General features: G+C 40.8%; 1 protein-coding gene across 2 annotated transcripts; it reads right to left on the reverse strand.

Annotated features, from left to right (window-relative positions):
• Positions 1-15,443: 15,443 nt before the first annotated feature.
• Positions 15,444-103,214, reverse strand: nlgn4xa (neuroligin 4 X-linked a). Of its 2 annotated transcripts, XM_047577024.1 has the most exons (7): positions 102,820-103,214; positions 91,355-92,068; positions 81,675-81,731; positions 68,490-68,642; positions 28,696-28,881; positions 25,129-25,918; positions 15,444-17,952 (listed from the first exon to the last, which is right to left on the reverse strand). In XM_047577024.1, exons 2-7 carry the CDS (start codon positions 91,797-91,799, stop codon positions 17,058-17,060), a joined length of 2,526 nt encoding a protein of 841 aa, XP_047432980.1. In that variant the 5' UTR covers positions 91,800-92,068; positions 102,820-103,214; the 3' UTR covers positions 15,444-17,057. The 2 variants fall into 2 exon arrangements, with proteins under 2 accessions (XP_047432980.1, XP_047432981.1); XM_047577025.1 differs by lacking the exon at positions 81,675-81,731.
• Between the last annotated feature and the right edge of the window lie 40,965 nt (positions 103,215-144,179).

Raw genomic sequence — 144,179 nt, forward strand, 5'->3', positions numbered from 1 at the left:
GTGGCTGGCTTCGGTATAGGTCATAAACTCCACTCCCTCCAAGTTAGTGGATGGGACTTGGGCCATATATATATTTTTTTTTTCAAGGATGGTTTCTATCATTTTGGGTAGTTAATATAATGCTGATGCATACAGTGGCCCTGAAGGTCAAAACGCAACAACTTTTCACAAAACATAATGACAATACAGAAAACACAATGACACACTTTCAGAAAACACAAAGACATTTCACAAAAACACATTTCAGAGAACACAATGACATTACAGAAAACACAACAACATTACAGAAAACACAATGACATTTCAGATTATGGAATGGGTAGGGACAACAATTCTTGTTTCTGATTGGGCAGAACCCGTGCTATGCTATATACTGTCCATGTTGTGGAAAGAAGTATGAGTTGTTGCCAAATTTCTGCATGTCTTGCAGAAAGATACACAGACACATAGTTTAATGTTAGCCACATAGTTCTGTAGCCAAACATTTGTCCAGGTGCGTGCAGCTCTGACATTATGGCCCCTCTAATTTCATTTGTTGAGGAGTAGTTGTCCTGTCTCCTCAGTCCTAACACTTTCAGCCATGCTTTCAGGGTTCCAAGGGACATGTTAATGTCACGATGAAAGCCGGAGTAATCTAATGCGTTACTATTTCCAAGTAACTGTACTTTGCTATTTTCTCAGTTTTCCTGAGTAAAAAGAATTATTTTAGATTTCCTATTGTGTAGCGCCACGTATGCAACAAGGCATGTTTTTAGCATGAGGACATCTCACATGTAATGCCATGCAGCAACACACACATACATAACAATGGAGGGAGAAGAGAGATGCACATTTTCTAGCTGTAAATACAAACACTACTTTGAGTTTGTGTCAGCAAAGACAACAATACTAAGGTTTGCTGTACACTCTGTGCTGGCAACAAAGTCCTGTCCAGCTTCAAAAACAGTGAATTTAAAGAAACATTTGGAGTCACAGAAGCCAACACTTGAATAAACACAAGTATTAAATGAATTCAAGAAAGACTCATTATTCTATTTGTTATACAAAAAACAAGTATTTATGTTAAGTGAATTCAAGTAAGACTGTTTTTATTATTTATAAAAACACATTTTTTAAGGAAATAGTTTTTAAGTTAAAATTGTTAAACCAATAAAGTGAGTATGGAACAAACCGGTTGTCTACCTCGTGTATCTCATTCTTTCCAATTTGGTTTAAAACTCCTGTTACACTGTTAGTTTTGCCCTTTCTTGACTGCCAGCAAAAAAAAACAATCACCGATCAGCTTATATTTTAGCACGGGTTCTGTCCAATCAGAAACAAGGAGTGTCGTCTCCACCCTTTCCATAATCTGAAACTTTGTCATGTTTTCTGAATGTCACATTTTTGTGAAACGTTATCGTGTTTTGTGAAATGGCATTGTGTTTTCTGTAATGTTGTGTTTTTTTTAAATGACCTTCAGGGCCACCATAGATATATACTCAAGTTTCCATTTTTCTGCTAAGTGTTGTTTTAGTAAGTGATTTGACACTATAGAAACAGGATGTGATATCATGATGATGCGATGCCAGCTGCTTGGTGAAGCCATCCCGTAGCATTGTGAGAATAGGAAAAAATGTATTAAGAAATAAATACAGTGTATTGCACAAACCTGTGGGATCAGAGCACGTATACGTAAACTAGTGTCAGTTTGAATGATGGAAGGAAGTGGTGACACATTGACCATATTTATGTACAGTATATGGTCTCCAGACACACTTTGGCCATGTAGTTATTCCTCAAAATAATGTCCCATTTAAACAAAGCAGCACTGACACACTAACATCTGTTCATGTTTGAGGCAAAAATCAATATACATGCCCCGCTGCTGGCTGTTGTTTACTTTTGTGTGTCACTCTTCTGATCGCTCGCAGTGCCCAGGAGATGACAAATCCTTAAGCGCGTTTGCATCTTTACACGCAATGCACGAGCTGGCTGGAGTTGCACGGATGGGCAAGCTGCTGACAGGACAAATCAAAAAAGGATGTGAACGGCAATCGAGACATTCGGTTAACTCCCAGTATGCTGTTACACATACAGATTTTTTTTTTTTATGACCTCGATTCTTTTCTGTAGTCAGAATAGAAAAAAACAAAACAAACAAAGACAGTGTTATCAGTCTAGAAATGACAGTCATACAGTCAGATATCATTTCTCGAGCTGTGTGAACACAGTCGTCCTCTTTCCTGCTTCCAGCTACTTAATCTATGTAGTGCATATGTGTCGATCATGAGGCCCAATAGTGGCGCGTCATTGGGTCAAATCTGGCTCGCTGGATGAATATCTACAAAAATTACATTGAAGGCATTAAATGCAAGTTTTCCAATAAGGGTAACTGCTATTCCAAGTGTTAATACAGTTTTAGCAAGAATTGTGGACTTAACACAACACTGAGATCCAAAACTATTCAGAAACTGCACTTATTTTTCTTCAGAAATGTCTGATTGGTCATTAAATGTAACATTTTCATAACGTACTTGTACTTTGAACTAAAACAAAGGGAAACATTCAGAGTTGACGTTATTTATAGGTTAATACGCTGTTGCCCCCCTGAGATCAAACTCGACTGTGTGTGGACCCTGGAACAAAATGAGTTTGACTCCCCTGATCTAGTGGTTATTCAGTCTGCCACTGTGCAAAATAATTTTAAAGCAGGAAGCTCTTTCTCTCTCTCGCCTAAACAGCATGAACCCTTTATTGCTGGAACAATGAAGGGTACATCTGTCTGCAGCAAATGAGTGTCGAAGTTGGTGCATTCATCTTATGGATGCGTGCCCACTATGCAGCTATGGCAACGGTAAGAGTGGAGGTTTGGATTCTCGCCTGCTTCTTCCTCTTTGAAGAGTCTGCATTGGTGTGGACACTATACATTACACGAGCAGATGAATGGAGGCTGAATGGATTAAAAGGCGCAGGGTGCACAATGCAGCTCCAACTATTGCTCATACTCTGATCCACGCGGTGTAACAGTGGTAAAACAATATCCATGATATTGTTAGAGATGGCTTTTTAAGTTGTATATTTTCAAATTGATCCGTGTTGTTAAACCTTTGGAGTCTAGACTTCCCTAGACAGACTTATGTAAGGAAAATTGCTTGGTCGCAGTAGCTCAGTTGCACATAAAAAACACTCTTGAAAACCATGAGTAAAAAAAAAAATGTGATGAATAAGATAGATAGTAATAATAATAATATATATATATATATATATAATTGAAATGCTAAATATATAGAATCAAGTGTTTAACTACATTATAGAGGAAGGATATATGTATATATGCTCTTGTGTTGTTCCAACTCTAAATATAATACACTGCGTACTGTGTTCATTAACTGTTCTGTAAGTGGTAATCTGAAAATTAATGTGATATCTTTGCAATGCCGCCACAGAGCTGCTTTTCTTCCTCTCTGACAGGTGAGCAACACTTTGTCCTGCTTTTATGTAGCACTGATCAAATCCAGACACTTCCTGGGAACTCAGAAACTGCATGGTGATTTGATCAAATTCACATCTGTTCACAAACAAATGCACGTAAAAGCTTTGTCCTTTTTAAAAGTGCTTAATTCTGTCATTGTTACATCTTCGTTCATATTAACGTGTGCACTGCATGCACGTCTACGTAATACTCTCATAGATGTTGGCGAAGTCTACAGCAAAGCTACGGGACAGCGCAGACACAAACCTTATGCAGACTTTAGCACTGTAGCTGACGTCCATCTCCCCAGAAATGTAATGAAGCGCTGTTATTGGTCTGTTCAGTAGTAGCTTGTTTGTTTGTTTCCCACTGCTTATCCATCTCCGCAATTTTCGAATTGATTGTTTTGGGTCAATAAAGAATCAATGAGGTTAACTGAGGAGGTTTGGAGACAAATATTTGTATGGCTCGTGTGAGGCAAAATTCCAGCGAAGGTTTCAGTAGCCATTGTTGCAAGTGAAGCAGGAGTAGAATCAAAAATTAACCCACAAGTATAAATGGCTCACACGGACACTGGTTGTGTGTGTAAGTTACGGCATCCAGGTCTGGCAGTACACTGAAAGTGCCTGTTAAAGAAGGAAGCAGGAAAGGACTAACACAGTGGTTCTTTGTTGAAGTTTCTGACTGCGCAGCTGTATTTTTATATTTTCTGCTTCATTTGCATTGACCTGTGGGAATTTAAATGGCCACTTACCTTGGTGCCACAAGTTTCATGCCGGGTGCCTGGGCAGGCCACAGAAAATCACATAACTGCTGCCGCTCAGGTCCGCCTTATTGACGGCTGCCTTAGTCAGAAACGTCACCAAGCAGCTTCTATTCCAGCAGCTCAGGTATGATCTCAAAAATGTCTGCCCAGAAGAAAATGTTAAATGTGGCAGGAAATGTGCAAAAATAACCACCTGATATGCTGTTTTTCATTCACATGCTGCCAAAGGGAATCACCTCCAGTCAATATATTTAATGAAGTGTTGAGTTGAAAGCTGATGGGTCGACCCTCTGCTTACTGTTGCTGTTTTTGGAGCTACTCCAACCTCGTCATCTGGCCATTGCAGTTTGACCCATGTTGGTTAGATTTTTATAATTGGATGTGAAAAGAAACTACGGTTCTTGAGATTGGATTCATGGCTCTTTGACCCAGGGACCCAGAGCTTGTGGATTCATTCCTTTCAAAGAGCTGTACAAAAGACTGGCTCATTTTGATATTTGATTATTTTTAAAATGCCAGCCCGTGGATAACTTATTTTATTAATCAGAATCCTTCAAACTTAGACATCCCACCAACATACATAGAGCCTGTCAATAGATGTGATTCGTTCACGAACACCACATCTCCAATTCAGACCTTCCATTTATATCAGACCTGTGAAATTTGATCACAAGTGGCCAGTTTTAAGTAGCCCGTGGTCACACCTGGCAATAAAACTACTGTCTCTAATGGACTAATGGTCTATCACTTATCATGTCTTGGGGAGATGATACATGTTTTGGAACAAGCTGTGCATCCTTTAACCACATGCCTGGTTGGTTTCAGTAGATATAAACGGAATAACTGTAACAGTAATATCATTGTACGTTTGATGTAACAGCCTAGAGAACTCCATTATCTCCATCCAACATCCAAGCTTCTAATAACACCTTTTCAGGATAGCAATTTTCTACTGATCTTTGCATACCATCAAAAAGAACAGATTTATGTGATTTTTAATTCAAAAGACCATTCTTTTGAATTAGTCTTTTCAGCAGTTAGCGAAATCCACCAATAATTGGTTGTTAGAACTCTATGAAATGTTCAGTCTTATGATTTAGGATATCAGACTATCCATTTTTATATATTTAATTCACAGCTTGTACAGTATCTTTAAATGTGTGTTTTATATTCCGTGATGGTCATTAATACTGTCTTCCTCAGAGAATCAAGTGTGTTTGTGCTGCAGCCACATTTATAGGACTACATCTGTGTCTGCAGTAAAAGGACAGGAAGAGATGAGGGACATCTGCAGTCCAGCGATATTAAAACGACCTGCGAGGGAGGAAGGCCATGATTAAATTTGTTAGTCTGAGACAGACCCTTTACATTTTGCGAGTAACCCAATTTCGGCTGTGTCTGCCGGGGCTGGTGAAAATACTGCTCCCCACACTGCTGCCATCCAGCCAGCCACCATAAATCATCTGTGCTGTTTCATCCGGCGACGGTGCAGCAGGGCAAAATATCATCCGGCATTGACCTCCACGTCCTACATTCTATGGTTTCCATCAGAGGGAGAACCCACTCCCTCCTATGTTCACTGCGCAGTCCACCACCATGAAATATGAAGACCCGGAGCTGTATAACAGTATATATAATAATCTTTACTGTTTCCCAGATGGCATTTGATGAACAGCAATGCAGAGGCAGTAAAGATGAACAGGAATCTTAAAGGGGAGCATTGTGTTTACAACATAATGTCCAAATGTGTGTGATTTTCATTCAAATTGGAGTGATATATCGGCAAATCCTGTTTAGTTGAGTATATTATCTGCTCATGGACTTTGGTGTCACAGTGGGACATTAACTACATGTCACTATGCCCTTATCCCAGCAGAGACAGCTCTTAGAGGGTAAACCCTATATCAAGTTGCAACCCTTTCCTTAGCATTGAACTCTGAAAAGCCTTTTCTCTGGCTAGTGCAAGAGAAAAACATGGACTTAATGGGAATTCAGGGGACACAGATGTTATATAATGCAGAGTGGCTGGGTATGGCGGTGGATTGAGGACAGAGGATGCAAAAGAACAAATTCTAAATTGAGCATATATGAAGGGATAGACTTCAAGTACTTTAAACAAAACGTTTTTACTAGTTTATATAGACTATTTTTTGTATTGCTGAGTAAACTATATTTGTATTGTCTTGGGTTAATGGTTCTCCTTTTCTTGTTGCTATTATTTCCTCAGCCATCACCCGGAACTGTGCCCAAGCATGAAATGGAGTAACCACAGCAGTCAAACCAACTGGACTGTGGACAGTCAAACTGGATCTGGCATGATGCAGGCTCAGACTGTCTAATACAGCATACAAAACCTTACATATCTTGATGTGAGGTGTAACATTATGACCACTGGAGGAAATAACATGGATCATCTTGTGAGAATTCAGTGTTCTTCTGGGAAACCTACGGACCTGGATTCATGTGGATGTTACGTAGACATGTACCACCCACCTAGAACAAACCATGCACTCCAGTCCCACAGGACCCAAAGACCCCTACTTACAGCATTCTGTTGGCAGACACAGGACAACCTCAGAAAGCCCATGTCCTTTCTCTGACGAGTCACAACAGTTTTGGATGTACAAGGGAGAAAAAGACAATAGACTTGTATATAATGTTATGCCTGATTGGTGTAGAACTGCACTTGTATAAAGTCATGGGGCAAATTGTTGAGTGTCTGAGATAACTTGACTTTTATTCTGTGAATGAACTAAGTTCCAAAAGCCCTTGTCTTTCCCATAGCATCACTTGTTAGACCCTGTCTGTCTTCGAATTGAGACAACCTTGGTGTCATCCCCCAGACATCATCAGTGTACACCTCATTAAGATCACAAAAGCCTAAAGTGAAACTATAATTTCATAGAAATGAAGTGCAAAGGAATAAAATAAAAAGTAATAATTATGAAACTGAATTTACAAACTTCTCATGTATACAGGATGTCCATTGTATCTCTGTCTCCTAAAGCTCAGTGTGAATTATGCCTTTCTTGCTTTTCGCACTGTGTTAATAATGCCTCTTGTCTGTGAATTACTTCTTCCTTATACTTCTGCTAAAATTGCATCTCATTTCTATGTATAGTTTAAACTTTTCCTAGCGTTCATGACATAGAACTCATCAGGGGCATTTAAAAGAGGGGGCATTGAGCTGACCTTAGGTTGGGGACTTGCAACTACCTCCAAAATAATGTGGTCTGTAACAGTCCATAACCTGCCGCCACAGCTTTCTGTAGTCCAGCGTACAGTGGTGGAAAAAAGTTCAATACAGTCACAGACAAAATACTAAAGTAATCCTAAAAACAGCCATTAAAATCTTATAATTGATTGGTTCCATAGAAATACATAAGACATTTTGAGTATTGGATCATTTTGGTACCAGTGATACACTAACGAAGGCCGTGCTCATCATTAAAAGACCCATTTTTCTGTTGCCGTGCTTCGTGTCTATATGAAGTCAATACATTTGAAAGTTCTTCAGGGACAAAAGTAGCTAAAACAAAGACCCTAAGGCAGGAAACATGCCCGAAGATACAGATTCTCACCCAGGAAGTGTACAGCTGCCGCCAGATCACTAGGAAGTGTAAACCACCGAATGACATCACAGGAGCTCCAACAGCAGTGGTCAAACCAAACTGGAGTTCAGTGTTCCACCTGCACTGTGCGTGGTCAACTTTTAGATCATGGCTTAAGGTCCTACAAGGCTGTCAAGATGAATGACAGAGGTCAGGAATTGGAGGAAGATTCTGTGGTCAGATGATTTCCAGCTTTATCTTCCTCCTGCTAATGTGTCAGTAAGCAGGAGGCCAGGCAAAGCTTTATCTCTAGCATGTACAGTATCTACTGTCAAAAATGGTGGAGGCAGTATCATGGTTTGGGGATGCATAAGTGCTGCTGGTGATCTCACTGTCTGTGATAGTACATTGAACTATGACAAATATTGTGCCATTTTCCAAACCCACATGCTCCCTTCCTCACGTGCTCTGTTCTGTCGAGGTCCAAACTGGGTGTTTCAACAAGATAATGCCCCTTGCCACACATCCAGGGCCAGTAGAACTTGGCTGCAGAAGCATAGTATCCAGGTCTTAGAGTGGCCAGCTCAATCCCTGGACATGAGCCCCACTGAAAATCTGTGGTGGATTACCTAAAGGTCTGTTTCAAAGCGCAAACCAAAGAGTTTAGAAGAAAATTCAAGAAGAATGAAAGAGTGTGAAAGACTTGTTTGGAACATGCCAGCCAGGATTAGAGTTCTACTGTGTTCTGATGGCAGAAGTACTAAATATTAATTTGATGATGTGATGGTTTATTTATTTTTGTTCAGTTTTGAACACATTCTCAGTTATTTGTTGATTTTTGATACCAACAATGTCGAGAAGTGACATACTGAAACTATCAAGAATTTAGTTTTGTTTGTGATAAATTAAATTTTTCTGTCGTTTTCTTCTACTAGCACATTTAAAATGATGGTCCCCTTACTCAAAAATTAGGTGAAACCTACAGGCACCAAATTCAGTGTAACCACATACCATTAACAATAAAGGCAGGCAGATTCTGAACCGATTACCACGTCTGTACCATCAGAAAAATGGGTCACGAAGTTGGATCGGATCCATTGTACAACAGCTTAACAAACAAGATGGCAGTACTTCTGTTCAGCAGCCACACGGCTAATTAAAGCAGCATATTTATGTGACATCCCTCCGCTAACCGATATCATTCATGCCTTCATTAAATTACCAGTTCATATTGGCGGTAAACATTTTTAATTGACTCCAGTTTGAGGTTAGGGTGAGACATTGGTGGGGGGTGAAAAGTAACAAGGACGTTCGTGCAGGCCAGCTGCTTCCCTCAGATGCCCCCATCTGACAATATAGGTCCGCCTAGGATTACTAAGGTCCTGCTGGCTGCAGCATTACACATAGATGAAGCCCAGGGCGAGTAATGGAGCGGAAGTTCATTTTTAGAGCAGCAAATTCTAAACAACATTTCTCTTTCCCTTTTAAGAACTGAGTGGAAAAACCAAGTAGGTTAGGTTATATTATGGCCAATGCAAGGAAGTTGTGATGCGTTGTCCATATTTGCACAGAGTATGGTTGTTACCAACACACTGTAACTTAACAGACAATGGACTTTTCATTTTATTTGGACAACCACTCGTATGTTCTCTTAAGATTAATGGTGAATGATCTAATGTTGAGGCAATGGGCCTGAACCCCAGAGCAAGTTTAATTCAGTCAGCCTCTCTTAGGATTATTTGGCGTTAGTGGGCCATCCTGCAAAGGCGGTTATGAGCTGGCTCTGGTAACTCTCTGGTTTATCATGGCTGTAAGCATGTCCATACGGAAGATTCATGATCTAATTCTTAATTAAATCCAACGCTGCATAATTCATGAAGCTCTTGCTATAACATGAGATGCCAATAGCTGTGTGAATGTGTATTCCATTTAGCTATATTGACGACAAAATGATATTCACCCAGGGCAATTTGTTGACTGACCTCTAACAGAACTAGAAAATGTAGATATCTATAAACAAATACACAGTGGTATTATCTCAATTGGTCAAAATGTTGTTGCCGCTGTAGATAAGGTGTTGAGAGAGGTGCGGAAAAGAGGAGTTAATGCCTGATGAAGTCCTGAGGTCTGAGTGATCAGAATGTTTTATCTATAAACTTAGGAAATATTTAACAGTGAATTATTTTTCGTGGGAGAGAACAGAGGGTGGCAGTAAACAACATGTTCCTGGCAGTACAGCGAGCAAGTGAGTGGCTGTGGCTAAGAAGGAAATTAAAGAGGCTAAGCTAATCTCGTGGTCAGACAGTCAGACGGTTGTGTGGTGGCAGCATGGAGGAGGGTGACCCCAGGACGCTGGAGCTCACTGTTAAGCCTTCTTAAGGTGTTGTGGGTCTAACTTAATGAAACATCGGGGTAGGGAGTTGCCCACCTGAAAACCCCAATGATGTGCCGCATACTGCCGGTCGTTTGTTTTTTTTTTTTTTTTTTTGTTTTTTTCAGTTGGTCTGGGTTTCTAAATGTGTTTTGCCTTATGTTTTGCAGAGGGGAGATGTGTTGGTTGACATGTAGTCGCATATCCCATCACTTCTTACCTACTGCTGTTGGCTAGGCCAGTTAGCTGGTTTCCGTTACTTGGCTCCACAGGAGCCGCAAAGTTGTTGGTTGCCAGTGATAGCTGTTGGTCGGTTTTTCACTTGGACCTGGCTTCTAAATGTGTTTTGCCTTGGATCTTGGCACAAGGGATTGAACTTTTTCCAATACGAAACAAGAGACAGATTTTTTTTTTATTTCCAGTTATAATGATAATGACTCCTCATCATTCCTCATGTTTGGTTAGAATAACAAGTGGAAATTGCCATAAATTGTCAATATTCAACGCGATAAAGCTCCGTTTGGACTGAATGGACAGATGGGAACAACAAAATCCAACCCAAGAAAATATATATATTTTTTTGATATACTATTATTCAAATGATTAACTGGAAAGATTTTTTAACTGATGTTTGTGCAGACCAGCTGCTTCCCCCAGATTCCCCCATCAGACAACATAGTTCCACCTGGGATTACCAAGGTCCCGCTGGCTACCGCATAACACACAGATGACGCCCGTAATGGAACGGAAGTCCAATTTTAGAGCAGCAAATTGCAAGCTACATATCTCCTTCCCTTTTAAGAACTGAGTGGAAGGAACTAGGTAGGTCAGGCTGTATGTGCCTTTCGAAAAAAAATATCCTATTTACACCTGCCTTCAAAATGAAGACATTCAGTAATCTTACCAGAACTGTGACACTGTCATAGTGCCAACATGAATTATGTTTTCCAGTGTTCTGACTGGTCAGAAGGCAGCCGTGTTACCATGGAGATGGTAACCCTGATGGAATGACGGTAGTGGTGTTTTTTTTGTTTTGTTTTGTTTTTTAAGATAAACTGCGGGTAATCTGCCTATGCTCTATGGCCGATAGATGATTAGATATCTTTGTAACATATACTGTAAATAACCATATAAGCAATGCAGTAACGATGGGAGGAATTGTGGTATCAACGGGGGCTCAGAGCTTATTTTCAGTCCTGGACCCCCTACCATGCTAATCCAGCCCTGTATAAATGATTACATATTTACAAATCTCTGGATATGGCAAATAACCTGCTATCGTGAGGCTTTATGGAAGAAGAAATTGTAATGGCTACATCCCAGAGAGACTTACCAATATAAAAAAGGAGCCACACACACACACACACACACACACACACACACACACACACACACACACACACACACACACACACACACACACACACACACACACACACAAATAAACGTTTGGTTCATTAATACCACAAAGCCACTTTTAGAAATTTTGTGGAGGCGCATGCCGTGGCAGGGGAATTTCAATCCCACGATCCTTTGAAACCATCACCTCAAAGTCACCCATTTACATGGACAACAAGTGCCGTAGAAAATTCCGCAGGTACTGCACTCTGGAACTGATGAGAAAACGATTAGGAAGGCTGTGAGTTGAGGGCAATATTTTCCAAAGTAAAAGATTGCTGTGAGGGATTTCTGCAGGCCGTTACTGATACCTTGGTTCCTCGCCACTTAACTGCATATATATTGACTCTGAAGATTTCATATTCATCTATTAAGGCGCCAGCTACCCAGGGAAGGAAATGCAATCAACTGACTTTGCTGCCGAGGTATTTACCTGCATTTTAATTCATGTTTGAGTGGGGGGGAGTGGGACAGTGGAGGCTTTCACTGCAGCTGGTCACAGTGGGGTTTTGTGCGGCGTTCTCAGCAACCAGAAACACCTCACCTTTCATTCCCATTCCCCAAACTAAACACACGCACGATCTTCATCTCTGCCCACTCCTATTTGGTGCACTACCTTGTCACCACAGCGATCGATATGCCTCGGTAATGGCTGCCTGGAGAGCAGCTTGCTTGAATGACAGTTCTGGGACTGCGGTTGAGTGATGGAGCACTGTTGCTAGCTTAATTAACTTCCAGTCGAGTCTCCAGGATTCGCATTCGACACCCCCACTACCCTCTACTGTGTTTCTCCCGGCATCACTCCTCCTCTCCACCGCCACCTCCAACCTATTACCCCAAGCATAAACAATATGCCAATTAAAAGGCTGCCTGCACACCGACGCTGCTTTGTTTGCCCACAAAATAAACATTCCCATAGTCTATGAGACTTGTTTGCTCGATCATACGTCACGGATCAAACAATTTTGCTAATGAAAGAAAGTTCTCTTATGTAAATCACTTTCGCACATCAGCCTTTACTCATTGGGAACTTTACAAATGTCAGCGGCGACTGAATGGAGACATCCATTCCACATCGGTGAATGCAGATTACTATTAAAGATTTCAATTTTCCCCCTGTCACTTCGGTTTTAAGTCAAGAGCTAATTTGCTTGCCTTGTTGCAAAGGGACAATCGATAGATTGAACGGCGAGAGCGAAGGTGAAGCGGTGGCAGTGGGTGGGAAGGGTGATTTCAAGACAGTTTTACTGAGTGCGGGATGCTGGAGTTGAGGGGACGTGGGTGTCAGGGGAGGACTTGTAGCTACTGCAGGAGTACTCTTTGCTATTCACTTCAGAAGCGCATCTTGTTTTCCCTTACAGAGCACAACAGCAATTCACAAAAGGCCGAAACAGTCAGAGAATACAGCTTAGCTGGCAATGCTCGAACTGTTTGCAGATGCAATTCAGTGTTTCAAAAGTTTGAAGCGGCTCGATTGCCACTATTGATTGAGTCTAACTCAATAAGCACAATACGGCTGGATCACATCACGGAGTGAATATACAGTGCCTATTTTGAAAACGAGGGCTCTCATTGTATCATTGTATACGAGGAAAGAAACATAAAATTGGACAATAAATCAAAACAGCAGCAGATAAATTACATCTAATTTAACACTAAGGCTGTTTTCAGCGTGAATGAGATCCCACACATGGTATTATGCTGTGTACTATAAATTCAAAGTCCCGTTTTTTTTTTTTTTCTTCCACAAATTTAAATTTGTGGGGGGCTGTACACAGTAGGCCCCTGCCACTATCGCTTCTGAGCCAATCACGAGGCCCCGTCTACACGCTGCCAGGTTCCCCACAATTGACCGAGACAGCCTATTCAGTCGTCAAGTAAAATTAAAACTTGAATCCGTCAATTATTTTCTATATCTGTCAACTGTGTATACCACCATTGTGTCAGGTATGTTTATGTTTACGGCAGTTGCACGGACACCCTACTGTTGCACATGTTCGAAGTGAAAAAAAAGAAAAAAGAGAGAGAACATTTGAACCCATGTATTATTTGAACAGCTTAATATTGAATGCAACATGATAATGAAAATGTATACTTATAAATATTGCTAGGTCGAGTTTAATATAGAAGACATATAGTAGGTAGGGGGTCCCTACTTAATCTCTCCATCAGTTTGGGGTCCTTGGCCTGAAAAACCATATAAGGGTTACCGTTCCTATTTCATCTTTTATTAAACAAACTAAGTATGACTTATCTTATTTACACGATGGCTTGACAATTCTGTCTCCACACGGTCGCATGTTTACGATTCTCCTCTGCCCGTATTGCGCCCAGACACAATGTAGAGTAAACTGAGAGAAAATATCCTAATGTTTAGCTCAGTGCACAGTTCAAATAACTGTTCAGCTGTTGTATTGACATGAACACCATGATTCCTTCAGTGTTTGTTTCAGTGTTCGTCTGCACTCTGCGGTTCTCTCCATCTTTCTCTCCATCTCCAGTAGCGATACCATTTCGAACCATTAATAGCCGTTACTTCTACTGTGACATCTGTGTTAAGGTACTGTAAGTGAAGCTCGGAGTATCGGAGGCCATTCAGCAACCATTAAATCGTAAGCAGACTAACATCTAGAGGAGACGGCGGGTTATATTGCTTTTTCTTCAGATCAGAAACCAAGTGCATACATAACATGGTGCGGTTTCTTTTTATGGGCTGGTTGAACCTGGTAGTTTCTTATTTAACTGCTGGTCCATTTATATGTAATTACTCGATTATGGGTTATCCTGAAATTATAGTCCTTAGCAGTAATGTGAGATAATTATGGGTTTAGGATGGCATAATCTAAGGGATCACATGTTAAAAAGGAATCCCAGTGTGTTTCTATCTTAAAACATTTATTAGCTGCAGTGTGCTCCTCGTTTCTACACACCGACTAGCACTGCAATTCAGAGTACATGGTAATAAGGAGGCATGGTTGGATCTATAATAATAAAAATACAATTATGTTCTGTATGTAATTCTGGTGGAAAGTATATGAAAAGGTGAAGTGTTTTCAGAGCTCCCAGCCTTATAACCACCCTCAAGGATGAATTGGTACACAGTGACTTGGCTCCTGTAACCAAGCCTAGCTGGTACCTCAGACCCACAGGCAGCCATCTTCATCAATTGTAACACTACACATGTCATTTACAGGTTGATGCGTGAGACCAGCCCCAAAACACTAAAGGATGGCCAATGAAGTGGTCCCTACTTCTCAGAGATGACATTGTTTTGTTTTATTCCCCACTCATTCGGGTTTATTCCTATGCTCATGATGTCACTTCCTGGTGTTTCCAGGTTTCACCTGTGTCCTCACAATTGATTTGTCACCCTGATGAAGGCAGTGTGTCATAACACATATGTGCATTTTAACTTTCACAATGCATTAGCCAGTTTTAATAAAGGCTTTGTAAATTTTGGTTCTCAAGTATGGAAGCACTAAGCAGCCATGCACTATGGCATATTATTTCCTCTGTTTTCCCATTAGTTATTTATCTCGTTATCTTGGGAAAATGAGCTCTGTTTTCTCAAGATAACAAGTTATTTATCTTCCTATTTCGGGAAAACAAAGCTTTGTTTACTCGAGATCTCCAGAAACTTTTTAAATTCGTTATTATCGCTCAATACCTCTACATGTCTGTATTCCATTTTAGTTTAGATTTACGTTACAATCCAACCCATAAGGAGAGAGCTGATCACTGGAAGGTGTGTCACGTGAAACCCAATTTGACAGTGATCTAAAGAATGATAAAAGAGAACTGACTAGTAAGAATTTGAAAACATTCCATTCTGTCAATTAAAAAGACAACCGACAGCGGTAGAGTGTCGAGTGGGAAACCATAATAAAAACTGACATTTTAAATGGATCATTCTATTAACTGTATTACCAAAGTGATATGCACTGACAATAAATCACATTTGTACACACAACACGCCAATTAAACCTCTCACGTTTCTTTTTTCTTTTTTTTCTTTTCTTTTTTTTTTTTTTAGAAAATACTGTGGTATTTTATTAAAAAATGTTGCAGAAAAAGTTTATACAGGTGTCCAGCCAGAAATATGTCTATTATCACTTAAGGCAAAACCGCAAACAAATAAGACAAACTAAGGACTTTAAAATTCTACATTAAAACCCTTGTTATCTTGACTGGTTTAGGGACCAAATGGCAAGAATATATATTTTATAGAATTTACAAATGTAGCTTAAAATCTTCTAGATGTACTTCCATTTTTTTTTCTTTTTGTAATAGGATGCAAAACGAAAAAGAGTTAATGGTTACTTGTGTTGTAATTTTATAATAATTAATATCATTAATATTTACACTCATTCACTTGCTTTTGTAACCCAAAATATCACAAGCCTGGCACAATACTTTACATATTGCTAGCATATGACAATTTGAAATATCTAACATATATTTCTTTACAAACATATCCAACTAATATTAATACAAAAAAAAGCACTGCCTTTTTTTTTTATTTCTAAATAATACATTGCTGGTCACATTGTAAGCTCAGGCAGTGCTGAGATCGCAAGACAGAAAAAGCCCACAAAAAAAAACTATTGGAAGCATAACAGGATGACAGCAGCTGATGGGATCCAGATAGTCCTCATTCTCAGACAGGAGACGTGTCTGAAAATGCAGAGTAAAGCTCTTCCTGGACATGCAGTGTCTAAAGAGTGGACACAAAGCAATGCACGAGACAGTGACGTGATGGCCTGCGGATGGACAGTGCGCGACTCTCCCAGGACGGGGTCGCATTTGCATTTTGGTCTTTCTGGGAAAACGAATGAAATGCGGGTTTGTAATCGGCAAAAAGAATGAAGAATGTTCGGATATATTTACACACACCTTAACAGAAAGCACGCGCTGAACGAAAAAATCTCAGCGAAAAAAAACAAACAGTAATAGAAGGAGCTCTTTTAGTGTAATTTTTTCTTCTTTTTTTAAAACTTGTTTAATTTTCACGCACATTTATATACTTTTTTTTTATAAAGTTGTCATAAATACATTTCAGGCTGGGGTGTAGAATTCTGTGCCCAAGTCAGGTTTCGGATGAATGAAGGATCATCATGAAAAAATGGACTTCCTTTGTTGCTTTTCAACAACTGTTAAATATCTTCCTATTGTGTATTTAGACACAAAAGCCTCCGCAAAGACTTCTTTGTCCAACACAGAAATGGTTCACTTTGTAACAATACTAACAGTCATTGACTGGTTGCCTTTTCTTTTGGTAAATCTCCTTGAAATCCTTCCACAAAGCTTGTTCCAAAAAGAGTTATTACTATAGTAACATTCACTTTTATGAGAGTTTATGATCAATTTATACTGAATATACTTTTCAAGAAGGCATGGTAGCAAAATAACATCTGCTGAGACTCTGGAGTCTGTGCTTCACACAGTTAATCGCTTATATTTGCCTTTGTCTGGGTAGTGGCAGAACCAGGGGGGATCTGGAGCCATCCTGTCCCAAGTAAGCTATACCCGGGTTGTGGAGTGGCCGTGGGGCAAGTTGGTACTGTTCTGGCTACCACCAAAAGTATTGAAGTTGTGCAGAGGCTGCATGCCAGCCAGTGAGTTGGGGATCATGGTGATTGTGCTGGGCGTCATCAGGGGTATGTCATCAGGTGACCGGCGTAAGGTAAGAGTGTAGTCGGGAGGGCAAGTGAGCCGCAGAGTGTCGTGCGTCTGCAGTGCCTCGCACTCGTGGTGGTGCTCGTGCTCCAGCTGCTGCTGCTTCATCTGTAGCGACATCAGCTCCTCGCTCTGAAGGTGGGCCACGTCGTTGGCGGTGGACGGTGCGTTGGCTTGGGCGGAGTTGCGCTGCGGGGTGGGGACGCGTCGGTTCGACTCATGCCGCCGCTTGTCCTTTTTGTAGTATAAGGCAGCAAAGGCGAGGATGTTCAGGAAGAGCAGCGATGCTCCTACGGCAATGGTGACGCTGAGCTCCGTGGAGTAGTCCCTCTTGGTCTCAATCACTACAGATGACTCGTCGGTTAAGTCTCCGCTCTTACGCTGGTCAGTGGTCTGCTTGGTGTTGACAGGCGGGACCCCTGGGTGACGTGTGGTGGACGGCCAGCTGTTTTTACCTGGGAATCGTTTGGTGTAAGGGTATGGGGTGGTGTCCTGCGGTGGTATCTTGGTGGTGGTGGACACATATTGAAAAAACTCATTTATATTGTGAAGATGTGGAACTAGTTCCAGCCAGAATGCCACCTTGGTAGCCCGGTAGTGGTCTCGGACTCGAGGTTTGAGGCCAATGTGAAGGTAGAGCTGGTCCTTGGGGTTGTACTTGGTCCAAGCTACCTCCTCAAACCGGTTAGGCTTTGTGTGGATGAATTTTGTGTCCTGTGGAACTGGCTGGTTTGGATCCCTGCCAGAAGAAAATACAAGACAGAGAAGAAAAAGTTGTAACAAAATAACAGGAAGCATATAAAATATTGCATTCCAATTCGTCATCATTTAAACCCTAATGCTAACATTAAGAAGTAGTTTTTTCTTTATGTGACACTGTAAATTGCCTTTTTCTTCAAATCATTTTAGGGCAGCGTGATAATACAATTCAACAATGTAACTGTCCATTAAGTTCACTTAGTGCTAATTTGTGACACTTCCAGATGAGTCATTACTCAAAAACGTCAAAGCCTTTCATCTGCTCCTTTGCTCTGACTGCTCAAAGCTAATGTGTTTCGAGGTGACCCAGGATTTGAATGCATGAGCTGACAAATTGTTCCTTGTCCTTTAAACACCAATAACACATTTCCAGGTTCACACTTTCTTAATATTCAGTGTACCCCTGTATGCTACTTGTAGTTTGGGAAACCACTACACCTCTGTAGTGACTTTGTGGTAGCATTTTCATTAACTTTGGAGGGGGAAGACAGCAACCTTGGAGCTGACACACTCAAGTGTTTGTGTATGAGTCTGCATGTCTGAGTGTGGGTTTGATCGGTGTGTGGAGTTATATATCTCAGTGCTCAATGGGAAGGACTTATCTTGAGTCGTGCAATAAATCTTGGGAGTGGGCGGTACCAAAGAACACTAATGTGGGTGCTTTCATATGTGTACGACTGAAAATATCCTGTGTGATTACCAAGACATTCAGATACGGATGTATGCGGACGTCTGTACCCACATGTGTACTATTCAAATATGTTTCAAGTTTCAAGAGTTCTTGGCAACAACTCATATACCATGAAGTAACACGGCCATCTGATCTCTGAGCCTTGCGAGAGGACTGCACTAAAATCCATCTGTGGATGTTTATCAGAAAGGTCTCTCAGTTTCCTTATTACTTTTTTAATCTGTTCTGTTATATAAAACGTCTCGAACACAGCAATCACAGATATTTGATGCAATTCTTCTACACATCCCCACTTTCATTTTTGTATTGGAAGTTTACGGAACCTGCTGAGGCACTTAAGGTCATTAAAGGGCTATTTTTTTTTTTCAGTTTCGCTACTTCCATTGTTAAATACACAGGATTATGGAAGACAGTGAAACTAAAAGCATGCTGTAGAAAAAGAAAAAAAATATATCACGTAACATTTTGAGAAAAGGTTTCAAAGCTGTCATCTCCATTTACATCCTTTTTGGGAATGTTTAATGACACTGGACAATATTGCCATTCTGATATCCATCACAGAAGATATATATGCAAATAAATTATGTATATTACATAATGCACTATGAACACTGTGAACAAGAGATAATAACAGATAGTGTGGCATATTTTCCATATTGAAAACAAACTGTCTTGTCTCAAACAATGGTGCACACTATCAGAGTTAGACAATTTCACAGTTTCAGACAGAAGCATTCATTTTTAAATGACTCTTCATATAATAATGTGAAAATAGATACAATGTGTCTCCTAGTAATGCAAAGCAAAAAAAAGGCATCACTTAATCCGGATGTAACGGCTCATAGTGCCAGTTGTGTGTAAGCTAACTAAACTGGTCACATTTCTCTCTTTTGAACTGTGCACTTCATCACACTCAACAATTAAATGTAGCTGTGAATATTTAGTCAAAACCTCCTTTGTAATTAGGAGAAAACCTATCTTGTAATTATGTGACACTAATTCATAATTATTAGATAGCACCGGCATTGTTTTTCTCTTTTGTGATTACAGTCCTTTCCCAAATTTCCATCAATTTGATTAACTGCTACCACACTTATCACACAAGTGAAGAGGTTATAAGTACAGTCATTAAATGTAGAATTATTTTTAGTCTTTTAAACTGCGCATCTAGTATTGACAGCGTTTCATAGGAAGCCAACGTAGAAGCTTTGAAAGGGTTTGCATGTCAGGTTGGAGTTCTGGCGAGCCATGTATCTGGGAACAATGTGATCCATTGGTTCTTTTTTGGGATAATCATTCAGAGAGCAGCTGCATCCCGCGTCAAATCAAAGAAATCAGCTGAGTAAAGACTCCTGCAGTTTCATAGCGTCGACTCCTGAACTCTACAGAGTCAATTTGGCTGGTGTTGTTAGTTGGAAGGGATCTTAACCAGGCATAAGACGGGAGCTCGTCCAAGCAGTAGAGGTCTTTTGGGAGAAAAAGCTGACCCAAGAGTTCTGAAACAAAGTAATCGCAGTTTTTGGAAGGTTGTTCTGCCAATTTTGCAGCGCAAAGGAAGGGAGGAGAGGGAAATAAATCTGCAAACACAACAACAGACATTCACACACATTCCATTTGCTTGAGCCTCCTTGTAAGACTTTTCTTTTTTTATTTTGCCTACTCTGAAATTATTTCATTGGATTTGTTGTTGGCTTTGAGCTATAAGTCTGCAACTCTGTGCAAGGAAATCAATGACTCGAACTTAATGTACTTTAATATTACTCCCATTCCATAAAAGGTGTTAAAAAATGTATATTATATTATATATTAATAAAAATAAAAATAAATCATAGGTAGCCATCTTTTGCTTTCATGACATCTTTGCACACTCTTGGCATTCTCTCAATCAGCTTCATGAGGTAGTCACCTGGAATGATTTTTTAACTGTCTTAAAGGAGTACCCAGAAGTACTGAGTACTTGTTGACTGCTTTGTCTTCAGTGTGCAGTCCAACTCATATTAAACCACCTTAGTTTTGTTTTAGGTCAGGTACTTGTGGAGGGCAGGTCATCTGACCCAGCAGTCCACCACTCTCCTTCTTGGTTTAATAGCTCTTACACAGCCTGGAGGTGTGTTTGGGGTCATTGTCCTGTTGAAAAACCAATGATGTTCCCACTAAGTGGAAACCAGATGGGAAGCCATGTTGTTAAAGAGTGCTGCCGTAGCCAGAGAGCTGTGGTAGTTAAGTGAGCCTTGAATTTTGAATCGAATCACCAACAGCGTCACACGAGAAGCACCTTCACAACACCACATCCCCTCTTCTTCCATTCTTCCCAGTGGGAGCCACACATTTGCAAACCATCCGCTCATCTTCTCACAAAGACAACGTGGGTGGAATTTCACTTTTAAAAAGTTCATACTTCCACTGGTGCAATACATATCCCTTGTGTTTCTTTGCCCAAAAGACTGATTGTGCAGTATACCTCGAAAATGTTAAGATGTCTCTGCAACTACTAGAAGTCTTTTAGGCACTAAGGAGGGCTCCAATCTGCGGTTTCTGAGCTGGGTAACTCTAATGAACTGCAACAGAGGTAGGTCTTTTTCTTCCTTTTGCATGGGCGGTCCTCATGAGAGCTGGTTTCATTATGGTTTTCGTGACGACACTTAAAAATTGATTGACTAAGGTTTATATCTTAAAGTACTGAGGAAGACCTATACAACATTAAGAAGATGGCCATAATGTCATGCCTGGTTGTTGCATTTAATGTCATACATCATACAAACATACCAGAAATAATAAAAACGTGACCCCTTCATCCCTGATTCTCATGACTACATTTACAGAGTAAATGCTTAATCCATCATACAATAGTGTATTTAGGTAACATAGATACCAGAGAGAGAGTAGTTGTAAAGGGTATGCTCCACCTGTGCTAATGTCTAACTGGTCCTCATGTTAAAACATTCGGACTCGGTGATACTGCTAAGTCTGCCCTCCAACTGGTGTCCACATATGGAACCAGACGGAACATAAGGCATCCCTAACATGTAGTAGGGTTTCATTTCAGGACCGTTTCATCCAAACCAACCAACATATGCTGGAACAATATGCCACAGAAACAGCTGAAGGACAAAAAAAATAAAAAATGAAAAGACAATGCTCGAGGCCATCAATGCTCAGTGAACTGAAAAATGCACGTTTTGCTTGCATACACTCCCATCAAGCATGCACTCTGTTGATAATAACAGCCATCCTTGCCACAGGTTGAATTGCTAAATCTGCACCCCTCTCAGTCTGGCAGGTGTATGAAACTACTTAAAATTCCCAGTCGCAGTGTGTCACCAGAGCGATTCAACAGATGCTTTTATGTACTTGGAATAGCTGCAGTGTATTCGGAGTTAATGTCGCTTGCGCTGTATAATGACTGAACAGCTTTGAATGTCTATGAACAAAGCGACTACTTTCAACAGAAATATTCAAATTTTCAGTGCCTGTTTTTTCCATATTTTGTTCAATAATTGTTGTTGATCAATAATTCAAAAAACACAAATGTATTACATTTACAATAAGAGAAAATTAATGTTGATAGCACACATCTATTATTGATAAGTGATTAAAACCTTAAACTAATTACGAAGATTAAATTTGGATGGGAGGTCTGGCTCTTTTCAAAGATCCGGCTCTTTTGGCTCGGCTCCCTTAGAAGAGTCGGCTCTTATGGCTCTCAAATGGTTTTGCTTCTATTTTAACCTAATTTAGTTATTAGGAATGACTTGTGTGCTGGTAAGGTTCATAAAAGGGTTATTTTTATGCATTTTTTTTTACAAAAAGTACAGTTACTATGGTTTAACGTTTTAATAAATGAACAATAAATACACGGCAAACAAATAAATTACAAAAATTCCTCATGATTATAACACTTGAGATAAAAATCTTTAGTGCAGATTGGCATTCAGAAATGCCAGATGCACCACTTCAGTCACTGTCTTTGGAGCATCTGCCGCCTTCCTTCTTTCACAAAATTGTATGATCCTAGTATGTCCTTACATGTTATTGGTCACATGGTGAAAATAAAGAATATTCCGCTTTTCAACATAGAGAGAAAATGGTAAGCAGAGGCTGACATGTACTGAGGTTTAATCTTTAGTACAGGAGTGTCTTTATTCCTTTGATTTTAGGGACTTTTTTCCCTTCTTACAGCAAATTTAGTAACTTCTCATCCTGGCCTCAACTATTCTCACTCGAGACTAACCTCTCGCATAGTGACTCTTTTTAACCACATAGAAAGCTGCGCGCAGGAAGGCTGTGAAAACTGAAATCAACCAATCCCGGGACAGCGCCTGTCTCCCACTTTGTGAGATTCTAGATATAAATCTGTCAACACTTTATGGTGACTGCAAATAAAATTGATAGCTGCTATCTGATAAACACGAATCATAGGCCAGTGTAAAACTGAACGCTTCCTAAGATTACCAAGATGTAAAATTCCAAATTATTATTAGCCGAAACAAATGTCAAGGTAAGTCTGTTGTTCCTTAAGTTTATCACATCAATATTAATGCTCAGTTGGGGACACTGAAAAGAGGAAATTGAATCATCATGAGGAGTCCATCTTTTCTATCCATATTATTGCAACTTATCATTCATCCTTCCTGTATATAGTATAGATTAACCTGTAAAGAAAAACAATTATGAATAATATTTTTAAGGGTGCAGGGACAAAGTTTAAAAATGGGTTAGGCAAGTCTATGGTGTATCCATTTGATGAGCGTCAGGGTCAATTAACTTTTCAGCTTGAACTAACCACCCAAGGTATTTCAGAAATCCTTAGGAATATCTGTATTCAGTATATTTCCGTAGTCTCTTCTGACCTGTTTGTGGATTAGATTTTAAAATTCCATATTATTTTTCCACTTGGCACTGCATCAATGAATAATAACTGCAACATACCCACGTCAAGTCCATACATTACCACAACAATCGACCGAGTTGTGCGTACATCTTAGTCGTCCAATGCTTTTGGGCGGACAAAAGCTTCACAACCTCAATCCATTGTGATTCATGGAGAGACTTTACAATGAGTTGGGGAGACTTGATCAGAAACAGCCACGTTCCCAGCTACAAATTTGCTCTCTGTCAGCGATTTATTGTAAGCTTGCTGAAAAATGCAGCAAGAGAAATAAAAAGGCTATTCCTAAAATGCCTCAAAGGCAGCCAATCTCACACTGATCAGGCACCGACTGGATGGGAGCCAAATAGAACGATGGGTGAATGAAGGTCACAGCCTATGAAGCCGATCAAGACTTTATTTATTCACCTTTAAGCGAAATTTCGGTATGACTGGGCTGCAAACACCCCGATACCTAATCGCAAGGTGTATGAACCAAAAACGTGATCCAAACATAAACAGCAGGCTAATCCTTTCATCAAATCCAACCTTGCTGCAGGCCCATGGGGGGATTTGACTTGTTTTATTAACCTCCATTTGATCTCTTTGACTCACAAGCTAATCATAAAAATTCTAATCACAGCAAACAGTTCTGTTGACACGCCACCTAGAATATTTCTAGAGTATCAGGTACTTAGTTGCTGTATGTATTAAAGACAAATTTAATGGCAAAAAATCTAAAACAAACATCCCAAGGCAGTTCCATTGTTTTTTTGTTTTTTTGTTATTTTTTGTTTTGTACAGGCTTAACAGTTTTATTCCCTGAATAGAGATGGTTTCAATGTACTGTACATGTAGAAAAAAAAGTACGTTCTGGAATTGATGTGTGTGAGCTATGTTCTCAACAATATAGACATCTAAGTTTGCCTGCTAGCTAGTTATAATGTGGCCTTGTAGTTCCCGTCATGCTTTTGGTGGCCTAACTACAAGCACAAAGTTGCTAGTGTGGAGTCAGTAGCATAGTGACCTGTCAGTAGCATTGTGATGTGTCACTCGCGATTGCAATGGCTCTGAGTGATACTTAATGGAGAGCCACTTGGGCAGATAAAAGACAGAATTATGATATGCATGGGACTGAACATTTTCATCCTCCACTGTGATTCGATGCTGGTGATACCACCTCGAATTATGAATAAGAATCTCTCAATTTTCCCTTCAAATGTCAACTTTATCAAGACAAAAAGCTGTGGTGGTGGTGCTAATTCTCCAATATGTGCAACTTGATCATTGTATGAATAAAACAATTTAAAAAATAGATGCAGAAAGTTTTGTTAGAATATGGCATCACTAACAAATAATACGAAACATATAAAACAGTATTTAAATTTTCTTTCTTTTCATTCTATTTCCAGTTTTCAAATTTGTTTCTTTATATTGTTGATACTTTTGCCTGTGAAATAATACAGTATGGTTTTGCCCTTTGTCTTTTATTTACTGTGATAGTTTAATTTTATGGTAATTTATTTCCTCCATGATTTTATGGATATATATATGAAGAGTTCAATACAAAGTTAAGTACCAAGGCAAAGAGCACTTACCCTGTTTTAGCGAAGTTAGTCCAGTAGGTCATGACTACAGCGCTCAACATCACGTCATTTTTGGAGAAATTGCAATTGAAGAGATCTGTGGGGCCAATCATAGGGATTCCAAATACATACGGTACTTCATCACCATGGGCCGAGTCAGCCCAGCTGGGCTTCATGTCGCTCTGACAGTGGTGATAGAACGCATAGAAATAGGTGGGTGAGCCATACTGAGCGTGTAGGTCAGCTGTAGCCACAGCTGGCGCCACCCACTGATGGTCAGTGAACAGAGCCACCAGCGTCTTGCGTCGGGTCTCTGGGTTCTCCTTGTCGGCCCAATCGGTGTACATGAACTTGATGGTCTCGCGTAACGTGTCCTTGCCTTCCGGGTAGCCATAGAGGTGGTCTACAAAGTCTGACACGGCAAAGTCAAAATCATTGGCAGACACGCCGTCCTCACTGTCCACAATGCCGTCCACAAACTTAAACCCCTCGCCTTGATTGACTCCCAGCATGATGTCATAGTTCAGGAACTCCCCTTGCTCCATGAGGATCTGAGGGTCGTCCGGGATCACATCGCCATCGATCACAGGCCCGAAGGCGATGTGGTACTTTGCAGGCGTGATGTACTGCTCAATCAGCTCCTTGTAGTTCTTCTTCTGCAGACACTCCACAAGATCGATGGTGTCCAGCATGTTGCAGCCCACTTTCTCGGCAAGGGCTCGCGTGTACTTGGCAGGTTGGTAGTTGACCGCCCAGCTGGACAGCGCGGTGCCACTCTGTATGATGGCTTTCTGGAACAGATCTGAAAACAGAGCTAGTATTAGTGAAGCACACCAACACAAACTGAAAGTGTACACACACTATATGACAAATTCCATTTTAATGACAAGTTAAGATATTTAATGTAGTAAGGCCGATGATTTAATTAGCAATCAAGCCCGGAAATAATGTTGGCACTACCATTTTCCCCTGGTGACTGACTGAGGCTCTTGTCTTATGTTTCAGCAGCTGTTTGAAAAATGTAACTGTCTCTTAAATGTGACGATAGATTTTAAAATGAAACTAATTTTGGATTCTGTGTGACAAACAATCTAGAGAAGATGTATGTGTCTGGGATAAAATTAACATATAAGTGATAACAAACCATTTTTTAAATGCTGAAACAGTTTATTTCTGCTCCTTCGATGCTGGCACCAACACCTATTCAATGGGTCCATTGTCAAAGCTGACTACAACATACAACAATCTGGCATAACATTATGACCATCATTGTACCTCCAAAGCAGTTCTGGCTCGTCAGAGAATGGACATGGGATTGGTGTTACTGGGGAGTTTGGGCCTTTTTCCATTACTCTTACATGAAATGGAAATTTTCCTTTGAGTCAATAGACATGAAAAAGACAGCAAAGTTGAAGTATATTAAAATGCATCTATTTTACATTACAGGAAGTGAAACTGATAGCAGTAGCAGCTTCAAGAGAATTGCAGTAAATACATGCTGCTGTACATAAAACTGCATTAATTCAATTCAGTTTTTAATAAGATTTATTTAGACTATGTGTGTATACACCATATAAGAAATCCTCTTTGTGGAGTGATTATGGCCGGTTCAGATACAATACATCAGACTAGTGCATTCCACCTGATAAATAATTCACCCTACAAATATCACTGAGAGAATCTCAGTCAAAAGAATGAGAATTCCAGCAAGCTCTCTCTCTTTCATTCCCACGTAAACCTTCTGCAAGGCAAATAAAAGGATTATCCTGAACACTGACTTTATATCTTTGTGTCCCTAATGAATGAATGACAAAGCATAACATAGACTATATTCGTTGTTTGCATCAACGGCACCGTAGGCTGTTTCCACATCCCGGAATATTGTTAGAACAGCCTCATTGACTGCCAATCAGGAAGTAGGCCACAAAACCCAAGAACACTCGGAGTTGTGTGTATTTTTCAGAGGGTTCTATTTATACTCAGTTTTGGTGACTCAACCGGGACGAGTTGAAAAGTATATTTCAAGCACAGAGCAGACATCCCGGAAGGCCTGGTTAGCAGCATATTAGTGTTTACCGTTACTGCCATAAGTCAGATATGAAGTATCTCAGCTCAGATTAGGGTTAACATAACATTAGATGGCGCAGTTTTAAAAAAATTAAAAAGTGGTTTTATGAACTCTCTTCCCAACTGCCTGTAAGGACAAACAAATGGAATTGAACCTGCTACACAAAAAATTATAATTTTGCCCCCAAAACGTAAGGAAATTGAGAACTGCATGAGGACTTCAGACCAACCATAGGCTTCCGTTGGGGGATGGGTCAAACTATTTTCTCCACCTCTCAACCAAATATGACCCTAGGTAATCTGGTGAAATGCAACAAACCACTCTGTATGAATAGCAAATGCTGCCTAAATAATTTAGCATGTCATTCTGTGACCAGCAGATCTCTCTGCATAATTCAGAACTGTAAAATGAAGTGTCCAACATAATTAAAGACAGAAACTTCAGAAATGCTTTCTTTTTTCATTACAGTACTTTCTTCGTGTTGCTTCTGAGGTGGCGTTATCTTTTTATCTTTTGGCTTCTCATCTGTGTGCATTTGTGTTTTTGGTCATAGTTATAACTTAGGAAGTCTAAAATTATTCACTTTTCTTTTCTTTTTCCCAAAAGCTATAGAACAAGCATACCGTTACTGGGATATGTGACACCAGGTATTAATTCTAGTGCGGAGGAGTGAAACATACAGCCTTTTGGCCAAAAATGTCCCGCCAGAGGGTCCAATCTGGGTCAGGAAAACTACATTGAGACCACTCAATTCACTGCAACTAAAACTGGCATCTAATCCTAACATGTCTACTAATAAGTGGTTTAAGATGGTATAAGGTATACAAAGTTATACAATATATTCAAAATATTTATGTAATTTATAAGATATATAGGTAAGAATATACAGCAGCAGAAACTACTAACAAAACAACCTCAGGCCAATTGTGTTCTCAACTGCACTAGAAGATGGCATCAGTGTGCTGAAACTGCACTTATTTTTCTTTAAGATGCAAGGAAACATTTTCCTCATTTGTAATTTTCATATTTATAGGTCATTGTGTTATTATGTTACGGCCCCCTCAAGATCAAACTGGGCTGTATCTGGCCCCCCTGACCCCATATGTGCAATGATCACCCCTGCTCTAGTGTGTAACAACTATGTGTGTAACAACGATTCAAGGAAAGAGCCTTTGCTTGTAGGTGAGACTAGTGGTTCAAAGTGTTAAACACCCATAACAAGGTTTTATCATTGAAAACTTGTTATTAATTCATAACAGTCCCTCCAGTATATTTGTCAGAGATTTGCCTTTCCACTGTGAATTTCTTCTTTGCAAGTTGAACACAAATAACTAAATATGCGAGTCAGATCAGACTCTAGTTTCCCTTTCCACTGGACTGTGATGTGAAGCCCACACAACATCAAAGCGTGATCGCAGATGGACATATATGGCAGAAATGACAAAATGATTAAAAGACCGTTAGGTGAACGCACATTTTGCTGCGGCTCTGCACACACAGAGAACACATACCTTCTGAGTAATGCGAGAGGGTGAGCAGGCTGACGCACGATGCTCCGGCACCAGAACCAAAAATGGTCACTCTCTTTGGGTCTCCTTTGAAGGCCTGGATGTTTTCTTTGATCCACCTGAGAGCCTGAATTTGATCCAGCAGACCATAGTTGCCTTTGGCTGCCTGGTCTCCCGTGCTTAAAAACCCTGAATAGATGAAAATACACAGGAAAAAAAAATCCATTTTACTGCTGAAGAGTGTTTGGCCCCAATTCAGTGCTGAGTCAGGTTTCAACATATATATCAGTCCACTTTTCTGTTTTCTCTAGGTTTAAAATCTCGCAAACGTGTGCCCTTTAAGCAATGTAATGTTGGATTAAACCACAGTTGGATTTGGGCTAAGTAAATACAGAAATGGCCAGATAAGTTGGATAAAAAGAAAAAAATACAACATGAATGAGGCATTTTAAAAAATTTGGTCTTTGGCAAAATCCAACAGAAAGGGTAGAGGGTCACAGTTCTCAGAGACAATCTAACTTTCTCGTGTATTCATCTGAACAAGCTGCAATTTCCCAAACAATTTATGCAATTTAGTCTGTGAAACAGCAGTATGAATTATTGAATTTACTCTTGCAAATCCATGCAAATCAATCAACGAATCATAAAATCCATTAAATCAAAATTGCTCATGAGGAAAAAACAATGAGACTAACTCTGCAAAATTGCTACCTTCATTAATGCACCAAAAATTTCAGTATTGGGTTTTCAAACTTTCAACTGAGGTTTACAAAATATGTTTTAAACATAGAAAGCAGCAGTGGGACATGGCAAAAACAAAAGGATAAAACTACTCAACAGTCCTCATTTTCATGCATTCACAAGATAAGAAGGAATAAGTTGCTCAGACACTTGTCACAATCAATGTAAAATATGGTGAAATGCTCTGCTTGTTTGGCCATTGGACCCGGCCATGCATTTGGCAGGTGCAGCAGTACATCAATGGAACCCGAAATAGGAGTCCCTAAACTGGCGATGTCGGCTGATAATGGTTTGTAATATCCATTTCACACTTAAAGACTCAAATGTTGGAGATCTATCCAAATTAACCATGCAGGAGTAGCCCACTAAGACCCAAACCTAATTTTAATGTAAACCAATACCCTTTGGTTGGACTACACCAGTCAGCCACAACAATAAAAACCCGTCACTGGTTAAGTGAATAACACTGACCATTCAATTGTGACAATTAAATGTTCGGCTGGCATTCATGTGGATGAACTTAGACATGTACCACCCACCTAGACCAGACTGGACCACCGAACCCCCAATGACAGTCCTTGGTGACAACCAGTAGGACGCAGCTTGACACGGGCACAGAAGCCCTCCTCCCTCAACCTATAGGACCCAAAGGCCCCCAACCAACAACATTCTGTTGCCAGACACCATAGGACACCCTCAGAAGACCCAAGTCCATTCTTTGATGAGACAACTGTTTTGGAGAAAGAAAGGAAGCCTACAATACATACAGGAACTGTAAAACAAAAGAAGAATTGAGAATGTTCTAGTATGTGATGAAACCTTAGGAAGTGCAAAAACTGACGTGAACTGACGGTTGTATTAATGGGTACAGACAATGCAAACATGCTTGCAAATTATAGGTTCTTCAAAAGCACAAAATGTTCCATTAGATTTGTTCATCACAATAAATATGCAAATATATTCTGTTCTCCTTGTCCTATAGCCCTCCTTCACTTCTGGATACCCCAACCCTCACAAATAGTCGACTAGGCTTTGATTTTCACCCGTGGCTCCAAAACTGGTTTCACAGCAGACATCCCTTCAAGTGGAGTGCCAGCCCGACCAGCCTGGCAGCAAGTGCCACATCCAAAACTTGTTGACAAATTAGCAAATGCGCCTAAACCCATTAAGTGGCTTTCTAACAGTTGCCACTGGGGGAACTGCCGGCGCATCCTTGCCAGGTCTAGGAAGTCGGCGGCCAAGACTGGCAGCGACAGCCTGTCCCTGCAAGCTGACCAGGACCGCGGCAGTGTAAATGACAAATGGGATGAGGACCACTGGGTAAGAAAGGATAAAAAAAAGAGGAGAGGTAGCCTGTGGCTCCTTGATAGAGAGCAGATCCGGTTTGTCATGCTGAGGTGGAGAGGATGATAGAGAGGGGATATAGGGCAGGGGTGGGGGAGGATTACAAGGCCTCTGGCAGTCTCATATACCCTGTAGGATGACCACAGGCCCTGGCGCTGATCTCCCCCCGCCACTCCACCTTTACCCTTCTCCCCCCTTTTAGTCTCTCTCATTTCTCTTTCTCCCTTCACCACAAAGGAGCTAAAGAGAGAAACATGCCTACCAGCCGCTCTCCGGGATGTGTGAAGATTAGTCAAAGCTTCATTTCAAAGCATCATGTCCCCCAAAATAGACTGCATACGTAACTGCCTGCTACCTAGAGATACATCATGGAAATAAAACAGAACCACGCATTTATTTGGTAAATATATCCCTGCAAATAGGACAGAATAGGAATAGTATTAGTAGTAGTATGTGACTAAGGTTTGACAAAATCTCTCCAACTGTAGGATGTACTATTAACCTCTCCAGGCTTTCAGAAGGAAAGAATAAAGAAGCTAGTTCCAGCCTGACATTAGCTAAGCATAAAAAGATGTATATGTCTTTGATTTTATAATTATCTTTTTTGCAGTTGAATTGTACAAGACTGTTCTGTTGTCTGTCATCTTGCCTTGCATATACAGTATATAGTTTCAGACCACTACAGAGGAACCATTTCATGCTTTAACTACTATGAACAAAAACAGATGGCAAGTGGTTAGAATGACAAAATAAAATACTTTATATATAAAAACATATCTACAATATATATATTTTCAGTTTATACCTGCAGTGTGGAACTGGATGGGTTTAGTAAATTTAGGAATGAGCAGTCACTGGTATAGAATTAGAAAACATATAGAAAAGTTCACGAACAAACTGAATCTAGTGACTGGCTCCTCAAAACAAACAAAGGGAACCAAATCGCAGTTGCGAGCCCTTTGCAAAAGTCTGATCCAAATCTTACCCTATGAGAGTACTTATTTCAAGGATAAAACAGCTTGGCATCTTAAAAATAAAAAAAAAATAAAAACATATGAAAGAGCCAGTCTTTTGAACGGCTCTTTCAAATGGACCCACAAGATCCAGCCTCCTTCAAAGAGTTGTAAATCCCATTTCTAGACTGATCATCAGATAGTGGGAAATGTGAAAGCCTTTCGTCACATTTCTTCTAAGTAGAACGAGCACAAGTTACAGTGGAAATTTCTCCACTTGATCAAAATAAAAATAACCATTCTAAAACTGCATTAAGTTAGTGATAATCATAGTTAATTTGATACAAAAAGATATGAAGTTATTTATAAAAGATTATATTATCACAGTGAATATACCACTCAGACATATATAAAGAAGTACATAAAAATGCAATGATACTTGGCAGTACTGATGCTCTCGCACATCTGAAAAGCCCCCTTGATAAATAAGCGTGTAAATAATTAGTGTGTGATATCAAACTGGCATCACTTGAAAAGGATGATAGAACTTGCAAGAACTTTGATGAATCTGAAGCCACAAAAGCAACAGGAAGTTCATGTTTACTTCCCAGGTTAGAGAGAGCAATGGATGGGCTGGCACCAGTACGCTGATGGCCATTTTCTCCATCAGTTCGAGTTCATGATTTAAAAAGACTGACAGTATTTTAAATGTAAGTAGAGAGTCACAAGGATCACACGGACAGTGCACATATAAGTGGACTATGTACAAAAAAAAAAGCATTCTCCATGAAAGAGCGACTAATGAGATCAGAGCCAGAGACAAGCTGACAAAGCATCATCATCTGCAAATTTATAGATTTTGGGCTTCTCTCACAGGGACATTCGTCCGCAGTTTTTCCTGCAAGGAACAATACTGTACTTCTTTTTTTTTTTTTAAATTAAAATGAGAATGTTCCTCATTTCAGACAATAAAATTCATGACTGAAATAAAGCGATTAAAAACATAATGTACCTGATACATTTTGGGGGTAACAGAGAGTTTTTTCCCTTGTTGTTTTTTCCAGATAAGGTTGGTGCCATACTGTCAGTGATGCTGTGATCTCACATTGAGCCCACGGAAAGCCCTTCACTGTCAGCAGCTCTCCCTGCTCTGGGTGTAAACCATTAATCCCTACCCTATTTGTATTAATGCTGCCGTGACGTGCCGGGAGCTTAATATAGGTCAGTCATGATAAAGCACTGAGTGGACACAACCACAAGGTTCAAACAGAACTGAGTCCGGATGCATAAGGAGCAGCCTCGCTAATTGATTTTTATTTATTTTTTATTTTTTTTAATTTTTTTTAAGTAAAGCAGTGACTGAACATGCCTCAGAGCTGGCCAATAGTAGAACTTTTAGTATTCGGACAGACTGGCATGTTGGCATTTTTGAGACACAATACATTTCGTCCTCACAAAAGAAATGTTTTTCAGAGGCATATATGAGCAGTTCCATTGCAGCTGCTGATCTGACTTCTACAGAACATCTGAGTTGAAATTTAAAATGTATCTTTTTTTTTTTTTTTACCAAGTCCCGAAAATACCATCAGCGTTATCAAAATGCCACAGCGTGTTATTGTACACCATTTAATGTTAAAAAGTGGCAGCATCAGATGACAGTAGAGTGGCACGAGTGGCATAAACGATGGAGAGTGAAATGGCACGGCGGTTATGTGGACAGACGGTGGCCTGACAGAATGCTGAGCGCCTCGGCTTTGAATGCAAACTATCGGCATCGGTTCATTTGTTTGATTCCATTATATCACTCGCGTTAGAAATGGGAAAAGTCTATTCCTATGCTTCATGCTGCAAGTAAGCATGCAGTGAGCATGCAAAGAATGCAAGTGGTTTTCATTGTCCATTTAGAAATCCTTTCACGACATGTTAACACTGTAAATAATAGGACCCAAATTCCCTAGCATATCATTGGTTGATGTTCCGCTGCAGTGGAGGGAGTTACAGAAAGAATACATTTTTAATTTGAAATAATAATTTTAACTAAATGCAAAGGTTTTTAACTTTGGAGTAAATTTCTGCACAGACAAGGTCTGTAGATCATGGAGTATTTGAATAATCTTATTCACCTCATATACTGTGATATGATTTGAACAATCTTGTTAAGCAAATCATCTATGAGCTGACGCAACAATCCACATTGCGAGGTGCCAACACCCCCAAGTTGGATTGAGGCCCGTTGGTAGTGTGAACGCAATACCTCCCGAGTCGCATTAAAGATCTCCTATACTCAACACGAGTGCTCCTGCATCAGCTGAGTTTTGCCCTATTCGTTTTGAAAAATTTAAGCAACGTATTTCCCAATTTACCGAAGTCTCTATCCCCCTCCCCCCCCAAGAACATGTGAAACAAATTATACGAAATGTACACTCAATGTGTCTTAGACAGACAGCATAAGTATCTGACCTATGACTAGCACTGCTCTCTCACTCACAAACGTCAGTCAGTAGTCTCAGTGAAACAGAAATGGATCCCTGCAATCAAAAAAATGAATGTAAGCGAAACTTGTGAACAATGTACACGTTTATCACTAGTGACAGGAAGAACAATGATAATTCCAGCAAACCTTCCACAGATGGACTGCTTCAGACACTCACACTTGGCAGGAGGAATCACACATGCACCGACTCATGTCTTTTTGACACCTGGCAAAAATGCATCTCAAACCACCTTCCATGGCTGGGCTCGGATCGATCTCTGCTGTCTTAGCGCTGCATTCACACTCTGATGGACACAAGACGCAAAGAAGCATTTCACTGTCTGAGGCAATACTCCATAGAAATGTTGTGCAAATTTTCGTCAGACTCCGAGAAAATTAAATCCTGTTCACGTCCATGGCCATTACTCTGACCGATTGAACTGATGGAAACGGATTCAACAGGATGAACAGGTGATGGTTTCCTTGTTGCTCCACACATATCGGAAATCTCCTCAAGCTTGAGCTCGAGATGTGGATAAAATTTGGGGTGATTTAATAGTGCTATGAACACACTTTTCTGTTTCACAGCGCCCAGCTCTGAGGGATCATTATCTGGTCGTAAAAGCCCCCAAAACAGAAGCAACCAAATACCTTGTTAGTCTAGTTCCACAAAAACAGATTTCTTTTCTTTTCTTTTTTTCTATTACAGAAATAAGTTTGATAATCCGTCCATACTTTTTCAATAATTTTAATGCAGCTTCTTTCCTCATGCTATGGAAAAAAGCAAAGCATACACAGTTAAATACTATCACTGTCATGTTACCAATAGTATTTAACACACAAGGCTTACAGATGAACATTAATTATGAGCAGAGAATGATGGGAGGGGTATGGTTTGGGATAAGCTCAGCAAGGTCAGCTGCCACAGCCACGTTCAAACCTCCTGAATGTCAGATATGAATTTTCCCCAGAGCTGAACTGGGTTTAAGAGCAATCACTGGAGAGATGGAAGCTCAGGAGAAGATAATCAAAGTCTGGCAGTTTTGCACGGCAGAGGCCCGCAGTTAGTAAGAAGCATTAAAGACCACATACGGGGCGCGCCTGGTGTTATACATAACCTCCCCTGACTGACAGTACAGCTGCGAAACAAACACGCCACTGCTGTCAGGACGCTTCAACCCACACTGCCGCATCTGAGGGGGTCACGTCTTGTGGCAGGTTTTGGATGGCAGCCGAGCGATGACTCACACTCAGAATGGCATTATGATAATAACTGAAAAACACAAATGTAGACGTTTCCTTCGCATTTTTTTGTGGTCAAGTTGAAGATTAGCTGTACATCTCGTCTTCACAAACTAGAGGGTATTTTAAAGGATGATACATGTGTCATTTCTTTTCCTATATGCATTAATGTAGAGGAAAGATGTGGCAGGAGAGTCGTGTCTCCTGTGTATAAGCACCAAGATTCCATTAAAACTAGCTAACACAAAAACAGTCCTGCTTCAACTGAAGTCATCCATCATGTCCCAACAACACATGCTCTTCAGTTTTGCTGCGACTTCATTACGCGGCTAATTGTGGTTTTAATGGCACTGTTTTAACTTTATCCATTAAGGTGGCAGTGAGGAGAGAAAAGGAAGCTGGTCTCTGCTCAAGTTCTGTTTCATCAATACAAATGCATCGCCTTCAACCTACTAAGCCATGCTGTTAAACAGCGAGGTGCTGTTTTCCAACGAGTCGGCTCTAAGGAAGTAGAAGAGCCGATTCCCATCGGGGAGAACCGAAGCTTTAGCCGCTCCTGTGGATCCATGCTATTTATTTAAGTGGACACCTCATGTGGTCAATCATACGTGAGGACAGACTTGAGTTACAGGAGGGCAGACAGCAAGCGCAGTGGTGCAGGCCAGGTACGCACAGAGCAACAGGTATTTCTGATTGCCAACCTGCACTTAAGTCTTGTGTCATAAGTAAAGACTTTGGCCTGTATTTCTTTAATGCATTTTCTGCCGTTCAGTTGTTCATTTAAAGCTTTGATTAAGATGTTCTAGGTCTGTGGGAGCCTGAAGAGACGGCTCTTTTAAACCACCTTTTAGAGTACCATGGGACAAAACTGCCATTTGCGCATGTGAGCCCATCAGATTTGGGCAGTCGCCACAGCTTCTGCGTCAATTTCATGCAGAAGTCTAAACCTGCATATACGGGAGGCGAACCAAAAGAGTCGAATCCTTGAATAGGTTCGGACCTTCCATACCTACTGAGAAAGGTAGTTATTTCAAGTAAGTGCTGATATATTTGTAGCTTCTAAACTGGTTTTATCATTTCTGATATTAAACATTATAAACATGAAAACTGTCATTGAAAATCTCTTATTGGTCATTCAGAATGAAAGAAAAAAAGAATGTGTATTGTTCCGAGAAGTGTTCACACCGCATACAAACAGAAATGTAGAAACTGTTTCTTTTTTTCTTATAATAAAGACTAATAGAATTTCCAGTAATACCGTTAGCTGCACCAGAAGATGGACACCTGCCATCTTGAGTTATCTGATCATGTCGAGTTGCTAAAGTGAAATGATGGGAGGGAATCCCCTGTGAATCTCTATGAAATGCTGTCCTTTTATAGGGTGCTACACCAATCAGCACTGACAGGAGACGTAAATAACATTGACCATCTTGTTCTGCTGGGAAACGTTTGGACCTGGCATCCCCCCTACCAGATCAGGCGTACCCACAAAAGGTTTAGGAACAGATCAAATAGATTAAAAAAAAAAGGTGTTGCCCTGGTCTTCAAATTCCCTAGATCCCAAACCGAGCAATTATGTGTGGGATGAACTGGAAAACCCCTCCCCTCAACACATAGTAGACAAAATCCCCCACTAACAACACGGGCCACACCTTCAGGAGGCCCATGTCCATTCTCTGATGAGTTTTGGAGGCACAAGGGAAGACCAACACAATATTAGGGTATAATGGTCATAATGTTATTCCTGATTGGTGTATACATTAATCACAGGACACACTACAGTAGACTCAAACGCTGAGTGGAAAAGAAAGCTTTGAAAGCAGCTGTAATTGACACATCAACAAATTCTGCAAATTTCTCCCTCTTAATAGTTAATACAATGCCAGCCAAACACAGATGTTGCCCGGCTTAATTACAGTGTGTTTGGGGACATTTCTCAATGCAGGTAAACATTGTACATCTGTTGTCTGGATTCTGGATGGAACTTCCCAGTAATAACGAGGCACAGGTCTTCTTCTTGCTGTTTACTTTGACAGTGAGAGAGTCTATTTAAATCCACAGATCAAAGATCTGTGGATTTAGGGCACATTTACACAAATCTGATTTTTGATTTTACGGTGACTGGAACTGTACCTTTTTGAATCCAGGTCCCAGGATGAAAAAGTCCTGATGGACCTAATGGACATGATGTCATCGCCTCACTGCTTGACCCTCTAGCCCCCAATGTCTCATAACAACATCAATGGCGGACTACAGGCTTGTGATGGTGCTGTATCAGATATTGACCCTTGTTGGGTGGCTAGGGCAATATATACTGTTGCTTCACCACTATGATGATACAGACTGTATGTGTGTATATGGCGCACAGGGTTGATGCGCATGCTCCGCCTCTTCATCTTTGTAGCAGAAACAGCGTCACGCATAGGCCTGGGATGTACTACAGCGTTTCTACAACTAAATGCAGTTTTGAAATGGATCCACCTTTACAGAGAAATTCTCGAAATGTTGGCAAAGAAAAACCTTAGTTTGAATCTATGTATGTATTACGAGACAGTGTAATCTGAAGGCGTGCGAGGGGTACTTTCACATCAGAGTACTTTTGTCTGTTTCAGATGATTGATATTATGTGCAGACATGCATTGGGATAAATTTTGAGGGCACACAAGGCACAGCTTTTCATAAAAAAAAAGTATTTATATAATATAAAAAATATAATGGGTTATGCAGTGGTTTATTTTTGGGCCATAACCTAAAGCTGAGAATATTCACACACATGCATCATATGTCCGTTGCTTTCATTAGTCGTTGGAAAAACTGACTCATTTTGATATTTATTTATTTATTTATTTTTAAGATGGCAGCCTGGGGGTAGTTTGTTTCATCCTGGAAATAAGCACTGTGATAGGGTAATACTTGGATCAGAACCATTCAAACTTAGACAATACATATTCTCTCTCGTTTATAAGAGCCAGTCAATAGATTTGATTCGTTCACTAACGTCACAACTCAAGTCCCCCTCCCCCCATCTTTATTTTAACATAATCACAGCTCAGCTCCTCCTAGATCTCTGGGTCAGATTTAGATACATTAAATTGATATTGATTTCCTCATCTGACTCTGGTAAGACGACAAACGAACCCACTGTGTACTTTTAAAATTGAAACTTGACAGGCGAAGGGAAATCGGATTTTTCAGAGTGTATCTTGACGGCAATTTGATAACAGGTGTAAATACATCCCAGCTCCACAGAGCATGGCTGAGATTCTTTTAGTTTTTAATGCGTTCAAACCTCTGGGTGCCTCTGGGAGGCTTGGATGAGATCTTAACTAAGATTCAGTAGGAAGTGGTACTTAGTTTTGATGCCTTTTTTTTTTTTTGCATGTTTGTGATTGCAATCTGATCACATGGGACGGGAGGCAATACAGGTGGTGAAATGGTTTCAGCGTCCGGCCTCTCTGAGACATTCTGCAGGAGCTAAATGTGGATGTGGTTGAGGTGAAGAGAAGAGGTGCTTAATAGAAATCAGCATTTAAAATTAAAATTACTTGTGCAGTCGTTCTCTTTGAGCAAAATCCCTCCTGAGTTACGTGGAGTGAAAAAGTCAAAGACATACAAGAGAAAAGTGGAGTGTGTGTGCGCCAGGGAGATATTCTGCTGCAGTGAGCCCTCTCTCATCTGTGGAAAAGTGTGATTGGTTACGCATCCATTCAGCCGGGGCGCTACCCCAGTGATCCACCGGCGTATGTTCATTAAATTCTGCAGAGCTAATTAGAATCTATTTGACATCCGTGGGGAGACATTTGCACAGCTTGCAGAACTGCACAAACAATTCACGGGCACAAGCAACCGTGCACACTGCAGGCATTTAAAAAGGGGGTGAAAAGACGCCGTTACAGAAAGCAAGTTACGGTAAGTAAATAAAGCAAGCAACTCAACTCAACTTGAAATGTCTCATTAGCTGTGGCTGTGTGTGTAATGAAAGCAGTTTTGGCTATTACTCCTCCTTAAACAATAAAAGCAGGCCTGACAGCCAGTATTTGTCACTGTCCATTTGGATTCTCTGACTACTGACTCACCATTTCTCTCCTCATAATATTACATTACATCACATACATACATTTTCAAGTGATTTATTGCAAAAGTCATCTCACAGCATCCCTGATTTGGAAATGGAAGTATTCAGCAACAATAAATTAAATGACAACTACGAGCCCTCTAGACCCTTGTTAATTTTGTTAATCAAAAATTATAGTTTGAAACAGGTAAAAAAAAAAAAAAAGAAAAAAAAGAAAAAGGCTCCTAACGAAGCAATACTCAGCGGAGTCTCTCATATTTAGCGCTCCGAAAATTCCAAAACAAATGTGCAATTAATCTAATTGCCACAAAACTGGCTGACATGCAACAAAAGTGGGTCCTTTGGGCTTCTGTGGGTTAGCGGGCCCTAGGGAGAGCTGTCCACTTGGCCTGGTTGCTCTTAATAACAACACCCAAAATCCCCCAAAAAAGGATTTTAAATTAGACAAAGCAACAAAGGCCATGATAAGGACATTTTAGGATTTATGTTTACTTTTGCATAAAATGCAGCAATCTACACTGTAGTTGCCTAAGAATACAAAGGAGTGATCCTTAAAAGTGAAATCAAAGCAAGTAGAGCTCTCCCTGGTGGCTGACTGCAATAAAGATCATAAGCTCCACCCCCTCCATGTTTGTGGAGAGGGCTTGAGAGAGCTTGGGTCAGCCTGTTTTTTCCCTGTGATTGTTTCTGATATTTTAGGTAGTTCATATAATGCTGATGTATTCTCAACTGTCCATATTTCTGAGAGAATAGCAAAACATAAATAAGTACAGTGCATATTCCAACATTTCTTTGTACCTGGTGGAGGTAGAGCAGAGCACAGTATTAATCAAACGAAAATGTGAGTCAGTGTCGCAGAAGTGTTGGGGGGTCATCAACAACATGCCTCTGTGTGACTACACTTTCCACTCTTGCTTTGCCACCCGTATCCCCAGAAAACCAGTGTCACTTTGGCCACTTGCAAGGGAGTGGGATTGTGTCATCCATATTTATATACACTCTATGGTCTGAGCACCATTAGGGTGAGTGGCAGGAGCAGGAATGAAATAATCCATCCTCCATGTCTGATGTCAGAAAATAACCTAATACAATACAGGCACAACATTGTAATTTTTCAAAATTAGTTAGCAACATCAAAAAGGTGAAACATTTTTTTGTCTTCCATTGTTATTTTATAGTTTTTTTGTCGGGTTGATGTGCTAACTGGGCAGTGATTCTCTTGATCTGTCGGTGGTTTAGGAAGCCACTTCCAGTGTTCTGTGATGATCAATGCCAGTGGTCAAGGGTGTTTATTATCTACAGTTGACAATATATAACCATGTGGTACGGTAGCATGTGTTCATTTGGTCATTTAGATGAAACATGCTGTGTGCAGTAACAACTTTAATAGCAAACAGTCCAGTTGGGCATGATGCCACTCCTTCTGGAAGCTTTTTTGCAAAGAACCCCAGGGGAGTCGAGACCAACTCCAATTATGACTTAGCATAGCTTTTCCCCTAAGCCAATAGAGAGAAAACCAGACAGTCCTACAACCAATCAGAGCTATTTTGCTCTAAACAAGGCCGTAGGGCTCAGATGATGTGTAAGACATCAATGTACATCATACATTTTTTTGTATATTCAAAGTATTTTATTACAGTACTGGTATATGGAAATGTATTAGTTTATTATCTTTTTTTTGTGACAAAAAAACATACACCTTACTATTGTTTGACATTATAATGAAGCCTTTAAATGGACAGCAGAACACAGAACCAAATCAAACCAATGAAGGCCAAAGCTCCCCTTTCTTTTTTCACACAATGGTCACATAATCCTAGTCTGTCCTCACATGTGCCTGGCCGTGTGGTGTGGCCATTAACATAAAGTCCCGTCCCTTCCTGCACGGATTCACAGGATTGGCTTCAGACCCAGCTCCTTCTGATAGGAGTTGGCTCTCCTCGCAAAATTTCGGTGAAATTCGGCCGTAATTGTGGTGAAAGTTTCAGTCATGTTTCGGTTTCAGGTCACGAGTCAACACAAATGTCTGTATCTCAGAATCCCCTCGGCTAACCTGCTGATTCATTATTGATCCACGGAGAAGCAGCCAGAAATACTAACGCAGAAACACGCTACTACTACCAAGTGGACCAGTCACAGCTCTCGCGCTCTTTGTCGCCACGTCACATTTCTGCGGAGGTGAACAGCTCTGCGTAGAAGTACAAACCGCCTACTAGAGACACATCGCTAATATGTTTGAAGGATGGCAGTGGTGCATGGAGGAATCTGCAATGATCACACTGCAAGTAAACATTATTGACCATATTGTCTGTGAATTATTTAATGCTACAGCAGATTGAGCTCACTGTAATCTGTCAAAAGGGCAAGTGACCACCAGATATGTCCGTCATTATTGATTGTAATTGCAGAACAATATAAGAGTTAAATCACATTTCACTTTGCTGGTTTTTAAGCTCAACTATGTCACACAGTGTTAAAGTACCTCAACAGACCCTCTTGAAATGAGGCAAGGATCATTTGTTTTTTAAAAGCAAGTGCAAACCTGGATGAATCACCTTAATAAAAAAAAAAACACAAATAAACCGCCAACTTGTCTCACAACATGCCAGCACAGAGTGCAGTGGCAAGGTCCTGAGTCCTGGCCCTCCTTGAGTGTTTGTCACTTCGTAAATGTCAGCAGAGTTGTCGGACTCCAACCATCTGTCAGTCCAAGTCAGGGCTTCCTTATTTTCTCATCTCCTTAACTTTCATCTGTCACGGCAAGCCCAGGGCAGGGCTTCTTCAGCCCCGACACCCACATCATCAAAGACTCATCTTTGTGGGACCTCCACGTGACGGTAGATCGACAGGCCTAATGTAGAATCACTGACAAATCTCCGGCTCAACAGTCAGTGAGGGCGAATGAAATGGGCTATCACGTGTCTGCCTGGTACTAGTTAAAAAAAATATTCTGTCTTCTCTCTGCCTCTGCCCCTCATAACACCCACCAATGCCCACCCTCCTTCCGTCACGCAGCTGAGTTAAGTGGGGATGTCAGTCCCCTCTTAGTTTTCCAAATTGCTCACGAAAACCTAGCCAGCCGTGGCAGATCTGGATCTAGGAAAGGACGGAATGAGGACACAAGGAGAGGAATGTGTTTCAGAAATTAAACATGTAGATGTTTCTGTGTGCGAAGGCCCAAGGGAAACGGCCGTCTCGAGCAGGACGAGGAAGCCTCTTCGTCGTACCGGCGGATAAAAGCCGACCTTTAGGGAGCTAGCTGAAGGACGTGCAGGCGATTTCCAATTATTTGATTATTCCTGCGCTGATTTATGAGGGCATTTTTTTTTCGTGTGTAAAAGAGCCGCCACTTTGATCGGGATTAAAGTGAATTAATAGCAAAAATGAGAATTCAGATCAAAGTCAGAACAGCACTCGCAGCCATGACGAAGTACAGGGCTGATTTGGACTTTTTCTCTTTAAAAAGCGAGTTACTTAAACATATATCACATCTGGCATAAAACAGAATCTTCTCTGTGGTAAGCGAAGGAAATTGCTTTTTTTTCCTCCTCTGTCATTTTCTTATGCCACTTTTTGTGCAACTGTGTTTTTTCAAAGTGGCGTTGGTGTTTTAACGGAAAATCTGAACATGCTCTTCATACATGGAGACACAAGGTGCAGCTTTGCCATCTTCTCAACACGTTTGAAGGAATAGCATGCAGCACAGAAGAAAATTGGTGGGAGTTCTGAGGCCGCGGCAACCCACAGTGGATCCGGCGGCGAGGCTTAACAAGCTTTCTGCTCTGACCCCAGCAGTGCCTGGCCCCATCCTTGGACTCCTCTGCCAGCCGTACGCCGTGCATATTGCAGAGGGAGTATGATGTGTGACAGAGCTGTCACAGGTATCAAGCCTGTGTGCGGCAAATCCACCGACTGTGGCGGGGAGCGTGGAGAGGACAGGCAGGACAGAGCAAAGTAATGGGTGGGGGGTGTGGGGGGTGTGGGGGGCGTGGGTGGGGGAGGGATGTAGGGATCTCCATCAGAGTGACAGCTTGTCCAGGTGGGGGACAGCTGCATGACAGTGATGGAAGCGGAGGGAGGGAGGCAGTTGGGGGAGGTGGGAGGGGGGGCTTTAACACTGTCATCATGTCACGTCACTGCTCTTCTTTGCAGCCTCGCAGACTTTCTATAGTGCTTAAAACCCAGGAGTGTTTGCAGATTTGTGCAGGGGAAGCAGATAATAAGCGTGCGTGCACATGCGAAACTGTTCGCACACTCGCGTTACAGCACTGAACAGCGGACACACACCGCTGCTCGGGCTAGATCTGGGTCACAAGGCATTAAATCCCCTTGTTCATCAGCTGTCCTCGCACACACACACACACGAGGGATCCACACCCACTGCAACCCACTACCGTCACCTCACCACATACCATCTGTCCTCCAAAAAGCCCGTGCTATCAAATCCATCAGGGTCCAACTGGTTCGGCCTCCAGCAGAGCTGCCAGATGCACGTGAACCAGCCAGCTGACAATGCCCACATTGCTACCAACAACGATGCAGCCAGGGAAGAGCTTACTGTTGCTCTACTGTTGCTCTCCAGAGCTATTTCTCTCATTTCCCATTAAGATTTCTACACATTTCTATATATATTAGTATATTCAAGTTCTACTAGAGTATATTGTTTTGCAGACACGTGTCAGATAATTGCTTCACACAAGGCAATAAGTCCGTAACAGCACTTGCTATTCATTTAATATTGATTACTGTAATTTAAAACGGCCGAACCTTCCAAAGACTGCAGCGTCGCCATTAGAGCTATGACATTCACAAACAAACCGTATCTACTGACCAGCTCTTTAGAATGAAAGATGGAAACCGAGTCCCAATTGTAAGCAGTTCTTTTTTTTTTTTTTTTTTGCTGTGGAATAAATAAGTATCAAAATGAGCTTTTCTTTTGAACGAAGATCTTTTTAACGTTGTAGATCCATGAGATCCAACTCCCTTCAAAGAGCCACAAATCCTATTTTGATTTTGATGAATCATCCACAGAGACCAACTATGCTCAGTTGCTCTTATGTCAAAGTCGTGCAAGGGAGAAAACTGACTTCCACCACCAAGACAGAGATTCTGTTCAACCAAGCATAAGTGTGCATTTCGTGAGCCGCTCCAACACCACCTGAACTGGATCAGCCAACTCCAATCGCAGTCACAGAGTCATCAAGTGCCAACAGCTGTACGTGAAGTAGGAAGGGAGAAGCAACATTTACATAACATACAATGATGTGATTACATGTATTTTCTCGGAGGCCCACTGGCTGCTCTTGTAATTATCACACATGAATGCGGTGAAGTGTGTTGGTGTGTCAGGTGAACTCCTCTGGGTGCAAACACAGGACATTCATCTTAAGCAGTGGATCTTAGTGCTTAGAGACAAGGCCAGGTATAGTGGGACATCAGGTTACAGGCTATTTTTAACGTCAACATTTCCAACTTACTCTTCATGTTCAGGATGAAGCGAAACCATTAAAATATCGGCAACAAATATCCACTGTGTACTTCAATGTATCACATACATAACTTAGTCAGACAGAGTAACCTGCCAGGCTACAGGGGTCTGAATCATAGATATACATTCTGATAATGTCAACAAAGGTGGGGCTGATTGTCAAAGTAGTAACGGGAGGTACAGCTATTTTCAAAGATCTGTCTCTTTTGGCTCGGCCCACATAAAGGAGCTGGCTCTTACGTCTCCCGTATACCTCTTTATTTAGTACCACTCAAACTCCACTTCCATTTTAGTCTAATTTAGCAAATAATTCAATAAATAAAGAGGAATAAAGTCTTAATAAATATAAATAACAAATAAAGTCTAAATAAAGTCTTTATTGCAAGTTGGCGTTCAGAAATACCACCTCCCCTATGATCTGAGTCTGTTCTCATGTGATCGGCCGTATGGTATGTCCATGAAAATAAAGTTACAACCCTGCTTGCATTAACTCAGTATAGCTGAGATTTGGCTCTCCCTGATGGGAGTCGGCTCTTCTCGTTAGCCACAAAGGATCGTCTCTGAGATGCGGCTCGTTCGCGAAAGACACATCACTATAATGTTTGCTGAAAGACAACATTTTTACAAGCCAACACCAGAAGTCACAGGAATCCCATTAACAAAACTAAGGTTTTTTTCTTTCTACTGGAAGATTGTTAAAGGAACGCAACAGGAGAAGAAAACGGGACAAACTTCTCCTAAGGCTTTTAGTTCCTCCTGACATATCCCTGTCTCACGGAAATTACGGATTAACGAGTGTAAACCCCCATTTACATGCAGGTGCATCGTTATTACCAGATGAATTAAATTTAGAGGCAACACTGCTCTGGAAAGAACTGCAACCTTTATGGGGTCGCTTACCAACACAGCTTCTATCCACAGAAGTACATCCATTGCTCCGTGAACAGTTAACATGCTAGACCTCACCAAAAGGGCTCAAAATTGCTGTTGGGGACTGAAAAAAAAAAAATCTGTTCATGGCTTCAGTAGATTACTGTGTTTACTGCTCAGACCACCTGTGTAGAGGCAGATCATGCCCTGCTAATCCCTGTATACTTCAAGCACAGCTGGCATGCAGGGAAGACACCAGGATTTAATGATAACTACTGTGCAGCTACAGACACTACAAAGCAATCTGAATGACTTCCTGTTCTTTTTTTCTTTTTTTGAGTCAGGGACATGGCCATGGTTTTAATGAACTGGTCGGGAACATGGAACATATAATTTTACTGCTTTGACAGACAGATAATAGCAGAAAACAGACTTTAAATTAATGGATCGATATAATTTGGCCGTGTGGATAGGTCTTATTCCAGCTTGCATATACAGTAGGGACATGGTATACACCATCAATTGTTGTCTATTGTTCAGGAGACACAGGTTGAGCAAAAGTACTCAAGCTATGTGTGGTCGTGCACCGGTGTGAACGGCAAGCTCAAAGTCCAGCCACAAATTATACGTTCTATTGAGGTTTTGGCTTTCTTGTCCTTGAACCAAGTCTACGTAGCTTTTGCTGACTGCTTCAAATGATTGTCTTGCCGGCAAATAAACGTTCTCTCAAGTGATAGCCACAGTTGCCGTATGCAGAGCCTTGGTCATCTCAGCTCCTGAAGCTTTTAAGGGTAGCCACAAGTTCATCCCCCTGACCTATATGGTAAAATCTGGTATTCATCTTCATGGTATTTGAAAAACAAAGTCAGGGCAGTTCCAGATCGGGGAGACCCTGATTGAATTCAACTTAATATTTGGGTTGCTGATGTATATTTGTTTGAATTTCTTTGTTTGAAGGAAATGCTTTCCTTCCTTAGATACCTATTTGAATACAAATTTCTTCCCAAATGAACAGCTGTTCAGGGAAGTATGCCACCAAAATTACATTATGTTGTCATGGCTAGTTGTCTTTGGACCATAAACTATAAAATAAGTGGATGCCACGACAGCTCCTCAAAAGTGAAGATCTATACCAGTCAGTATATCTCATAAGCTCCACCTCGTTCGTGTTAGTGGATGGAACTTGGGCCAAACTAAAACACTCATCAATTTATTTATTTTTTTCTACAAGAATGGTTTCTGTCAGTTTAGGTAGTTAATCATTAGTTATTTGACCCTATAAAAGCAGGATGGGATATCATGATGATTGACAGTCACCATTGACAACTGTTCCGTGAAGCAGTCCCGTAGAATAGTGAGTATAAATCCTCCCATACCCCTGGGACACTAGCATGTTATTACCATACAGTATATGGTTAGATTGTTTGCATCTGATCCTTGTTTTAATGTTACATGGTATGTGTTAATAGCACAAGTAGAAGTGTCAAGGTGTTTCCTACGCAAAAAAAGACATTTTTAAGATTATCTTACGCATCTTTTTTTTTTTTTTTTTTTTTTTACAGCCAATAGATTATGATTATGAAACATTTGTCAGTAATGCAGGTATCGTATTAAGACATCTCAGTAGTTGTTATTTTTTAGGAGGTCACAGTTGAATTACTTGCAGGTGGTTTTGCTGTTGCGAGACTATTTTTTTTTTTTTACGAAATATACATTAATGTTGAACAAATAACATCGCTTGCTGATGCATTAACATTGCAGCGCACATAGAGAAATGCACGTGTTAAAATGACCTAATATTCGTGCACATTTGTTAGCATTCAGATGGGTTAATTAGGGAGAAAAGAAGCAGCTGCTGCCTCCGCCTCCAAGCTTGTGTCTTCTGAACATCAAAGCAGCGTTGCCTGCTTGGTGGTCGGCCATCTCAGTCCTTTCCGTCTCTGCCCTCAAGTTGTTGAGCGACATTACTCTTTAATCAGCTTTGTATCTGGGGAACACTGTGCCCCACAGATATTATGTAAATGCATCCGCTCCTTGTTTGGTGGAGGCTCGATGCGCGTTGGTGGTCTGCTCCTCTGTAGTCGGCATCGGAATACTCCACCATTACGTAAGGTGGAATTTCTGTGCGCCTGAGCCACGGCAGCCGTGCTCTTTCGGCACTCTCACAGGAGAAAAATCCAGGAAAAAAAATCTGAACAAGGTTCTGACAAGAGTCGAGCTTTATGTGTGGGCTTCCAGGTGGATGGAGCTCGAAAGTGATCTTTTGTTTTGGCTCATGAGGTATCTGAGGGTGTGCACCTGGGTCAATGAATGTATTACTTCTTTTCAATAAGGTCTTGGTGAGTAGTAGCTGTGGCCTTTAATGGTAGATCCAGCAGGACATGGGATTTCTATAACCTTTGCTATTAACATGCGTATAAAGTGTGGTTTTACTGCAATCCATTTAAAATGCACAACACTTATAGGCAATGACACACACACGTGTATTTGATATCTTATTAATCATGCTGGATTATCAAGACTAATTACAAACCAGCTGGTATATTAAGAGACATGAACACTGAAGGCTGCTTCAGAAGGGCCCATTTCTCCAGAACTACTGTATTTTTTCAGCAGTGAACAGCTTGGATCACCAATCTGTGTTAAAATGCAATAAAACAAGCTCATAGTTCTACAATTTGAAGTTTGCCGTCTTAAAAATTAAGTAGTTCAAAGCCCTCTCCATATTTTTTTTTTTGGAGCTTAAGTTTATCAGACCACAGAATGATGTTCCAGCTTACCTGTTCAGGAGAAAATTAAACAACTCACCATCCCTTTTTAAAATCCTCCTTGCTTTTAAACTGTCTATCTTCCATGAATCAAAAATATTTACATGCGTTTTGCTACTACTGTGGACATGGAGCTGGAACTGTTAAAAGGACCAGAGTGATAATAAATGTCTGTCTTTGCCATAATAGTGGGCCCGCATGTGAACATAGGGGAACACAGGACCCTTTTTTTTAAATAAGGGTTAGGGTTAGGGTTAGGGTAAGGGTCAGGGACAGCGTTAGGGACCCTGGGAACTTAGGACACGGGGAACATAGGTACACTCCCGTGAGCATAATAATGGATTAGGATTTGATTTCCAGTCAGCACAAAAGTGAAAAAAATAAAAACAAACAAAAAAAACCCACATCTGTTATTTACTGTTATAAACTAAGATATACAACAGAATATGGAGTGTCTAACTTTGAATGATTCTGATCTAAATCTTATCCTATCACAGTGCTTATTTCAAGGATAAAATAGGTCACCCCAGGCTGGCATCTTTTATTCTTTCCAAGGTAATAACATATTTTGCATCTGTGACCTTGTGCCTTTGGCTAATATGCTGAATATTTGGGTCCAGATGGAAAAGTCTCCTGTTTGTAGTGTAGTTCACTGTCAGTGTAGAACAACACTTTTAACTCCAGGCCCGTGGCGCCAGCTGTGGCACCCACTCTGAAGCATTTACAACAACAAACTGTTTAACAGCATAGACAACACCAGCCTTACTTGGCATCACACAACCGATTAGGTAAGAACCCGCACCATAAAAAATCTCTTTCCTTTCTATTGCTCTGATTTCCACACCTCTTCCGCTCTAATCCACGATATGACAGCCTGCAGATAGAGACCTTCTGTAATATCCTCTGACGGCAGCTCTTGCCTTTCAGCCAGAGCAACGAAGTGCTGTCTTTGATGTACTAAGTGTCTGCGGGAGCCGAGTGAAAATACTGCTCTTTAGCCATTAGCGCGAGTGTGGGGAGTGACCGTGATTTTAAACCTAGCAATGACTGTAAGTATTCACAGACGCCTTTGAGTCATCTGGAACCAAGCTGTTGATTCAGCCATCTCCCTTTAACACTGTCAAATGTCTTACACTGCTATCTCAGGTGTCCTTCACTTTCAGATCAGTGGCATCTTAAACCGAGCAGATATACATTTTCCTTGAAAATTAAGTGCTAATTTGACATATCAACTGTGATGTCTTGACCAATGAGGAGCTTTCCTTGTAGTTGCCTGCCACTACTGATGAGCATCCCTACATACAAAATACCATACAACATTCATTCATAGCCATCATGAAACAAAAGTATTTTCTAACCTGCTTCCACAAGGTCTATATAGCGTGTCTGTGTCGAAAAACAAGTTACTATTGCTGGAAAATACATATTCTGTGATGCAACAAAATTATTAAGTACCAAAAAAACAAGAGAGTTTTAAGTGGGGGAAGGCACTTCTGACAGAATCAGACTTGGCCAAGAAAATATATTAAATCCAGTTACAAACTTTTAATTTTCCAGGGTTAGTGTGATAATATTTTATAAATCCAAACACATTGTCATAAAATTTGGGACAAATATTAATGTATCCCATCAGATTTCCTTTAAAGTCCCAAGGAATGCTATGTGATTTAAATTTTTTTCTACTTAAGTGCCATTAAATTAATTACATTATAGACCAGTCTGTGCTATTCGTGATGTTCGTAAAAACTATTAACATGGTTAATGTTAATCATGCTACTGTACTATTAAATCATCAACATTCCAATTTAATTTTCATTTTATTATTATTCCCCAATGCCCCAAGCTACGACACATTTACAATGAAAACCTGCCAAATGAAGTGACAACCTGTTGTCCGACAATAGACAGTAAGACACGACATGAAAGTCAAGCTGATTTCACCTTTTTTTGTCGTGCTGACATTGCCGATGTCTTTATTTACCTTTATTATCGGAGCTTATGGTTCGTATGTAAACTTCCAGAGTGGGAGTTATAATCTGAGTTTTGTGCAGGTCTAATTAATTCCAGGGTGGAGATAAGTACATAATAACTTAACGTTTGTGTCATGTTGCACACACAAAAATCTGAGATGTTCTTGGATCTGGGCCTGAGATTTGATTTGTAAATCCCAGGTCTGAACACAAGTACCTTAAGCTTGTCACTTGTGAATGGATTGCTCATCAGATCTTAACCGTAGAACTTAACCAACGTTGGGTGATTTTTACCTGAGCGATTGTAGTTGTGTGACTTTTGTCGCATTGCTGCTGTCTGTTTTGGATGGGCCCTTGGGTATTTCTACACAGTTTTTCTACAGGTACGTGTTTGGGTGATTTTCAAGATGATAAAATACTGTTTAATATACTGTAGGCGAATGTCACCCGACATTAGTGCTTGTGGTTTTATGGCAACATTCCATACCAGACTTAGATAATCTGGCAAGTGAATAAAACAACTGAAGGCAGTTTTACTTTAGGAATCCTCGCTATGCATATTTATTCTTTGATACTACCACTAGCTACGCAATCCTGGAATTTGCATGTACAGGGTTTATTTAGTATAATGCTGAATGGATACCATTTAGTGGTAATTTCCAATGGAATTCATTTGCTTGAAAACATTTTTATAGTCAGCTTATCATTTTTACCCTCTGGAAAGGTTTCCAGAGGTTTTTTTGTTTGTTTGTTTTAAGGGGCTATTCCTTAATGATTCCCAAATATTTCACAAATTTTAGAGACTTTCCATATGTGATACGATTTTTTTATGTGTTTTGTGAGAAGTTTTATAGTTCAATATAAAATAAAAGTACTTTGATTTACCATGCATTGTTTTACATCAGTTTATTATGATGAGAAGTCTTTTTTAATTGGGTATATTACACCCAACTTTAAATACATTGCGACTATTTATAAAGTTGCTGTTCTAGGGTTACAACATGGTCTGAACAGACCCAAAGACTGTCTCATTATGTCAAAACATTACTTATCAGCACCTCTATGAAATGTTTCATTGTTAGCCCATTATCGATTTAATATGTTGTAGGGGGGTGAGGAATATGGGCCATGCTAATGTCCAATGAGTGACTCTAACTACAATTCCAGTGAGGGCGCCAGCTTTAAAGCTCCCCAATAATAAGTAAACACACTGACACATGGCTGTGAGAGATTAAAAGCTGAGACTACCATCTTCGCTGTCAGCTTCCTCCACTTAGCCACCGCTGATTGAGATGTTTTTGGGATATTTTTTTGTGTTTTCCTTTGCCTCGTCCATTTGGATGAACCATTTACTGGCCCCTATCATTATCCTCCGGACCTGCTGCGCTGCTTTTTCAGTTCAGGCAAAACGAGTCTGCTATCTCGCCAAGCTGTAATTGCAGAACATTTTATTTGCAGCATGCAATTATCTTACCTATATTTGGCTTGTAATTGCATTTACTCATGGCAGAGTATGTCACACTCATCTAACACATTTCTCTGAGAAAACTGGACAGAGGGTGTGGGGGTGTTGTAGTCGTCATCTGTCACGAAAGGGGCAGAGAGATTGAGAACAACACAGCCTCCGATCGTGGAGATTTACTCAGCCTTAGCTGTTTTAATTTCGGCCATTTTACCTACTGGTATTAGCTATGGCCCCGTGCAGGTTGTGGGAGGCAGAGACATCCATCCCCTCCCAGGGAAAAACCACCCCTGCAGTGCATCTGCTCCGTTCTTTAGCCGACGGTCTATATGGAGTGCAGTTCCCAAACCTAATAACATTAAAATTACAAGGTTTCCTCAGCTAACAATTACTCCTGCGAGCAATGTTTTATTGCAAACCAACATTTTCCTACTCCTCGCAGTTATTTCAGAATACCAACATCAACATGAATATCAATATAGCCCACATTTTGTTTGGAATCCAAATGAGGGCTGAGCAAACGGCTGTGACAACGCTGACCTTTAAAAGCCAGGTTTGGTTAGAAACCGCAGAGCCTGGGCTTATATAAGAAACTTTCAAACAAGTTATACAATTAAATTGAGGTGCGTAACTGAACTCTAACAGCAACAGTTCCTCTGCAAAGCGATGGGTGGCAGGAGTTTCAGTCAGGTGTCCAGGAATACTTTAGGGCCTGTTCAGATCTTCAGCATTTAGAGCTGTGACGTGCATGAACGAGCTGAATCTATTGAACAGCTCTTAAAAATGAATGATGGGGACTGAGTCGCAGTTTTTTTTGTTTGTTTGTTTGTTTGTTTGTTTTTGCTGTGTTTCAGCCAAAGAAAACGCGGCAGCATGTTTTGGATGCATGTTTGTGATGAATGTGGTAAAGCAAAGAGTAATGCCCTCTGCTGACACCTTCACACCAATCCACTCACACGCCTCAACTCCTCATTCCTTCTTGTGTATATCTTGCTCACTCACCACATGGTCTCACCTGTACATTGGTTTCCATCTGTAAATATTGTCCATATACTATAAAACCAAGCTGTACCATACCTCCCGTATACCACACTATTTACGCTACATCCATTTCTGTTTAGATATTAAACTGCATTTCATTGCCCTTTACCTATACATGTGTAATAACAATAAAGTTGAATCTAATCTAATCTAATCTAATCTAAACTAATCTAATCTAATCTAATCTAATCTAATCTAATCTAATCTAAATATCTGTCAGAAAATTCCAAGCAGCTCATCTGGGTTTGATTCCCGGTTAACACAAATGTCTTTAAAGAATTTCCTAGTAAGGTAGCCCACCAATGGAATATAGCTTGGTGATATCATACCGAATGGTTCTGATCCCAATCTTACCTCATTATTCCTCCTAGTGACTGACTCCCAGATGAAATGCCCTGGGCGGCCATCTTGAAAATAAATAAATGTGAAAATGAGCCAGTCTTTTGAATGGCTCTTTAAAAGAAGGAGACTCTTAAGAGCTGTAAATCAATCTGGGCAAATGGATCTCTCAAATGCGATCTAAGTATGTCCTGAGGGCGTTCACACTTTTATGTTGATGTATGAGGAGCCACGTGTGGTCAAGCTATGCATTTCTTCATTTACCAATGTCTTTATTTGTCTTCATTACCAGGGATTACAGTCCATGTGGAAACTTCCAGAGACTTCCGTAGAAATTGCATGCAATGCCTGTACGTTTATTTTTTATTCCAGGGTAACAGTTATAATCTGAGTTTTGTTTTTAATGACGCACACACATAAAACAGGTTCTACAGCAGCTGTAGAGATCCATTGGAGGCAGGAGCTGTTAAAATATTCTACTGCACCCCAGATGATGCCGGGGTTTATTTGCATACAGAGTGCAAAACTAAGATCGGATCACTAGATGCATGTTAATGTCAGATCTGAACACATGTACATAATAAAATTAAAAAAAAAAATAGTAATAATAATTATACTGTATTGATCCCACATGAGAAGTTCAAACATACACCCGGGGAGCAATTTGGGGGTTAGATGCTTCCTCAGGGCATCTCAGCCATGAATATGGGGAATAGGCAAAGAGATCTGCCTTTGTGTCGAGTAAAAAACTGCATTATGTTTGTTAAAATTGTGAGAATTTACTAAGAATTATAAGAAAATCCATATGTTGTGATTCTCCATTTCAGACTATTAATTGGTCTGGTTTGAGACTGTGGAGTGGTAAGTTATGTCTTGCATGGATACCTATGTTCCGAATCAATCTCTGTCCTCGGGCTTTAGAAGCATTAATGAAATGGGACCTAGTGGACACTGCTGATAAGGCAGGAGCATGGCAGCAGCGCACATTGTAAAATTCACACACAGAGCAACATTTGTCATGTTAAAGACTGTTGTGCCAAAGCGACAGATGACTCCGCTCACCCTCCTCCCACCGCCCTCATCGTGTGCGTTGGCTTGAACGATAAAAACGTGTTTTCGTGGGGTATTTTTTTATTTTTTTCCCTTCGTTCTTCTCCTTGCAGTAGGGGCAGAGCTGCAGCTGTGACCCCTCTGCCTTTCTGTGTCACGTCAGAAGACATCACCTCATCCTCTGACTCACAACTCAAGCGGATATCTGCTGCTGACCACTGTCGCAAGACGGTCATGGCGACGGCACATTCCTATCTGTCTCCTCACATGCTGTCGTCACTCCACAACCAGGGGGAGAGAGGGTTTTGGAGCGGTGATTACCTCCTCCCAGGCATGACAGTCCTTGCATAGAGGAGTCATTGTGGTTGGAGAAGAAGAGGCTGCTGGGAGGTTGAGTATCAGCCCTCTGGCTGTTAGAGAGGCTGCTAATATAGTTTTATAGCACAGAACAATATAGGATATAGCTAAGGAACCAATGTGACCGGGTTTGAAGTGTGCCAGAAAAATATTAGTTTTACATTGAACACCATAGGAGTTCGTTCATAACATTCTCAATCCAGCGCTGCAACTCACCTTCCTGTAAGAGATAACTCTACTTCTGTTTCTATTTCTTGTAGATTTTAAATCGCAAATCAACTCAAATCACACTTTATTTATACAGTACTTTTCATGCAAAAAGAGAACACAAGTGCTTCATATATACACATACATACGCACACTACACAGGCACACTCACACACATACAGTTGTTGAGACATGTCAGGACACTGAGGCTTGATGCAAAGAGGACGCTACCTTTGGGGGTGCCTGTCCCAGCCCCTTGACCATAGGGGCGCTGCTGCAAGCCTGCAACCCGACCCCGGCAGAGAGGTGGGCCCCACACCTAAGTGCGGAGTGTCCAACTACCCAGGCCGAAGGGGGGCAACTAACAGACAGACAAGCCCCCACAAGAAAACACTAGAGAATTAAAAGACTAAAACAGTAAGATGCGGTAAGAAAAAGGAATAGATGAATAAATGAAATACAATAAAATAAGTCATTTAAAACACTCTTTATCCAGTAAAAATATGTTATAAAAGTAAAGAATTTAGAGCAGTGGAATAAAAGTATTAAAATTAACCATAAAAATTAACCAAAAAAAGAAGAACTAAAATGATCAAATGTAATAAAATAGAATTGAGAAGAATTAAAATCATGTAAAAGTCTTGAGCCTCTTTTTAAAAGTATCGACAGTTTCAGTGGCCCTGAGGTTCTCCGGCAGGCTGTTCCACAGTTGGGGACCATAATGACTAAATGCCGCCTCCCCATGTGTTTTAAATCTAACTTGTGGTACTGTTAAAAGGCTGCTGCTGCTGTGGTGCCAGAGGACGTCAGGGTTTGTGAGAGTTGACACGGTAAAAGTAAGTCAGACAAGTCAGAAGGCCCAAGACCGTTAAGACGTTTAAAAACTACTAAAATAACCTTAAAATCGGCCATATAACAGTTTTGTGCTTTAACTAGTGGTTTTCAAGAGTGCCTTTTATACTTGTGCACTCATCAGTCTGTGTCATTCTGTAACAACGCCACCCAAATGCTAGACGACACTGTGTCTTTTCGTCAGTCAGGTTCATTTGTTTGTGCAGAAAATTACACAGCTCCATTGAAACCTCATAATGACAACACCATTGCATGTCGAGGCAACTACAGTTAAGAAATTTGGTGTATTAAAATGTCGCTGCAGCCATGATTGGCATAGAAGATACTCAGGACGTTCCCTATAAAGAGATATAACTCAGATAGATTTAACATTAATTAGCCCTTTGTAACAATCTTAGTAAATAAATATTAAATACCAGAGCAAAACTGGATGTTTACTCCAACAAGAATGAACTTATAAGTTATAATAACAAGTTGTATTACTCATTTTTATGTCAAGCATGAAATCGTAATTCCAAGACTGGTTATGTAGCTATTTATTCTACCTAAACTTTGAAGACTTCTCAGTATTTTCGCAATGGTTACTGAACAAGAACCTTCTAGAGCAAATGCACGTGTCAACAGGGTTTGTACAATTACCATCGCTGCCAAAAAGGGGGCAGCTAAAGTTCTGCACTGCAGCGTTTAATAAGTTACAGTAATTTCCCTGTCACCGGCTTGTAGCAAATAGACAGCAGAGCAGCTAGCGAAACATCTCCATCGGGCGACCATCAGTCATCTCGCTTGCAGTCATGACGGGCAGTTGTGCACAACAGACAGTGCCATGTGCTTGTGATAGATCTCGGCGCGGACTAAGCAAAACTCAACGTCACTCCGGCCTATGTGGCAGCATCCTTAAGACAGATGGCTCTCCGTGCTATCCAACAGACCTCGTCTTGGCACATCTAGCACCGGAGTGGAAGCATATTTTACGATACAGCATGGGTCCCTGTGCATGTTCTGTCTCCTCTCTACATAATAATCTATGTTCGGTAACAGGCTGTATACCAAAGGCAGTAATAAGAACTTTACTTTGAAAAAGAAAAACTTTTGTCCTAGGTGTTTTAGCCATCTACAGACTTACATTTATCAGGTTTATAACAAAAATGTTGCAAATCAATCATTAATAACTGAACATGAATTAAGCTTTTTACATACACCGTGAGGATTTTGTTCTCGCTTCTGGGACGGCGTTAAAGAATCAAACATTTGTTTTAGCCAGGTAATTCATGCCTCATATGCCACACTCCTGAAGCCACATACTCCACGAGAAGCAAGAAATTTGTTCTTGCACTGGGGGCAGACATTCTTGGAGCTGCATTCCTAAAGGCCAGAATGACTTTCTAATTCTTAATTTGGACAAAACTTAAGTTGTCATTATTTAGCCCTGTTGATAGCATTGCATTGGCCTCCAATATTGCTGTGCGTACCATTGGGCTAAGTTATGACAGTCTTAAAATTAGACTGTAAATAAAGCTGGAGGGCAGAACAGGTCCTCAATAGTGAAGCCCAAGTAAGTAGGGTGGAAAGCTAGCGTCAGTTTGGTCAAGGCTACGAAGTGGGGACACGTTGTCCATATTTATATACAGTCTAGGGTTTGGCCAATGTAAAGAAGTGGGGATGTGTTGTCCATAGTTATACAGTGTCTATGAAAAAGTACAACAATGATATGCTGACATGGAGGCCTTGTATGCTTTCAGTATTTTGAATCAATACATTTGGCCTAATAATGAAGCACTGAAAGAAAAATGTGTGATTTCCAGACCTCACCTTTCTATTAGAGCTGTATTTTACTAATTTCCAAAAAGTATCCTGGAAAGAGCTGTCTAACTTGGCATTTAATATGGAGACAAGTGAGACAGCACACAATTGGTTCTCTTCCAATTAATTGCTAGTATAACACAGAAAGTCTTTAAGTTGGTGCACAACAGGCCATCTGCTCAAGCATGCAATGTTACAAAGCAGAGTAGCTTCCAGGTTTTTTTTTTCTTTTTTTCTTTTCTGTAATTACTGTGTTTTATGCAACAAAGCTCTGAGAGAATTTCCAAGAAACAAATTAGGCAATTTATTTATATATTGCCTTGGAGTCATTTAAAAACAACTGTAATGGATTGATCAAAAACCCAAACCATGCTACTGCACAATCTTCCATTCAGGGATAATCATCCTGATTACATCGTTGATCAAATTTTAACTGGCTGTAGCTTCTGATACTGCAGGTCCTGACACCGGCCCAGGGTGTATGTTTATGGGTTTATGAACTAAACCCATTGACAATCTACAGTGGTACAAAAAAATTAGCATACAGACAGCATATTGACATTTATACAGTAAAAAGGTAATGTGGATACAGCGTTTATCTCAGGAATGGGTCTGTTAAACGAAGGTCCGTATTTGAATCGTTATTCGTGGGCCAAAGAAGGGTTCCAAAGATCACGGAGCCACAACCTGCTCAGAGTTTGTCATAATTAGGTGCACATATGAATAGAATAGTAATGGCACTCTTGTTAGATAATCAGAACTGGTACTTCATTTGTTTCCTTCTCGCTAAAAGCTAGTAGTCTACTTAACAGGCCATACCGCAATGATCTCTAAACCTCTGTGACACGGCTCACAATCACATTCATTCCATCGGCAAGCAGCTACCTGACAAGCACATTCCAGCTCACCCTTGCTTTCCCTTTAGCCAGAGCATCACTATGTTGAATCATCGACTTGTGAGCTTGTGCTTACGGCGATGAAATATTTGGCATTCAGGTGGTAATATCACAAGGACACTTATCTTCTTCTATTTGGGTCTAGGGTCCTGTTCAGACCTTGCATTAAGATCCGATTGGAGCTATCTGATTGGACGTGACCAGCTTTAGGTACCTGTGTTCAGACCTGGCATTAACGTGCATGTCCAAATGTATCTCCAACCCTGACACCATCTATTGGGTCTACTGTCTCTAAAGGATCTCTACTGCTGCTACAGAACTGAGAACCTGCTGTTATTTGTGCATGCTTCATGAGACATGCCAGACCCAGACCACCTCCAAATGTGGTCAGAGATCAGATCTCTCGAACGAGATGTCGATGCGAGTTGACACCCGTCTTTTATGTGATTGGATCTTCCATGCATCGGATCTTAATGCAAGGTCTGAATGGGACCCTAATGAACATGGTAAACATCGGACAAGTTACCTTAACTTTGGCTTTATTGTCTTGGCTAGAATGTGCGATTCACGGCAAAGGTTTGGTTCCAAACTGCAGAACCAAACATCAAGCAGTGCAAATACAATGTTGATGCCCTTGCGCACAGATTTGTGTGTGTGTGTAAGCTGGTGGGCTTGTCTCTTAGATACAAGTAAGAGGAGCTTCAAGGAATAAAGGTCAAGACATTTGCTAAAGCGATACTACAGCATTAGTATCATACTGTATGTTATCCAAGATATGTGGTATTTCTCCTCAAACTAAGTAAAGGGTTTTAGTGAACAGGAGAGTGAATCATCTTCTGAATGAGCTGCTATTTCGCATGAGCTGAGTTCCTGGAGAAAACATACACGGAGGCTAATGCTAGGTCAGCGGAGAGAGTCGTTCTGTTGACACAACCAGAGTTTGGACTGCATTTCCTGATGATCACATAATTGTCTTGAGTCTGTTTGAGTAACCGTGGTTACTGTTCTCGTAATCAGAATAAAACAAAAATCAAATAAAATTTTGGCTTTAAAAAAAAAACACAAAAATTAAATTAATATCAATTTCAATAGTTAACTCAATGGTCAAAGCTAGTCCTTTCCAATTGTTTTCCAAATGATTTTTTAATGACAAACATAATTACAGTGTCCCTAATCTGTACTTTTATTTGAGAGAATGTTTTACGCCATGCAGACTTTGCAGTGAAGTGACTTTCGTCTGTGTTTTATGCAAGAAAAGCACAAGATTACCAAATGTTTTAAGGTTTTTGAGTTAGAGGAAGGGCTATGCAACATGATGAGGTGAATCACTGCAGATTTCCTTATTTGTTCAGCTGGACACAGATTAAAGTAAAGGTTCATTAGTCCTAATTAACACGGTTATGAACCACCCCCCTAAAATGATATATGGTGTTTCATGAGGTTGAGATTGGGGTTTAAAAGATTCTGACGCTGTTCTGAAGGCAAGGAGAATACAGTAACATTATCTGACACTATTACACCATGCTTGTTTTGGATACAGCAATACAGCTGTGCCTCCGGGATGTGAGCAAAGTGTACAGTATAAGTAATACAGCCAAAGACAACTGTCCACCATGGGTGTGTGAGGTTAAAGTGGTGAAGGCTGAAGAGTGTCCGATACTGCCGAAAGCTACTCAGCACGCAGAGCTCGCAGCCCCTTCACACGGAGGCATCTGCTTCAGCCCAGCATCACTCTGCTCACACACTTGTCGCAGCGCAGTGTCACATGTTAGCACCTTCCCACACAGCATCAGCTGGAAATATCAGTTGGAATCACTCGAACCGCAACACCCAAGGAGAGGGGGCTGCGATTCCGGACATTTAGCAAGTCATCCTTCAACCAAAAAACTACAAAATAAAAAGTTGACTAGACAAGAAATGGCATTCCTTCAGCTTGCAAATAAACATTGAGTTGGCATGTGGGATGGTTGCCATGCAAATGGATCATTTATAGGTACATACACTTTCTTTCCTGATTCCTTCTAATGAACAGGCTTTGTCTTAGCAATGCTGCCAAGGTCACAGACCTTGGCCTAGCAGTTAATTATTATTTCCATTGCTGGCTCACAGCAAGGTATAACCAGAACTTTGTAGCTTGGCTAAGGACAACTGACCCCGAAATCCCTTGCCCTTTACACTTAAGCTATCTCTAACAGTAAAACAAATAGCTCAACACATGCCGGTAGAGACAAACCACCAGTCCCACTCACGTACACACCTGTGGCCAATTTAGAATCACCACAAATCCACCACTAACCACACAAAATGCCCTAGCATGTTTGCAAGAGGAAGTGGTGGGACCCATGAGCACAAGGAAACACAAGTCAGTCATCCAGAGATAAACACCAGAATCAGACAGCTAAAAAATGCAGACAAAACGGACGAAGAGAAAGATGGGACTATACGCACTAAAGAGCGAACAAGACACAGGTGAGACCATCTGGGATGCAGCAGAAAGGTTTAACAGTGACTGCTATTTTTAGCATGACTTAAGCATACATATTAACTTACTACTTATTGATTTCTGCATTGACTTATTTTCGGGACCTGCACAAAACTCAGATTATAACTCGAACCATGGAAACTTCTGTTAGCGATGTGTCCTTTGTGTGCGAGCTGGCTCTATGGGCCAATTCTTTTTAGAGAATGAAAAGAGCCGACTCCTGTCTGAGAGAGTCGGATCCTCCTGTTCCACGTATTTTGATGGCACACCACGTCTGTCCTCACACATCAAACTATTATGGGAAAGAAGGAAAAAAAAAAAAAAAAAAGAAGAAGAAGAAGAAGAAAAATAAGGCTTTTAGTGAAATTGAAAAATGCTTACTAACACACAAACCGTTCATGATCGCTAAAGAGAAGGCTGCCATAGCTCATGGCAGCCATAAGAACTGCTTCTTCTAAGGAAGCCGAGACAAAAGAGACGGTTCTTAGAAAAGAGCTGGACCTGCCATCGCTACTAGCTTCCGTACGCAAGGTCTCCAGCAAGGTCTGAATGGGGACAAAACTGTCACACAGCAGCTTCAAATCTAGAATATTCTCCTGGTGCTAACTGCTGCCCCCCATTTCATCTAGCACACATTTCAATTTCAACATTTAATGAAAGCATCCCTGCAGTTCTGTTCATAACCAGTGCCTTGAAAAAACATTATCTCACCACTATATCGAAAAATCAGGACAGAAATCTACCAAATTAACCAATGCATTCAACATGTTTGCCTCACGTAACCAGTTCTGGGACAACACCCCTCTAAACTCAGCAGCACAGATGACTTCCTTCAGAGATAAATATGACACATGTATCTAATATGAGGCAACGGGTTCTCTTCTATGTGCCTTCGTCTGTTGTCTTTACCTGTATTCTCATCTGCATTCTCTTCCTCTGTGTCTCTCTCTTCGTCTATTTTTTTTTTTCCTCTCCGCAGTGCACACTTTTCCAGAACACCTTTTCCCCCTGGCTCTCAGGCAACTAAATATAGTGACTGGTGCAGACAGCTCGGCCTTATAACAAATGGTAAGCAGAGCACAGCACTGCACAACAGAGCAGAGCTGTGGCGGTGGGTAACATGTGCACAAGGCTGTGTTGTGGCTTTTACTTCTGCTGACAATGAACCACATGCAAAAGGCAAGGAAGCCAAATAGTGGGCACAACCAATTCAAACATGCAAACAACAGAGATGAACAGAAATATAGATCTTCCACCAGGTTAAATGCTATATATACACTAACTGTATTAACAGGGCTAGTACAGATTCACAGTTAAACCCTGCAGGGTTTGTGTCTGGAATACGTCCCTTGATGATGCTGTAAATACATCCTTGAGTGGTAATGTCTCTTACACAGCATGTGTTGTGATGCTTCATCTACCCACGAGGATGGAGTAGCCTAAATGGTTTACTGCCGCCAGGCTGCTTTGGTAAGAAATAACCATGTGTTGCTCATCTGTTGCGTTTTCACGTTTTCGTTTAATTAATAGTGCGCTCTGCTTTTCTTCACCAGTTACAAAGAAAGGTTTCATTACACAGTATATTTGTTTTTATTTTATTTTATTATGTTTCTTGACAATGACAATGACAAACTAAAACCAAACTTATCCAAAGAATAAACTCTTGAACGTACATCGGCAATTATCTACACTGTTAACTACCTTAACTACCTAAAATGACAGAAAGCATCCTCAAAATGAATTTATTTGACTTGTATTTTAGTGTTTTAGTCTTGTCCACTAACACGGAGGAGGAGGAGACAATGACATATATTGCAGCCATTCACCAGGGGGAGCTCTGCTTGCTTTGGCTTCACGTTTGAGGAGCAGTTCTCTCTTCCGGAAAAGTTAGGAGAGGAAGAAGAGGAAGCAGTGATCTGACTCCACCACAAAGTCTGCATCAGACTCTCCTTCTGAGGATGTTTCACTTTCCTGCATCTCTCTGGGAGTTGCAGGCCACATGTTGTCATTCTAACGCTTTTCCACAGAAAATATCTTTGTCTTTCTCCTTGGCTGTCAAAGGAATGAAATGACCCGATAACCAAGCTCCAAACAGTTTGTCACAGGACTCCAGCCAGGTGCATAAACTCACTAACTGCTGTGTTTTCTTCACAGTGAATAGCAATAAGAGAAGGGGCCCATGTGTTTATTTCCTTGAAAAAGAGTGCATATATGGCTTTGAATGAATACACACACACACAAATGGTTAAATGGTTAAAATCCTCAGCCATTCAGCATATTGGTAGAGTATGCAGTGTGGCGCTCTGAAGCAACACACAGTCCATGTAGTTGAGCAATAAAAGCTCAATCCTCAAGCATTGGAGCATTAAATACTAAAAACGAGATTCTTACACAAAGACTTAGACTACGGGCTAATTTGTTAGCCTACTGTTCCACGGTAGCACACACGTCAAACAGAAAACTTACTAAAGTATAAATGAGAACACCACTACAGCAAAACACCGGTTGGTCAACATACATAATAACATACAGACACCCTGAAAAGTGTCCATCAGCTAAATAACAGCAGTATGCTTTACATGGTATTAGCATGCTAACGTAGCCCCATGATTAGCTCCACTCTCTGTCATATAGTAACCACCACCTTAGCCCTGCTAGTCTTGTTTTATTCTGGCATCAATTCAAAGTTTTGAATAGAGCAAATTCTTTGAAGATACACATAATGTTAAGAAGCCATGCTGTGCACTGTTAATGTCATGATGTGTTATGGGGCGAAAAAAAGGTTGCATTGGCCCCAGTTGGTAAAACAGTGTTTGGAACATACAAGTTTTTACTTCAGATTTTCAGAGCTGGCTGACATGCCACACACCCTTCTAACCATAGTAAAAGCTCAAAAGGTGAGTTTTCTTCTCATTTGTCCCTTTTCACGTCCCCTTTAAATCTGTAGAATTTGTGAAAAATTATATTTCCATCTGACATGGAAACAAAAATGCCAAAGATGTGTCTTTTATATAAAATTTGTTCTCATTGCTTGTTTAATCAGTGAGCTTGGTTTTATTCTAAATTCTTCATTATGGCTTAAAATAAATATCCATTGTAGTGTCAGACCATTCACTTCCTGACAAAGGGCCTGAGTCGAAACATGTCGAGATATTTTACTTTTTTCTAAGATGAGTGCCTTGGTATCTTGTGCTTTTTGTTTTCCACTATTTTTGCCCTGAACCAAAGAGCATCATCTTTGAATGTATATCTTGAGTAGTTTAGCTCTTAGTTCCAGGCAGTGCTCCTACTTCTCTGACTTTTTATTAAATATACATTCTAGTTCAGAATCAGAATCAGAATAAACTTTATTTATCCCCAAGGGACAATTAGGAGGGCAAAGAGCGGCACATAAATTTAAAGAGCAAGAGAAGAAATATACAAAGGCAGGTAGGCAAAAGCAGCATATTGTGTGCTGGTCGGTGATTTGGAGTCAGTTCTTTAGTTTGGCCCCCTCTATGATGAAATTGACACCACTACCTTAAATTATTACATGTACTGAATATATAGGCAGAGGTAAATAATTAAAAAAATTGTCTTCACCTAAGAATAATGCAGGATTTTTATGTTTACAGAGCATTCACCAACGCTTCCTTCTATCTTTGCAGGTAAGAGAACTCAAACACATTATTAGCATTTCAGGGTACCTTTTGTCCAGACAGAATGGGGAGCCAATTTCACAGGCATCATCTCCTCAAAGAGACACATTTAGTTGCCAAACCACACCACTATCGTCCGATTCCACTTCCGAATTCAAGACAGTCGAGCACCGCAACATTGAGGGGATTACGGAAAGACAACGCTTTGAGGACTATGAATGAAAACCGTCCCAGAACCTCGGTACCAGAACACTCCGTCAAAACTATTTCGAGAAAGTCATTGGCTCATTGCTGCCAGATCAGGGAATGCGCTGGTTGTCATCTCAGAGCCAACATTTTTTTAGGTTACAGTGAGACCACCTCTTAAAATATGTCTATGTTGCAAGGACAGATCTGGAGGGATTTGTCATTCAGCCAATTCCAATGACCACAGTTCACAGTTGGAACTATGAAATGATTTTCACAGCAAGCTAACCTTCGAGGGATAAAGCACATCCTATGGACAAATTTGTTGTGTATTAGCAGATCGTCTGTATTTTTAGATGTGTCCCTCAAATCTTTCCAAACTTTGTCTCAGCAAATGTCTTCACATATTGCAGAAAGATTAATTCCAATCCATGTGCCATGTAACTTCTGCCAGCAGTGACTTGTAGTATGTAGCAAGTTACTGTGCAGTTCTGAAACAACAGCTCTAGATAGTGAGAAAGCTTTCACTAGAGAGATATGACACCATTAGTGTTTATAGTGCACTAGTTATTCCCCCGTTTTTTTCTCTATAAGATTTTCATATTTTGAGACCGAGAATGGAGTTCTACATTTAGTTTGTTGTAGTTTTTCATACTCAGAATGACACTAACTGTTGAACCTTATTTATCTAGTTTATATCACAACACTCATATAAACATGATGCAATATTTATGATTACAATAATGGTTATTGAGAGACCCATTAGTGACCACTACAGATTGTGATTTAGAATCTTTCATGGCGCCTCAGCTCCCAATAGAGGGAACACATCACAGGAATCTTGAAAAAATGGACTAATACTAAAGGATATGGGAGAAATGTAACACAGGCTTCAATCTAACAGTAAAGTGGTTACTAGCTGTCTTGCATTATGGGACTTTTATGAAGGGAGCTGAGTATCTCCCATTAGTAGCAGCTAATGAATAGCTGTATTCACAGCGAAATCTAGACTGACAGAGGTTGTAGGCGTATGTGTGTACAAGTGTATCAAGACAAACACCAAACAGTATAGCATTTACAGTGACAACTATAAAGCGGTACGTTGGATATACATGGACATACGGGTGACTTGACATACACACATATGGGTCTGATGTGTATATTATAGCTCTTTCACATCAGAAATCGACCCAAATACTACGAACATTTAATGTGAATTACAAAACACAATCCATCAACTTAATGAAATATATATTAAGAAGAAAAGGCACTGCAGTGATAAGCAGGGTGCATCCTGCTTAGCATTGACTTGATGAATTACCTGATGAGGTTGATGTACATTTCTTTTGTGCTGTGGTTTTGTCACTGGGCAGCCTGTCAGACATTGTGGAAGCTCCAGGGCTGCAAGAGCTGCTAACTCAGATCTCAAAACAGAGCAAAGTTTTGGTCCTTAAATGTGTAACGATGATCAACGCAATGGCGTGTGGGAGAGAGTGCCGGCAGTCTGAAAGCCCATTAGCGGCCACCTGGTCAGAAAATCCTGCGGCAATTCACCATTTTCAGTATGAAAGCAGCATAATAGACATATGTACTTCTATTCTAAATCATTTTCCCACAGAAGACAATACCAAACTGCTATAAAGCTTCTCATGCCAACGTGGAGAATAAAATAGGGCTTCTTGCTGCCAGTGACATTCCATAATGCGGCCTATAAATGCAATCACCACAACCCTTGTCTTCTTAAGTGTCAACACCATCATTGCAGTACATAATCTGACTTTCCCAACCAAGACCAGTGATAACACTGTGGCTTCAAGTGCACAAAGGCAAATCAGGTGCTAGTAGAACCATAAAACCACAAAATGGAGAAGGTCAAGAGGATGAATGATGAATAAAATGTGACAGAAACACTAAAGGCTGTTTATTTCCCATTTGCTAGCAAGAACCACTCTTTGTTGTTGTTGTTTTGCAGCTTTTAACTTGGACATCAATCATTGTTCACTAAAAGTGAGTAAGCATCAATTGTACACCAATCAGGCATAACATTATGACCACTGACTTCTGAACCTGGCATTTGTGTGGATGTTACTTAGACATGTACCACCTACTAAGACCAGACCAAGAACTCCCATCGTATAGTAGTGAAAGGCCTTGATGGCAGCAGCCATCCTCAGCAGGATGTCTTAAACACACAAAGATTGGTTTAGGAACAACTCCAAAAAACATGAAAAACAAGACAATGTGTTGACTTAGCCTTCAAATTCACTAGATCCCAATCTCATCAAGTATCTCTGGGATTGATTGGAACAAGCCTGATCCACAGAGGTTCCTTCCCTTCTACTAACAACATTCTGTTGCCAGACACCACAGAACTCAGAAGGGCCATGCCCATTCTCTGATGAGTCAAAACTGTTTTGGAGGCACAAGGAAGACCTACACAATTTGGCAGGTGGTTACAATGTTATGCTTGATTGAGGTTTTTTGCCATTTTCTCCGTGTTGCAGAGGTGTATGCAGGCCACCTCAAAGAAAAAAACAGGCTCACAGATTTCATTCATTGTAAATTAGAGATTACCGACAGGATCTGGCAACACAGACATTCTGATAACCAGGGGGAAACGCTTTCTTTCGATTCGCCTGGCGCAATTTGAACAGAAAACAGGAAATGACAGAAAGTGCTCACAACTATGTTCTGTCAAGAAGGATTTCAATATAGAGTGGCTGAAAATACCCTTCCCCTAAAACCAGTTGATTCTATCAGTGTCTGCTCAGGTTTTCTTTGGGCACCAGATATTCAGAACTCAAATCTTTATGTCAAGGGCAAGATAAAGTATCCCTGCGTGAACTACTTTCATCTTAGAAAGGGGAACAAAATAAGATGCCCAGCACTGTGGTGCAGATACCAGATCACAACAGATCTAGTTTCCCAGCACAGAATTTTTTGTGGCTGCACGATGTTTGATGCTGTTGAGTGATTAAAGTAATTGAAAAGGGTTCAGATGTAAGAGTCTTTGCTTCATTTACATGTACTTATCTTGGGCTGTGAGGGTCATTTAAGGCTGCACTGGAACATAACCATTTGAAATAAAGAGGAAAATGCAAACTACCTCCTACACTGCCATTCGAGGCTGATTGGCACTAGGAAAACAAAACGCATGATAGCTGGAGGTGGAACGCCCAACAAACCATGCAGGCAATCAAGGGAAAGAATGGTGTATCAATTCTGTTCAAGTGTAAATGTGACCTGTGCAGATGTATTAACCCGTGTGATTTGTGTCAGTATATATTTTGAAGTAGAACCATATCCAGCACCAGAAATCAGTTGCTACTTATCAGCTTCAAAGTTTCAAAAAATGAAATGAAAAAGAGCTTAAGGTGGTTTTGACTATCCACCTCCCTGCATATAATCCTAAACAACAATCCACATGTAACACATTGCACTCAAACAAAAATAAATAAATAATCAAACTAATGTAAGTTGATAAATGACTGTGAGTCAGCCAAAAAACACAACTAACTTTCTGACACAATCAGCAATCTTTCAACTAATGCCAGGGAACTCACCCAAGACTCCAAGCCGGTAGTTGATTGTGATGACGATAACATTCCCATAGCTGGCTAGGATGCTGCCGTCAATCATATTGCCAGTTCCCTCCATGTAGGACCCTCCGTGAATGTAAACCATGACTGGCTTTAACCCGTTCTCATCATGGATATCTGCAGAAGTAAATGAAAATGGTGTCAATTTCACCCAATCTCATATAAAACCTTAAACAGGTTCACAGTCACATCGGCTTATACGATGCAGCAGCTGAAAATATAGTAGTACAGTCATACTTTTGGAGCAATTTTTGTTGAATTTGACAACACAAAAGGGAACAGCTCAGTCATTTTTGCATATCCAAAGACAGCAGTGAAAAGTAACTTATAAGCCACATTGAGGAGTTATGCATCACATGTACCAGCAACAGGTGATTACCATACAAATTATGACTCCTTTACAATCCTTTACAGTTATAAATTAAATAGATAAGGTTGTTAGAATACAGTTGCATTGCTGAAATCAATGGATGACGTGACAGTAGTTTTATGATTCACGCCTTTATTCATTATCTAAATAAATAAATAAATTTAAAAAAAAAAAGGTAGGTAGGCACATGCTTAGTTGACAGTCTCGTATGTGCTGATTTGGCACCCATATTTGACATGCTGGCTAATGTAATATGAACTTAACTTGTGTGGGTTTAACAGGGTGTAATTGCTGCATTCACACGCTTAATGAAATGTAATTCAATGTGGAAGTAATCCAAGTATTGAGGACACATTATTCAGATTGAGTAATTTGATGGAATACTCTACAAATGACATTTTAGGGCATGTATTCTATTTTCTGGAACTGCATACATTTTAAAAGCATCCTTCCCAACACGGCTTGTAAGCCAGACATAAGTGGTTTGAGCTTATTCAAAATATTCAATTCAGCCACTTGTGTGAAGGTAAGGTTAGGTGTAAAATAAACTTATCAGTTCTTGAAGTGAAGGCAACAAGAAAACAAAGAGGCAAACAGATCTATACACACAGTGCATTAGACAAAGTAATCCAAATGCAAAAACAACTACCCCGGAGTCCTAGGCCATCAAGGGTCCCAACGGCCCTAGGCTTACTGTGTGGCAGTTCCATTAATCTGTTCAGTCAAAGCATGAGATAAACAAACAGCATCTCTTTTTAATCGTAGGGCCTTAAATTTCAATGTCACAGTCTTGATCCCTGAACGTTTAACTCCACAGTTTAAGAGGAATAGGGGTACGGATGACAGTGTCGGCAGGGAACAGTTAGCAAAATGATGAATGGTACTTGAAAAACAAACAAACAAACAAACAAAAAAAAAAACCGGATACTAAAGACCGTTTTTCACAATGAGTACTTATTGCTGATATGGAACCCAGATACAAATCAGTAATTCATTAAAGATCTGTTGAATTAGTAGGCTTTTATAGAAACCTTGGCAACATACCAGGAGAATATCCAATACAAAACTAAAATTAAAATTCCAGGAGCTGTAACCAAAACCAAATACACAGATAGAATGTTATTTATGCATGACAAAATAAATACTGCTAACTAGTTGAATTGTATAACGCATTTTTACATTTAAAACTACCACATTAATTTCTCACAGATCTACCACTACTGTCTCCAGTGTAAAGAACAGTTATGGCCTGGAATGAATCCTGGTCACACGGAAAACATGAAGGTCATTCTTGATGTTGTAATCAACAAGCAAACAGGGAAATTAATTTGACCTTTTTTTTTCTTTTTTTTTTTTTAACGCTGGTCATTTTTCCAGTGCGGTGCAGAAGAAAGGTTGCCAATGTTAGAGATATATGACCTGACATTCTCCAGGAGATCCTGATTTTCACAGCTTTAACCCTGTAATCTCTGCATCTGTCCCTCCCGCCTCCTCCATTTTTTCTTTGTGTAATGAGCAGGGCACATGGCTATTAGGAATGAATACCTTGTTTATGAAGCTCTCCAGTTGTGATTAAACGGAGTGATTAGAACATGCGTAGGTGGTGATTATAAATGAAAAGTGGGTCCTTTGCATGTGGGAAGATGGAAGGGGATGTAAACAGACGAGATTCACAATAAATCAGCCATCCGTATCTTCAGCATCTGGAATCATGAGCCGACATACTGTTTGGTTTGTGGGCATGTTTTTTTTTTTTTTCATTTTCACCTCAGTCACGGGTAAAAAAAAAACAAAACAACATATCAGTGCTGTCTTCACACTTCAGCCCTGCATCTGCTCCACTCTAGAAAGTTTCCGTTGCCTGGAACCAACAGCCGACCGAACCCATTATCCCCAGCCCTGCTGACCACGCTGCTTTGGAAGTCTCTCAAATGTCATTTGGGATTAAAGTGTCTGCTGAGGAAATGTTTTGAATTGAGAGGACAGGTAGCCGGTATGTGCTGGTAGCGTGAGACATTCAAAGTTATAAAATTGAGCTTACTGTGAATTGGAAAAACAGCAACCTTTATGTACAGCACAAAACAAAAACATTTGAACAAGCTTATATGGGAGGCAGAATATTATTGATTAGTCTCCTATTTGGTACAACAAAAGAGTCATCTCATACTATTCTGAAATGAGAGCCGAGCAAAAATCACAACTGCATAATATGCTGCTCAGATTCTTCAAGGCGATATGGATCAAACTTCTTCCCTGACAGTCAACCCTATCCAAAATTAGCTGTCGGCGCTTTCCCTTCTCTGAACAGCATACCCCACAAGTGTTGTCGAAGAGAATATTTGACTGTATTCCCATATTTTACTCTGTTTTTCTTACATTAAATTCAATTGTATGTATGTATATATTTGTGTGTGTGTGTGTATATATATGTATATACACACTACCATGTATGTATATGCACACACTACCAGTCAAAAGTTTTAGAACACCACACTTTTTCCATTTTTTTTTACTGAAAATTATTCAGTATTATACACAGTATTGTGTCATTGCACTCTGAAATTAAAGCATAGAACAAATAAGCAATTTGAGTTGAAAAATAAATCATGGAATCAATTTATAGACCAAAACGTATTCTAAACTTTTGACTCATCAAAGTAGCTGCCTTTGGCAGATATAACAGCTGAACACACTCATGGCATTCTTTCTACAACAGAAATCAAATATTCTTCAGAAAGTTCTTCCCAAGCCTGTTGCAGAAGTTCCCATAAATGTGTGGCACTTGTAGGTTGCTTGGCTTTCACTCTTCTGTCCAGTTCATCCCAAACCAGCTCAATGGGGTTTAACTCTGGAGACTGTGTTGGCCACTCCATGTTTTCAAGGTTACCATCTTGTTCTTTTTTCCTGAGGTAGTTTGGACTTGTGTTTTGTGTCATTATCTTGCTGTAGGATGAACATCTGACCAACTAGGCGTATACCAGAGGGTCTTGCATGGCGCTGCAGAATGCTGTGGTGGCCGTTTTGGTTCAAGGTGCTGCTAATTCTGTACAAGTCACCAACCCTGGATCCAGCAAAACAGCCCCAGACTATCACACTTCCTCCTCTATGTTTGACAGTTGATGTCACACACTGTGGAACCATCCTCTCGCCTACTCGACGGCATACAAAGATCCTGCGTGATGAAACAAAGAGTGGAAATTTTGATTCATCAGTCCATAATACCTTCTTCCAGTCTTCACTAGTCCAATGGCGGTGTTACGTGGCCCAGGAGAGCCTCTTTGTCTTATTCTGACATCTAAGCAATGGCTTTCTTGCTGCAACTCGTCCTGTCAAACCTGCAGCTGGAAGTCTTCTCTTCACAGTTGAAACTGAGACTTGCTTACTACAACTACTATTAAGCTGTGCTTGAAGCCGTTGTCCTGTGAGCCGCCTATCACGCAAGCTGTTAACAACTTGTCCTCTGATTCAGTTGTGGCTTTGGGTATGTCAGATCGCTTCCTGTCAGAGTTTCCCCCAGTTTCTGAGTGACTTTTGATGGTGAAGAAAACTGTACTCACTGACACCTTGGCTTTCTTTGCAATTTCCCTGTAGGAAAGACCTACATTTTTAAGTGTTATGATAGTCTGTCACTCTTCCATTGTTAATTGCCTTTTTCTCACCATTTTTGTAGCAACACACTACTTTCTGCAGTACAATACTGTTCACCTGATGCTCATGAGGGTCTGGTACCACAGTGTGTTCCAACACTGCTTTTATGCAGACAGAGGGGGTTGTAAGTAATCCAGAAATGTTGGAACACCTGTAGGAATTAGTAGCACCAGCTTTCAGGGCTGATTCAACCTTCATTGCTGCAGACCAACTTTAAATTGTTAACCCACTTCATGTTCCATGAAAAAGACCTTTTTGTATAATTGATTAATTATTAATTAAATAAAAGGTACATTATTTTTCAGTTTTGGATAACCAAACCTTTTTTTAACCTCTGGCTGTTCAGTGCTTACCTTTGTACCATTTCAAGCAATTCATTGGGCTTGCATGACTTGAACTGCAATAAATAACTTAAATAGTGGGCTGAAACCCAGCCTGAAACCCCCTGAGCAAGCCTGAAGGTGACGGTGGCAAGAAACAACAGGAAGAAACCTTGACCAGAACCCAGCTCATAAGGAGGGACCCACCTGCCTAAGGCCGGCCAGGTAGACACAGAAACAGGGGAGGTGGACAGAGGGACACACAGCAGTAATAAAGCTATACAGTAGTAACACAGAATTGCATAAACAGTCAGTACATTTACATGCACATGAACAAAAAAAATTTGAATTATTGCCTTAATCCAACTATAACTGGAATACTTAACTTATGTAAGCACATTACTCCAACTAAAATCTGAGTTCTCCTTATGTGATTCAGACACCCAGATAATGCAGAAATCTTAGAAATTGACTTTCTCCGGCAGGGCATCATCCGCCAGCTGCCTAGGCCTATTGCAGCGTAATATCCATCCAAATTTCTATGGCTATGGGAACCACCTGTTCACTTAAATCTTCTATAACCCAGAGCTTGATATGTGCCACTGCTACAAGAAAATCAGTATTATTTACTTTGTTTTAATTTATATTATATTAGCCTCTATTTTTTTTCTCACTGTCACTGTTACCATGCGAAGACAAGAATATATACACATACACATACATGGACATACACACATATATATATATTTGTCCTATTTATATCCCAAATAGGATTAGGGTTAACATAAGAATTCAGGAAATACCCTATATAAATACCCTCTCGCTCTCGCTCTCTCTCTCTCTCTCTCTCTATATATATATATGTGTGTGTGTGTGTGTGTGTGTGTGTATATATATATATACACATACCACACACACATTCAGTCTGAAGTCAGCATGGCCCCAAGAGCCACAATAGCGACATCAATGGATCATACATGTGCCAGGTGCAAGCCCTGAAAGCGCATGAAATTCCACCTCTCTTATTTTTATTGTCAGCCTTTTTGAGTCTACAGCATTGGTTGCTGTTAGGTATTTGAGACAGAGGTTAAAACTGACATTTGAACACCCACTACTATTTCAGTATTTAAAGAACCTCCTGTGTAGCTGATTTAAAGAGCATGACTGGTCCCCGCGCCAGTTTCTGGTTTCTCTCTTCACTGTAGGCTGTGGTGAGAACAGTGTGCGAATGAAAAGCTGGCTGCTCCACATACTATGCTGCACCTCAGTAGGCCTGGCAAAAAACAACTCGGCCACGGAGGAGGGTTTTATTCTCCTCCTACGCAACAGACAACAGCGAGCCAAAGGAGTTGAGAGCAACCTGCTGTGTTATTAATCTTCGCAACGCTCAGAGTGGGTGCCTTAGGTTTGCTAATGCATCAGCATCTATTTCACAACTTCTCACCCATGACCAAGGTGGAGTGTGGGGATGTGGGCAAGCCTGGGGGAGACCTGTGGTCAATGTCCACAACAACGCTGGCCGGATTCTACACATATATAAAGGCCTGTTAATTACAGAGGGAGGGCTGATGTCGATAAGTTCCTGTTTGTCATTCAGTTCCACATTAGCAGAGGCCCAGTGGAACAGAGTGTGTGGTGGAAACAACCTTGAAGAGGCAGATGCACATAAAACAAGAGCGCTGCCATTAAATTGTCATAGGCTGTAAGTGATGACCATCTGATGGTCGCTGCAGGCCTCTGTGGGCTCAGACAAAACTATTCGCCGGCTCTCCATCAAACAAACCAGCAAATTGACTGTTACTACCCATCTCTTTCGGTGTGGCGCTGCAGTGGAGTCCGACCATTGCAGTGAGGGGAGGGAGCCCACTCAGGCCCCTTTGATCCAACAGAGAGAACCCTGCAGAATTAGAGTCATTTAGAGACGGTGGTCTTGAGGCACTGTGTCCCAATCCTGTCAGTGAAGTACACTTAAAGCTAAAGAATTCAAACTGCTTCAAGTGTTCTTCTCCTTCTCTCTCTATTACTATCCATGGGGTTCTTGTCTTTTGTACTCTCTTGGGCCTGTGGAGCTGCCTGGGTGACTGTGCAGCGAGTTTGTCTTGGGCATTCATCACTGCCACCCAGGCCAGGGGGTAATACATTCTTCCACTAGCCGCGCACGTTACACACATTACTCATCTTTACATCAGTAAGGGGGGTAGTGAGAGGGAGGGGATGTTTGGTCTATCTGAATTTCCCATCGATTTCAACATTTTATACTGTTAGGACAAATACATATGACTATTTTATATACAAGCATAGTTGTAACGTTCGGGAACGAACTGAATCTCACCGGCTCTTTAAAACAAACTATTCTATCTAAATGTAGTTTAGATATAGATGATAGACATAAATAACCCACTAAGAGAACACCAGTCTTGAACGTGAAAGGAACAGGAACAGGAACAGATCCACAAGATCCGACTTCCTTCAAAGAGCCATAAATCCCATCTCTAATGCATCCCCTTTACCGCTTACTGTAAGATAATCATTCTTTGGCCCAAACACAAACCTGTCAAGAACTGCAACTATACTCTATTTTGTCAGAAATATTAATATATATATATATGTGTGTGTGTGCAACAAAATATCTGCTTGTCTAGTTGTGGTTTGCATATAAAGAGACAATTCATCAAGAGATCTTGAATCATAAACACGCTCAGATACATCACACCCATAATCCGCAGTGTATTACCTACAACATAAAGCTATTCCTCCACCTGTCTCATGTGTACCTTCTCTTTATTGCTACCTTTCCCATGAAACTCCACAGGCTAATAACCTGGATGGTGTTAAAATGCCCATTTCCCCCCAGAATTGAGAAGCTCAAAGAACTTCACTTCTTTTTAAGGTCACATATGTAACCCCGGTTCCAAGCAATTTACCTATGCCCATTGTTCGTTGCTTGCAGTTTAACACTTGAAAAATGCAAAATGACGAGTGTGTCGTAATCAGTTTGAATATTTATCAGAAATTTAAGTGGGAATAAGTATAATATATTCATTCTAGTGACTACTCAATTTATGCAGCTCAGTTCTTTCTACAGTGTTCATGTTCACAAGTGCAAAGTAATTACATTAAAATAACAGACAGATCACAAAAACTCATGTAATGGTGAAGAGAAAACTTCCAGGAGAAGTAAGGTTGCTGGAGAGTACAACACATAAGGTCTGAGAGGTTGTCTGCAGTGCTGCGAGGTTTCTCTGCAGCAGCCGCTGAGGTATAGGTGGAACCACAGGGGAGCTACAGGAGTAATTCATTGCCACTGCAGATGTTCAAACAGTCAGACTGCATCGATTCTGCCTGCTTTCTTGAAAACACCGGCAAGCCGAGGAAGAGCCCGAAGACGCTCTTTATCCAGACCCTTCACAGTAAAACAATCTTTTCCCTCAGTGTTCAAGTGTTAGTCTTTTTTTCCTGGAATTTCAAGAGTAACCATGTAACCATGAAAAGGAGCAAATTGTGTCTCTGTAGGAACCATCTCTGCCTGCATAATTCAAGTATTTGGGTTTCCTCTTTCAATTCCAAGGTGGATATTTTCTTTTTTTCCTGTAGGTGCTATGGGCAGATGGTGTGTGTTTTTTTTAAAAAAAACTATTTTAACAACACAGTACCATCTCCTGGTGATTTGGCCCATCTAATTTAAGGTAAACCATGATACATGTGCTCGGAGAAAATACAAGTTGGTGTTTCATAAGCAACCTACAATCTTAGGCAGAACTGTTTTTTCTTGCATATGACATCATACATAATATCTTCAAAAACAGTGGATTTACTGTGGCATATTAATAACAGAACCTTTACATTAACAAGTGATTTACTTGAACTGAACTGTTTATTTTCTAGAATCCACTTTTTTAAAATCTTATTTTAATAAGAACATGAGCTAAATTTCTAAAATTAGAGGTAAAATCATTGAAGTGCAACATACTCTATATGTACTACAAATTATTAGAGTGAGTTAAACCTGTTGAAGCTGAACGACTTTGATGAGCGCAGTCTTTGACCAAGTTACGAGCCATGAGTTAGCAATTACTTTTCATAATAGTAATATTGGCAATTTGCAATATAGTGTCATCATATTCACAAAATAATGCTGATTACACCAGGCAACTTTCCTCAACAACATTCAAATAACTAAGACGCTCACCAAAGTTTCAAACTCTTTAATGACTGAAAGCCAAACCTGCACAGTAGGAACTCTGAAAAAGGGAGAGCCTATTAGAAGGGATAGCAAGATCAAACCCAAAAATGCAATTCTTTAAAAGCCAAAACTAGAGATTTGCTCACAACAGTGACTGTCATTGTCATTGCAAGAGTGACACTCAGGACCCTCACCTCGCAAGAAAGACTTACAACAATTTTTGGAGAAACTAATTTTTGCCATCAGAAATACCTGGTATGAAATGCCACAGAACACGGATATACTGATATAGTGACTTTACGGGTTACATTAATCTCCAAACAAGTGTCAAAGCTAAGGACAGAGAAATAAAGAGATAGATAAACACATTCCTATGTCCACTGAATTTGTTGACCATTAAGAAATTCGATTAGACGGATCTGCTTTTGGCATAGATTTTCAACACTGCATGCACAACACCACAAGCCAGATTTAATTGATGCCACAAAAGCACCAGGCAAATGTGGGCTGTGCCTTTCATTCAATTTCGGAACAAGTACCACTGATGAATTAGTTCATTGTGAGGTACTGAAATTAAGTCTTGGTTGCAAGCCTATACTTCGGCAATCACACCTCATTTTTGGTCATTTCCTGCAATAGTACCATTATTCCAGGGCAAAGGCTTTACAAATATAGGCAACTTGCATCTCCCTATAAAATTCTCCTCTCCTTTTTTCCTCCTCTTTTCTCTGGTGCAACCATTTTTATTTCAGCCCAAATAACGAGGTGTAACCAGGTTTATATTTATATTTAGCTCATCTGCCAGTTTGTGTTTGGCAAAATGTATCTTATTTAGTTTGATGAAACCAGCATTTAAGACCGCTTGTCACTGCGTCTTTGAAGGGAAATAGATTTTGAGGATCTGTTCCTTTCAAAGAGGTGATTCTAAAATATTGATTCTAGATTGATACTAAATTTGATTAAAAAAAATGCATTGACCGTGATCCCAACTCAAAAGTTAGGCAGTAATTCTCACTGTTCTGACCCCAGTGCGAAAATGACATATCCAAAATAAATGGGTTATATCTTCACAAGTATGAATAAATTTGATCACCTGTGAGATTCCTACAGAAGTGTCAGAATAAATATATATGTTACTGTGTCAAAATTCATATGGAAGATAGTAGAAAACATAAATTTCTGTTTTCGTCTTAAAAAAAAAAAAAAAAGGCAACCATTAAGTGTTATATTTTGGCATTTTATGTGCTGTTTGACCTTTCTCGGGTACCAGTCTGAAAAAATAGTTTTGTTTCACTGATATATCACTGAATACAAAGTATTTTGACTCATTGACCCAGACCTTGTGTAAAAGGAGGCCTTTGGTGAAACTCTTGTAATAGAGTAACCTTATGTTACAGGTAAGGCCACGCCCCTTCATGGGTTAAAACAAAGGAGATGTTGCTATGTATTGTTCTATGGGCACCTTAAAAGATAATACGCAGAGATTTTCGCTGCTTACCTCAAGAGAGCCTTAAAACAGGTGGACAAAGATGGAAAGCCGTGGGACCCTGATAGTCAATGTGTATGTGTGCATGTAATCATGATAATGCTACCACTTAATCAGATTTTTCATACAAATAAACTTGATTTGATTTGACTTAATCATGATCCAACCACTGAGTGAGTGGGGTCGTTCACCCATTTCTAGGTCAGTAGGCTATATGGACATACGGACCCTATTTTTTCTACGGGGGGAGTTGTATTTACCACCAGTGGTTTGTTTTCACACAAATGGGGGTGTGGCCTAATTTGCTACTCTCATCTATACCCAAATTTACCATAGCAACCACCAATGACGATCCAGAGTGAAGTAAACCCAGAGATCACATTTTGTCAGAAGACCCTACACTGTCAACTGGACTTGTAGACTTTCTTGAAGACGTTTCGCCACTCATCCGAGTAGCTTCTTCAGTTCTGATAAACTAGTGAGAAATTGAGGTTTAAATAAGAAAACTCTGGGGGGATGGGGGCAACTGTGTGCCTAGTCTACTTACCATATGAATAGAGCTCTAACGAGGCAATTGTTGGTGGGAGCCTGGAGGCTCAAGGTGTGAATGGTGTTGAAACTTCTTGAGGACAGAAGGCAAAACTGAATTACAAATAGATCTATTTATAATTCCAGTTTAAACCTCAATTTCCCAATAGTTTATCAAAACTGAAGAAGCTATGTAAACAAATGGGAGCTTCATGATTCATTTAAAACTGACGCAGAGTTACAGGAGAAGCCATTAGCAGCGTTTTTTTGCAAAGGCAAGACATACTTTATGATTTTGCGAATGTTATTTTCGCGACTTGTTGGCTTCTAGCTCTCTGAGTGTTTGTTGCACAGTGAAGAGACAGACATTGTTGTAACCAGCAGCATCTCTGCTTTCATATGACTATCTATGGTTATCTTGAAGTTGTGAGGTTAGTAGAAGCACTAAATGAGACGTTCGCCATATTAGTGTTTTCATTATATCCCCATGCAATTGCTTGGGGTTTTGTTTGTGTTTCGTTTCGGTGACAATGCCTGATATTGGCTTTTAGATGAGTTCCTCCCCATCATTTTGGTGTGTTATATGTTCAGAATGGTGCATGGAATTATCCCACCAATTTTTTGTCGACTCAAAAAGACAAAAACATGCTTAAAGCTGGTGCTGCATGTTCCTTGACGTATTTTCACTCACAGTATGATTCTAATCAATGTTCTCATGGAAAGAGGTCTGAGTATTTTCTAGCAACTGTATATTCAAGTAGGCAACGGTGTGTCTGGTATTCTTTCTTATGAACAAATAATTAAACATATAACACCCAGAAAACAAATGGTGCCCTTTAACTCAAACGTCTCCTATGACTTCTTCTTCACCTCCAGTCATACGTCAGTCCCAACAGATTGCCCAACACGGTAAAGAAAAAAAAAAGCTGCACTAGTAGGTTATCATCATGCAGAGGGAGGTGTTAATGGAAAAAAAGAGATCTGGCAGACATTTTCTCATGGGTTAGTGCTCATGCTTCAATGAGCAATAGAGGCAAAAAAGATGTAAAAAGGGAAAGACAGGCATATATATTGTTTTAAAAATTTTATTCATCAGAGGACGACAAAAAGGATCACTGTAACCCATCACTTTATGATTCCCTTTACACCTCAGAAAATATCCTCCAAAATAAATGCCTCTGATTTAGAAGAGAAAAGAGGGTTAATTACAAAAAATGCTGAAATTGGTGCATTGAGTTGCACTTTAATGGGAACAAAAAAGGGTGGAAGTTCTTGACAGACAACTACAAGCGGGAAAAATTAGGCCACGTGACCAGGAAGCCTTGTTAAACATTTGTACTCTGTTTTGGGCTAAGGGTAGGTTTTATATTTATTTTATGTATTTGTTAGTGTTGTTAGTATCAGAGACAAGTAGAGACAAATTTCATTGTATGGTCTAAAGACTGGACACCCCTTCTCATAGAACTGAATGAGAAGGTGTGTCCAAATTTTTGACTGGTAGTGTACATTAAGGGGAAAATGTATTTGAAACACTTTTCATGATGCATGGTGCATCAAATACACCATTGTGATAAAATATACACAATTATTCTTTATGCACATTATGTACATACCACTATTTTAACTTAAGTTCAGGAACCATACCACACCTCATATCATTCTATTTCATTGGATTACCTATAAAAGTGTATCCTAACCCTCTCTGTCCAGCTTTACATCTCAGTGTTCTACCCACAGCTCATATCTCTCTATTCTTTTCTTCCTCTTTCACGTTTCATTACAGGGACCAGGGGGCAAGAATCCAAAGCTTCCAGGGATGTGCTCCCACTCCGAGTCTCATTCCCTGGGTTCCGCTACCACCATCCAGGTACACATTCCACCCCCTTTATGCCTTCCCTTTGATCCCTCTTCATCACATCCCCTCAGTCCCTTTTATCCCTTTTTATTCCATCCCCCTGACACCTTTTCATTCCATACCTTTCAACCCTTCCCATCCCTCCATCCATTTTTCGCACTCTCTCAATACCAAAACTTATTTGCATCACTTAAGGCATGGTCTTTGGTAGTGAAAGTCATTAACCATGTCAGTAGACAGAATTTGTTGGACTGGGATATTTGTCTTCATCCTTATAGTTTGGTGGCTGTGGCTCAGATGGCAGAGGAGATTTGCCACAAAACAGAGAGGGTTGATCCCTGGTGGACCACATTCTTGTTTTGTGTACAGATGGGTAGATGTGTCACTGTGAATGCAAAGTTCTTTGAATACAAAACCATTTACTTAGAAATTACAGACAGTACCATCTGTTGACCACAATCCTAACCCTAACCCTAACTGCTGGTAGCTAGGATCCTAAAACACTCTGTGCCATCTGAACGTTGTTTGTGAACAAACTTTGAATAAATGTTAACCAATAACAGTTGCCGTTAAGTTGGCGCCACTGGTCACACAATTGTCTCTTTGCAGTTCGTAGCAGCCTGTCAAGATTCTCCCAGAAAAGAGGAGCTAGTATTAAAAAAAACTAAAAAAAAATCTGAAGGTTTGCTGTCATGCACAAGTGTCAGGTGTTTATTACGTTGGTCAAAAAAATGGAGAAAAAAAATTATAGTAAAATACCTGTATGAGTGTCACCTTTATTGTTGAAATCTGCGCCTTGCCTTTTTGTGTTGGCCCCTGGTGTTTGGGAGAAAAATAGAATAGAAGGAGACATTTAAAAGGAAAAGTGCGAGGAGGAAAAAAAATCCACCAAATAGCAAAAAGACAAAAATGGCCGACAAGGTTATTTGTGAGAAAAGTTTGATATTGAGAAGTAATGTGAAAAGGTGAAAAGGTTTTACCAGCTAGCCAGGCTCAGTCCAGAGGTAAAACCTATTGAATAATACCACCTAAGCTCACAGATCAACACATTTTATCAGCTTTGTTTGATGAGTACTATTTAAGAAACTTTTCGAGAGCAAGACTATAAACTTTGTTTCACAATCTGAAAAGCTAGTCTCTACTGCAGCTAGCATGGAGATACTCTTACAGCTAGTAATAGGATAAAAAAATCAATTGTAATAATAAAAGCATCCAAAGGATGTGGCAGAACGGTCAATAACATCCTCCTTCTTCTTACAATTACTTTTTGTTGAAAAACTGAGATGAAAAAGTTCAATATGTCTGAATGCTAAGGACAAGGTTGTAGCTGCGATGTATTTAGCTTACTTTATTTTAAAAACTGGAAGCAAAGTTTCCGTATTTTTATTTTAAAATATGGCAACTAACATGGCTAATTTTCCATCATTAAAAACCTGTATTGTTATCTTGCAAATTATTACACGATTTGCAAGATTCTTTGGTAGGAGTAAGACGAACTCCTTCCTGCATCGTACTTTTGAAATTCTGGATTTGTAGCTTCATGTATTTACCAACGCATTAACGTTAAATTAAATATTGATTTCAAGTACAGACTCAGGTTTATTTTCATGGGTTGAACTGAAATATCATATACACTGATCCGCAATAACATTATGACCACCTTCCTAATATTGTGTAGGTCTCTCTTGTGCCTCCAAAACAGTTGTGACTCATCAAAGGATGGACATGGGCTTTCTGAGGGTGTCCGGTGGTGTCTGGCAACAGAATGTTGTTAATGAGGGCCCTTTGAAGGTAGGGGTCTCTGAGGATCATCCTACAGACACTCTATGTCTGAGATCAGAGATTAGATGTGCGGTTTTTTATGCATGTCTTCGGTCACATCATCAATAAACACTAGTGACCGAGTGCCATTGTAAGTCATGCACATGTGATGCCCATGCCATCACACTTCCTCCACTGTGTTTGACACAGAATGTCCAGAGAATGGCTTTTTAGATTTAGATATTTTTCTCAGGGGCTCATGAATCGTTTGCACCTTCTTATGAATCCTCATCTCTCCTCATCAAGCCTCTTCTTTATCGTCAATAATCAACCACTGTTGTTTTTTGCAGAAGCCCGGGCCTTTTTCATGTTGCAGAGCTTACCCGAGCATTTTTTGTTGCTGCTGTCAGGAATGTGAAAAACTGTATCCTTATCTTCGGCTTTCTCTTTGATAGATTTGTTTTACTTCTGAGAGTTCCTCGCTGTGAAGGCAGTTGGCAGACATTTTCAAATGCAGACACTAACTGCTGGACTGATTGGACTGATGCAGGAATATCCACGGCTGTCTGTGAAACAGCTTCTGAGTCAGGCACAATTATCTTCAGTCATTTAAAAAAGAGGATGGTACACTTTAAAGAGCTGTGATTTCTAAACCTTCCTGTATTTTAGATGTGGATGAAAGCACATACGCCGATCAGCTATAATATTATGACCACTGACAAGAGAAGTAAATAACATTGACCATCTTGTGACAATGCAATATTCTCCTGAGAAACTTTTGGACCTGGCATTCGTGTGGATGTTAACTTAGACATGTACCACCCACCTAGACCAGATCAAGCACATACCCCATAGCAATGAAACTCGTTTATGGCACATGGATGAAAATTGCACATGATGTTGTATCTGTGGGATGCACTGGAATAAGCCTGATCCACAGTCTTGAGATTACATTTTAAGTAAGAACTTGATCCAAATGTTTAGATTTTAATGTTGCGTCCCTCAACCCCAACCAGAGCTGGGTCGTAACAGGCACCCACCATTCTGGTGGCAGACACCACAGCACATCTCGGAAGGCCCACGTCCATTCTCTGATTAATCAGAATTGTTTTGGAGGCACATGGGAGACCTACATAATGTTATTTCTGATCACTGTATTCTGAGTTTATTCAACATCTCATGTTCATTAAATGTGATTATCTTTTTGAGTTTCTTTCTCTTGGGTAGGCCAATGTGGTCTAAACAGTAAGTTACAGTAAGCTTGAGAAAAATAACCTTTTTGATACTGCGCTTATTCTAAACCATGCTTCTGTGTCTTGAACATGGGAAAGAAATAATATACTGAAGGTGTGGATTCACTAATGGAAATTTAATACTAAGGTTGGCCGAAAAGACGATGTATCATTCACTGATCAGCAAGTAGCGGGAAAAGGGTTTCAAAAAGGCCCATAATGTGGCAGCATGGCTGCGGTGTCGGGGTGTTTGCATATTAAAGCTGCACACTAATAGAGCAAGCTGCACAAACACAGACTACTGCCATGTAGCGTAGCCCGCCCGAGCGCGCACACCCACATCTGCTCAGCCTGGTCACACACGAACACACACAGATGCATGCATACCTAACATGCAAGCCACAGTAATACGTCAGTATACTTACTTACGAACACAACAATACCAGATTAACTTTCTTGACAGGAGATATTTACGACAGTGAAGGCGTACAAAAATTAATATCAGTCATGAGCCTGGATCATGGTACAGGAACCTCGTGGTATGGGTTAATTAAAACTAGGTTAAGGAAATTAATGTGCTGCTTAAAGGGGTCACACAAATAAACACGATCTTGAAGAAAAACAAATGTACTCAAGCTATTTTCATGTTGACTTCTTGCTCTCGCCCAACATGTGACATTCTGTGTTTTTCCACTTGAAGACTACGCTGAAGAACACCTGATGGCAGCCAAGTGCTGCGAGTCACCAGATCACAGACTCCAAATGTCACCATTGTTTTATCGCCATCGCCTTTGATGCAACACCGAGCAGTCTGAGAGAAGGGGAGTATACGACATGGATACAGCTTCTCTTTCTTGCTGCTACGTTATGACCCAGCCTGAGGTGAATTCCTTTTCCTCTGTCATAACCCCCTGCCTTTCCTAAGCACTTTGAGCACAGGAAAGCCATTAGCTCTGAAGAGAGGGCCAGAAGATGGCTGCCCTGGCAGTAAAAATGTTGCCTTTAACAATAACAGTCAGGGTTAGTAAGGTCACATAAGAGTCAGCTTTTCAAAAGATGTGGAGCATTCGCTTCCCTTGATAAAAGACATCAGAGTGTGGTTGCATGGCAGGATGTTTGGATTTTAGAGTTGTGACATTAGCGAACGAACTGAATCTATTGAACGGCTCTTTAAAACAAAGTTGCAAGCAGTTGTTTTTTTATTTGCATTTCACACGGATGCGTGCTCTTTCACTGAGATGCTATAGCTTTTAGCATAGCAGTAGACTTGGGTCCAATTCCCGATCAGCGCAAAGCTGTTTAGCAAATATCTCGCAGGTTAAGTAGAGCATCAGTCTTTCTAGAATGTAGATTCAATTATTCCACCAAGAGAATATGTATTGGTGGGATGTTGGGAAGTTTGAATGATTGTGATTGTGAAGTCTTAACCTATCACGGTGCCTATTTCGAGGATAAAATATGCTACCCCCAGGCATCTTAAAAATAAATAAATATCAAAAATATGTCTTTTGAATGGCTCTTTGAAAGCAACCACAAGATCCGGCTCCCTTCAAAGAGCCATAAATCACATTTCTATTCCTGCTATCTTAGAAATAACACTGTCTATGTTTGCTTTTCTGCCCATATACATACATTTTTGCTGCCACAACATTTTCATTTTAGTAAGGGAGATTCAAAACAAACTAAACATGTAAATGAAGTGAAGTGCTATATGCTCAGAGTTGCTAACTGTGCATGCACAGCAGAAAACAGGCACAATAAGATTGTTTTTTTCTGCGTTTGATTAGCAACCTCAGGGGAATAACATTAAAAATTTAGTTTTTGTTACATTTTGTTATTAAATTTTTTGTATCTGTGGCTGAATGTTGCACCAGTAAGGCTTTTCGGCAACACCAAATAAAGTGAAAGAGCTGACTTTACATCTTAAAGCATTTGTATGATGGACATTAACAAAAAAAAAAAAAAAGAAAAACTGCAGCTTGGATAATTCAGTGTTAGAGTCATTCTCTCTCTCTCTCTGTTTACCACATTTTATCTTCATGAAATGAAGTGCTGCAAAGAGTATTTTAATTCAGGGAACGACTTGCTTCGGTGCAGCACAAAAAGCTGTTTTTTTACTTTTGGGGTTTGGAATAAATCATGGCCACCTTTGAAACATTAAGCATTTTGGTAGTGGAAGGGCATATGAGGGGAACAAGAAGCGGCTTTAACACTGAACTGGGTCTTGTATTTGAGACGGGGGTTTAGCAGTAAACCCAAACCCATGTGGGAGACTTCGACACTTAAAAAATGAAGGTGAGGAGACCACGGTATTGTCTTACTCTATGAGACAGCCCCCTGGGGAAACATCTTCACTCTGATTAATTCACTACAGCTGCATGCCAGTATACTGCAGAGGCTGATAAAGCAGACACACTCCAAACTAGCCTCTTTTTCTTTTCTTCTACTTCTTCCATATCCCCACAGCCTTTTCCTCCCTTTATGCACACAAATGAAAAGAGCTCTCGGGCATTTCACCAGCAGACAGCGAGCATCTTGTCTACTCGGCCTATGAATTCAGCTAGAAATCTAAAAGGCCGTGACAATACAGTCATTTGAGCGTGCTCGGCACAGGCCGTAGTGGATTTCCTCTTTCAGCATCAAATCAGATGACAAAGAACTGGCGTTGCTTAATCTGTCAACGCACTCGAGGTGCAGTAAAAGTATAAATCCCATCTTGATCCTCACACAGCAGGATATTTTGACATTACACTGGATTTCTGAAAAGGCAGACTTGGGGGATATAAAGATGATGGACAGCAGTGAGAGTTCTAAATAGGATAGACATGTCACTCCCCGCTGACTTCAGACCATAGAGACACATTATAACTCTTTTACCCATTGCTCCTCAGAAATTTGCTTCACAAAAGAGTTGTGATGTTCTTGACCGAACTGAATCTATTGACCAGCTCCTTAAAATGAACGATGGGAACTTTTTTTTTTTTTTTTCACGTTGATTCACACAGATTCATGCAAAAATGCCTGTTTTGCTATTGAGATGTAGTGAGATGGTGTTGGTAATAGAGGTGGTGATGATCATTGCAGTGGACCCGGGTTGGATTCATGGTCAGCACAAAGGTAATTACTGAGAGAGTCTTTTGAACGACTCTTTGAAAGAATGGATCCATAAGATCTTCAAAGAGGCATAAATCCCATTATTACATGCTATGTGACAAATTGTATTTCCCTATTAGTCCAAAAACTCCTCCTTGGACTGGATGGGCTGTGTGTGCTGAGCCCCTTCCTCTAGTCCATCTTCACCCATGTCGGCAGGTCTGTACAAAGATCTCACCCCTTAATCAAGTTTAGCGGAGCACTTAGCCATGTGGTGCACTGAAATTAGCATGCTCCTCAACACAAGCAAAACCAAATAGAAAGGTAGCACACACACCCCTGTTCACATTAACAGGAAAGCGGTTGATTGTGTAACCAGCCTCAAGTTCCAGTTCCTGGGCTTTACATCTTCTTCCAACACATCCAGCTTCGTGAAGACGGCTCACCAGCACCTCATCTTTCTGAGGACGCTGAGGATGAAACACCTCTCTTCAGCCATCTGTGCTATTGAGAGTGTCCTAACCAGCTGTATCACAATCTGGTATGGGAGCTGCCCTTAGACTGTAAAGCACTGCAGATGGCGGTGAAAACTGCCCAATGCCTAATCAGACCTCCACTTCTTGCCATCAGAGGCATCCAAAGCAAAAACTGTCTACAAAGAGCATGCAGCACTGTCAAAATTGCTTCCCACCTAACATAAAAACAGTTTGCCCTCCTACCCTCGGTCCAAAGACAGCAAGCAACGGAACAGTTTTTCCCCACAGCTGTTTCTCTTCTGAACCTTACCCCGCTCTAACCTGCTCTATGCAGCTGAACCCCTCCAGAACTTGTATCTTGCTGTAACTGACATAGTTTCTGTTTACCAAAATTCTATATTCTGTACAATATCCTGATGTCTATTGTCATTGTGCACACTTGAACATGGTCTCTTTTCATTTAAATTTTCCATATTTTCCACATACTCTGAACTTCTGCTTGGATGCTAAATTGCATTTCATTGCCATGTACATGAACATGGGTGAAGATCTAATCTTATGTATTTTGATGTTTCATCGGCCACCATGGCTTTGCATTTATTGTGTCCACTTCTGCTTTTAAATGATGTGATTCATGACTGGAAAAAAGAAATGCTCATTGTCAGCAGGTGGTACTTCCATAACAAGATGCAAGGCTATTGTGCTACTGCAATAAGTACATCAAACACAAATGTGTACGATCCTTGTGTTAACCTTTAAATGTTGTTTATTACTGCAACCATCATGATATAATACTTCTATTTTTAAGTTAACTCCTAAGCTACTTCTATGGATCTATTGCAGTCAGGTCCTTCCTCAAGCTGTATTAAACTTATGGGGTTCCCTGATTTATTGCGCTTGAGTATAATAACTATTTTTTTCGAGATTGAATCATTTTGTAAAAGCTACCAACTGTGCACTGACAAAGGATTGCGAGATTATCCCTCTCCAGCACTTTTTAATCTACCATGTACTCAAGAGCTCAGACTAAATTTAGCGTGGAGCTGTCAAAGATCTCAGCCAGACACACATGTTAATGTGCTTCCCTATCCTACCGGTGACTGTCCACTCTCTCCCGCGGCTTCCTAAAACCCCCCCACCCCACCCCCACCCCCCACCCCAGCCATTGCAGGTTATGTTCAACACGCTGTGCTTTTTTACGGAATACATACTGAGTCCTGTCCATTGCAGCTGCTGCTGAAGCTGGATGGGTAAATTGCTTGGCTGGTACAAGTGTCACACCGACTCCAAGTCACAAGTGCTCACTCAAACAGGGGCGTGCGGAATAAAAAGCCATTATAGGTGAGCTTTCCACCCGCGAGCAAAGCGGGACTTAACAATTTGAGTTGGCTTTTATTCTACTCTTGCATCACTCTTTGTTAACAGCACTCTCATCAGTCATAGAACAAAGTGTGTGTGGAGTGGAAGAACTCCAAGCAATTTGACAAGTGGCCCTGCATTTCCTCCTTTTTAGACAAACCATTGTTCACTGATGGCAAAAATCAAAGGATCTTTGAAGAGCTCCCAGGAAGTCACTGCTCAAGGAAAATATTTATGGGGCACTACTAAAAGAAAAATGCCTCGTGAAAACATGAATGGGCTTGATAAGCTTCTGTGCTTTAGAATAAAGCGGCAGTCCAACTTAAATCAAAAATGAAGGTACATCAAGCATGTAAACACGTTCAGTCTTTCTCATAATCCCAAGTGTTTGTGTTGATGTGCGTACTTGACTGACAACTACATTAAAAGGGGAAAATGGAAAACTAACATCATTCTGTGAAATAAATGAAAGGAAAGTGGATAACACAACTAAATTTTCATTGTTATCAGTTGATTATTCATTTGTAGTCCTATACAAACAATTCCTAAAGGCATGTGATGCCACAAAGCGCCGTCCATCACCAAGCTATACCGTCCTATGGTATCACAGGAGCTGTCTTCACTCCAGCGGCTAATGAAAATCAATCTGATGTGACTCACGTGATTCATGCTCCAGGGCAGTGCCGCTTAAGCGGTGGAAAGTTAAAATGTATTGTTTAATTCGTGTGCTCTTCCATTCAACTCTTGCGAGGTCACATTGTAGTAACTACTGATAATAATGATATCAAACTTTAGCTTCTGGAAAGCGTCACATAGTAAAACATATATGCCACGGACCATTGTATAATTTTAGGGCACAATATAGTAGAATAATTTAGACACTCATAATAAAATGACAAACAGTAAACCAGTGCATGTAACACACTGTGATTCTGGCCTTTATTGACTGCTAGAGAACTGTAGTTTTACAAAGGCATTTGTTTATAACTGTCCAAATTTTGTAAGTTATGTCTTATCATATAATGGTGAGAAATAGGGCTGTCAGTCAGCCATAATTAACGTGGGTTCCGTTTTTATTACTCACTGGAGTTGTCACGTTTGCAAACGAGCCGTAATTACTGACAGGCTCTTTAAAAATGAACGATGGGAACAGGAGTTATTCGAGAGCTCTTTTTTGTGTGTTTTTTTGCTGTGTGTGTTTCACACATATGCACACATAAGACCCTCATTTGCTTCAGCAGAGTACAGTGTGCCTCCATACTCATAGTAGCAGAAGTTTTCTTTTCTCACGAAATCTCCCATGGGATAAATTAAGTATCTGCCTAGAAGATAATTCAAACTCAGACATCCCACCAATACATATGCCATTGACCGTATCATTTCTCCCAACGATTTTCTGATTCTCTGATAAAATGAGTTACCCCAAGCTGGCATCTTAAAAATAAATAAATCTCAAAATGATATTCAACACCTCCACACATTTCTACCTGTCTACTTGGCGAATTTTGTACACTGAACACACTCCAACAAATATAAAAATACCTGTGAGCCAAAAGCTCAGACTTCAGAGTGCTTCAAAAGCTCCAATTAGTTTTATACTGAGCGGATATCAGGGCGTTGGAGATTTCTTTATACTTTCATCTTCTATGATCACAGCATGCAAGTCGAACTGCTGTCATAAGTTTGTCATTTTAATAATCATAAAGGGATTTGGTTTACACTACAATCATGTTCAGCTACAGTTTGCTGCAACCGTCCCTTGTAGAGTGCTGGTAGGATAATGCTCTAAATGTACTGTACAAACATGATATATAATTTACCGGCCCAATCTCAAAGAAAGTGTAAGCAGGAATTGCATGCTTGAGTTCAGTCTATCATTGTTCAATAGAGGCGAATGGGAGAAAGTGTTAATTTACTGGAAGTGTAATACTGTTCATATTCTCTATTTTTTTCCAGGTGCTTCTCTTTTAATAGTTTTTGACATTTTGCATTAAAAGCTTAACGCACATGAGCTACCCTCTTCCTGGTTGACTTCACCGCCACTATTAAATCAAATGTTTCATGAACGGTAACTTCATGAACACAAAAGCCAACTGAACTAATGAAATCCATTTCAGCGTTTAAATGAAAAACAAGAAGCATCAGAGTGAGTGTGATGTCAGTCTGTGATTGCACTTATGGAGTTAGGAGTGGAAATGTACATTGTACTCAATTTACTATGTGAGCCGCCCCAGTTCAGGTAAGTCCTTCTCCCCACTCTATTGGCAACTGAAATCTAGGATCATAATATTTGATGTATTCAAGGTAACATCCTCTATAACAAGGTTTTGTTATAGAGGATGCTGTAAAATTTAAGACAAGTAACAGTTCATATACAATTTGCGTTAGTACACTGGTGATCCAAACAGTGGTTGTACAATGGCAGTGAGAGTGTCATTAGAATAGTGCCTTGGCAGGCAATAACACACAGACCTTATGAAAGAACAGAAATTAGATAAAGCATAGTAAGGTGACCTACCATCTTCTGTAGGGACATAGATGTTCAGGTAAAGGCAGTCCTCACTCTGCTCCTGCACATAGGTTACCACTGTATCCAAATTGGCAGTGAACCACACAGGGAGCATATCATTGAGTAAAAAGCGGTCCTCTAAAAACTGAGGACAAACTGAAGCAAACTGAGTAGCATTCCTTATGCCCGGCCAGGACATGGGTGGCTCTGGTGGCTGGAACCTCCGCTCCCCCGTTGGGGCCAATGCATATGGAATTCCCAAATACTGCTCCACCGGTCCCAGTATCTCATTGGGTAGTGTAACCTTCACTCCTCGCAACTTCCCATAATTGGTGGTGACAACAGGGTGTTGCTGGGCTTGAACAACAGCCACGCAGATGGACATGAGTCCCATCCATAGAAAAAATCTGGCCATGGAGTGAGACATCCATGAAGGGCCTCCGGGCACTGACATGCTCCTGCTGTGCTGAGCCTGGGCCTTTCAGGCTGTGGTGATGATCCACCGTTGGGTCCTCGGTACTACCCCTGCAACCTCCAAAGGTTGTTTCCTGCTTTGCCTCAGGCTGCAAGCTGAGCAAAGGAGCCCAAGCTAAACAGAGCAGCTTTTTCAGAGCCCCCCATCTCAAGAGCCTTCATGGAGATCGTTGGTTGCAGTACAGCTCTTCCGTCCAGGAGAAAGCCTAGAACGCTCAGGTTACCCGGACTCCAGCTTCATGGGTTATCCTTAAAGACAAACATAAAAGAAAACAGGGATTATCCGCTATGGCATATTCACTAACTGCGTTGTCCCATTTTCATATTTGCTGGAATTGCCTCAGTAGTATAAGCACAAAGAATAGTGACAGAGACTGTTGCTGCTTCTTGCATTGATCCAACCAACAATACTGTCAAATAATCAAATTCTGGATCGCTTTAACTGTCATAATGGAATGTCATAATAATCTCATACTGATTATTCTGTCAGTCTTCCTCTCCGATTCAGCCCTAAACATCTTGACACAAATTGGATTGTTAAGACATTCATGCCATCCCCGAGACAAATGTCTTTCACTGGTGATCTTTGGCGAGGCCGTTACTTGTCATCTAAGACAAGCCCACAGCCTTTTGTCATTTTGTGAAATTTTCCTGACAACTCCTGAGAGTCGGGGAGTGTGGTCTTGATATTTGGTGCCTTTGTGGTTCTCAGACTTAAATGAATGTTGTTGTAATTGCTTGACTGTTCCACTGGATCTTCTAAATGTAATGGATTGCCATAAAATCTGTAAGATATTCAAGGGCAGTCAATCCAGGGTACAACTTAAATATTACATCCGTATTGGCTTTGGCATGACAAGCATAAACAAACATTCACTTCTCTAGCCCACACAGTCATTAAAGAAGTTGCTCAAAAGGCACAGTTTAATGTTAATTACTCTGTGTCATTTATGAGACATCTTTTCAGCTATATTCGGGTGCAGTACATTTTAACAAAGACATTCATGGCGTCCACATAATAGAGTTGTGACATTCGCGAACGAACTGAATCTGTTGACTAGCTCTTCAAAACGAACGTTCGGAAGGGAGTCACAGTTCAGAGCCATTCTTTTTTGTTTATTTGTTTGTTTTTGGGCACAGCCCCTGTTTTGCTACTCTACTGAATGAGACAGTGGTTATTTCTGAGATGGTAGTTGTGGTCTAGGATTGAATTCCTGGTCAGCACAAACATTTCTCACTTGATAAATAAAGCATGTCTATTTAGAATCTCCACTTCATCTACAGATAGACTCAAGAGAACATGAATTGAAGGGATGTCTCAAGAAGTGAAATGGATTTTTTTTTATTTTTTTTTTGGGAATTTCCCATGGGATAATTAAAGTATCTACCTAGGATAAATAATTAAAGTTTGAATGATTCTGAACCAGATCTTACTCTTTCAGAGTGCTTACTTCTTAAAAATAAATAACTTAGGGTTAGTCTTTTTAGTCTTTTGAATGACTCTTTCAAAGGAACAGATCCATTAGATACAGCTCCCTTCAAACAGCCATATATCCATCACTATAATAGACTGCACACTGGCAATTAAAAATAATTTTTTCCATCTTGTGCTGACCATTAAATCTGCAAATTAAGCTATAAATTAGTTTTCAATATCACCCTGTAAAGACAACCAAATGTAAACAGATAGGTCATTGCTATGACCAAAAAAAAAAAAAAAAAAAAGGTAAACATGAGTGAAGGCTTTTGGAAGATCAGTTTAAATAAGATGATAACAGTTTGTTGACAGGCTCCTCATTGAGAGGGTTTTGGCTGTGTGCATAAGAGATCTGCTCTGTGGACTTGGAGGTGTTCCACAGACATACAGTATGCGTCAAAACCAGATGGCATGCAACTTGTTAATTCAATTTTCTGTTGGAGCTCTTGCCTCGTTCTGTTGCCCCAGGTCTTGACACATTTTTTCTAATATGTATTTTTCATATTTTAAGTGGTTTGGTTGAAAAAAAAAAAAAAAAAAAAAACTATCATGCCTGACTACTCCAATCCAAAAATGTTGATTAATTACGCTCTCACTTAAATAGCTCCCTGTGCCACTGAAATTAGACCAAATGAATTATTAAACCACATGCTGACCAGCGCTGACTCCTTTCTGATATAGAATATAAATGAAAAGATGGAATGAATAACTGAGTGCAATTTTGCTAATAGAGTCAAAGTGCATGCCAATCTTTGCGAGTATGATTTTTTTTTTGCACGAAACAGCTTTCCAACAAGGATTAGCAGAACAGAACAGGAAGGGGGAAACAGTCACTGGCTCCAGCTGCAAGGATCTGTCATGTTGGCCTGTCTGCCTGTGTAAATGCAAGCAGAGAGAAGAGAAAAACGTCTTTATAGGTGATGCTGGAAATCCACCTTCAAACTGTGTCAAGTATTAAGATAGCTAACGGTGCCATCACCGAAACAGCAGAAAAAGCCTTCCTCATGTTAGGATGTGGCAGGAATGAAGCTGTCACGACATGGACGCGAGAAGGTTTAATACCCATACATTTCCTTTTTGATAGTCTGTATATAACATGAAAATATTTCTAGGTTAAAGCCTTTTGACCATTATTGGCACAATGGAGGAAACTGTGTTTTGTGTTGTGCAAAAAGATGTTCAGGAACATGTACTATACAAGGAGACAGTTTTTTTTTTCACAAAATAAAAGTGATATTTCTGACATTTTGATAAAGTGCACTTTGTGCATGTTTCTATTGAAAGGTGTTTTGCGAATGAACTGAGGAAGATGGATTTCAAATGAACTGGTCACATGGGGAAGTAATGCGGAATTTCGAAAAAAATCTTTCCATTGGACTTGTGCGATAAACTGTTATATTGATACATCTGAAAAAACACCTCATGAGACTGTAAAAATGTTTTAGAAATGCATTCCATTACCAGTTTTCTATTGTGATATTGAGGATTTTGCTCATTTGTAGGAGTAATGGAAACATAGCAATTGATGTAATAAACGTTTCCGCCAATGGTTTTACGCCAACTAATAACTAATCTGTACCATAATCAAAAATACCAAACTAATTGTAATAAAGAATCTGCTGATTTTGGATATTCATATTAATCTAGAGACAAACAGTAAATGATCTCATTTGATGACTCTCACAGTTTCACTTGATCCTGTATCCCCACGAGCACACACTGCAGTTTACTTTGACTCACCATCACAAACACTGTCGTGCTGCCGATCAAATATACGCCGATCAGTGATAACACTGTGACCACAGACGGAGAAGAAGTGAAAAACATTGACCATCTTGTAACAATTCAATGTTCTGTTGCGAAACTTCTGGACCTGGCATTCATGTGGATGTTACTTTGACATGTAGAGCCCACCCAGACCAGACACAGGCACACTAAAAAAATGCTTTAGGAACAACTCAAAAAACATGAAAAACAGCACAAGGTGTTGACCTGGCCTCCAAATTCACCAGATCCCAAACTGATCAAGTATCTGTGGGATGATCCACAGAGGACCCTCCCCTCAACCCATAGGACACAAAGCCCGGTTTTCGGGGGAGACCTGCACAATATTGGGAAGGTGGTCATAGTGTTATGCTGGATCAATGTATCCAGCATAACAAAGACTGATATTGATATCCAAAGCCTCGGTTATATATATATGCAAGCCTAAAAGGTTTGCCATCCTACTTTAATAGCAGTGTTTCCATGGTGATAATCACTGACACCTGCTAACAACTGGCAAAAAAAAAAAAAAAAAACTGAGGCAACGATGTGTCATGATTTCTGCTGTACTGACAATGGTTTAGTAACTAGAAGGGAAGGTGTTTTTCAAGACTGCAGTAAACAAACCCTTAAGAGGAGAGAGAAATCATAAATGCCTGCTTCAGTTACTCTCAGCTCTGAATTTTGGAGGGAAATGTCCTTGTAAGTGTCTTCAGGAACCGTTTTTCCGGAGTGGAAAAAGACAGCACAGGCCACTGAGTGCTTTCAGTTTGAAAAGGGAATAACCCAGAAATCATGTTAAGTGGAAATACTTCAGAATTACATAAACAAAATGTTTTGAGTTGTGGCCAGTGTCTTAGAGAGAGTCTAATTACTTTCCATTGAACTACAAGTGACTCAGGTTTTAGAGCTGGAGCATGCTATGGGTTCAGTTTATACTCTATACAGGCATAAAAATCATCCAAAAGTTCTCAGCTCGCCTCTAAGGAAGAGAAGTGTTCTCCACTGATTAAATGAATACTGCTGATATCTGGGATTGCTGCAAGGAAGTCAGACTAGTGATGTGTCATTTGCGAATGAGCCGTCTCTAAGAGCCGTGTCTTTGTAGGGAATGAGAAGAGTTGACTCCTATCGGGCAGAGACTAATCTTCAACTCATGCAGGCAGGAGCTGGACTTCATTTTGATTTGATAGGCACACTGTGTGGCCAGTCACACACAGGAACAGACTAGGATCATGCCATTATGTGAAGGAAGGAAGGGGGAAAGGCAGCGAGTGTAGTGCTACAGGCCAGGTATGGGATTTAACTGCAAGCAATGGGAAAAGTTGAAGAAATGAGCAAAAACTGGACATCCAGTTCAATCAATTTGAAAATTGCGGAGATGGAGACACAGCCGTAAATACTAAAGCGGAAACATGCCACTACCAAGCGGACCACAGCTTTTGCCGTTTGCGTTGCCGTGGCGGGAGTTGCACGTTCCTTTGTACGTTGCACAAAGGAGCTACAGCGTCCAATTGACGCAGAAGTCTAAACTGCCTACAAGCCAGTCAAGGGGAAACAGGTTATTGATAATGGCCCTGATTGAAAGATACAGCTTTGGCTGACCTTGTACAAGAGGCAAATGAGATCCAAATGAGAAATTTGCTGTTTGCTTACAAGAGTTTGCAATATCACTGACGTGCATGTGAAGTACAATATAAAATGAAAACCAAATAGTACTGTTGTTAGATATAAATAGTGAATTGCCAAATTGCACTTTAATGATCCACAAGGTAAATTGCTTGGTCATAGTAGCTTAATTGTTACAACAGTACATTTATTTTTGGAATGATGTGAGTAGCTTGCTGGTGCTTGTTGGATACTATCCAGGTGCTCGCTTGCATTTTATAACAATTTTCCAAATGAATTTGAATTGACTTGTGTTCATAAACATCAGCAAATGCTGCAAACGAGAGCCGTATCAAGATCAAATTCTGTAACACAATCGTGGGCTGTCAGTAAGCTTCTCTATGGACATTACGACGGAACCCAGGAGACGTTTGATGGATTACACAGAAAAAAAAGTCCCCATCCCCGCTTAACATCAAATAACTCCCCAACAATTTATTTTTAAGGATACTCTAGTCTGTGGGCCTTTGCAAATGAAAGCCAGAAGTTCAGAAATACAGAATGACGGACTATGGCACGGCTGGTTATTAGATTACGTCCTCACAGGGAGGAGTTGAAGAGGCCTAAGGAACAAATTATCTCCTCCACCCCTCTGCAGTGCAGGCTGAAACAGCAGCCTGTCGCTGAATGTGCTCCTCTGCCTATTTATGGTGCCGTGCAGAGGGTGATGGACATCGGCCTTTTCCTGCCATTTGTTGACAGTAAAAAAAAGCTGTTAAAGAAAACTATCTTCTGGTTGTGAAAATCCCAGGAAACTTGCGGTCTTCAGCTGACAATAAATTCACATAAATGCTGCCGCAACTCTACATTGTTATGGCAATGGGATACCGAACACAGGAAGCCAAGAATAGAACATAATAAATCTTAATTTTTACCCTCAGACTCCTACCTCTCTGCACTGATTGCATTACACATATTTGCATATTAATAAAAGAAACCTGATTTCCTTGGAACTGCATTAACTTCTAAATGCTTTGAGCTCATGTTAATACAACACAACACAATTAACAGTATGTGGATATTTGCTCACTAAATTAAGTTATTATAACTTAAGTTCAAGAAGTAGGCCATGTCCTATATCATTCTAATTTCTGCGCTTACCTGTAAAAATGTGACCTATCGCACACTATCTAAGATCTCATTTCTCAATCCCCACCCTGCACATCCCTCTCTTTTCTCATCTTCCTCTTCCACCTTTCATTAAAGGAACCAGGGTACAGTGAGCCGAAGCTTCTTGGGATGTGCCCCCACCCTGAGTCTCAATCCCTCTGTTCTTCGACTATCATCCATCCACACATTCCACCCCCTCCATGTCTTCCCTTCCTCCCTTCGGCCCTTTTTCATCCTATCCCCTCAAATATTTTCATCCCATCCCCTCGACCCCTTTTGAACTTTTCCCCTCGACTCTCGTCATCTCATACCCTTTAACCGTTCTCATCCCCCCATCCATTTCTCAAAGGTACATGTCTACCAACAAACTTATTTGCATTAATTAAGGTGTGGTCTTTGTTCATGAAACAGCTTTATTAACTCATGGTGAAGCAATGTTTGTGGGAAAGGGCCTACGAAGGATGTTTAGCATATTTTCAATATTCATGTTATATATCCTGCAGTTGTTTCTTGTATGACTACAGCCAAAGGCTCCTCACTGGCCGTTTAAGCATCGCCACCAAACAGTTAGAGCAGTGAATGCGGCAAAATGAAATGAAATTGTCGTTCATTGTTAACTGAGGTCGCGTGACGCCTGTAATGAATCGGCACAGTGGACAGGATATGTAATAATGTCACGTTTTTTGACAAACTGCCCTGCAGACGGCTCAGGCTCGGTGCAGAGCTTGCTCCGTGGCTCTCCTTGGCAGAAACACACAGGAGATTGCGAACATTGTTCTTACTCTTAATGATTATATGAGATAAGGTCTCATGAATATCAATGAAGGCCCTCTCTGTCATTTGCATTTCAATCATTACAGAATGATCCCATTGAGGGCGCGCTGTTCTCATAACTATAAAATGTCACAGACATTTCAAACCATTTTTGTAATTAACTACATACGCTGTATATATATATACACACACACACACACACACACACGTGTGTGTGTGTGTGTGTGTATACAGTACCTTGCATAATATGGGTTATCATATCAGATTAATAAATTCAAAACAAATTACCTTTACATCATTTACATCTTGGATCTTTTCATGTTTGAATAATAAATGAATAAGCCTTAAAAGTAAGAGACTATTGAGCTTGAAATATTGATTCATGAAGCATTTTAAATGTCCCCTAATTCTTCTCTGACATATCAAACAAGTATTACTGAAACATTGCTGCACTGCTGCTTCCTTTCTAAAATGTCCTTCTCCTTCCTTTCCAATTGATCCTTTCAAACTGAAATATAATTTCTTTTTCCTCTCATCACAGCAATATCATGTTCACAGTTTTACATTTTGTCTCGATCGATCACTTGCGACCCATTGTTTACAGCGAAGGCCGGGAACCTTTTTCCAATCAAGTACTACCTCCGCTTTGATAACGTCCTTCAAGGACTAAACCGTGTCCCACTACAACTACTCTAATACAATTGCTACATCCAATCTTGTTTCTAGGCTTAGTTTGGAAAGCTGCTCACAGATGCAGCTGTGGCAGTAGTTCTGCGCAGTGGGATGCAGAGTTCAGTGGATGTCTCCTCAGACATTTAGCTCACAGTCAGAAGAACATGCTCAAACAAATCCTCATATTTGGTATGGCAATGGATGACTTACAGAGACTAATGGCTAGTTGGGTGGTATTCGTCATGTCTGTGGAGTCTTTGCAGGACGGAAAGAAAAACAGGAATTATATTACAGATCAGTAATCTTATCAGCGATGGATCTCCGGGACAAACTGACAATTTGACTATGAGGGGTCAGCCTTTGATATTATTAGCTTGTCATCACAATAATCTGTCCTATGTCAGAATGCAGTTTAATGACTGTATGACTGTATTTATAAGTGTATATCTTCATAACTCAACCAAGCTGTATGACGCACAACTGCCGTGTACACTCAGATACAACTTGGACGAACCTCACATAAGAACCTTTTGGTCTAAGAAAAAAAAGCAATGACCAGATGCCTTTGTGTGTCTATGAACTGCCTCATGGGTCAGATGTGTCACTGACCATCTATGACCCAGAAGCTGGATGTTCCTCACCCAAACCCTATTGTTGCTAGTAGAGTTGTGACATTTGCGAACAAACCAAATCTGTTGACTGACTCTTTAAAACCAACAATGGGTACAATTTTTATTTTTTCCATGTTTCACCCAGATGTGCACAGAACCTCCTGCTTTAAAACTCCACTGATGTTGCTGGTGATGGAAACGGTATAGTGGTGAGCATAGCAATGTACTGGAATTTCTCAAGTGAGCTTTTGCTCTACTATCGAAGTTTGAAATAAGCACTATGATAAGGTAAGACTTGAATCAGAATCTTTCAAAGATGTTATATATGTTACCCCCAGGTTGGCATCTTAAAAATAACTATCAAAATGAGCCAGTCTTCTGAACAGCTCTTCCACAAGACCCGACTCCCTCCAAAGTGCCAGAAATCCCACCTCTAGTTAAATCTCACACTGGGTTCATTTGCAAAATATGTTTATTTAAATGTTCATATTGGTGTATTTTTGTTTATGGCATGTACAGAGGAATGCTTCAGGATTTCTTTGCAACATTTAAAGACTAGCAAGCACCTATAACAGTTTGCATTCTTGAAATGTTTGCGGTTCTGGAACTGCTTCTTGTTCCCACACATAGGGAATTTCATTACCAAGGCAGAGAATTTAAATGATGTACTTAACACAAACATTAGCCCAAATGTCAGCAAGAGACTACCTTCCTGGAAGAATGCATAACTAATGACACACACTTTGTATTTTTTTTCCCTACACAGCAGCCCAAGTTCACCTCAGGTCCAGCTTTTAATTTCTCTCTTCTGAATAAAACTCCATGGAAACATGTTTCCATAGCCAACTTGCGCCCCACAAAACACAAGCCTCGAGTGAACGCTCATGCCATCCATGTATACAATCCAAGGCATTTTCTTAAAGAAAAAGTGTGAGTTAAAAAAAACTTCTTAACACTGTTTAAAGGATTTTCTTACACAGCACAGCTCCTGCTACATGTACCTGTTGGCCATGTGCTTGAGGTTTAGACAACCCCCTGCTCAGCATCAAAACTAAACTGTCAAATATATTCGGTGTTACATACATGATGGGGAACACGGAGTGGAAGTTACAACACAATGGAAGCATGTGGGTAGCACAATGAGCCAACAGACAAACAATTAGCTCTGTATGCTGCATTAAAACGGCAACATTTGCTCCAGACCATCGACCGTCACCAACAATTATCGTCAGCCACAAAAAATAAAACCAATGTCCTTTACTTCTACACTGAGGTGTTTTTTTCTGAGAATCTGGGATATTACCTGGAGGAGTAGGAGTGGATTATGGAGTAACGGCATGTCCTGGTGTTGTAAGTTGGACTTTCAGTGAAATTGAACAAAAAAATCTTGCAGGACAATCCCAGAGAAACATGACTGATGATTGGATGAGTTTTGTACATGAACGTTTTTTTTTTTAACCAATAACGTACATGTTTGCAGATATTTATGGGTTCAAACTTTTGTAATCACAGTCAAACAACAAGTCAGCGAGAATTGCCATAATCTTTAAACATCGTGTTATGCAGATGACACCTTCCTCTATAGTTTGGAGATGGAGAAAGAAGGCCTCTTCTGCTGTACACCAGGAATAAGTCAGGCATCAACTGACTAGGCAAATTCATTTCCTCTGAGAGTAAGTTGACTATCAGTCACCACACCTGAGCAGTTTTAAATGAAAAATAGGATGCATGTTATGTAGCTGACTCTTCTCCCACACAAACAAAAACACACAGGTCGACTTAAGCATTAGCAGATTCCTTCTTCATGGGCACATTTGCAGCAGGTTGCACCTCCAGTGCCACACACGTGGACATATGAAATTTGGAGCTGTATCACAGCACATACAAGGTCGCCTCCTGTTAAACCAGCAGCCTGTTGGAGCTGCAAGCCCCTAGCAGAGCCAGCCTGAATGCCACCCAGGGTGAACACAAGCTGAAAATCACAGCATTAGCAGCAGTGTAGCCTGTAAGAATTTATGCAAGGTACAAACCTCTCTCAACCTTACACCACCAGCCCCCCAACCCCTGCTCATTTTCTCTTTCCTTGCAAAAAATCCACATCCAGATATCCACACCACCATCTTGTGGCTGCTCGGATAGAAGATGCGCGCAGAGAGGTAAAGATTCACCGGTTCCAGTGCACCTCCTGAGCACAAGCTGTACTTCAGACATTGACGAGTTGTGGGGGGAAAAAAAGCATGTGTCACGCGCATTTATCCGAAGGAAGATGCGCATGGAAGATGCGTGCAGTTAGATCACAAGTGCCTGCCTCTCTTTTCCGCCCCTGCTGTCGCATTAAAGTTAACCGAGCTGTTGCTTTGGCACCGAGTTTGGTTAAAGCCCCATCTCAGGCGCGCACGGGAATAAACACACGAACAACAAATGCGTGCAAATTACATTCACATATACACAGTGAACTGCGTGACTTGTGACTGTGTCGCTTTGTGATCAGCACCTTCACTGTTGGCCTTGGCGGCTGCACTGTTCCCTCCATTCATTCTTTCATCAACCTTCACAAATAAGCAAGACGCCTCGGATGAAGTCGGATGAAAGTGCGCAAAAACAAGCATCCGCAAACCCCTCGTTCCGAATGTTTCCACATACGTTTTATCTTATTTTATTTTGTCCTGTTGTTGTTGTAGTAAAGAAATGACTGTTGCGACTCGGACTGAAATCCCTAGTATGGATGATGCTCTGTTGCAAGAGAGAAGTCCGGACTAGCAGGCACAGAAGGAGGAGGAGGGGGAGGGGGAGGAGGAGGAGGAGGATGGGGGGGGGGTCAGCGCCTGAAAACGCACAGAAATTCAGCCGTCTGTCTATAAATTTAGACAGTTTTTTTTCCAGCTTTAAGGCTCAGCATCACATTCAGCCTGCAGCGCACTTACCTCAGCCCGTATCTCCACCGTCTGACTCTTTAATGTAAGTCCCGACTTGGGGCGAAATGCGCACCACATCAGAAAAAATAAAAAAATAAAAAACACAATAAAGTCCACGTCCAGCCTGCTGCTGCTGCCGCTGCTCCGCAAATCCAAAGTAAGGCGCACGGTCCCCCTGTAGTGAAGAAAAAGCCCAACTATACGTCCTGTACACGCGTGTGTGGTGGAAGAGAACAGAAAGAGATGCGGCTTTTATCAGCGCGGAAGATGTTTCAATGACTCATTGCAGAGGCGCTGGAAACGGTGCTGAATCTAATTGCGCTCATGGAGCGAGTGTATTGCGCGGACAAGATTAGTGATAGAGAAACCAGGTCTCTCTCTGTCTCTCTCCTCTCTCTCTCTCTCTCCCCTCCTCTCTCTCTCTCTCTCTATCTCTAGCTTGCCATTGGACTACACTGACTGAAATTTACTAAGCCTGCAGCCAATGGATTGCCGCATTCTCTCCATCACCCTTAACCAGCTGCTGTGTTGTGGCAGTTCTGGCATCGAGCATGGGTTACAGCACCAGCGACTCTTCAAACCGAGGTCTTGTGGCATAGCAAGAAGAGCACAGTTGCGCAATGCCTCGGAAACAATTCTTGTAGTAGTTTTTTCTTTCCTTCTTTCCTTCTATTACAGTGTAAAATCATATCTTCCCTGGCAGATCTAAACGTAACACAAGGGATGAAAAGGGTCAAGGGGGGTGGATAGGATGAAAAGGGGTCAAATTGTCTCAGATGCAATTTGAGTAGTAGATTTTTTTTCTTTCTTTTTTACAGTGTCAGTAAAATAATATCCTCCTTGTCAGGTTAAAATGTGACACAAGGAATAAAAAGGGTCAAGGGGGTGGATGGAATGAAAAGGGGTCCAGTGAATGGGATGGAAGGGTGTAAAGGTGTCAAATTGACTCAGACACAAATTCTTGTAGTAGTTTTTTTTTTTTTTTTTCTTACAGTATTACTAATATAATATTCTCCCTGTCAGGTCAAAATGTGTCAAAATGACACTGAGCTGTCAGGGCTATCTTAAGGCATGGAATACTGGAATCCTGGTATTCAGATTTATAAAAAAAAAAAAAAAAAGATGGAAATACATAAGTAGGAAACTTCAGACAGACTTTTCCTGACTGAACTCTTCCAGAAGGGCAAGCACTATAAAACATTACAGCCCCATTAAGTTGTGTGAATATTGTGTGATATTTCTTGTCTTTAACTCCCATTAGTCACATTAGTCAAGTTGTTGGTAAGTTTTAAGTTGAAAAAAGTGATGGGTGAGGAGGAAGAGTGATATGCTTGAATACAACGGCATTTTTCAGATATTTAAATTAGAACTGTTACTATAAAATGGTGATATCTTGCAAACAAGGCCCGAGGATTAAACCGTGGTATTACAATGTCAGCAAAAATATTGCCACCATAAGCATAATGGGTGGATGTACAACCAGGAATGCATTCCAAAGAGGCTGTTTGTGGAAGATTAAATTTAAATGTCATCGGCTTAAGTAAAATAAGTGTTACATTTTTGAACCAATGAGATGCAAGCTGAATCTGTTTAAAGTTCAACTTTATGCCATTTGCCGACAAGATGAGAAATCTAAGTGGAACCAATTTTGTAACCTTAGTGCTTTCAACTTCATATGGTACCTGGCTAACAAAGACCATGCCTTAATTGATGCAAATAAGTTTATTGGTAGACAGATAGTGAAAAAAATGGATGGCAGGTCAAAGGGTACGGGATGAAAAGGAGTGAGAAGACCTAAACTGGGAGGAATGAGTAGACTGATGATGGTAGGAAGTGAAAGGGAGGAAGTCGGAAAAAAAAGAATTTAGTGCGTTCCGAAATTCCACTGTTTAGAAAGAATTAGAATAATTAGGGGTGTGGCCTAATTATGATGGCTTAATTAATTATAACTGTGTTTTTTATGTGTTGGAGCTCGGCACAGATCAGTGCCATCAGTGCCTGAGGACGAGACCGGCTAAGAGCTGCACAGAAGACAGGTCCCCCTTTGATGTCATCATTATTTATTCCCCCTCCCCTCACCATAAACCTCAGTGGTTGGGGGTAGCCTCTGTTCGTCAGAAGTATATATCAGCATCAGTCAGCAGCTCGGCCCAATTGACTGGGCGACTTTCATGAGACTGACGAGGGGACACCGCAGCAGCCCGAGCGATGCCAAATCAAATGTTCTGCAGGATTACAACTCCACCTGCAACCTGTGGCAGTGGGAAAATGACACACGTGGCTTTCCTCCCACTGTATTAAGAGTCGTGCTGCATGATGGAACTGTCACTAGCAATTTCATCAACGTGACTACAGCCAGTGTGAAGACTTGAGACAGGAGGTATGATTCTGCTCAAATTATCTTGCAGATAATCGGGTCAGGGAGAAAAGAAATAAACTATTCAAACAATGTTGTTCAGTTTATCTAATTTATACTAAATGTTAACATTTCTTTTTCTTATCATTTCAGGTCTGGATAATTGACTACAAATGCCTCTATTACCATTTGAAATTTAGCAGATTCCAAAATTCCACTGTTTAGAAAGAATTAGAGATTAAAAAAATCTTAAAACACAGTTTTACTGTTGATTTGATATGCTGTACAATTGTTTTGGGCAAAAAAACAGGCTGCAAATATTTGCTAGGAAGTTGGACATTTTAATATAGGGGTCCATAACCTTATATGGACATTCAAGTTACTGCAGTGTGGTTTCAACTTGGTAAACAACTGCAGTCCATAAAGGAGGATCCAGTGATTTTGGCAAAGGACAACGATCAGGCTTAATATTATGACCACCTGCCTAATATTTGTAGGTCTCCCTTGTGCGTTTGCCTGTGTCACGCTGCATCCTGCTGGGGATGGCTGCTGCCATCAGGGAGTGTCCTGTCTGCGGGGTGAGCGTGTCTGGTCTGGTCTAGGTCCAAAAGTGTCCCAAAAGAACACTGACACTTACTCAATTAAAAATAGAAGAAATAATATCTGATTCTCTAAATATAATTGTATGAACTTTATTTTAAACCAGCATTGTGCACTCACCGATCAACCATTAGAAGAAAGCCCCCTCATCTGCATCACATTTTGTTGTGCATGCTGGAGTGCGTGCATAAATAAATAAATAGCATCTATGACTTATATTTAGGTATTTAATTATTTATGGCATTTATCTGTAGATATTTATTTACTTATTCATTTATTTATTGTGGCAGAATTGGTCCTCCATATTAACTGACCTGTCAGTGCTCCTTCAGAAGTTCAAGTCTCCAAATTCATGGATGCAAATTTCCAAGTCAACACAAATATATAACACACCCATGTTGTACCTCCCGACCAGCAAACAGGTTCTATAAAAAAAAACACTTACTGATTTTGTACAGTACGGAGCCCCAGAAGGGACATTGAGAAAAAAAAAAAAAGTTCCTGAGAAAGTTTTACAAGATCTATAAAGCGTCATTTACTTCCGGGTTAGTTGAACACAAAGGAAATCTCATCAATGGAAGGCACTCGTCCTTGGGAGAGTTTTATTTTCAGATTGGTCTCTGGCATAAAATCAGTGAAGAGACTACTTAGCACCAGAGAACAAAAAGTGTAAAGTCTACTGTGACTTGACGCACGTAATTGAGATTGGAACGCAGGAACTGCTGCTAGTCATCCTCCACTGCTCTTCTTGTCCAAGTAAATCTAAAACTTAAGTTTTAGAACTTTTACAAGATCTTGCAAAAATCCTTCAGACCTCTCAAATATCTTTCTAAGGATCCCGAGAAAGTTTCTCTGAATATTGCATCTTTATGTATTTTTTCATGTCCTTTCTGGTGCACCACAAAGCTATTTAAAAAAAAAATCTCTCCCACATCTATCTTGCTTTTGATTTCTCTGAGGTCTCTTCACCATGAAGTGGCTTTGGCTCAGTAGGTGGAGCGGGTTGTCCACAAACCAGAGGGTTAGTGGCTCGAACCCCGAACGTTCGGCATTCCAAAGTATCCTTGAGCAATGCAAATAATGCTTTACAACAATGAAATCTATATTGTGGACCTGAATACCTATTGTCAAGTTTCACACAAAAAAACCAAGGTAAGTGAAGCTTGCACGGCAGATATGTATAGCCTATATAAATTGGCACTGTTAATAGCATTTAGTAGTACTCAATAGTACAATGAAGTTGTTCGCTGACTGCCCTTGAGAGGATTTGCAGTAACGACTAGTCGGTGACAGTAAAGCGCTTTGAGTACCAATAGGGAGAAAGGCACCATAGGAAAGCCTCACCAATGTTTGTCTGACTCTCTCTGAGAGTTCAGCCAGTGCCAGACAGATAATCTCTCTCACTCCCCCATCTACCCCTTCCTGTGCTCAAGCATAACCGTCCTCTGTTGCTGGTTGGCTGGAATGATGTGGTATTGCTCAGCCAGAACCTCTTAGTTTGTTTCTCATTTCCAGTGCTAGGGCTGCTCCGCATAGTGCGTGGAAGTTTTTAAGCTGTTCTACTATGCATTTGTACATTTCGATTCCATGCAAAAGGACCCCTGTCCGCATATTACGTCATTATATTGCTACTTTCTTAAGACAATATGGATGCATGCATTTTACAGTCACCTTTCATTATATGCATCTACATCACATCATGTCTAGTTCACTGGACACCCATCGGTGGATTGAAAGGGATGGATGTGGCGGTGTGCTGTCCTGCAGAATGAATGGACTGTCAAACTTGCAGACTAGCAGAGGCACCAAGATGAGGGCAAGGCATGTGGCGTTTAATACTTCACAGAGGACAAGCTCGGCTCTGATGATTTAGACAAACAGCGGCAGTAACTGCATGCAGAGAGACAAAGAGGGGGCGGGGGGTGGAGGGGACTTCTGAGGAGGCAAGGCCTCCTCTCTTCCTCTGTGTTTAAGCACAGACGATTACTGTCGCCTCGGGGCGGCAAACAGATACATAAAAGCTGTAAAGGGGACCATTGAGGCATGACAATGGGATTCTTCAGGAGCAGCCGGCCCTCTGGTGCTGACACATGAAAACGACGGCAAGGCCTCTTCAGTGAATACTTAGCAACAAGTGCAGTTGATCAGCCATTGTTGGGAAGGAAATTTCAACCTACCCTTCTATTGGGCATTGTAATTTGGCCAAACGTAGACATGTGAATGAATTATATTGAGAAAAATCCCCTGGCCTTTATCTGACAGCTTAAATGAATAAATTCACCCGACCTTGCTAATCCACTCATCAACAGTAAGGGCAGCTAGTATTATCAATTTATGCATGATATCAATCAAAGTGACATCAAAATATCAAAGTGCCCCTTCCTATCTACCTTCCATTTCAATAAGACATGAGTTCTGTGAAGCATTGCGGGTGTTTTAAGAGATCTAGAGTCTTCAAATCTATAGTTAATGCCCAGTGAAATTGTTAAACTGAGGCACGTAGTAATGTTCCTAAATAGTCCTTAGTTGAAGAATTGATGATGAAAAATGCTGGCAAAATTCAATATAATTCAATTCAGTTTTGATATGATTCAATTCAATCAGTTAAGTACAATTAAGTTCATATAATCCAGTTCAATTCCATTCAGTTCAAGTGTAGCCTATTTATAGTGTCAATAACTATTTGAATTGCGTTAATACGTTATACAGAACCCAGATCCCGAAATCTTAGAGAAGAAGAGAAGCGAGCAGCAAGGGAAACAAGATGATATATACAGGTGTACTGGAACAAAAGGGAAGATGCAAGCAAATAAATTCATATATCTGCATAACGCATACAGGCAGCGTATACGCATGATACGAAGATGACTACATGAGACTAGGTGATGCAAGATACATGGGAGAATAACAATAAGAATGATGAATAGAACCAGATTACATGAGTTTATTATAAGCTTTTTAATCTGTGTATCATTCATTCATTCAGTTTTCAAATTAAAACCAAAACTAAGTGAAATTCTTTTTGATACATATTTTTCTATACAATGTAATTTAGTACAATTCAAGTTCAATACGTTAATACATGGTTCATGATACATTGTAACTGACAATTCATTTTCATCATGGAGCCAGTACTGACTGCTACAGTCTCCGAACAGTGTGTCATGACGAATGATAAGGAACGTTCCCGCGGCGCCTTAAATTGTGTTTGTCATTGTATTAATTACATCAGCGAAATTATTGAATCATACAGTAATATGATTCTTGCACAACATTAGGGACTTGAATATGACAGAAAATGGACAATGGGCTTGTAGGGCTGAAAGAACTGTGGTCTTTTACAGTCCCCTACACGACAGCAGCATTCAGGCTGATGATTGTCAAATGAAGTGAGTCAAATATGAAGAAAATTCCTTGGTATCCTAGATATAGTTCTTTATCAATATATTTTCAGATGCCCCAATTTTGTTTTGATTTCTAAGTCGTGACTTAATGTTCTTGATCATATGACTGTCAAATGAAGTCAGAATGTCAGAAGTATACTGTCTCTGTTTTGCATTAATACTTCCACCCTTCCTTCTCCTTGACCTGTCGGCGATCCTTGCTTGTCACACACAGAAGTGCACCTCACAGATGTCCCATGTCTCTGGAGAGCCTAATAAATTTGGATTGATGTTGCCCACAGTTTGTCCCCGACCTTAGACCACAGAAATTTCCAGGCGATCCGCTGACCAACTGGGCCTTTGATCCAAATCATAAATGGCAGCTGCCATAGCGAACAGGCAGATGGACAGATGGGGGGTTTCGTGGATCACAGTATGTTCAAGGATAACATAAAGATTGTCTGTGGTGTGAGCACATATTCCAGTATTGATGCTGGAGCTAGTCTATGAGCATTTAGTTCATTTGAGTAGAGCTGAATTTGTCTTTCTTCAATATTTATCCTTTCTCCAAGTTGCACAGTTCCTTTTTACTTTCTTATCAAAGAGCAGAGTCTGCCCTAAGAATAGGCAACATAGGCAAATGAAAAGGGAGCCGTGGATCCACGGGGCAGGGTTTTTCCCCCATATTAACAGCGTACTACCAACCCAACTACAAATTATCTAGTTCCTTAGTTAGTTTTGCAGCTCTGTGCGCCGCTCAGTTTAGCAAGCGGCCAGCAACTAGCCCTCTCCACCAGTGATGCTGCTCACACTATCCACAGTACAGCAGTGAAGTCAATGTCATTATGTCATCATGTAGAAGAGGAGTCAAAACAGGATCACAGAGGTAATTAGGTGTTGAAAATCAATACATAACATTGTGTTGCTAGCTAGCTTAATTACAGCAGAAAGTGGAGAGAGCATAAAGTTACATGCAGCAAGTGGACTACTAGCTAAAGCTAGTTTACTTTGGAGGATAACAGAGAAAACCTTGTCAGTTAAATAAATAATAGCAGCAGGAGTTAGCATCAGTGACTCCCACCTTAGGGGAAGTTGGGAAGTATTCATGTGTAGAAATAGCCTCCACTTTATCTCTTACGTCCAACATTAGACCAGAACTGTAGCCTGGGTGATATGGGCCAAAATTGGATCTCATTTGAAGCTGGATGGAATTTTCAGTAACGTAATGATGCCTCCAGGTAGCACATTGCTACATTATCCATATTATTGCACAAAGTTTTTTGAGCAATGCTCTTATTTCACTAATTTATATTTTGTTATGTCTGCACTGGGTTCTGTTATATTTTGTTTCGTGCAAGAAGTATTTTATTTCTATTGTGATTAATTGTGTGTAAATTTTACATGCATTTTAATTGTGTTATATTTTGTATATTATTGTAGTTATTGTTTATTTTAATTGCGGTTATATTTTTTTCATTATTTGATATCTAAGTGAAGTTGGATTGAAATTGAATTGTGACACTTGTTTTTTAACCTCTTATTATTCCAGCCTTTTTGAAAAAAAGAAAAAGAGAAAAAAGCTTTTGAAAGCCAGGACTGAGTTTTTCAGAGTACAGATGATAGTGCTAGATAGAAGCAGGTGATTCACTGTGGCGAGCCCAGAAGGGAACAGGAAAAAAGACAACTATTGCATAATTGTTCATTGAGACTATTCATTGAGGAAAAAGTCCTTGGGCATTTGTCACTTTGTGTTCTTGCCTTTGTTGATGTTCTTGTCAAACACCAGTACTGTTTAAATATGTTTTCTTGTGCCACCCATTTTATCAAAGATGCATCGGGAGGTAACTTATGTGCATGTGAGACAGCCAAGTAGCCCAGAATTTATTCTGCAGACAACATCAAGTAGGCTGCTGTTTCAGTTCCAGGATGAAGATGTGTCCTTCCGTACTTCAGATTCAACCTTCTCAAATTCAAACAACCAAGTATGCAAGCCCAACGTTTGTGTCCTTGGCATTGATAAACCGTACTTGATATATCAGAAATCTAAAGTGTGTTATATACTTAGGGCTAAAGAACAAGAAACATTTTTGGCCAGATAATTTAAATTTCACAAGAAACTTAAGCGCTGAACTCCGGGGAAATCCTCAAAGTCCTCCCACTTCATACGCCACAACGCAATTTTTCTTAATATTTTTGGAGGACAGCCAGCCGTTTTGGCAGCCATGTCCATCAGATCTTGCCGATGAGAGAAAAGATTAGCGGTGGCTCCAAGAACAAAATTACATAATTTTGTTGTCACATCCCTAGAAGCGAGAACAAACTTACCGCTTCTCTGAGAGTATGTAACAGCCTTAACTCTTCAAATATAAAAAACAAATGAGCTCATATGCTAGTGGTCTTACATTTATATAGCGTGCTTTTCTACCTATTGGTGCTCAAAGTACTTAACAGCCATAGTGACACACCTACCCATTCAGTCAGGCAATTGACACACACACATTCACACACTGGTGCCAAGCACTAGGAATAGCCGGGGGTTCAGCGTCTTGCTCCTTCCCCTGCTTCTTGGACAACCTGCTCTACCTACTGAGCCACAGCCACCCACACATGAAGGAACCCATCTGCTGAGTTGGGATGAATGGGTAAACACATACAGCACTTTATTAGATTTATAAAGTGTACATCCACTGTATATAGAAATATACCATATTATACCAATACCACATGAACTGGTTTCCTATACTGTTCTCCCTGGAGCTAAAGATAGTTGATTGCGAGTCTTGCATGATGTGCAGGAAACTAGACACGCAGAGATACGGTGTGAATGTGTCTAACCAAAAAGGTCCTTTCAAAAAGGAAAGATCAAGAGCGAGCGCAATTGTGGAAAGGAACAAGTGAATCGTTTTGACAGACTCTGATGACTGACGGTATCATGGGCAGCTGATGAAGAATGATTGGGACAGCACCCCATGGAGTTCTGTCGGTGGAGCAACAGATTAATTCAGCTGGTGGTGGATGGGGAACATTGGTGAGATTCCCAGGCTGACCAGTGATAGAGATGGGATATACAGCTGTTTGAAAGGAGCCAGATCTGTTCCTTTTGGTAGGCTACCTGAGTTTACCTGGGTTTGAATTATTCAGTAATATTGATTCTAGATCAAAGGCTGTATGTACAACGTGTCGCCACTTCATTGCATTGGAAGCTATGTTGAAAATGTTGGATTATATGCTGTACTTATTTAATTTTACAACTCTCATGATCCCACAGGATGCTTTACAGAGTGGTTGGTATAGCAGTTATCAACATCCTGTTTCTATAGCGTCAAATAATTAAAACAAAACGTATTCAAACTTTTGACACTTGAACAGGCATCAATATTATATTAATTACCTAAAATGACAGAAATCATCCTTGGAAAAAAAAAAAATATATATATATATATATATATATATGACACATATTTTAGTGTTTTGGTTTCACCCAAGTCCTATCTGCTAACATGGAGGAGATAGAGCTTATGACCTATACTGCAGCCAGTCACTAGAGGGAGTTCTACTCACTTTGGCTTCACTTTTGAGGGGCAGTTCTGTCATCCTTTGTGTTGATTGGGAATCGAACCTGATATAATATTCTGGTACATATTATACTTAAGTGTTTTTTTTTGGCATCACAAAAGTGCATCCAAATCATTCTATTAGTTCTATTTGTCTTTTTCAGTAACCTTCCACTTGCATCAAATGAAGTGTGTCTTTCTCCTCCTTGAGACTGTTGCCTGGTGCAGTGTGGATAACACATCCGATCATATAAGCATCCCACATAGACATTGCTGTGCCTGCTCTCCTTCATTTGTGTGAAACCCAGAAAAAAAAAAGGAACAGCTCGTCACTGAGACTCGGTTCCCGTTTTTCAAGAGGTGGTCAATAGATTCGGTTTGTTCACTAACGTCACATCGCAAGACCAGGAAGGGGTGGAAATGGGGCGGGGAAGGTTTGCACGTTAAAGGCGTGAAAGCATGGTGACAGATTTACAATATATTCACAGAATGGGGACGAAGCATTGATTTACGGTTGAAGTAAATCAGATGATGTCATTTTGACAATGTGAGAAAGAAAGAGATGAGTATATAGAGAGGCAGAGCCACAGAGGAAGGGACACAGAATGTGAGGGGGCAGATCTTCCTTACTGAACCATTTCTTAAACTTTACAGTCAGCGTGACCTGTCATACAATAAAAATCACCATCTAGTCCCAGACCTAATGCTGGTAAACATGGACATGAGCTGCAAGTTGTTGCAGAAACACCTGTCGTTGTTCCTGGAAACAAAACCCAGAATCCAAAGCTGGCTAGCTGGGATTCAATCTGAGTCCATGACCTTGACCTGTGAAAAGCACTTCCTGCCTTCCAGCACTTTGTTCACTATCTGTGGCCACTGAGAACCCATTAGTTGCTGGCACACAATGCCGCGCTCACTGACTGGTTTCAGGAATTTTGTTTAATCACATGAAATCATGAGCTGTGGGCATTAGTTTGTGTAATCGCACATGTCTCCAGGCTGTGTGAGTCAGTGGAGTGAGGAAACAAACTATGTCAAATGTTCATTATAGCTGCATTAGAGCTCTATCTGTTGGACAGTAAGTGGCAGGGTGAGAGGCCACAGTCGCACAGCTGCCGTGCTGGATTAAGATGGATTATTTGTTTGGCAGAAAAGTAATCCTGTGAGATTGCTGATTGGCTGCGACCTTCCTTTGTTGTTATTTGTGGTTGTAGAGGGGACGGTATGATTCGTTCAACCCTATTTCGTAGATATTATGGTTGTGAAAATTTATTTGAATCGTTCAGAAACATATTTGTAGTCATGCTGTCAATATGTCGCATATTTTCTAAGATGCTGTGTAATATACCCATTATGTGCAAAGCAAAACATGTAATTTTGTGTTCAATTTTCCAGATTTTGGGATCACCTGCAAGCCCAAACTACTATCAGTTTTCTGTCACATTTAAGTGATCCGATCTCTGACTACCTCCAAAAGTGGTCAAAGATTGTATCCCTCAAATGTGATCTCAGTGTGTTCTGGGGTTGTTCACACCTGTCACCTTGTGGTTCAGGTCACTGGATTAATATATAGTGCACTTTGTCGTGGGCAATGTCACACAGTATTTTTATGTATTCTCAATACAACACCGACCAAATGTTTCACACTATTATTTCGTATAGTGGATAATGTATGTGAACATACTACACAACGTTGTTCAGACATCAACTCCCCATTTGTGATGCCGGCAATGTTCACAGCATATTAAATAATTATGATGTTAATGCATACACACAAAGGTACAAGAGATACAGCAGACCTAAAATTTCCATTTCTTCTGTTTGCTTAGCAATTTGCAGATAATTTGTTCGTCGAAGACTATTTCAGAAACCATCCAGGGACTTTCAGCATTACACTACTGCATGTTTTATTAGTGTGTACACTAGTGAGCAACTGATCAGTAACTGCTGCAAGATTTTTTTTCCTCATATCCACCAATACACACTGGATACGCTTGCTAATGCCTCCATTTCATCTTTATAGTGAAGTAAATGCAACAAGTACTTTTTATTAAGACCTTAATGGCACTCTTTTACAAAAAATGGGCATTTATGAACAGATAGTGCTGAAGATTGTGTTCATTTTATCTATTCACAGGCTAACTGCTGAGTTAGTCATCTGCCAAGCTAAAAACATATGACAAAAGGAGTTTGTGGTGAGAAATGGCTAATACAGGTAAAGACTCAAACTGTTTGATGTACCCCATCTCCTGATCAGTTTGGCCAGCTGATGCTATTTTGCCATTATCCTCAATCAGCATGTGGCCTTTGACGTGCGATACAGTGCCTCTACTTGAAAAGAAAAGTGAAGTAACAAGTTGTGACATTAGGAAGTGGCAACCTTAGTCTTTGTTTTAGGCTATCAGTTGTTAGCGCTGAGCTGCTGAGCAGAAGAACAAGGATGGGAAGGGTTTCCTCCAACCCACAGCTTCAGACGATGGCATAGAAAGTCTTCCCACACGACTCAATGCATGAACTTTTGTGATGAACTTTTCCTCCTTTACCTACACAGACACTTCGATTGTACTCTCAAATGCGATCCCAACGCATCCTGGGCATGTTCACACTTGTCTTTTGCACCATCGGTTGGCCAAGATTGGATCTTAATGCAAGGTCCGAATTGGCCCTTTTCACCAGAGAATTTGTGTATTTTGCCAAACTCTGTATCTAATAAGATTGCTATAGCATGTAGCCACATCCTGAAGATTGGCTTTGCTTTTTGATTATTCATTCTGTTGAGATGATAGGTCTTAGCATGTTACCAGTGATATGCCCCATAGTTTCTTGTATTTGCTGCAAAATCAGAAGCATTTTCCGTCTTTGCTCTCAATGATGACGTGGAGATAGTGTTTGTTTTTCGGTGTTGTTTGGGTTTGGTTACTGGTATTACTCCAAATCAGACTGGATGGGATAGTGGCCATAGTGAGTTAAACAGATTAATTCTTCATTAGCCTTTTCATTGGATGGTAGATATGTACATAATCAACAACGGTAGGTCCATACCAGCATCATTGTGGCTAGTTCATCATCCCAAGATCAGTGATATAGATAATTCTGGATCTGAAAGACATCCAGTGCACCTTCAGAAAGGCCTCAGTGTCCAAACATGAGCACATGACAATTATTTCAGATATTTCTGTGTAACTTTGAGATTTGCTCAACAGAACCAAATCATCGTCAAATGCATGTTGGTCCCGGACATCAAAGAAAATACCAGTTATTCCCAGCAAGTGGCAGAGGGGGTCCAGACTCAGGGCAGCAGTGGAGAACCCCTTTGTTCAATTCTGACTTTGTGTATGACGTGGATCATAGTAGCACAGTTTTGATGATGAGGCCACTCATACCTCCATTGTCTAAGACAGTCTCCACAATCCAGCTGTTGCGGAGTCCATATTACTCACTGACGCAGTGGTAGTTTCCATATGCAATTTTTTGGAAAACATCAGAAATTTTGAGAAGTGTATCTTACTGGCTCTGAGCTGCAAAAATCACCTGTTAGATGCTGAGGTGAGACTTTCTCCTGGCCCTTTCTTCACAACAATCAACTCTGCTGTGTTTAGTTGGTCATCGCCTCTGTGTTCATTGGGACTCAGCTTTCCTTTATCTATTGTGCAGGTGTACAATACACAGTTCATGTTTATGAAACAATCGCTCTTGCACTCCGTCCTTTCCTAGCCTATCCTATCACCGTTCACACTCTAGGTAATGAGAATGAGTAGATTTTCACTTCACATGTCTACAGAATAAGAAACTAACAAGACACATTAAGTGTTAACCCAGTAATACAATCACTTATTTGACAGTTCACAAGGCAAGAGGAGCAAAACAACTGTAACTCCATTACTGTGGGTAAAAATGTAATACTGATTGAGCTCCAAGCCACACAGGAAATTGTTCAGGATCAGGGAAGAAATTTCATCTTGTGTTTTGTAACAGATCTATAGGCTAGAGTACAACTTCAGTTAACTTTCTGTTAAGCTTAACATGTGCACGAACCCTGACAATTTTACAGAGGGTGGTTCAGGGTTCACATCAGGTCTCCCATACTTCTGAGGTGGTAATCCACGCTTGTGTAAACATGAGTTTTCATCTTCTCTGTGTGCTTGTATGAGTTTTCTCAAAATTTTCCTGTGTTCCTTCATTTCATATTGAGGTTAATCAGTAATACTAAAATAGCTGTGGGTGCTATCGCTTGTTTGTCTTTGTGTGTTAGCCTTGCAATAAACTAGTGACCTGTCCAGGGTGTACTCTGCCTTTCCCAGTCTTGCCATATTCAAAAAACTTTCCACACAATTGCCTCAAAACAGTCTTTCAGAGCTTCTTCTGCCTCATTAGACCAGCTTTTCCTGTAGGGGTGTCAGTTTGTTATTGTACACAGGCAGAAGATGTACCAGGCCGTGATCACATCTCCCAGTTGGATGGAGAGGAGGACACATATACCTTCTCCGAGTTGGCAAAAAGTAAACCCAATGTGTGTGGGGTTTTTTTCAGTTTGGTGTGATATATGTGAAACTGGGAGTGGAAAACTGAGAGGCATCACTGAAGTCACCAGAAATGATGAGAAGGGCCTGTGGGTGTTGTGTTTGCTGCCTACTTGTTACAGAATGAGGGACATCAAAGGCTACATGCCAGAATTCCCTCTGCAGATAGCACAGATCCATGCTAACTGCTAGCAGATCAATGTTGTTCTTGTGATGTGCCCAGGGTTATACAATCTGAATCCGAAATACTAGCAGCCCTCCATCTTCTCTCTTACTGCTCTCATTCGTAATGTGTGAATTCACCAACCAAATACCATCCAGTGCAGTGTTCAAGTCCAGAGTAAGGTCAGTTAGCGAACATTTCCTTCACCTGAGCTTAGAGGGAGGGTCAGCTCTCCTGTTGGAAATTCACTTGCGCTGACTGGAAATCAAACCCGGATAAAATGGTTGGAAGGCAGTTGTGCTCGCCTTTATATTGTTAGAATATTCTGGCAAATATTACACTTCACTTTACCGTTTTTGTGCAAAAATGCATCCTGCTGTTGTGACGTCTATGGCTCATTTTGTCTTTTTGAGTTGCCAGCTATTCACTTTAAGTGAAGCATGATAGAAAAAAGTAACAGCTTGAAACTACACTTGGTTGTAGACTGTGGTCACCTTCACCTTGTAACGAAGCGCATTTTGTTACCTGTTTATATTGCACATGTGACAACAGTATTTATTTGTACAACTTTGCACAAGTGATGGTAATAATCGCACATTGCACTTGAGTCACGATAGCACTGTCTTTACCATGGTTTGCGCAATACATTTTGCACATTGCTTATTTGCACATCTTTACAGATATTTAACTTTATTTATTGAATGTGTATTAGCTTTTAGAGAACCTTGTGACCGCGGCTGATTGCGTGCCGTCGGACAGGTGCGGGAGCGCGCACTCGGCTCCGCCTGCCCGAGAGGAGAGGAAAAGCTAAGCTCCGCCGAAGTTGTGCATATTATTGGAAGAGTCACCGTAAGCAGTGCAGAAGTGTTTGGGAATACGTGTATGCAATATCATCAGTAGTAAATGACCAAGTTAGTGCTACTGTGATAAATTACGTTGTTTGTGTTGAGCGCTTACCCGTCCAGTCCGGTGTCTGCTCCGTGGTGCGCGGCCAAACGATTCCCTCGGCCGCACAGCACCTTCATAAAGGTTCCTGGAGAGACCAAGTGACAGGATAGGAAGTGGGGGGATTTTCAAATCAGGGTGTTTATTTCTATTTATTGTATTTATATTTTAGAGATGTATTGGGGATGAGGACAGTAGAAAAAATTAGTATGGTAAATATTATGTGTGCAGGGTACATTGAAGATTGGTCTATGGTTAGTTAGCCATGGTATAAATGTTTAAGTTTACCTGTATAGTGGAAGACTCCAGTGATTAATCCGGTGGCACAGTACTTAAGGCGCCAGTTACCATCTCTCTGTGTTGTAGGTCTCACCACAAGAGACATTTCACCCTTTGCTGTTGTTGTTATTGCTAGGTACTGATAATAAAAAGGAAGAAAACCAGGAAACCTGACCATTGCCTAACTTTTCTTGAACATCATCCAGCTGCTCACGGGTCACCGAGTTAACACAACTTATCCTAAACATAATGGTCAATAGAACTAGTAAAAGGAGTGAAACTTTAGCGTTGACATCTCTATTAATTGATCCACAGAGTAGAACAAAAACATTTATTAAAAGCGTGCCTTTTACAAAACACGCTCTGAAATTGCGCGAAACAGACTATAATCTTAAAGTTATTGTATTCTATTTTACAGTGTAATATTCTCCCATTTTTATTTACTCATTACCACAGTAGGTTGAGTAAATGAGTATTCACTAATGATTTTTCAGAGCTGTAATGTCTCCCCCAGTTGAATGCTGTAACGGCGGTGACAGGCGTTAGCAACAGGATGTTCTTAGACCTATTCACAACTAAATAATACATCATTCTAAGCATGCAATTATTAACTAAGATTGCATTTTATGTGAATGGTTAAATCTTTTTGCCAGTACAGTCAATGATGCAGAACTGATTTGTTTTTAATTAGACAAGGGTACAGAAATTCTGTTTTATACCTTATTTCTTGAACACAAAAAGAGTACAGCCTTTTTTTTTTTTACAGCCTTAATTGTGGTATTACAAATGAAAGTGTTGAAAAATATTATAATATCATGTAAATCCTGGCTGCCCAATCTGAGGTTTGGCATGCGACCAATTATATGTGGCCTGCACCTTGCCCAGTGTGTAATTGATTTTTCCCACTCCTGACCAGAGAATAACATTGCGATACATTGATGGTAAGGTGGCGCTGTTGAGCTCCTGTGAGGTGAAGGAAATCAGCAGCGAGTAAGAGGATGTAGATGGAGCGTGTTGGGCAGTGACAGAGAGACAAACGAAAATTCTAAACAGTTGGCAAAACAATCTTTATACCAAGTTCGATTCCACTGTCTTCAAATATTTGAATTATTTCCCTTATTTAAAGAAGAAGTTAAGTCATTTTTTCATAAATGTGAAGCACAAGAACCACTGACATTCATTTTTCAAAATTAATTTGTGATAGTGTTTACTTTGCACATGCATGCTATAGATACCCATATTTAACCTTTATCTACTGCAAAGTTAACATTCCCACTGGGAAGAATTTGATCACTCCTACTGTAAATGATCGTGATAATATCATTATCATGACAATCATGAAGTGAAAATCTGATAGCATGACAGTCCTCGTAGGAAGGAGGAGGGACCATAATGCAGGACAAGCAAGCAAAATACCAAGGACTTGATGAAGTTTTTAATTTAACAAATGAGTTAACAAAAAGTGCTTAAGTGTGACTCGTGTAGTAATACCAAAAATCAAAATTAAAACAAAACCAGGGTAGCGGAAAATAAACACTAAGAAACACAAGGATAAATTCAACTCAATCTCAACAAATGGCCTGGTAAAAGACAAAGGAAAAGGCAGGACTATAGATATTCACACGGCCTAAAGGATTAGGAGACACAGGTGAAACAACTGAGGATGGAGCACACCAGGATAAACCAACCACATCATCAAAGGGGGGCAGAAAACACAGTAAGAAAAGCAAGAAACAAAACACCAAGAAGAAACTCTCAAAACGCAAGGAAACAGGGTAACAGAAAAAGTGCAATACAACCCGAGGCTGTAATACATAAGCAATATTATATGGATATATTTTATGTATTTTCTTATGTATTATTCTTGGGGGAGACAAGGCGTTTGGGAGAAACACCTTATTAGCACATCCATCTGTTCAGTTTGATCATAAAATTTTCAGAAACATGGCTCTTGCTGTAACACACAAATGGGGGGGGGGGGGCAACAGGCAAACCAGAGTTCATTTTAATTAAACTTAATCGCTCCACAGTGAGTGATTAGGGGTGCTTATGCCTACAAACTCAATCTAGACTTGGATATTATGGATACTGTTTGCAGTGTTTCTGTGCTTGTGATTTTTCTTTTATCACCATTTGTCCAGATGTCGAACAAAAATGGACAGGAACAGGTGACTTCATGAATGTTTACACTCAGACTTTCCACAGACCAAGACTGAAGCATAAAATATTCATTAGTGATATTTGCTTTCCTCAAAACCAAGCAGTTGCTGGGTGCATGACCTGTTCAATCACTGCTGTACAGCCAGTTTCCCAGAGTCAGAGACGGCAGTGCGTGACGGTATATTAAGAAAGGGAGGGAACCGGCGTCAGTCAAGGGAATGGAGGGGTTAATCGGCCACATTCGGCAGGGCTCAGGGCAGACCATCAGCAGCATTCAGCTGCCTCTGTGCATCTCATGTGAGTGGCCCACTTCTCCCCACTGAGAGACCATTTATGGTCCTGAGACGGGAAGAGGACATGCATAAAACAAGGCTGCGCCCCTGAGGTTAGTATGTGGACCGGAAGCATGGGTGCAGAAAATTCACTGACACAGAAAGACTCTTATGAAACTAGAGAGGGCAAGCTGAGAGGAGAAGTATTGCTGGACACATGGAGGTTGATGGATACACCAGTGATTCTCAAGGAGGGGGCACAGTGGCATGGAGACCTTGGAATGGATGTTCAGCAGAAGAATTCAGTTTTAAGGAAAACCCTCTTCTAAGACAACAGACAGTTGTATGTAGTACCTAAGCTGTACTTTTTTTGTATTCAAGAAATAAAGTATAAAACTGAATTTCCGTACTCTTGTCTAATTAAAAACACATCTGTTAGTTCTGTATCATTGACTGTACTGGCAAAGATATTTAACCATTCACATAAAATGCAGTCTTAGTTAATAATTGCATGTTTAGAATGATGTATTATTTAGTTGTGAATAGGTCTAAGGACATCCTGTTGCTAACGCCTGTCGCCGCTGTTACGGCATTCAGTTCAGGGAGACATTACAGCTTTGAAAAATCATTAGTGAATGCTCATTTACTCGACCTACTGTGAGGTGTTGTGATGTGTTGAATGTTGAAGTTCAATTTCTCCTTTTGTGGCAGTTCTGTATACACTGTGTAGTTCCAATGCTTTCATTTTGATAGTTAATGGTGGAAAAGAATGGAAGTGTTGGTTGTGAATGGAGGTGCATTGTTTGTATTGCCCAGGAGGGGTATTAATACAAGGCTTGAAAGGGTCTAAAATGAAAATGTGAATTCACCACACCCCTTACTAATGAAAAACTAAAATGTGCACAGTTCATATCAGTTAACAGTGGTTGAACTGTATATTAAGCAAATATAAACTGAGTTTTGAACCAATAACATTGCCAGTGTTCTTGACAATTTTGGTGGAAATAGTCCCTTGTTTTCAGGACCTTGATGTGACCCTTTGCGCAACAGTCATCCATCCAAAGGGGCTCAGATGTACTCCAGTTCTGAAATGGTCGGTAGATTTCCTCACATAAACTACTTATTTAGCCCTTCATTTGGCTCTTCCAAAACATTTTGTGCCCATGCGTACTGACAGGTTGTCTGGCTCAGTTTAGTTGTGATGTGTTCTGTTATAGTGGTTGTACATCGTGTTTTTTTGTTCTTGATGTCAGTTAATGCACCATGTGAGAGTTATGATAGAGCTATGATATGAGTTATGATGAGTTATGATAGAGCTGAAGCTTGGTGACCAGTCGAGAACAACTTGACTTTCACCACAGTCATTCAACCCCTAACTAGCAGTAGTCTCGAATTATCTTTCCCCATTTTTTTTCTGTACACAAGTTTCATAATATTTCGGTTTTTGATGTTGCTCAGCGTTCCTGCTCATTGCTCATACCTCCACCCCTGTGGCTCTTCATGTCATTATTCGCCATATTATTCAATCACCTATCTGGTGTACATGCTTAAACTAGAGACCCTGTATTAATAAACAATTAAGTCATAAATATGGTATTTCCGTATGTCACAAACTTTGATAAAATGTTACTGTGGGTAAGTTGACATTAATTAATTAATTATGAAGGTCAAAAATGTTGATTTGTGGGCAGAGAATGCTTTGGCCTGGTTTGATCTAATGCATTAGTTAAGATTTTATTCCACCTCCAAGCTTGTAACTCAATTCTGGTAACTCTGATCTCCTGTATAGTCTTGATTCAAAATGAACCAGGAACATCTCATTAATGTTTAATTATCTTTTTATTATTATTATCATTCACTGCTTCATCCCAAACTAATTCTGTTATTTGTGTAGTGTATTGTGAAGTGTTCCCCTTGTTGTCGTATCTGATTACAGACACCACGGCAGCCCAAATTAAATGCACTACAAATTTGTGCCATATGATTAAAACTGTTGCATGTGCATGTTCGCACAGGGCCCTCACCCCTCCTTCACCAGTTCTGCTTGTTGGATCTTAATTTGTTCCCGTGATGAGAACTTTCATCACCATCACCAATCCCTATACATAATTCTGTATTTTCAGATACTGTATAAGAGGAGTTTTGTGCCTTTATTAGTATTTCCTAAGAGTAGGCAGCTTTCCTGATCTTATTATTTCTGTTAACATCACAGCCTCAACGGGATCATGTAAGGGCACATGAGTGCCATCAGGAGCAGGTGATAAATGCCACGTGCTGCCTAATGTTTATATGACATATAGCTGAAGATTTGTCATTAACCACCCAGGGAATCACTGGCGCTGAGTAGACTGGCTGTCGGATCCATCAGACGTTTTCTTGGAATGGCTTGATGAGTTTTGGGGTGCGATCAATACGCCCACTGCCTACATCCATCTGTAATGCCTCCCTTACTTCATCCCTCACGTCCCGAGGTCTACATGTTTCCAACTAACCATGCCGGATCCAAACGAAAGCTCTCCATTTTAATAGATTCTAAGTTCTTCTCCAATAATACTTCAGAGGGGGACGAATATGTATATAAATATATATATACAGTATATATATAGAGAGAGAGAAAGTGAGAGCTTTCTTCATTAAACACTGGGGAAATCTTAATCAAAAAGCTATTTGCCTGCTGCAATTGATTTGTGTCTCCGCATTCAGATATTAGTGTGAAAATTCCCTCTCTGAACTGGCTGCCATCCTTCGCATTACAGGTAGTGAGTGAAAATGGAGACTCCACGTTTTTAAACAGAGAGATATCGGGACTCTGAAGCAGGTTTTGTCCGACATACAGTCTGCTTTTGTTACATGTGGAAAAGTGCTGAAAGCTACGTCATATGAATCAATATTGCAGAACAAACATGATAAAGTGCTTTCCTTTTATACCCCTGCGCTAACATGAATCAAGGGTATCACAAGGATTTTGGACAACTCAAAAAACATGACTGACAGCACATGGTCTTGACCTGGCCTCCAAATTCCCTAGATGCCAAACTGATCAAGTATCTGAAGGATGTACTGGAACAAGCCTGATCCACAGAGGCCCCTCCCCTCAACCCATAAGACCCAAAGGTCCCCCACTAACATTCTGACTGGTTTACAGCACAATACTCTTCTGGAACTTGTTAGGATTAACCTGTGTGGTGTCTTCTTTTTCACAGTTAGTGCTTCTCTAACAACCCATTAATTGCCAAGGAACTCCAGATTTAAGGCGTGTTATGGGAAGTTTTTGCCTTCAGAAGACGTAGGACCTTATGACCTCTAGTCTTGATCTCAATAACTGACTGTGTTAGAGCTACAGTATCAGTTGAAAGGTATACTAAAACTTTATTACACACAAATGGATGTCCTGAATTACACATAAGTGTATGTGACTTTGCAAAAACAAGCGATGACTAGTGACAATGGTGGGTGATATTCACTCAAATTCAGTCAAAAAACACAAAACATTGTGGGAATGTAGCAGGAACATTGTGTCTCACTGACGTGTTTTTAATTATTTAAGAACATGTCAGCAGTGGAATTATTATTTTGATGCACACTACTTCTTTTTCTTTTTTTTTTTTAACAGGATACACTGTGTTCTTTCTATTTCCCCGACTATAAGAAAGATATGCAATAGTGCCTGATACTTTAACATAATAAAAGATCCATAACACGGAAAATACAAGTGACGTGTTGAACAGCAACATAATTTCAGTCTATTAGGCCGCAATTTCTAGTGAAAGAAATCTCAGGTTATGTTAACTGAAAGCATTCCACCCAAGAAGGACTAAATCCCTCGACAACTGCTAACAGGGAAACCATGAATCTTCAGTTGGTTTTAGGGCAAGATCTCTTATGATCTAGTATTGGATGTCAGTTGTACTTGCCATTCTCCAGCGCCATCCTCTGGGCTACAAATCTGCAATCCAAAGGTTCGAAAACAGCAAATTCTCTTTGTTCTGTCGAAACTTACAAATTATCCATTACCCAATGAAGAACATGATTCAGTTTTATTTTTTCATTTATTATTTAACATCTCTCTTAATTAAATGTTAAACATTAAATGTGTAAATACCTGTATATTTTAGTATAGAGTGTAAAACTGGGAATGTGCATAGTGTGCTCTTGAAATGTAAATTAAGTCAGTTGCCGCATTTGATTGATCTATCATTTAAGACAGTAGAGCGAGAGAGGGAGGTTAAATGAGGTATTGAACCAGCCTCAGGCTTATATCAACCATCCTTTAACTGGGCTCCGACAAGGCTGGCACAAGACAAATAAATGACTTTATCATCTGCTCGGAGCTGATCCCTCAGCTGCAACGGGCTATTGACATACAGTTAAGCTGTTTTTGCACCAAAATCGGCTAAGCAGTTATTTTACGGGACAAAAGATGAGGAGCTGAACGAAAGGAGCGCGGGAAATAGTGGAAGGAGTTCAGAATTGGTGTTGCAGGCATAACATTATGACCACATGTTCTCTGACTCATCAGAGAATAGATATGGATGGGCCTTCTGAGGGTGTCCTCTGGTGTCTGGTGACAGAATGCTGTTAGTGGGGGCCTTTGGGTCCTATGGGTTGAGGGGAGGGGCCTCTTGATTTAAATTGGCTCCCTATTTCTATTAAGCCAATTTAACCAACGTCAAAAACATACTTGTGTAACTATGATGTTAATGCTAACAGTGCATAGTGAGTAAGGCATGAAGCTAGCTAAGACTTCCATGGATGGATAGATGTACTTTATTGACATATAGTGCATAATCCAACATTTCTTTGTAAATGGCAGAGGTAGGGCAGTTTTTTAAACAAAAGTCTGGCAGAACTATGGTCTACTTGTGGCTCCACTCTTGGACCATACTGCGCAGATTCTAGCTCCAAACTTGCAAGGTGGCACTGCACGCATCCTGGGGAAATTAGTATCAGTTAGATCAATGCAAGGAAGTGGGGATGCATTGTCCATATTTATACACAGCCTATGTTCTGGCCTAAGAAAGCAGTAAATAACTAATAATACATATTACTGAACATTAAAGACCATGAAACTTTAAACTGTTCAGTGACCAGGGCCTCATCAGCATCAGGCCTCACTACATCAGATAGATTCAGCTCCCGCTGTGAGCTCATCAGCAACCTTGAGCACAGTTCAAGAGACCAATGTTTCAAGCTGAGACCACAATCACCGTGGGTTCCTCAGATTCTGCAACTTTTTCGAGTGTTTTCAAGTCAAAGTAGCTGACGGCGACGGCGCCACATCTGGTCTATGTGATCTCCTCATTTTAACCATCCTTGACCTCTATGCCCCTGCCTTTTCAGCTCCAGTGATTGACAGGACTCAGCCACGGGGCCCATTAGCAGTGCAATTACCCCAGGATAAATGTGACCCTGAAATTGAATAAAATGTTGCCGGTCATCATAGATATTCTCTCCTTTGATGAATGTGTAATTCTGCAGTTAGATTTAGTAACCCAGTCATGTTCCCATTAGAGTTGTGATGTTCGTGAACGAACCAAAGCTATTGACCAGCTCTTTGAAATGACGTATGGGAACCAAGTTAGAGTTGCAAACCGTTCTTCTTTTAATTCTTTTTTATTTATTTATTTTTGGTCTGCAAAATATGATTAAATGAGAATAAATAATTCAATAAGATGGAATAGTTAGATAAATGAAAATGTTTTTATTTAATTGATGAAAGTCTGTTAACACATTGAACAACAATACCTTAATGAAGGAAATTATGTAGTAAGGAGTATGGTAAAAAACTGGTGGCGCCAGTGGCACCACATGTGAGGAAGACAGCAGACGAGAAAAGCAGACAAGCGGAGATTAGCGACGGCTGAGAGAGGAGCGCACAGGTTATTCAGGTCAGGTTTTTTGTACCAGTTGGAAGATCGTGGAAGAGCAGAGCTTCATCTGTGGTGTGCGGGCGAAACACACGTGGAGGAGGGACACAGGATGGTTCGCCAAACCCAGTGACCTTTGTTTCTTCCTAATCGTCATCGTACCAGTGAAAAGAGCCACTGTATATGTTGGACTGTCTGTAACTTGCTACCAGAGAAGCAGGAGCATTGAGATTATTCTGAACTGATTTGGATTTCATGACAGAACAGAAAAAAGGAGTTAACTTTGGAAAAATACTGAAATCTAAATAAGGATAGTTAATAGAGTCTTAAATCAATTAGTCTAAATCAATAGACTGTCTAACTTAATTAAATGGGTCAAAATATCTCTAACCGCGGAGGAATACAAAAAATGGTCGGTAATTTAAGATAATTTCATAATTATCTTAAAGCTAAAGATGATCAAGTCCAGAGTGTTCAAATCTTATTTCTGTTCCCTCTAAAGGTCAGCAATAGTTTGCAGCTGGCCAAAAGTGGGAGTCAGAGTTTGGGGTAAAGGCCATAATACATAACGCATAACATTAGGACCACCTTCTTAATACTGTGTAGGCATTGTATAGGTGACTGGTCTAGGTGGGTGTTCCATGCCTAAGTAACATCCACATGAATGCCAGGTTCAAAAGTTCCCCAGTAGAACTTCCCAGTTATTCACTTCTGTCAGCGTCTCATCTGGTGAGCACCATGTGGAGGAGAGGGGCCGGCAGGCTTGTCAAGTAACCCTTAGCAGAGCAGCGATCATGCACAGCGTGCCACGGCACATTTGGAGATCTCCCATTAGCTTATGGTTGTAATGAAAATGAATAAAGGCAAATGATACGATGAATCAAAACAAATCCAGGGGGCGATGATGGAATGCAAATGAAGACAAACCTCGCTCCAGCTTAAGCCGCTGCTGTCTTTGCGCTGATGCTGATAGAAACTGTTTCATCAAAGTGTGTCTAACCTCTCTCTCTCACACACAGTTTGCAGATTTAAAGGTTTAAGGTAAGTGTTAACCTGTTTTCGCTGGATAGTTTCACCTTCAGAGGTTCGCAACCAAACTTGTGCCATGTAAACAAACGTGTGCAAAGTGAAACACATTAAGAACCTAATTACTATTGATCTCATGCCTGTCTGCATTCTCGGGGTGAATTCATTCGTCCGGTGCACTGTGCTCTGCCAGCTGTGGTCTAAAATCCTTTCAGCCCTGTGATTTACACAAAACCCAGCGGCTAGTTAAACTTCCATGGGGCTCTAGTGTTGCACCTTCACGTATGCTACTGTGCACAGCCTCACTACAGAAATTGCCTTTTCTTGCAGGGGAGCCAGGCTAACTCAATCCCACAACATATAGAAACACTCCGCACGGCTTAAGCACTGTCTGCTATTTTTTATTTATTTTTATTTTTTTTACCTGTGCAGAAAGATAACTTCATCCTCTCTATTACGGATGGCCCAAGGGCACACAGCGACGCTCCGTGTGGTTAAGAGCGTGGCAGGCAATATATAATATATAACAATCTGTGAAGCAGATACAAATGATCACCAGGACCATTAATACCTGAGGTGAATGCGTATTTTATTGGGGGGTGGGGGGGTGGGGGGGGGGCATGTACAGACAGTCCTTCTGTTACAAGGTACAGATTATGTTACTGATGTCAAATATATGTGTATACACACACACACACACACACACACACACACACACACATAGATATATACTCATAAATACTAAAACACATATACGTTTTTTTGAGTTTTTCCTAAACTGCTGCCATCAAGGAGTGTCAATGATATTGGGTGGAGGTTCCTGGTCTGGTCTCATTGGGTGGTGTCAACAACCCGTCTACAACCCGGGTTGTTTTTTGTCAAAGAGTTTTCAACCTAGGCTCAAATGATTTTGACCAGGATTTTATCAAATCGGCTTCGATGTGAACAGGAATGCTGCGTCAACCCAGTAATTTACATGTTGACGTTGATGTACCTGCCTATTACATTCTGATTTTGTCACTGGACTTCCTGTCAGACTGCGCCACTGGAGAGGCTCCAGGACTGCGAGCAGGTCAAGAACAGAGCAAAGTTTTGGTCTACTCCCACAAGAAACTGATCTCTGGAGGGCAGAGGTTTTTGGCAATTTTTTCAATCAAACAAATCAAATGCGTTGCTACATGATCATTAATGGCAGCGCATAGGTGAATTAGCCTTACCTCATGTTCGGGGAAATCACACTGGGGAATCTTGATGTGAACTGCACATGTGTGGCTGTGTTTATATGTAGTTTGTATAGCAATATGGTACACCTTTTTATTAATCATGGCAGCGCACTGGCAAGACCATGAGAATATATGTGCGCCCAATAATCTCAGTCAATGTTCCCGCCATAACATTGAGAGCAATATGTAATATTATTGCTCTTTGAGATACTGTCTTTAAGTAATAAAAAAAAATGCCTCAATAACAATTAATTTTCCTAAAAAATAAAATCCAATGCACTCTCAAACCAAATACTGGAGCATTTCTTGCAGTGACTCATCTTCTTACACAGATTGCATTCCGTGTCGCAGTCAGAGACCAAGCAGGAACCTTCGCAGAGAAGCAGAGAAACATCTCAGAGAATTAGAAAATGTGTTATGTTGAAATATTATTGTAAAGAATTGCTCTAGAGTCCTTGTTGATACACCAGGCTCAGTGCCTCTTTGGCATCGAATGCATATTTTCTATTTTCTATCGTCAACTTGAATGTTAAGTCTTCGAAAGACCTGCTGGACGAGGAGTGTGCAATTTTGTGCTTCTTAAAACAGTATTCAAGGCCTCTGCAGTGAATTTGTCCTGCAGTGAAAGCAGCATGGAAGCAATAAATAAAGAAGTCAATTGTTCCTTCGTTCATTGAAACAGATCAGAATTCTGTGTTTTTTTGACTTGTAAGTCTCGGGAAGCTAATGCTGAAACCATGTAGGGTTAATTGAGGCGGTAAAGGGAACCTTCTCTAATGGCTCCCTTCATACTGGGGTAGAGAAAGCCTTCATAAATAATTTAGAAATTATCTTAAATGGCATCGCACGGCAATTTGTGTAATTGGAGCGATTAGGCCCTGTTTCAAGTAATCGGAGGAGGACTTGACCTAAGGCTGGAAAACCTTGAAGAAATCTTGACTTTAGTGCTAGAGTTTTGGATTTGTAGGCACGTGTGTTTAACATTTCTGTTGCCATGTATATTATGCAACGTGAACGCTGCCATTCTACAGGTACAAATACACCAATCAGCCAAAACATTATCATCTGCCGTTTAGTGTTCTGCTGGGAAACTATTGCAATGACAGTCCTTGATGGCAGCAGCCATCGCCAGCAGGGTGACACAGGCACAAACACAAAAACGGTTAAGGAACATCTCAAAAAACATGAAGATCAGCACAAGGTGTTGACCTGGCCTCCAAATTCATGAGATCACAAACTGATCAAGTATCTGTGGGATGCACTGGAACAGTCCTGATTCACAGAGGCCCTTCCCCTCAACCCATAGGACCCAAAAAAACAAAACCCCACTAGCAACATCCTATAACCAGACACCACAGGACACCCTCAGGTGGTCCAAGTTCATTCACTGATGAGACATTAAATAAATGTAAATAAGCACAATAAGATCATTTCTGTTCCCCGAACTGAGTGATAACTTGACGTCATCTCTACTTAGAGAAAACAAAGTGCAAACAACTATTTACAAAATCCCAGCTGCTTGTAATAAAAAGACAAACAGTGCACATCTTTATATATATATCCTATAAGTTAGCCCACTGTTTCCCTGTTCCTTCTAAAGGAGTCATCGCCTCAAGCAAAAATCAGGAAAATCATAACAGGAAGCTTCCAGCCACCGAGGCGTAAAACCTCCCGATACAGAGCAGATGGCGATTTAAAAGGCAGGAATATCCAAAAGTTACATAAGCGACTAAAGTGGGCCCGGCTGGTGTTGCTGTGTGGCTTACTGACAGTGTTTAGCAGATATTCGCAGTCAAAGCCACACATTCGCCCCCTTGCCCTCTGGAGGTCTGTATGCTTGTCTCTGCCAACTTCAAACTGTCATGTGCAAAAGATTAAAAAAAAAAAAGTATGAAACAATGTATCAAATGTAGATTTTAAACTTTCATTGGTCTTCAATTAAATATAAGCTGTAGCACAGATGGGAATTCGCTATGAATGAGGAGTGTGACCAGGGAGGGCCAAAGCGTTAGAGTTCTATGAGTCATGTTTTTATGATTATACACATTGAAAGTGTCTAGAATCACCAGCTGTGGATTTCTATGAAGTCGGCCTGCATGTGCATGCAGCACATACAATATGGTGGTGCTCAGACTGGATGATTGCCAACTCTCTTGGAACTCAGCAAGAAATTTGAATTTTTTACAAGTACATTTTTGCCTTGAACCGTTAATTATTATTAATAATTAGAAATAATTATCTATCTATTTGTCATAGAGGTTTAGCCAAAAATGTGACAAATGGGTAAATCCGCAGAAATAGGTGTGTATTTTGATGATCTAGTTAAGTCTGATGGGTGAGATCTATAGTAAACTTTTATTTAGTGAGTTAATTTAGTATTATAAGTAATTATATTCTGTGCAGAAAGCTCAGGATGCCAAATATGGGGGAGGAACAACCCTCCCCTTTTACTGTCTTTTGCTCTCTCTCAGTTTTTACTACTCCTTCTATCCTTTGTCAACAGGTGGTGTCTTGTGGGGGGCCGAGTCTAAACTGCTTCTCCTCCCCACCTATAGGTAATCACATTCATTCTGTGGATTTGTGTATAAGGCATGGAATCTTTTTCTTCATCCTCCCTGGAAACTTAGCGGAACAAAGAGGTCCATGTACATGAATTATTTTCTGTATCTTAATAAATGTTTTATAGACTGTGACGTCACAATGTTAGCTGGAGGCAACACAGAGGGAAGCTTGAGGCGAATACTGTCACTGTCAACGTGGAAAATGTTGTCTTGTGGTATTTTTGGTGCCAAAACGGAAAAAGCAACTAACGTCAAGTTTTAACACATACAAGCCACTGTCAGTCGTAGATGACTTTGGTTGAACGTGATTAAAAGAAAGGATTGGAGAGAGACAATCATCAACAACGCTTGCAGCGCACTCTTCATATCAGGTCAGATTAATATATAATGCATCATCAGTTTCATTATCAACATTATGGGTTAGACTAAATTGTGACTGAAATAACGTTAAGTTATTATTTGGAGAATTCTTGTTACATCTTAACACTAATGCTAAATGCTAGCTAACTCAGCGTTTGTTGTATGTATCAGGGATGTCCAAGCAGAAGTTGCCATTTTACCTTCTACAGTTATTTCTTGTAATATATTTGTAGGAGAGGGCTCATTTGATAAACAGCCCACTGTGTTCTCCAATGGTCAAATTGTCCATCCAGTGATTGAGAGTGCAGGGGTTGGAGAATATAGTCCCATCAGTCAACTTTTTAAAATAACCCTCACAGTCTCGGGGAGTCAGTGTGTTTACATGCATGTGAAAAAACAAAACAATTATTGCCTTAATTGGACTATAACAGGAGAACTTAAGTGCATGTAAACACGTTACTCATTATCCGATTGAGACACCCAGATAATGCGATTGAAGTTTTCATCGGATAATGCGTGTGCGCATGCTCCACAACCACTGCGCTGGCGTGTGACCCCAGAACAAAAACATCCAAGAAGCCAATCGCAGAAGAAGAAGAAGAAGAGAAACGGAGCCGCTAGAAGAACCATCTGAGGGATAGTGCGGATACCGGATTACCTGCACAAGAAGATTAAAAAATGTAATATTATCCGTCTGGTTGTTTTGTGAAATGCCGGTCCACCGCATGAACGACTCTTGTTTATTATATTGCGTAATAGGTCAACCAGAAATTGGGGCGTATTAACGTGGTATTATCCCGCTGAAAAGACATGTATCGCCACGTAGTGTGGAAGAGGAGAACAGTTATTCGATTTTCTTGCACTGCATGTAAACTGGGACAAGGACTGTAGTCAGAAAGTTGAATTTTGAGCATAGCTCGATTAAGTGTATCAGTATATTAAAATATGCGTTTCCTCATCCTTTCTTGCCAAAGCAGTCCGTTGAAATATGCTAATTGGCGTTCATAGCTTAGAGTATGTGAGATGTTTTGCCTCCAGCTAAGCCCCACCCCTCAAAATACTCACACTGTTTAAAAACTCTAAAGGTCTAAGATAGCAAGAAGCAGTTGTAGCTTTTCTTTTTGAAGAATTATAGAACACTGATTATAACAGATGCAATGTTTTAAGTGTGATTTAAAGAAGTGATAATTGAAGCAATACAATCAAGTGCTAAATTTGTATGATAACTGAGAGCGGGCCCTTAAAACTTCAGGATATTAGGAAATGAGGAAATGACGTCTCATCCGAATTAACAGTATTCCAGTGATAGAAGTTGGAAAACAAGATGGTTGCGTCTATAACTTGGTGAAAACTCGGTGTGTTCAATATTTACTGACACAGACTAGAAATATTTGCAGTGATACAATTTACAAGACCACACAAGGCAGAAATTTATAAAATATTCAAGTTTTAATTAAAGAAAAAAATACAGTATTAATCACGGTTTGCCATGATGGTGTTTCACACTGTTGTGCCATTTTAGCCATTGTTAGCATGACATGGGATTATAGTTCCCATATAACACAAAAAAACCCCTAAAAAACAGTTCTCTGTAACAGCATTTCAACGTATGTAGGTTGTAGGTTGAAAAATACTGTCTGTATGACCATTTTAAATCAAAATAAAGAAGTGCTAATAAACATAATATCACAGGAGCTTCTAATTACTGTTACCCACGGGGCGGCCATCTTGGTTACTCTGTAGTGCGGATTCTTCAACTTTCCAAGTAGGACATTTGACTTGCGGGGGCGTTCCAGTTGAAAGTTCTGACTCAGAATTTGGAACTTACGACTTCCGAGTACAAATGGAAAGCACCATTAAGCCTGACCTCAAAGGTATAGAGGGTGTCTGGCTCCTTATCTAGTGATTTATTTTATTGCATTGCTGTCCTATAGTGCGTGTGGTGTATTACCTCTGGCACACTGAGTGCCCACGAGTATTGTAACATCATGCTCGCAGTTTGAAAAGCCTTTACTCTACGCATCATTTGCCCACGCAGCTTGCAGTGTTAGATCACAAGGTGACAACTGAATAATCTGAAATATTTCATGACTAGCAGTAGCTTCAAAATATTAACTTAGGTCTTCATGTATACATTTCCCCCTGCTTCCATGTAATTTGTGTTATCTTCCGCATGCACTACTGTACTTTTGACTATCTACATCTCCACAGTTGTTTATGCACACGGACGTGAAATGCCACGGACTCAACAGCTATTCATCCATTAGCCTCCTCTGTTGTGTGCAGTCTGAGAAAACGCTCCCTCTGGCTCTGAGACCATTGGCTTTGCAAATCTTTTAAATCAATACATGCGGAGTGAAGAGAACGAAATACTATGGGACTATCAGGAGTTTTCCATGGGTCGATTCACATACGACATTTCTATGTAACAGCTTCAGTTATTGTCTTTCACATTCCGGGCGCATCAACTTTTAAAATGTATTTTTTGGATTCATTTCGATTTAATTTCATTGGAAAGGGTGTTTTGAAGAGGTGAAGTCATGTTGAATTTAACAATGTATGTTGAATATTTTTTAGTGTTAACGGTTTAAACTTTGGAAGACAGGCTTGTCTGGAATGTTTTTGAACTGAGATAACCGAGAACTGGAGGTAAGTGGTAAGTGGATGGCATGGGAAGGTACATTTGGTTGATGCGGACCACAGAAGAAATTAAGAATATGGGTGAGGATAGGGGAGAGGAGAGCAAAGTAGACAGACGTTAAGGAAAGGGGGAATATGAGGAAAAATCAAAACAAGGACCAAATAAGGTGAAGAAAACTGGAGATGAAACGAGGGGAGGATGTGGAGATATGGGAAAGCATGTGGCAAGGAAAAGGGAAAAAGGCTGAGGGAGGAAAAGAGTGGGGAGGTCAAGCAGGGTGGTGAGATATGAAGGATGAGAGATGAGACGAAGCAAAGGAGAGGAATGAGAAAGACTGTGGAAGGTGAGCAGGAGGAAGGAGAATGAAAGAGGGGGGAAATGGGTAGTATGAGATAGGAAGAGTAGAGCATGAAATGAGATAGAGGCAGGGAGGAAGCAGGAGATTTGAAGAAGAGCAGAAGGTAAGGCAATATGAGAAAAAAATAAATGTGTGAAGAAGGGGAGGGGATAAGAACAGATGAGAAATGTTTTGAAATTAAGTTACTGTAACTTAAGATCAGGAGCTAGACCATGCCTCATATCAATCTATTTTCTGCATTTGCTGTCCATCCCCTCGACCCCTCTTCATTCTTCCCCCTTGGCTCTTGTCATCCCATACCCTTCGGCCCTTTTCACCCTTCCGTCTATTTCTTCCACTAAACTCATTTTCATCAAATAAGGCGTCGTCTTTGTAAGTGAAAGAAAAACATAGGGAACGAGAAGAAGAAGAAAGCCGTAAGAAGGGGTCGAGGAGGGGTAGAAAAAGCTGGAAAGGGAAGAGAAAAAACAGATAGATGGCAGGATAAAGCAAGGAGGGGTGGATGAGAGCAGAAGTAGAGAAGGAAGAAAGAAAGAATAGGTATTGTGCTTTCCTTGTTTTGAGTTCTGATAGCTGGGAGCATCCTCCGCCACTGCTCTGGTGGCCCTTGCAGGGGATGTCTGGATGCAGCATGGCCTTTTCCACATTAATTAATTGAATCTTATTTCGAATTCATGAGTAAAGGCTGGCAACATCTGTCAGGAGCAACACAAGCCTCTGTGCTAACACAGAGGAAGAAAGAACAACACCTAACCCACAGTTGCGTCAAATTAGTTTGGATGTGTAGATTTTTCATTCAGCATCACTTTGAAGCATTTCAGCAGTCTGTACATGCTGATGGTCCGTCCAGCTAAAAAAAGGAGACGTCCTCTATATGGAAATGAAGCTCAGAATGCAGATCTGAACACAGCTAATAATTGAGGTAGAAATTACCAAGAGGCTTCGGAAGTGTGTATGATTCTATATTCTTCCCATGTATGGTGTGAGGTGCCAGTGCATTTCTGCTTGAATTCACCCTATTTGAACTTGTCTTGCTCCCTAATTGAAACGTCTTTCATTCGGCAGGTATAACATTAATTCTTCAGACAGAGGTTCTTATCAAAATGCAGCACGCCCGCTTGGATAAATAAATGTTTAGTGGTGGGGGAAAGGAGGCACGCTACAGTCGAGCTGTGGGAAGATATAAAAAAAAGATATTAGATCCATTCTAATTATGCTCTAGGAAATGTGGTGGCTTGGCCTTCCTCAAATACAGTAGAGGTCGGGGAGAAAAGTGCAGCAGTGATTATGAAATCAATAGCTGTGCACCGAAGGGCCGACTGATTCTAAAAGGCCAATTATCACAACAGCTGTCTCAGCAAATGATTAGTATTTTTCAACCACAAAAATCTGATTAGAGCTAAGACTGTTAGCCATGAGCTGTGTAGGAGTTGTAGAGTCAAGCAGGAAGATATATAAATGGGTGTGTCCTGCACGCAAGGTTTTGTGTTGTGGAGAGTTGATTGTTATATTTTTGTCCTTTTCAGGCAACAGTTGTTGAGCCTCATGCCGGTGGTAACAATTAAAGTTAGGTCACAGTATTGTTATTCAGAACAGTCTCAAAACCTGAACGTTAATGTCTTAATTCTTAACTATCAGTTTGGAATTCTGATTAGCGATTCATTTAATAATGACAATCAAAGTTGCCATATATTGCCATGCCAATAGTTGTTAAACTTTGAAGACTCTGGAGTTTCTTTGTCGTGAGCACAATAATGTTGCTTATGGAGCAGAAGATTTCTCTGCACGTTTAGCATTTTGCGACATGGCAAAACCACTTACCCAACAATCACTGCTTTTCAGTTACACCTAGAAATGTACAACATGTAAATATCGCAACAAAAAACTGGTAATTGAAATGTCAGGTAGGAAGGAGGTGTTGAGCCAAGTAACTTGGCAAAATAAAACAGGAAACACAAAACAAAATAACAGACAAACCATGACAGGAAACACCTACATTTTGAAAAAGGTCTCAAATATCTGAAGCTTAAACACTTTTACGCTCTCATGGGGTGGTTTTTCAGACATATCGACAGGGATGGCTGGTATAAATCTGCTAACAGCGTTAAGCCATCCCAAGCCAACACAAAAAAGACGAGAAAAGAAGAGAAAATTATTTTTTAAATAACCTATAAATAGCAACGGGTAGCACCAGCACCAACAACTAAAAAAAATAACACAGAATATATAGCCCCAGCGCATGTAACAGGGTCAAATATACAGTACTGTACAGTATACAGTATTATAATTACACAAAATCTGTTTCACTTTAAATTGTTCTTACCTGACATCTTTGTCCTCCTAAGTTGTTATGTGGAACCTTTAAAACTGAGCTACTGTACCCCTACGTTTATTTTCGGGGTCCCCCCCTCCCCTATAAATGTGTCTCCCGCCTTTACCTCTCCCCTTTTCCTGTTGTGCTCTGGAGAGGTAAAGCGACACAGTAGTCACAGAGATTTGTGTTTTAGCTATGTGCTAAAGCTGTACTGTTAAAGTTCGCTCGCTAGCTTAAAGCTAACATATTTCTGTCCTTTAATGCGTGTAAGAGCTCATGTTGTTCGTGACTGATGGGAGGATTTTGTTTTCATTTATACTTTCGTCAGGTATGCTTTTCTGTGTTTTAATGTATTATCGCCCTTTTCCTGTTGTGCTCTGGAGAGGAGCTCATGTTGTTCGTGACTGATGGGAGGATTTTGTTTTCATTTATACTTTCGTCAGAGAATAAACGGAGACTGCCTCCTCCAAAGAAATCCTGGTCTGGGCCATTAATCCTCATCACACAACGCAGAGGTAAAAACTAACCGGTTACACTTGGTGCCGTGACGACCCATTGCATCTCTGATCAGCGCTCGTCTGATCCCCGGGGTACACCTGCAGTCACCAGTCTCCTCTCTCCCGCTCCTCCCGCTCTGTGGCCGCGGGAACTGCGCTCGCTCCCGAGTGCGCGTACGCGCGAGGTGCGTTAGGCGATTAAAGGGTTAAAGAGACGCTCGTGCACTGGTTTGAAGAGCGTGTGTATATATACGTAAATTTTGGTTTTCTCTTCTGATTTTATTACTTTTTGGTTTTTGGTTATGCTGGTGATCTGTGGTCAGCCAGTGCATTAAAGTGACACTTTGGTTTTTGAGACAAAAAAAAAAGGAAAAACTGAATAAAAAAAAAAAATACACTGTACTATTTATGGGAATAAGAGGACATAAGATCCTAATGAAGACAGTTTAATTAATATTCTTTATTTGTAAAGTATTCTGTGGGCTTATTTGGTTCACATCGTGTTGCAATATTTTCCGGTCATCCCATATAAGTGGTCATGCACATAAGATTTTTGTTGCCTTGTGGGGTTTTTATGCTCCTTGTTTAGAATATACCATGCTATGTTCATACTGTTGAATTGTACATAGCCGTTTATAGTGTGTTTTCAGCTTAAGGTAGTATTATTATCATTATTTTTTTTACTTTTTACTTTTGAGGCTTATAACATGGCTGGTCGTGGGCGAGATGTCACCTTTGGGGTGGGGAGGGGCCAACAGATTTCTTCAGTGTGTTATGGCAGGGGTAGGTCTATGTCCCCCAGTGTTCTCAACTACACAGTTGATCAGTCAGTTGTTGACCCACCATTAGTCCCCACTGCTACTTCCACGCCAATTACCCAGTCAGACCACAAGCCTGTACAGGTCATCTCTATTGAGACTTTTGGGAACGTGATAACAGATTTGGCTAAACAGATTGGAGATAATATCTCAGCCAGCCTTAGCACTATGCACCAGCCCAGTGTCGTCCAGCCTCAATCCCCTACGAATCAGTCATCCAGTCATGCTGATTTGTCACAGTTGAAGGTCATTGTGCAGTCTGATGCCAAGGCCCCGCCTTTCTTCAGGGGTGATCATGCTGATGCATTCTCTGTTCATGAATGGGAGGACATGATGAAATGTTACCTGAATAGGGTTAAATGTGACACTCATGCTGAAATGTTTGACCTGATAATGTCAAGACTAACAGGCAAAGCTAGGGACGTGGTGAAGGTGTCGCTCCGCAGCCGCCCTGAACTGAGTACACCTGACCTGCCCACGGCTGTGTTTGACATATTGAAAGGTAACTTCAGTGAGCTGCAATACTCCAACTTACCCATGAAAGACTTCTATAGCACAATTCCCCATGCTGATGAGAGTGCTATGGACTACTGGATTCGCCTTAACAAGTCCATCGATGCTGCTGATGACTGCCTCCGGAGGCGAGGCAGGTCTGTAGAGGACCCCAGTGCTGAGATGGTCGTGATGTTCATTAATCACTGCCCCGATCCCAGTCTTGCCATGTCATTCCAGTTGAAGGCACCTGAGCGGTGGACCACAGCTGAGGTTCAGGAGTGTCTGGATAGTCACATGAGAACTGTGAGAAAGACAGCAGCCCAGTCCCAACACACGGTGGGTTTTTCAGCTTACAGTCAGAGCCCTGTGACTGATTCCTTTCAACCTTTCAATTCCGGTGTGTCTCAAGCTGCCTCAGTAGCATGCCAGCCAAAGTCCTTTCATGCCTCTCTGCCTGCTCCTTCCCTGGCCTGCAGTCACCCTCGGCCAGATAACGTGTTGGTGGGTTCACACATGCCTGCTTCCTCGTCCCTACTTCCTCCTGCAGTCTCTGATGCAGCTCCTGCTGCCACTGACCCACCAGCTACAGACCCTGGTGTTGAACAGATCGTGGCTATGTTTGACAAAGTTCTGTCCCTGTGCAACACTTCCCTTGCGACCAGTCAAAGTCCAGGGAACCGTCAGCCATTCAACCGCCAGCCAGTCAACCGCCAGCCAGTCCACCGTCAAGCTGGCCAGCCCCGCCACCAGCAGGGTTCTGAGCCCACTACATGCAGAGTTTGTGGTTCCAGGGACCACTCAACCCATGCACACTGTAGACTCTATAGATTGTGCCTCAACTGTTTCAGTCCTGGTCATATAAGACATGAGTGTCTGCAGGCCTCCCATTCCTCAGCCATGCCACCCCCTTCTCCCTCCAATGCTGATTTAAACTAGCCCGCCCATGTAGTGAGAGGGGTAACATGGGCACTACTGGTGAAACCCTCAGTGAAGAACAGGATTTGCAGTCAACCTATGTGAACTGCTGTGATAATCTTCCTGATGACAAAACAGTGATTGTTGTTGGTTCACAGAGAGTAGCAGGAGCTAATGACCTGTCTTATGTTCCAGTATCCATTGGGGGCCAGTCTACATTGAAAGGGATGCTTGATTCAGGGAGCATGTCATGCACGCTCAGTGTGAAGGCGGAGTCCAAGCTTAAAGCCGCTGGCGTTCTCCCGAGTCCTCAGCCTGTGCCCGAGAAGGTAGTCCTTGTTGGCTGTGGTGGCCTTACGACACAACCCAGATGTATCTATGACCTCAGCATTGAAATTTATGGATCCAAATTCATTGTACCGACTTTCCTTGTTCCAGGGCAGAGAGATGAGCTTATCATTGGAAGCAATGTTATCAGGCCCATGATAAAGAGGATGAAGTCTGATGAGAAATATTGGGAACTCATCTGTTCCAACACTTCTGACCCCGAGTGTGAGCAGTTTCTCCAGCTGCTCAGTTGCATAACCTGTTGGTCTAGTCCTGACCTACCTGACAAGGTTGGCACTGTTAGGCTACGTCAGGCTGTCACCCTTGCACCACAGCAGGAGTATCTGGTGTGGGGGAAGCTGCCAAGTAGTTCTCCTGTGTCACCTGGGAGCGCTATCATCGTAGAGCCTACCTCTTCCCGTTCCGCCCCCAAAAACATCATTGTTGGACGGGTTGTGGCACCCATGTGGGGAGATCGTTGGGTCCCTATGAAGATCCTCAACCCAACTAAGAGACCTGTGACACTGCGCCGCAATGCAATAGTAGCAGATGTCTTTCCTTGTGTTGCTGTGGAGGATCTTCCCATCTCTCAGGGTGTGAGCAGGCCACAAGCTGATCAGGCAGCTGACCCTATCCCCAACTCGGATCCCTCCTCTGCCCCCTCTCTACGGCTTAAGGACTGTGGATTATCAGATATGAACCTTGAAGGCTGTGAGGTGTCCGATGACTGTAAACAGCGGCTGGCTGATCTTGTGATCACGTATCAGGATGTCTTCTCCAAGGACAAACTGGACTGTGGGGAGGCAAAGGAGTTTGTCCATCGTATTCACCTTACTGATGATCGCCCCTTCCAGTTACCCTATCGACGTGTCCCTCCAGCTCACTACCATAAACTAAGAGAGGTGCTGTCTGAGATGGAGTTGAAAGGTATCATCAGTAAGTCAGTCAGTGAATATGCTTCGCCGCTGGTCCTGGTCTGGAAGAAGTCCGGAGACCTGAGGATCTGCACTGACTTTCGCTGGCTTAATGCCAAGACTGTCAAGGATGCCCACCCGCTGCCCCACCAAGCCGACTGCCTTGCCGCCCTAGGTGGAAACGCCTTTTTCAGCACCATGGATCTCACATCTGGGTTCTATAACATCCCCCTCCATGAGTCTGACAGGCGGTACACGGCCTTTACCACACCCTTAGGCCTGTACGAGTACAACAGGCTTCCCCAAGGCCTGTGCAACAGTCCCGCATCCTTTATGCGGATGATGATGAGTGTTTTCGGCGACTTGAACCTCCAGTCTCCTCTGTTATCTGGATGACCTACTTGTCTTTGCTCCATCTGAAGAGGAACACCTGAAACGACTGGAGACAGTCTTCTCACGTCTCAGAACCAACAACCTGAAGTTGGCACAGAAGAAGTGCCATTTTCTTCGAAAGTCTGTGAGGTTTCTTGGCCACATGGTGGACAGCAGCGGTGTCGCAGTTGACCAGGAGAAAGTGAAGGTCATCTCAGCTTTCAGCAAGGGGGACCTCATGAATGATGACGACTGCACTCCATCTCAGCGGAAGGTCAAATCTTTCCTTGGCATGGTGTTGTATTATCAACATTTCATTCCTGGCTGCTCTTCCATCGCAAAGCCGCTCTACACCTTGACAGCAGGACAGAAGAGGAGAGCTAAAGGCTCTTTTGGTCGGCGGAGAGCTGGCACCTTCCGAGAACTGACTCCTCAGGATTGGACTCCTGCCTGTGAGAAACCGTTTGAAGATCTGAAAAGCGCACTCCTCAATAGTGTGGTGCTGGCACATCCAGACTTTGATAGGCCTTTCATCCTCTCCACCGATGCTTCCCTTGATGGTCTGGGTGCTGTGCTGTCCCAGGTGCCGGCTGGTGAGGAGAAAGCAAGACCCATCGCTTTTGCAAGCAAATCTCTCAGTCGCAGTCAAGCCAACTATCCCGCTCACAGGCTAGAGTTCTTGGCTCTTAAGTGGGCAGTTTGTGATAAATTCAGCCACTGGCTCAAGGGCCACAAATTCACTGTCTGGTCAGACAACAATCCTCTCACGTACATCTTGACCAAGCCGAAGCTTGATGCCTGTGAGCAGCGTTAGGTCTCTAAACTGGCTCCATATTCCTTCGAGATCAAACACATTCCCGGCAGATTGAATGTGGTGGCGGATGCTCTCAGTAGGGACCCCTTTGTGAGGCCTTTGAGGGAGCGGTTGCTGTGTGAACCTTACTCTGGGCTGCTGAACCAGGCCTCTAATGTCAATGATGGATCTGTGCAGGACACCTTCCGCCTCACCTGCCAGCCACAGTCACTGGGAGGTCCCTCTACCTCTGCTGCAATTGATTGTTGATTGACTCTCCTCTCTGGATGAGTGGGACTCTCCTCCTAGGCAGCGTGCAACCTCTCTTGCTGACCACCTCACCACCTTGGAACCTCCTGGCCAGGACATGTTGCCTTCCCTGTCTCTCACTGACCTTCAGTTACACCAGCAACAGGACCCAGTCATCTCAAGAGTTGCTCACTATGTCGACAGGAAACGCAGGCCCTCCAGACGTGAACACTGCAATGAGAGTCAGCCAACTCTGAGATTCCTTAAGCGATGGGATAAACTGACACTCCTGAACAACATCCTCTATAGAGTCACAAAGGACCCCTTGACCAAGCAGAAGAGGTTTCAGTTTGTTGTACCTGAGACCTTAAAGGCAGATGCATTGTCTGGTGTTCATGATCAGGCTGGTCATCAAGGTCAGCCCCGCACACTTTCTCTGGCTCGCCAGAGTTTCTTCTGGTATGATATGGAGAAGGATGTCCGCAATCATGTAAAGAGCTGCCACAGATGTGTCCTCAGCAAGACTCCTGAGCCTTCTGCAAGAGCCCCACTGGAGAGCATTAAGACCTCCGCTCCTCTGGAACTTGTGTGTGTAGACTTCTGGTCAGCTGAAGACAGTAACAACAAGTCTGTGGATGTTCTTGTGATCACTGATCACTTCACAAAGCTGGCACATGCTTTTCCCTGTCAAGACCAGACTGCCAAGAGGGTAGCCAAGAAGCTGTGGGACAGCTTTTTCTGTATTTATGGCTTCCCTCAGCGCCTCCATTCCGACCAGGGGGCAAACTTTGAAAGTGAGCTGATTGCTGAGCTCTTGAAGCTTTCAGGAGTTGACAAATCCCACACCTCGCCATATCATCCTATGGGTAATGGAGGTACAGAGAGATTTAACCGCACCCTAGGCAACATGTTGAGATCTCTGCCCCTTCGATCCAAACAGAAATGGCCACAGATGATCCAGACTATGACCTTCGTATACAACTGCACTGTTCATGAGACCACCGGGTTCGCACCTTTCTATCTGATGTTTGGGAGGGTCCCTAGACTACCGGTTGACCTTCTCTTCAAGAACGTGCTACATGATGTGACTGTGTGTGACTACGATGCCTACGTGAAATCTCTTATGGAAGACCTGCATTGTGCCATGGAACTGGCTCAGAAGAACTGCACAGCTGAGCAGAGACATCAGCGTGACCAGTACAACAAACAGGTCCAAGGTCAGGCGCTATCTCTCGGTGACCAGGTGCTGCTGGCAAACAAAGGTGTCAGGGGAAAATGTAAGCTTTCCGACAAGTGGGTGCCTGTTGTTTACACCGTGGTGGCCTCGAAACCTGCACTGCATATCTACAGGATCAGGGATCAGGAGGGAAATGAACGTGTTGTTCACCGGAACCTGCTGCTCCAGGT

This window comes from Mugil cephalus, chromosome 23, assembly GCF_022458985.1.
Source record: "Mugil cephalus isolate CIBA_MC_2020 chromosome 23, CIBA_Mcephalus_1.1, whole genome shotgun sequence".
Lineage (NCBI taxonomy): Eukaryota > Metazoa > Chordata > Actinopteri > Mugiliformes > Mugilidae > Mugil > Mugil cephalus.

Coding starts and splice junctions, on each gene's coding strand:
- nlgn4xa (XM_047577024.1), bottom strand. CDS start 91,799: ATGTCAGTGCCCGGAGGCCCTTCATGGATGTCTCACTCCATGGCCAGA. Junction 25,919..28,695: donor CCTCTCGCATTACTCAGAAG/GTATGTGTTCTC, acceptor CTCTGTTTTCAG/ATCTGTTCCAGAAAGCCATC. Junction 17,953..25,128: donor ACTAACTTCGCTAAAACAGG/GTAAGTGCTCTT, acceptor TTCTTCTGGCAG/GGATCCAAACCAGCCAGTTC.